This window comes from Bubalus bubalis, chromosome 8, assembly GCF_019923935.1.
Source record: "Bubalus bubalis isolate 160015118507 breed Murrah chromosome 8, NDDB_SH_1, whole genome shotgun sequence".
NCBI classification, from domain to species: domain Eukaryota; kingdom Metazoa; phylum Chordata; class Mammalia; order Artiodactyla; family Bovidae; genus Bubalus; species Bubalus bubalis.
In genome coordinates, this window is record NC_059164.1 from 108,856,357 (window position 1) to 108,981,746 (window position 125,390).

At 37.8% G+C, this 125,390-nt stretch overlaps 2 long non-coding RNA genes across 3 annotated transcripts; one reads left to right on the forward strand and one right to left on the reverse strand.

Annotated features, from left to right (window-relative positions):
- Positions 1 to 3,659: 3,659 nt before the first annotated feature.
- Positions 3,660 to 57,335, reverse strand: LOC123334913. Of its 2 annotated transcripts, XR_006553113.2 has the most exons (6): positions 57,188 to 57,335; positions 54,965 to 55,247; positions 25,546 to 25,639; positions 19,428 to 19,479; positions 17,122 to 17,154; positions 3,660 to 3,719 (listed from the first exon to the last, which is right to left on the reverse strand). It is a non-coding gene; the product is annotated as an uncharacterized LOC123334913 (long non-coding RNA). The 2 variants fall into 2 exon arrangements; XR_006553112.2 differs by lacking the exon at positions 3,660 to 3,719 and having other exon boundaries at positions 17,070 to 17,154.
- A 739-nt stretch (positions 57,336 to 58,074) lies between these two features.
- Positions 58,075 to 74,796, forward strand: LOC123334914. The gene is made up of 4 exons (XR_006553114.2): positions 58,075 to 58,971; positions 62,641 to 62,678; positions 63,916 to 64,074; positions 74,664 to 74,796. It is a non-coding gene; the product is annotated as an uncharacterized LOC123334914 (long non-coding RNA).
- Positions 74,797 to 125,390: the final 50,594 nt, after the last annotated feature.

Sequence of the window (125,390 nt, forward strand, 5' to 3'; positions counted from 1 at the left end):
ATTCATTTTTAACAATGGATTTTTCAGAAATGAATAATAAATTCAGGTCAGAGTGTCTACAGGAGTCAAAAGGGCTATTAAAATTTAATCTGTTCTCTGAATCCAGAGAAATAATTTAAAATCAATATATAGGAATTCTTTTTCATTCTAAATCAAAACTTGCCTTCACTCTACAAAATGCAATGCATTATATACATGTTGGTTAATATTACTAACAGTAATTAAAATGTATCTGTAACTTTGCATCATGTGGTACTTTCTCAACCTTTAATATTCTGCATACCTCTTTTTCAGCCTTTTAAAGAAGCTCTCTGTTCAGATACTTCTTGCATAAAACATTCCTAGATCACATGGATTGAGCTCTCACACCAGAATAGTCTTATTTCTTAATTGACCTGTTTTTACTGTTGTTCAGTCACTACTGTTGTTAAGTCCGACTCTTTGTGACCCCATGGACTGCAGCATGCCAGGTTCCTCTGTCCTCCACTGTCTCCCGGAGTTTGCTCAAATTTATGTCTATTGAGTTCAGTGGTGTTATCTAACCATCTCATCCTCTGTCACCCCCTTCTCCTTTTGCCTTCAATCTTTCTCAGCATCAGGGTCTTTTCTAATGACCTGTTTTCATCCTGAGATATTTCTATTAAAATCTAATTATTTTAAGTAACCCAGGAATGATGAGTGTACTTAAAATAGCTCCACTGCCTTCTGAAAAATTGTTTTAAATATCATAGATTCTCAATACTTATTTATCCATTTAAATACACTTTTGTATTTTTGTTTCCTATATACGTAAGGTTTTGGTGCACATATACAATACCTCACACCCAAATTTTATTTATTTATTATACAGAAACATTATTATACAGATTTCTCTCCACATAGTGCCTAACCCAGTAATGCATGTACGAATATAATCAACCTCTGGTGAGATAATAAAGATTAGATTATTCCTAAGCAAAGAGTGTCCATAATTCAACTTAGTTTGATGGAACATAGAGCACAAACTACTTCCACACCAGAACTCTGTGAAACTGATCCACTCAGTACCATGTAACTTTGACTTTGTAACTTATGATCCTGTTTATTCATGGATCCTGTGCTATTAAATCAGAGAAGGCAATGGCACCCCACTCCAGTACTCTTGCCTGGAAAATCCCATGGATGGAGGAGCCTGGTAGGCTGCAGTCCATGAGGTCGCTAAGAGTCGGACACTACTGAACGACTTCACTTTCACTTTTCACTTTCATGCATTGGAGAAGGCAATGGCAACCCACTCCAGTGTTCTTGCCTGGAGAATCCCAGGGATGGGGGAGCCTGGTGGGCTGCCGTCTATGGGGTCGCACAGAGTCAGACACGACTGAAGTGACCGCAGTAGCAGTGTTATTAAATCAGCAAGTGGGGCTATACAAGATTAAGATAAATTAGTAATATTCTGCCCATCAATTTCCTGCTTGTAAATTGTTTGTAATGCCATTGATCTGATACACATAATTTCTTAATATGAATATCCAGAAATCTACAATCCTTTGGCCTGGAGACATCATCTGATTGAGGAGAGGTCCATTTATATTATGAGTACACTTTGAACTCTGATACAAATTGATTAACAATTTTTAGAATCTAAAATTTTCCACAAATATCATAGGGGCTTTAGATTTCATCAGCCCATATTTATGTTCCATAAAATCACAGTATATTTTATTTTATACAGTTGGGTTAAATGCATCTGCCGATTAATCAACAAGTGTTTCTTCAGCATCTGGAGCATGGACTGTGCATCAGGGGCTGTTCTAGGTGTTGGAGATATGTCTGAGAGCAAAAAAAAAAAAAAAAAAAACACCAAATAAACAAGATTTGTCCCTACGAGGCATTCATATAGGAGAAAACAAGCACATGTTAAATATTATGGTAGGTAGTCAGGTAATGATAAAAAAAAAAAAAAGAATTAAGACACAAAGACTGGGGATGGGTCTGAGAAGGTGACATTTAAGCAGGATGTGAATGAATTTAGGGACTGAGTTAAGTGGAATCTGGAATAAATTTCTAGCACAAGAAATAGGTCTAGTTAGGTTCTTATTTTGTATATTGGTTAAACAATAGGAGGGTCAGCATGGTTATAGTTGGAGTAAGGTAATCAAGGGAAAATATGTTAAAAGACCAAGGGCCAGATTACAGACGGCATACACATCACAGGGGGGTATTTGAATCTCACTCTGAGTGGTTATTGGGAAACAGTGAATTGGGTAATCAAGGATGAATTCTAAGAATTTTGACCTAGTAATTTGGTCAACTGAAGTGATATTTATTGATATTTATTGAAATAAGGAACACTAAGGAAAGAGCAGATTTTGGATGGGGAAATCAGGAGTTCAGTTTTAGACATGATACATTTGAGATGCCCTTTGTAATTCCAACTGACAGGTAGTGATACTACAATGCCCAAATCATAGTAAGGTGAATGAGGCATTCACCTAATATGCAAACACCCAATGGGGCACCAAAACAGTCAGTCAGATCAGATCAGTCGCTCAGTCATGTCTGACTCTTTGCGACCCCATGAATCACAGCACGCCAGGCCTCCCTGTCCACCTACTGACCTGGGGAGTTTCTCTTTCAGTATCCTATCATTTTGCCTTTTCATACTATTCATGGGGTTCTCAAGGCAAGAATACTGAAGTGGTTTGCTATTCCCTTCTCCAGTGGACCACATTTCTGTCAGATCTCTCCACCATGACCCGCCCATCTTGGGTTGCCCCACGGGCATGGCTTAGTTTCATTGAGTTAGACAAGGCTATGGTCCTAGTGTGATTAGATTGACTAGTTTTCTGTGAGTATGGTTTCAGTGTGTTTGCCCTCTGATGCCCTCTTGCAACACCTACTGTCTTACTTGGGTTTCTCTTACCTTGGGCGTGGGGTATCTCTTCACAGCTGCTCCAGCAAAGCACAGCCATTGCTTCTTACCTTGGACGAAGGGTATCTTCTCACCGCCACCCTTCCTGACCTTCAACATGTGATAGCTCCTCTAGGCCCTCCTGCGCCCGTGCAGCGATGGCTTTTTGGATGTGGGGTTGGTCCTCCCAGCCACTGCCCCTGGCCACGGGAGTCAGGATAAATATTTTAATGTGAAATTTTTAAAAGTCAAAATTAAAGCAGACAATCCATGATGAATAAAATAAAAATTTTAAAAGAAAAGTAGTTTGGTAGACAGGGTTTTGTTCCCCATGATATTTGTCCCCTAATGAATATATTACCTTATATATTTTATGGGATTTCACAGATTGTATGGGCTTCTCAGGTGGCTCAGTGATAAAGAGTTCGCCTGCCAATGCAGGAGACACACGTTTGACCTCTGGGTCAGGAAGATGCTCTGGAGTAGGAAATGGCTACCCACTCCAGTATTCTTGCCTGGGAAATCCCATGGATGGAGGAGCCTGGCAGGGTACAGTCCATACGATCACAAAGAGTCAAATGCAAATGAGTGAGCATGCACAGATTGTGCAAAGGTTGCTCATCAGTTACCCCTAAAACAAGATCAGCCTGGATTGTTAAATATGCTCACTGTAATCCCATGAGCACTTAACAGCAGAAAAGAAAGACCAACGAGTCAGATTTTTGCAGAGGAAGATGAGGCGGGAGAGGCTAAAAGCAAGAAAAGGATACAGTCACCGTTGTTGTTGATAACCCATGATGAGTCGCGTCAGTGAGGCTCAGAATGACCCCTGGGCAACAAGAAGCAAGAAAACAGGGATTTCAGCTCTGTCACTTCAAAGAACTCAAGTCCGTCAACACCTGAGTGAGTCTGGAAACTGCCTCCACTAGGAACCTCCAGAAAGGAACCCAGGCCAGCTACCACCTTCATATCAGCTTTGTGAAACCTCAAGCAGAGAAGCCAGATGAATCTACAGGACTACTGACCTTCAGAGTTGTGAAATACCTAATTTGTTTGATTTGGGTTTTCTGCTTTTAAAATGCTAAGTATGTGTTAATTTGTTAGAGCAGCAATAGAAACCCAAAGGCAGTGTTCATTTAGTTGATTCTGCATGATGGAAGTATTTTTATGTGATGAAATACTGGAGATGCTTCTCTCATTAAAAAATTTCCCAGGAAAAGTTCTGTAAATTAACCCCTGATAATGCTAGTGGGATTGGCCTTTAGCCCTGCCCACCAAAGGTTCATCTGAAGATGTACACCTTCATAAGAAAACTTTCTTCTCCTCAAGATGATGGTTTGTTACACTGTCTAGGTATTATTCTTTTATTTTTTTAATATTTTATTTATATTTGTTTTTATTTGACTGTGCCAGGTCTTAGTTGCAGCATGTGGGATCTAGTTACCTGACTAAGGCTCAAACCCAGGTCCCATGCATTAGGAGCACAGAGGCTTAACCACTGGACCACTATGGAAGTCCCTACACTAAGTATTATTCTTGCAGAGCCGTGAATCAGTTTATTGCTACCTAGACAAAACTAGTTATATTCTCAGACAGATGGGTTAAGATGGGGAGTGTAAATTTAACTTATTCAAAATAGACAACTCTCTAAGGAGACAGAGTTAATTTAATAAAAGAAAAAAATTTAAGTGTCAGTCAATATTGCATGATAATGCTGTTTCTGACAGTGGATATTGACTTACTGACATTAATCCCAGGATTGTGTGTTTTTATTTTTAATATGAGATTCTGTACTTCATAAACAACCATATATTAACCAAGTTTCTTCATATCTTTCATCTTTGGGACATTTCTGTGATCCTGCAAATGTCATTCTTCCTCCTGATTTAAGCCTTGATTATTGAGATTTTATCAATACCCTAAAAATGGGATTGGGAAATACTTCAGCCAGTCAAATGTGACAAGTTAATTTGGTCTTCACATTTATAGCTATATCATCAGAAAATCTGCTTTAAACTGTGAGGAAAATGGCAGTTTACAATTGTATTAAAAATACCAAAATGAATGAATCCATTATTCAGACACAGCCATGACAGGTCTGCAGTTGTTATTTATTCCAAGCACCTGCCAATATTATCTATTCTGGACTTGGATTCTACTGTTGCTTGGCTAAATTAACTCCTTCAATTCCAGCTCCATTAAAAATACCATTTCAAATTTTAATGTGCTCAAAATTACAACTTCCTTGTTTTTGAAATATAGTTGAAGGGGACTGGTTATTCTTTAAGGAGAGAATTTCCCTGATCCTGTTTTTCACCTTCATATTTACATATTCTGAAGTTCCCCAAGTCTAGGTGGCTCAGTGGAAAAGAATACGCCTGCCAATGCACGAGACACAAGAGATACAGGTTCGATCGGGAAGATCTCCTCAACAAGGAAATGGCAACCCACACCAGTGTTCTTGCCTGGGAAATCACATGGACAGAGGAGCCTGGCAGGCTACAGTCTATGGGGTCACCACAAGTCAGACACAACTGAGCGATTGAGCACACACAGGATAATATATATACACAGGAGAGAAGTTAATAAATGATCTGACAAAACAACATTTGCATTCTGTCTTTTGGATAGCATCATGGATATCTGGAAGATCCATGAAGATGTGCCCTTCAAATGAATCTTTTGTTATTTCTTCCATATATAAATATTCTTCTTTATGCATCTTTTTTAAAGAATTTATTCTGGAGTTGAGTCATCTCATGTTGAATCCTAACCCAGTGCTTTTTAGTTGTGATTACTGGCAACTGATTTAATCCACAGTGGTTCATAATCTGTAATTAGTGGTTATATCATAGGATTTCACTTCAAATAGAAATTAATATGCATAGGAGAAACATATTCTAACCCTCAATCCTTATTTTTTTCATTTTTAATGGTGCATCCTGCTTTAGAGTTTACCAGCCACAATGCATTTATTGAAATATATCCAAAGTAATTCCAGTGACAAAATGACTGTAGAATTTGGACAGTGATCTTAATTGTGATGCTAAGCAACTTATTAAAGACCTAGCTTAATTTACAACTAGATCCTACCACAAATGTTGAGCATATTCCTAGCTAGAAACGATGTTTTTTTCACTTACATAGGGGCTTTCCTGGTAGCTCAGCTGGGAAAGAATCCACCCACAATGCAGGAGAGCCTGGTTCCATTCCTGGGTCAGGAAGACTCCCTGGAGAAGGAGATGGCAACCCACTCCAGTATTCCTGCCTGAAGAATCCCCAAGGACAGAAGAGTCTTGGTGGGCTACAGTCCATGGGATCGCAAAGAGTCAGACACAACTGAGCGACTAAGCACGCAGCACAGCACAGAGACAATGTTTGTAAACGCCTATTCTGATTTCTTTTAATGTTTTATCTTATCCTAATAACCCATTCCAAAATCTAATATTGGTAGAGCATTTATGGTTTACAAAGTTTCACATAATTCATATTCTTCTTAATGTCATGATCATGACCACTCTGCAGGATAGATATTATTTTAATCCTATATCACAGAAGATAAATCTGAATGAGGGATGGTCTTCAAACTATATATATATATATATATATATATATATATATATAAACACCTTGCCCCATTTGCCTCTGCTTGTCCACAACAGGCCTGTTCTTTATAAGAAAATGTAATCAGTAGCATTAATAGTAGTTACCACTGACAAAGTTAGATATGATCATGCATAATCCTTTCATCTTTTCAGCAACTCAGTAATATTATTTATTATTATAATTACCTTCATACAGATGAGGAACCTTAGGATTTACAGAGAATAATGGACATATCCAGTAAGTAAATGAACTACTAGTACAATAAAAGCTCAGCTTTGATTTCAGTGCCCTGATCTTTACCTTCATCCTCTATTGCACCTGTATGCTTGCTAGTAGAGAAGATGAAAGAATCATGCAAAACCAATTTAGGGTTCGGTTGCTATCACAGCTTATTAAGTATGTAGCTTATTATGCCATGCCATAATAAGCATAATACTTTGTGACTAAATACATTTATCATATATAGATGAATAATTTCCAATTATTTAGAACTATATTTCCTGCAATTCTGATATTAATTTTGGGAGTTGGGACCTATAACCCTTTCTAATGTTTTCCCTCAAAAATGTAGATATCAGCTACTGTCTAATATAAGCATGAATATGGACAGAGGAGCTGGTAGGCTACATACAGTTCATAGGGTTGCAAAGAGTCAGACACAACTTGGCGAGTAAACAACCACAAAAATGCTATCAACTAAATATATGTGCATAATTGTATGCCATTCACCATATTATAATATACCTACAATGTTGTTTTGGGAGTTTTTTGATATCCTACAGTTGTATTTCTAGTTCTATGTACGTGTAGGCAATAAGTTATAGAGGAATTAACTATTAACCCAGCATATATTGTTCTCAAGTATTCATTTTAAAGTACTTTCATATATGAACACTCAGATGTTAAATAATTGGCCTGCAATATGGGAGACCCAGGTTTGATCATTGGGTCAGGAAGATCTCCTGGAGAGGGAATGGTTACCCACTCCATTTTTCTTGTTTAGACAACTCCATGGATAGAGGAGCCTGGCAGGCTACAGTCCATGGGATCACAAAGAGTTGGACACAACTGAGCAACCAACACTACTTTCAAACCTTTTCAAATTTTAAAATAGTTATAAAGAGTTCTTTTGAAGAAAGAAATAAACTGATGCTTTAAACAGGCAACAAATACACTGAAAATTTTAATTCAGTTGATCAATATCAAATATTGATCAAGAGAGGGTTCACAGCACTTTTAGTTTTAAATAGACCTACCTATATTTCCCATGTGTATTGTTTATCAAAGCAACCTCAAGAAGGCAAGGAACTCCAAGACTGAAAATGAAATCTTTTTGACCTGACATAATTTAAATACATTAAAATCAGTGGTGTGTGAGAGAACATTTTTGCCAATCTTTTTAGTAACAAAGATGTCTCAGTTATGCATTTAGTCAAATGATTAGTTTGCCATGAATACTCATTTAACTATAATACCTTATTGACTGGGCTAACATTTTTAGACTTATAAAGACAAAGGAAAGATCCAATTACAGTTACAGAATATAATGTAAATGCTACAAACACTGACATTTTAAAGACCTTAAAATTGCCGACATTTTAGAACCAGAGATGTTAGAAATTGAGAATAATTTTCTTACCTTTTGAATTGGAAGATAAAAATATAATATCTGAAGTTGGTGACTCAGAAAATATATTTAAAAATCATAAAGTATACCAATGGAATAAAATGATTTAAATGAAAAAATGAAGAGGACTGAGCTGAAGATAAAATTGCATTTAATTCCTATTCTTTAAAAATGGAGTCAACCAAATTCAATACAAGTTGATAAACTAAGCAATTGACAGATACATAAATTGTTTAAATTTGTAAAGATAGCTACTGGAAGAACCGAATACTAAGCACTATTAAAAATGGTTACTTTTGATGAAGCAGATTGGAGGAGAGGGCAAAAGCCAGAGATTATACAATTTTGACACTTCTGCATAAATTTCTGTTTTGCTCTTGTTTTTGTTTTAGATCATGGCAGGTAACTTTTAAATTAATAATAGCAGTTTCTCCTTCCCAATGACTTTCTCCACATAAGTTAAACCACATTAAACAGGATTACTTTTCAAAAATTCTCAAATTATTCCTCTTATTTGGCTCTATGAAGAAAAGCACAGTAAATATTGGTTTGAAATAGCTCATTTATAAAGATCAGAATTCTAAAAGACATATGAATTGAAAGAAAACACTTTGCTATTCACAAGAATTAAAGCATACATGGTAAACATACATGAATTTGTAGTTATCTGTTAAAGACAATTTGAACCCCTTGTGGGCTACTTAAGAAGGATGCTGACTAGCTTACCCAAGAAATAACTGCCTAGCAATAGTTCTTTGTTTAATTGAGGTCAAACTCATGCAACATAAAATTAACAATTTTACAGCACACCACTGTGTGGTATTTCGGATGCTCACAATGTAGTTCAACCACGACCTCTGTCTAGTTCCAAAACTTTTATTCTTCCCCCACAAAATTCCCATACCCACTAAGCAGTAATTTCTTATTCATCCCCTCCTCCCAGCCTTAGGTAACGATAAATCTGATTTTATGTCTATGAATTTACCTATTCTGGATATTTCCTGTAAATGGTTTCATGCAATATGTGATGTTTTATATGTGGCTTATTTCATTTCATTTTGAGGGTCATCCATGTTGTAACATAGGCTTATTTCATTTCATTTTGAGGTTCATCCATGTTGTAACATATATGTAGCAGTACTTTATTTCTTTTTAGGGCTGAATTGTATTCCAATGTAAATATATGATATGCTTTGTTTATCCATTCATTCACTGATGAATATTTGGGTTCTTTCTACCCTTTGGATATTGTCAATAATGCTGCAATGACTATTTTTGTACAAATATGTGTTTGAGTACCTGTTATGATTTGTTTGGGGTATATAACCAGAAGTAGAATAGCTGGGTCAAATTTGGGAGTTTTTAATCTATTATTTACTTAAATATTCTTTCTACCTTTTACTCTCTTCTCTTTGGGCATTCACATAATGCATGTGTTGGTATATTAGATTGTTCTCCATAGGTCAGTTCAGTTTTTGTTTTTTTTTTTCTGTCTTCACACTGGAAAATTTTAATGGTCTAATTACTAAATTCACTGATACTTTCTTATACCTGCTCAACATGCTGTTGAACACATCTAGTGAAAGTTTTATTTCAATGGCTGCATTTTTAAGTTCCAGAATTAATATTAGGTTCATATTACCTCTTTATTGATGTTCTATTTTGGTTCATAGATAGTTCTCCCAGCTTCCTTTAGTTGTTTCCTCAAAGGTTCCTTTTGGTCTTCAAGTATATATGAGACATTGATTGAACGTTTTTGTCTAGTGCATTCAATGCCTGGGCTTCCACAGAGAGGTTTGCTGTTAATTAATTTTTACCAGTGAATGGGCCATACTTCCCCATTTCTTTTATCCCTCATTTTGTTTTGTCTTGCCTTGTTTTTCCCAAAAACTAGGCATTTTGAATATTTAAATAAAGTGACTCTGGAAATGCAGATCCTTATCTCCCCCAAATACTTTTTGTTGTTGATTTGCAGGTTTGCAGTCATCTTTTCTTTTTTTTTTTTTTTAAATGACATTTCCACACTATTTGCTACAGAGACTGTATTCATTTTCCTGTGTGGTCACTGAAGTCTCTGCTGCATTCTCTTTGCAGTTATTCAGTCACTGGACAGGGATGCTCTCAAATAGCAAAATTTAGCAGTCATTTTCTTCATTGAGCATTCCCCTGATGTTTTCAATTCCTGATTAAGTTTATTCATTCAGGTTTTTTGTTTGTTTGCTTTGAGGTTTTTGTTTTGCTGTTTTATCAATTTGATAGTTATTTCAGTGGAGATTCTTCTCTTTGAGCATTCTCTTCTACCATTTCCATGATACCACTTTCCACACAACAGTTTGGGAGGAATATGCTTGTGGTGATGGGCTTGGTGGTGAGAAAACTTAACAATTCTATTCATTTTCTCCTTGCTATCTTTATAATGAACTCTTAGGCTTCTTAGCTGAATTATTCAAGGGAGTAAATACGTAGAGCAGTATAACATAGTTTTGTAATCAAATGAAAATATTTGATAAATAACACAATTAAAAAGTTTTCTTGGGAATATTTTTCTCAAAAACTATGCAATTATGCCCCAAATATTTATCCAGCAACTGTTATGTACCAGGAAACTTCTAGGGTACAGTAATAGAAAAAAAATTTCCTTCATTTTATATTCTAGCAGTGAAAGACAAATTATAATCAAATGTAAAAGTAAAATGTTGTTGTTCAGTCTCTCCATGATGTCCAGCTCTTTTGGGCCCCATGGACTGCAGCATGCCAGGCTTCCCCATCCTACACCATCTCCAGGAGTTTGCTCAAACTCATGTCCATCAGGTCAGTGATGCCATCCAACCATCTCATCCTCTGACATTCCCTTCTCCTCCTGCCTTCTATCTTTCCCAGCATCAGAGTCTTTCCTAAAGAGTAGGCTCTTCACATCAGGTGGCCAAAGTATCAGAGCTTCAGCTTCAGTATCAGTGCTTCCAATGAGTATACAGGACTGATCTACTTTAGGATGGACTGGTTTGATCTCCTTGCAGACCAAGGGACTCCCAAGAATCTTCTCCAACACCACAGTTCAAAAGCATCAATTCTTTGGTGCTCAGTCTTCTCTATGGTCCAACTCTCACATCGATACATGACTACTGGGAAAAAACATAGCTTTGACTACACAGATATTTGTTAGCAAAGTAATCTCTCTGCTTTTTAATATGCTGTCTAGGTTGGTCATAGCTTTTCTTCCAATGAGCAAGCATCTTTTAATTTCATGGCTGCAGTCACCATCTCCAGTGGTTTTGAAGCCCAAGAAAATAAAATCTGTCATTGCTTCCATTGTTTCCCCATCTATTTGCCATAAAGTGATGGCACCAGATGCCGTGATCTTAGTATTCTGAATGTTGAGTTTTAAGCCAACTTTTTCACTTTCCCCTTTCACTTTCATCAAAAAGCTCTTTAGTTCCTCTTTGCTTTTTGCATAAGGATGGTGTCACCTGCATATCTGAGGTTATTGATATTTCTCCTGGCGACCAATTCCAGTTTGTGCTTCATCCAGCTTGGGATTTCCAATGATATACTCTGCATAGAAGTTAAATAAACAGGGTGACAATACATAGCCTCGATGTACTCCTTTCCCAATTTTGAACCAGTTCATTGTTTCATGTCTGGTTCTACCTGTTGCTTCTTGACCTGCATACAGGTTTCTCAGGAGGCAGGTAAGGTAGTCTGGCTGTTCCCATCTCTTTGAAAAATTTTCACAGTTTGTTGTGATCCATGCAAAGGCTTTAGTGTAATCAATGAAGCAGAAGTAAATTTATCCAACTGTTTGCAACCCAACCAGGGGTAGGCCACCATGGCTCCTCTGTCCATGGGAATTATCCAGGCAAGAGTACTGAAGTGGGTTGCCATGCCCTTCTCCAGGGTATCTTCCTGACCCAGGGATCAAACCCTGGTCTCCTGCACTGCAGGTAGATTCTTTACTGTCTGAGTTATCAGGGAAGCTAGGGCACAGCCAAAATGTCGAGTATGTAAAATTATTTTATGTGCAAGTGAAAAATGAACTGATGAAGGAAGGTAGAAAGTATAAGGATAGAGAAATGCAACTTTAAGATCCTAAGAAGGTGATTTTCAACAGAAACCTACATAAGATAGGTTATGGGCTGAGTTGTGTATGTGCCTGCATGCTAAGTCACTTCAGGAGTCTCCAACTCTTTGCTACCCTATGCACCACAGCCTAAAATGGCATTTCATGGAAATCACAGTGCAAAGAGCCTGAGGCAGGAACTTTCCTGGAGAGAGTGCAGCAACACCAAGGAGATGAGTGCCTAGCTGTTGAGAAAAATGGGCCAGCAGCTTAGTTTTAAGACACAAAGTTAAATGGAGAAGGTTTAGATCATATAGCAACATGTAAACCTTTAAGACATTACAAGCAATTTGGTTTTAATAGAGGTGAGATGAGAATCCATTTGAGAGCCAAAACCCTTTTATGATCAGAATTTCAGTTTTGAAAAAATCACTCTAAATGAACAAGTTGAATATAGGGTTCAGAAACAAAAGTAGAAATAGAGAGCATATTTTAGAAACTATTACAAAAATCCTGGGGAAAGCTGATAGTTCTTTGTTTTGAGAGTAGTAACATTGAGGATGAAAAGAAGTGATCAGAATCTGGATGCATTTTTGAGAGAAGTACAATTTATCCTGGCACAGCAATCACATTCAAGGAATCTACAGTCATACCTTTTTTATTGCACTTCATGTCATCAGTATTCACAGATAATGCATTGTTTATTTTACAAGCTGAAGATGTGTGGCAACCCAGTGACTTGTAAGTCTATTGGTACCGTTTTTCCAGCATCCTTTGCTCCCTTCACACCTCTGTGTCATGTTCTGGTAATTCTCAGAAAATTTTAGATTTTTTCTTTATTATTCTATTTGTTATGATGGTCTGTGATCAGTGACCTTTGATGTTACTATTATAATTGTATTGGGGCACCATGAGCTGTGCCCATATAAGACTGTAAACTCAATTTAGAAGTGCTTTTGTGTTCTGACTTTTCCACCAACCAGCCATGCCCCACATCTCTCCCCCTTTCCATGGGCCCCTCCATTCCCTGAGATATGCATATTGAAATAAATCCAAGTAATAATCCTACAATGGCCTCTAAGTGTTCAAGTGAAAGGACCAGTCAATCATTGTGGAAAACCTCATGTTGTCTTAGTTTAATGTTGTCATTGTTGTCCTAGTTTAAGAAATGGCCACAGCCTCCCCAACCATTAGTAACCACCTGGGCAGTCAGCAGCCATCAACACTGAGGCAGGATCCTCCACCAGCAACAAGACTATGACTCATTCGTGGCTCAAGTGATGGTAAGCATTTTTCAGCAATAAAGTATTTTTTTTTTTAGCTAAACATTGGTTTTTAGGCATAATGCTATTGCACCCTGATTAGACTGCAATATAGTGCAAAACTAAGTTTTATATGCACTGGGAAACCAATAAATTCACGTGATTTGCTTTACTCCAATGGTCTGGAAGGTAATCTACCGTATCTCTTGAGATATGCTAGCATTAGCACATCTCATGACAATCTGATATCATCAAGTATTTTATCAGTAAGTTTCTTCAGAGTATTTATTGACTCATTACTTTCATTAACACAAATGGTAACAACCTAAATAAACAATGTACATTCATCACAAATTAGACATTTCTACCCAATAACTAAATAATTTCTCACCTATAGATTATCATTGATCTATTGTCCTTACTGTTAGATTTATAGTGACTTTTAATAAAAGAAAAATCTTTCCACGGATCCTTTGTATCAAAATATCCATTCCTGTACTAGACCTTCTTACTTACGGCAGAAAGAGAAGAACTAAAGAGCCTCTTGATGAAAGTGAAAGAGGAGAGTGAAAAAGTTGGCTTAAAACTCAACATTCAGAAAACTAAGATCATGGCATCTGGCCCCATAACTTCATGGCAATAGGTGGGGAAACAATGGAAACAGTGGCAGACTTTATTTTCTTGGGCTCCAAAATCACTGGAGATGGTGACTGCAGCCATGAAATTAAAAGACGCTTGCTCCTTGGAAGAAAAGTTATGACCAACCTAGACAGCATATTAAAAAGCAGAGACATTAGTTTGCCAACAAAGGTCTATCTACTTAAAGCTCTGGTTTTTCCAGGAGTCATTTATGGTTGTGAGAGTTGGACTATAAATAAAGCTGAGCACCGAAGAATTGATGCTTTTGAACTGTGGTGTTGGAGAAGACTTTTGACCATCCCTTGGACTGTAAGGAGATCCAACCAGTCCATCCTAAAGGAGATCAGTCCTGAATATTCACTGGAAGGACTGATGCTGAAGATAAAGCTCTAAAATTTTGGCCACCTGATGGGAAAGTGCTGCACTCAATATGCCAGCACATTTGGAATACTCAGCAGTGGCCACAGGACTGGAAAAGGTCAGTTTTCATTCCAATCCCAAAGAAAGGCAATGCCAAAGAATGCTCAAACTACCGCACAATTGCACTCATCTCACACGCTAGTAAAGTAATGCTCAAAATTCTCCAAGCCAGGCTTCAGCAATATGTGAACTGTAAACTTCCTGACGTTCAAGCTGGTTGTAGAAAAGGCAGAGGAAACAGAGATCAAATTGCCAACATCCACTGGATCATAGAAAAAGCAAGAGAATTCCAGAAAAACATCTATTTCTGCTTTATTGACTATGCCAAAGTCTTTGACTGTGTGGATCACAATAAACTGTGGAAAATTCTGAAAGAAATGGGAATACCAGACCACCTGACCTGCCTCCTGAGAAACCTATATGCAGGTCAGGAAGCAACAATTAGAACTGGACATGGAAAAACAGACTGGTTCCAAATAGGAAAAGGAGTCCGTCAAGGCTGTATATTGTCACCCTGCTTATTTAACTTCTATGCAGAGTACATCATGAGAAACGCTGGACTGGAAGAAACACAAGCTGGAATCAAGATTGCTGGGAGAAATATCAATAACCTCAGATACGCAGATGACACCACCCTTATGGCAGAAAGTGAAGATGAACTAAAAAGCCTCTTGATGAAAGTGAAAGTGGACAGTGAAAAAGTTGGCTTAAAGCTCAACATTCAGAAAATGAAGACCATGGCATCTGGTCCCATCACTTCATGGGAAATAGATGGGAAACAATGGAAACAGTGTCAGACTTTATTTTTTGGGGCTCCAATATCATTGCAGATGGTGACTGCAGCCATGAAATTAAAAGACGCTTACTCCTTGGAGGGAAAGTTATGTCCAACATAGACAGCATATTCAAAAGCAGAGACATTACTTTGTCAACAAAGGTCCGTCTAGTCAAGGCTATGGTTTTTCCTGTGGTCATGTATGGATGTGAGAGTTGGACTGTGAAGAAGGCTGAGCACTGAAGAATTGATGCTTTTGAACTGTGGTGTTGGAGAAGACTCTTGAGAGTCCCTTTGACTGCAAGGAGATCCAACCAGTCCATTCTGAAGGAGATCAGCCCTGGGTGTTCTTTGGAAGGAATGATGCTAAAGCTGAAACTCCAGTACTTTGGCCACCTCATGTGAAGAGTTGACTCATTGGAAAAGACTCTGATGCTGGGAGGGATTGGGTGCAAGAGGAGAAGGGGATGACAGAGGATGAGATGGCTGAATGGCATCACTGACTCGATGGACGTGAGTCTGAGTGAACTCCGGGAGTTGGTGATGGACAGGGAGGCCTGGCATGCTGTGATTCATGAGGTTGCAAAGAGTTGGACACGATTGAGCGACTGAACTGACTGACTGAACTGATGGGAAGAACTGACTCATTTGAAAATATCCTGATGCTGGGAAGGATTGAAGGCGGGAGGAGAAGGGGATGACAGAGGATAAGATGGTTGGATGGCATCACTGACTCAATGGACATGATTTTGAGCAAATCTGGGAGTTGGTGATGGACAGGGAGGCCTGGCGTGCTGCAGTCCATGGGGTTGCAAAGAGTCGTACACTACTGAGTGAGTGAACTGAACTGAACTGTACTAGACTGTCTTAATATAAACTCAGTTTATCCACTGACAATACAAATGGTCAAAGAGAACATGAGCATTTGAAAACGAATGTTATTCCCATTAATTTTTCTTTACATGTAAATCTGAGGGAAAAAAAAAAACTGCTAAAAATCAACATTTTTGGAGTTTCCCAGTGAGATGCTGGAACCAACTGGCATCTGCTCTGGAGGACTAATTGTTAGATATCCAAGAATTCTGCAAGCCAGCTGGCAGCACATCAGTAGCTTGCAGTCAACCATGGTGGGAGTATTTACACCACAGAAACTGGTAGGCACCAGAAACCAGCATCCCCATAGAGCCAGTTTTTAAACATTTACCAACACACTCCTGAGTTTAGGTTCTTAATTCTAAATAGTAAAAAGATTGGGAAAATAGATTTAGCCCAGAAGGAAACTTGAATTAAAATATAGTTCAAAATAAAAGCATTTGTAGACAGTTTATGTCTTAAAACAACTTTATATTCTAAGAATGCACTAAAGATACACCATGTTTTTGAGAGATACCCATATATCAAACACAGGTTCCCGTGGTGGCTCAGTGGTATAGAATCCACCTGCCAGTGCAGGAAACGTGGTTTTGATCCCTGGGTTGGGAGGATCCCCCGGGGAAGGCAACTGCTCTAGTTTTCTCGCCTGGGAAATCCTATGGACAGAGGAGCCTGGTGGGTTATAGACCATGGCATCGCAATGGATCGCACACAAGTTAGCAAACAAAACGACTACAACAGACACCTCAAACACTTTTGAATAGTTCTCCTAATGAAAACTAGAACTAGTGCAAAATCAAAATATTTAGTGACTTGAGAAATTAACCAACCAAACTTTAGAATTTGCAACACATTTTTTCCTTCAAAATAGTTTACAAAGCAGCATACAATAATCAAGTCTGTCAGAAATGTTCTTATTTACCCGGATACCTGAGTTGATCTTTTAAAGACCCAGGTGAAAAAACTGCTTACCAACAGGACTTGCAGAAATCAAGTCTGCAGACACTGAAAGAGAGCGGAGACAGCAATTCTTTAGAAAAATATCCATCACTGTCACCTGCTTGCTTTTGCTACAACTTTCCTTTTCAAATTTCTCTTTCAGCACATATATCTGGTGTCTCTCTTGTTGGGTTGTAAATTGTCTTTGTTCTATGAAATTTACGAGAGTTTCACCGCATAAAATCGTCTCTGACAGAATCATTTTTGATCGGTCCACTAGGATTTGGCCAGATGGATCTGCTGTGATGGAGCCACCAGCCATGCTCAGCCTGGCAGTTCACCACTTCGCCACAAGGGGCATAAAAAAGCAAATCATCCTTGAGTTGTTTCAGTGGAGAGGTTTAAAATATGAATCATGGCTGTCTAAATTAAAAGACGCTTACTCCTTGGAAGAAAAGTTATGACCAACCTAGATAGCATATTGAAAAGCAGAGACATTACTTTGCCAACAAAGGTCCGTCTAGTCAAGGCTATGGTTTTTCCTGTGGTCATGTATGGATGTGAGAGTTGGACTGTGAAGAAAGCTGAGCACCGAAGAATTGATGCTTTTGAACTGTGGTGTTGGAGAAGACTCTTGAGAGTCCCTTGCACTGCAAAGAGATTCATTCTAAAGGAGATCAGCCCTGGGTGTTCTTTGGAAGGAATGATGCTAAAGCTGAAACTCCAGTACTTTGGCCACCTCATGCGAAGAGTTGACTCATTAGAAAAGACTCTGATGCTGGGAGGGATTGGGTGCAGGAGGAAAAGGGGACGACAGAGGATGAGATGGCTGGATGGCATCACCGACTTGATGGACATGAGTTTGAGTGAACTCTGGGTGTTGGTGATGGACAGGGAGGCCTGGCGTGCTGTGATTCATGGGGTTGCAAAGAGTCGGACACGACTGGGCAACTGAACTGAACTGAATAAGCCTTCTAATAAACATGGGAAAAAAATCCGTGTTTTGAGGGGCTTAGCCTTGCAAATAAGCAATTACCCATTATATTTAAACTATATGTCAAAAGGCTTACCTGTAGCTTAACAACTAAATATATAGTACAGTCTCTGAGACAGACAGGGCTCTTACGAGTTGTAGTCTGTATCTGTGGGGAGTTGTATTCATTTTTTCAGTATTCACATAGGGATACTTTCTAGTTCCTTCGAGGCATCATGTTTCCAGTGAAGGTAGAAAGTGAACTGGCTTTGACCTGAGATTTTTTTTCCTTATAGATTCAGTTCAGTTCAGTCGCTCAGTTGTGTCCAACTCTTTGCAACCCCATATAGATTAGGGACGCTATAGTGCTGTGAATAGGACCAAGGGTGGTAGAGGTGGACCAAACGCTCAAATACCAGCTTTTACTTCACTTTATCTCCTTGAACATGGGTGAGTTGCACAGCTGTGTTCTCAGCCCCCTCTTATAGAAAATCCAAGTAAAATTGGAATGTACTGTGAAGGATTTTGTTGTTGCTGGACTGTGTGTGTGTGTGCTCTCAGTCATGTCCAAATCTTTGCAACCCCATGGACTATAATCCACCAGGCTCCTCTGTCCATGGGATTTTTCCAGGCACAGGTGCTGGAAACTGGAATCTGGTTGTCATTTCCTACTCCAGGGGATCTTCCCACCCAGGGATTTAGCTCATTTTTGTGGGGTGGAAAGGATTAAAAGATATCACACATATAAACTAAAAGTGCATTATGTGTTTGCCACTATTTTACTGTTACTAAAATGTGTTATTAAAATATTGGTGCTAAGAGAGAATTGCGCTAAGAGAATAACTGTTATTCAATAACAGTGAACATTGATTTTTCCTCTATCTGAATTACTACATTATTGTCCTTTCCTTCCAAAGGTTATGCTCTTATCCTACCCACTGAATATTCACTTTATTGAGGATATAAATGATTTCTTATAATTCCCTTTTATGATATCACATGAGATCTCAGATCTTCCCAGAGTGGTTGCTTGTCCACCATAAGAAACGTGACTGGAACCAGAATCATGGATACCTGAAACCCAGAGCATCTTGTTTTTACCAAGTTCCTGAGGGAGTATTGCAAGGAAAGTCACATGTTTACTAGAAGAACTTAGAACTTCAGTCTTGACATTTGTGTTCTTTAGTTATTTTGGGGCAACCTGCCTCATTTTGACTTGGGCTTATGGTTAAAATCCGATCTCTGTGCTCCATGTTAGACTTATTAATCAGTCTTGAAACAAGAATCCTGGGAATGTACATGTCATTCCAATCCCCAAGTTTACTATTTCCTTTAATATTTGGAAATTTGTTTTCTTATCTCCTACCTGTGCAACGAGGCAACTGGGTCTCACTATTGGGTCCCAAGGAATCTTCTTGCTTTTTTAGAAAAACAAAAACAGTAAACAATTGGCTTTTCTTGCATTTCCTGAGTTTCATTCTTTCAAGTTTTCTACATAAGTAAGCTAGATTATTGTATTTATTGATTAGGTATATCTTAATACTGAACAACAACAATACTGATACATAACAAACAACCACAAAAACCTTAGCAGTATATAATAATACACATTTATTTAAGTCAATAAATTGAAGTCAACTGAGGTTTGTCTGGTCTAGGCTAGATTTGGCTGGGTGGTCTGGCTACACTCCATGTTTCTCTCCTCTTTCTGACAAAAGTACGTTAGCAAAAAGAAAATTATTCTCTTAGCAATAGCAGAGATGCCAGAAAACAATCCCCAAAGTGTAGACAAATTTCAAGCCTTTGCTGAGTCATGTCTGCTAATATTCCACTAGCCAAAGCAAGCAGCATATCCACATTAGACATGAACAGAGCAAGAAAGTGTGTTTCCATGGCAACAATGAGTATGCATGGTCTTTCTGAAGAATAGTCTAACTGACCACGTTGACTTAAGTCACTTTCCTTTACTTTATTTTCCTAGTTACTCTTTTGGTCTTCTGGTTTCTCCAAGGTACAGAGAAATTAAGATAGTCTCCACAAATAAATCTCAAACTAAAACATCTTACCATCACTACTGCCTTCAACATTCGAGAAAGAACAAGGAAGAAGCATAAAAATGCACTTCATGCTATCAAGTTCTAGAAAAACATTTCTTTTATCCTCTTAGAATTCCTGCTTCCTATGTAATGGTCCAAGACCTCTCTCCTTGATGACTAAGGCATAAGGACTTGAGATTATCTGAATGAGATGTGGTCAATTATAGCTTTCAGTTACATCGCTTAGTTCTGCATTGTTCATATACTGCTGCTATAGCATTTAACATAAGAAATGATTCAGGAAAAACTTTCTCAAAATTGCTAAAAATCCAGCGTTAACCTGAGCATTTATAATGATCCCACTGAAACAATATGCTAAGAAAGTAGTGAGCAGTTTCTTTGTATATAAACATAAATATTTATTTTTTAAATATTCATATTGGATAGAAACTTTGTGTTCCTTAATCTAGTTGAAAATTCACTCAAGATTTTAAAGTTAATCTTTTCACCTCTTTTGAGGACTAAAATATTATTTGGAATTGACATAATAAGCTATTTACACTAGCTTATATTACATGCCCTGCATTCGGAGGGAAAATTATGGCTATGATTTTAATAATTCAATTTACTACAATAATTACAGCTCTCTCAGACACCTGCAGAGGCCTGGATAAATAAATGGCACATTTTAAACAGAGTCTTTTTTAATCTTCTGAGAACATAAAAATGAATTTCAAATAACCGTATCCATTGTTATGTCTCCAAGACATAATTCCTAGCTGAGGAAATGGTTTCTAAACATTTGTTGAATAACTATTTTCTTTAATGCAATAAAAATTATACTAGTAGTATGAATTTGTCATACAATCAGAAAGGAAAGAACTTTTGATGAAAATCTGAATTAGATCCATGCAGATTCTAGATAAATTAATTTTTCATAAGTGATTTATCCCTGAGAAAAATGTTAAATTCCAAGAGTAATTTTATATTACCTGTCATTTTTAGGCTCCTTACAAAAATAATCAGAAAAATATAGTATATAGTCTTTTGCAAATTGAGGATCATTACTGTTTGATAATATAACAGCCTCTGTACCATTTCCTAAAATAAGTCAATGAACAAGCAATTTTCATGAAATTTTGGGGTTCTGTGAACCCATAACATCCATCCACAGTTCATGGAAATCTAGTTTAAGAAATTCTAGGTCACAGTATTACCAAGCAAAACTTCTAATGGTGTGGAAAACATCTCATAATCACCCTTGTATTACTGGCACACTTTAGATTCCCCTGGGAAGGAGAACAGCACAGTCTAACTTAAAACTTTGACTTTACAACGTTGCAGAAGCAACCACATTCAGTAGAAAACATACTGCAAATTTTGACTTCTTCCAAGGTGAGCAGGCTAGAGTATGAGACATACTCTTATGATGCTCTCAGGCAGTCTCAAGATCAAGAGCATAAACCAATGAGACACTTACAACTATTCTGTACCCAGACCACCACGCAGTTGTTTACTTTTAGTAGAGCATTGAATACATTATGTGAAACACTTAACACTTCGTAATAAAATAGGCTCTGGATTCAGTGATTTTGGCCAACTATAGACCAGTGTAAGTGTTCTGAGCTCTTGCTGAGCTAGGCTGTGAGGTGAGGTTGTTGTTTAGGTGCTAAGTTGTGTCCAGCTCTTTGCAATCTCCTAGACTGTAGCCCACCAGGCTCCTCTGCCCCTGGGATTTTTCCAGGCAAGGATACTGGAGTGGATTGCCATTTCTTTGTCCAGGGGATCATCCTGATCCAGGGATTGAACTTGAGTCTCCTGCATGGGCAGGTGGATTCTTTACCACTGAGCCACCGGGAAACCCAATGTGTGGTAGGTCAGGCATATTAAATGCATTTCAACTTACAATATTTTCAATGTCAGACGAGTTTATGGGACATAACCCCCATCACAAGTCAGGGAGGATCCATACTGAGCTTCTGTGAAATCCTAGGTGTCTCTATAGGACAAAGTTTAGACCAGGTGTGTTAGCACTTTTCTCAGGTAGATGTAGTCTATGTGGACATTAATTTATATCGACTACTCTATTAGAGCCTTGTTTAAAAAGGGGTCAATGAGAAAACAAAGAATACACAAAACAGGGAAATTACTAAGACCACAGAGAGCTCTGTCCCCTCAACAAGAAAAACTAGAGTGGCTGAGAATTGAACCATTTAGCTTTGACCTAGTTAAGAAACTATAAAAAGACACTGCCTTGCACAAATGAGAAAAGCATAGACACTCTATAGACTGCAAATCCAATCAGATTTTGTAGTACCTGAAACTTCTGAAATGTCATGGTCCTTTATTCTAGCTAGTGATTGAAACCCAGAGCAAATTGAAGCCTTCAGCAGATGTCCCTCCGTGACCCATGACACACTTGCTTGCCCTCACTATCTCCTTGATCTTTCTTTTTCCAGGGGAAGAAATCTCCCTTTACCATTGAAAGCAGGCTTTTTAAATTTTTCTTCAAACTTTCCTTTTCCACTGATTCAGTTTCTTCACATCACCATCATTCATTCACCCTCAAATCTTTCGTTCTTTGTACAGAGAAATTCTGAAGAAAAGCAAAAGGCATTTGTACATAAATACTGTACCTTCTCCTATCCATTCCACTTACTCCTTAGTACACTGATCCAAATGTTGCCTCTACCCTGAGCTCCAGGACATGAAAGCCAATGGAGCCTGTCAATCCTCCTTTTCCTGGAGCTTGTATTTGTCTTAACCATGTTAACTATCTCCTTTTTCTTGAAACATGCTCACATCTCCATAAAGTATGATGTTTTTCTCCCCCTTTTGTTCCTACTCCCTCTCTCCTTTGGATGATATACTCTCTCCCTAAACACTGGTCTGGTTTTACTCCATTCTTCACCCTCTTCCGGTTCAAAACCTTCAGATTTTCTAATTTCTCCACTTTTTCTTTTCTTCCTGAAGCAACCTATCTGTTTAAGTGATTTAAAATATGATTATAGATGAATGTCCCTCAAACGTCTCTCCACCTGGATCCCTCTCCTGGATTCAAGCCCATGTAGCCAACTCTTCACAGGATACCTACATTTGGATGGCACACAGAGACTACAAATTCAAATGTCCAAAACAATAGTTCCTCCTCGTGTCAATACATGTTGCCAAGAGCCATGAAACTTTATTTTCAATCGTCATTCATTACAAAAAATAGGATAAGCAATTATGGAATAATGTGAAAAGAATAAATATATAAAATTCTGGAATTGTATAAGAGCCCCAAAATTGGCTATATCAAAAAACAGGAACCTTGACTAAAGCCAATTTTTAAGCCTTAAATTTAAAGGCTAAACAAGGCCATCCATTTATCCATTTTGACAAAGGGGGTACACTTCACTCTGAGCCTCCTGTCACATTAAGGTTTCAAATGCACCCATCTCATTCCTGCTTCAGGCCCTTGACATTCACTGCTGTTTCAACCTAATGTATCTTCAGTTCAGTCGCTTATTCATGTCCGACTCTTTGCGACCCCATGAATCACAGCACGCCAGGCCTCCCTGTCCATCACCAACTCCTGGAGTTTACTCAGATTCATGTCCATTGAGTCGGTGATGCCATCCAACCATCTCATCCTCTGTCGTCCCCTTCTCCTGCCTTCAATCTTTTCCAGCATCAGAGTCTTTCCCAATGAGTCGGCTCTTCACACCAGGTGGCCAAATATTGGAGTTTCAGCTTCAGCATCAGTCCTTCCAATGAATATTCAGGACTGATTTCCTTTAGAATGGACTGGTTGGATCTCCTTGCTGTCCAAGGGACTCTCAAGAGTCTTCTCCAACACCACTGCCCACCTCTATTATCCTCCAAACAGAACCTCACATGGTACTTTCTAAGGGATTCTCTCCTCCATCCCCACAGGGTACCCTCCCCTTTATAAGCCCTCCCCAAAGAACTCATTTTTCTTCTTTATCACAGATAATAATTGTAATTAAAATTCTATTTGATTATATTTCCCTGATAATCTCATATTTTTAATAACTGAAACGTTATCTCTCGGGGAATTCCTGGTATCTATTTCTGTGCCTGCCATAGAGCACAGGAGTTATCAGATGGATAAATGAGTGAATGAGTTCTATCATTCCACACTTGATTTCTGTGCAGAGTTAATGAGCAAACATCCCATTCAGACTTGCAAGTCATTGACTGAAATGCTAAATGCTATTTTGTGACATCAAAACATTCTGCTTATTGGATGGATGTTCACTTAGCAAAAACCATCCATCTTAGTCTGTTCTCAACTATGTTGAAAAAATATAAAAGTTGATATGCAAACTCCATTGTATATCACTTATTCCCTTTCCCTGTGCATTTGTATTCTATTATGTACACTATTGGCCTGATATAGTTTTCTTCAAAGCATGTTCTTTTCAAGTTTTTGGTAAATAAAATGATGGTCTGTTGTTTTATTAGAGAATCTCATGAAATTTAACATTAGTGTCATCAGCATATAATTTCCAAACTCATTTTAAAGCTATTTTGAGATATATTATACACACGTACAGACACATATATATTTTATCTGTAACTTTCAGATTGTTTTTTATCTTCAGTGAATTGGCAGAGATGATAACTAATGGCTCTGTAATAGCATCAGCTATTTCTTAAATACTCTCAGTATATGCCATCAAGTTGCTTTTAAAAGCAAATTTTGAAAGTAATCTGATGTAAGCTATTACATATAAAATGGATAAACAACAGAGTCATAATGTATGGCACAGAGAACTATATTCCAGATCCTATGACAAACCATAAGGAAAAAAGAATATTTAAAAAAAGAGTGTGTATATATGTATAACAGAATCACTTTGCTGTACATCAGAAATAAAGACAACATTGTAAATTAACTCTGCTTAAATAAAAAACAAAATAAAAGTAACCTGAAAACTTCCCTTCCCTATGCCTCGCATCGCAAGTAATGGGCTCTGATTATGTGATCGCATTTATAAATACTTTCTATACCCATTCAGTTAAATAAATACTTATATGAGAATCCATGTGGCAGTGATGGGCAACTATATTAAAACATTAGTATATTTGAAAGTAAAATTTTCCCAAAAGCGGAAGAGAAAGAAATCCCTTTTGTCATTGAATAAGCATTAAACCAGAATGGAATGCACAGGACAAACAGTCCACTAAAGGGATTGCAAAGGAGAGAAATCCCACCCTATTTTATAGCCAAGCAGACAAAGCCTATAAAACACATGTTCTCAGGATAAATAATAAGTAGTCTTCAAGTAAGAGAACTTCACAGCGTAGTCACGCAGAGTTCAAACTAAATTTATTTTGGAATTGGGGTAATGACCATTCTTCGTTAACTGTCTTTAAACGAAAAAATAAATGTCTCCTATCTTTATGCCTTGAGGGGGTTTACAATTTGGAGTCATATACCTGCTGAAGTCTGGCTCCTCTCAAGCCAAGAAACTAGAAGGCCTGGGCTTCTTGCTTCTTGATTATTATATTTCAAACGGATGGCTCCCAGGTCCTGAGGGAAAAAAAATCCTGTGGATATAATTTAGTCTTTAAAAAGGTTCACATACATTTCAAAGAGGCAAAGAAAATACTCACACGTTTTCTAAAGTGAATGCTCTAAGGAAAAGGAAGGGAGGGAAGTCTTCTTTTATTTTCAACAGAGAGGGTCAAGTCTCTTAGTTTGAATTTCTATTTGTGCTTGCTGTAAACTCAAAGTTACAACAGGGTATGAGGTATTTGTGGGTCTTAAATAGAGATTATTTTTTTTATCGCTGATTTTAATGATGCAGACAAAGGTAGAATAGGAGCAGATATGGAAGGCTTCCCTGGTGGCTCAGTCAGTAAAGAATCTGCCTGCAATGCAGAAGATCTGGGGTTCAATCCCTGGGTTGGGAAGATCCCCTGGAGAAGGAAATGGCAACCGTCTCTAATATTCTGGAGAATTCCATGGACGGAGGAGCCTATTGGGCTACAGTCCAAGGGATCACAAAGAGTTGAGCATGACTGAGCAACTAACACACATTGTGCAAAAAAGGAGTGAAACTTGCTACCTGCAAATTCAGGAAAAACTGGGAAAAAACAGCTAATATCTGTAGGGAGACAGGTTTCAACATAACATAGTAAAAGAGCTACCTAACAGTTCAACTAGGCAACAGTCTCTCCTGCTGGGCATTTCCTTGAGCTTCCCCGGCTTGGGATAACATTGGCTTGGCGAGGAAAGTACAGAAGTGATCCAACATCAGCTGAATAATCAACAAGGTGATCCTTAGGGCTCCTTCCAATACTAAGATTTTGTGATACGTTCACATATTTTATGGACAAAAAATGTGTCCATGTTTCTAAATGTGTACTCAGAGAAATACTGCAAACAGTAATATGACTCTAACATTTTTGCATGTCCGTTTAATACCATCCGACCTGAGCGATCACCCTCTAGGAAGAGTTTGTTTTGCTCACTATATTTGTTGGGCTAACCAATGTTAAAGACTGGGTGTAGAACTAGCAAGAAAATGCTTTATTAAAGTTTGTTTTATTTAGCAGGCTGTGCAGACTGTGTTTAGAATTCAGGGAACCATTTAGCCTAGGTAAATGTTATCATGTGTAGATAGAAAAGCAGGACAGAATGATGGCAGAGAGGACTACTGGCACTAAAATTAAAGAGGGGGGGGGTGCAGGAAGATGGACTAAAGACCAGGTTCAATATGCTGTGAAAGTCATATAAGAGAATAATAGCTCTGAAAGAGAATGAGTGAGGAAGATGAAAAGCATCTTAAGGGGAAAAAGGGCTTCTAAGTATTCTAAAAGAAGTAGCAGTCAAAGAGGTCCATTCAGAGTCAGTACAAAAAAAGACCTTGATCAAAGGATACATGAACAGCTGAGAAACAGTTAAAAATTCCAAAAGAATTTGGTGATTACCTGTGGAGTATGCCCACATAATTGTGCTATGATTTGTTAAAAAACTTCAGTTAATAAAAGGCTAGAGAGTTCATTATAATATTTGGTTAGCAGGATTTCCTTTTTTTTATTTTCTCTGGTTATTAAAGTAAAAAATGCTCATTGTGGAAAACAACTTAAAGTGCAGAAAGATTAAAGAAAAATTCGATCTGCACTGACAGTTTATCATCACTGTTAAAATTTGTATTCTGAATTTTATGCCTCTGTTTTTAATGCAGTATATTTTAAGTCAATTGCATAAGTTCCAGATAGCATTACATTTCTGAATTGCAAGGAGATATGCTTTCATAATTTTTACCAGTTTATGGAAGCATATCTCCCTGTAATTCATAGTAACAACACCTGGGTTTGGAACATCTTACAGAATTTTAACAATATCTGTACACCATTTCTTCTTTTTTTCTTTGTAATTTTGTGTGTGTGTGTGTGTATGTGTCAGTTTTGGCCCTTTGTAAACAAGAAACATTGTCTTGAAAGATTTCAGTCTTTCTCCAGGGCATCTTTCATGATGAACTGGGTTATATAGACCACAAAAGTAATGACATTACGTGCTACAGATCTATAAAAGAAAGGGATCTGAGAAGATCTGCTGCTGCTGCTAAGTCACTTCAGTAGTGTCCAACTCTGTGCGACCCCATAGATGGCAGCCCACCAGGCTCCCCCATCCCTGGGATTCTCCAGGCAAGAACACTGGAGTGGGTTGCCATTTCCTTCTCCAATGCATGAAAGTGAAAAGTGAAAGTGAAGTCGCTCAGTTGTGTCCGACTCTTAGCGACCCCATGGACTGCAGCCCACCAGGCTCCTCTGTCCATGGGATTTTCCAGGCAAGAGTACTGGAGTGGGGTGCCATTGCCTTCTCCAAGAAGATCTAATATGTGCCAAATGCTTTATACTCATTTTTCACTGCATTCTCACATGTAAGAAATAAAACCCACTGACCCATACCCACAGAATAGAGTTGGAGATACGAGGCACAGCAAGGACCCAGCCTTTAAGGACTGTCTTGCAAGATTAGATGTTTGGTGAGCAGCCACACCCAGCATTGTTAACAGCAAGCATTTTATTCCCTAGCACTCAAGTCCCTCCCCCAGTTCCTCGTTGGCTGAGTACTATGGGGTGACCAGTCTTCGCAGACATTGCATAAACTTATTCTCTTCCTCCCTCTGGGCTGGCCTCCCTTTCATCTTGTTTCTCCCTTTCCTGTGCACTTACACCCATTCTTATGTTTTGATTCACCAATAGAAGCAGCCCCCCTTCCTTTGTCTGCCTGAACTTTCCAGCTTGGTAACCCTTTTGGTTGCCACATCAACAAGTAGCAACAAGTTATTATTCAAGCTAGCTATTTGTAGTTCCTCATTCTTAAGTCAGGAGTTTGAGTAGGCTCCAGGAGTTGGTAATGGACAGGGAAGCCTGGCTTGGTGCAGTCCTTTGGGTCACAAAGAGTTGGACACGACTGAGAGACTGAACTGAACTGAATTCTTAAGTTAGCCATTTATTCTTGAAAATGGACCATGTGGTGGTGGTTTAGTCACTAAGTCGTGTTAATGTTTCTTATGTCATAGAAGCATGTATTAATGTCAGATTAAAAAACTGAAGCCCAAGAGGTTACTTGTCTCTTATATTTTGTTTAAAATAATTGATAAGAATGAGAATCATAAGTCACTTCTTCTAAGTAATCCAAATGGTCACTGCCAAAATGCCCTTTTAAAATTTTGCATAGCAAAATTAGAAGATTCCATTGCATTTGAAATAACAATGAAAACATACTAAAAATGCCTCCCACACCTGCTTTTCCTAACACTCTCTTCAGTTGGTGGGCAGCATCTTCATTCTTCCAGATTTGCTCAGACCAAAATCCTTGTAAAACATCCCTGATTCCAATACAGCAGCAAATCCTAGTACTTAGCTTCCAGTGCTGTCTGCCTGGAAGACACCATCATCTCTCACATGGAACGTGGCCATAGTTTTTTAATTGCTGTCACTGCTTCTTCCCTTAGTCCTCACTCCTTCAGTCTATTTTCAACACAGCAGACAGGGTGATCATTTTAAAATGCAAGTCAGATTGTCCCTCTTTTGTTCAAAACTTTGTAGTAGTTTCCCACTTTCCTCAATGTAGGAACTAAATCTTTACAATGGCTGCCAAGACCCTATTTTTATGACCAACCATATGCTCACTTCCAACTACCCGAAACTCAGTTTCTAACCCATCACTCACTGGCCTCAGCCAGACAATTTGTTAAGCACATCATTGCCTCAAGGCCCCTACCTGGAACCGTTTCTCCTGCACTCCACTCCCTACTGTTGTCAAGATTCATTCTCTTTTCCTTTAAGTGTCTGACAAATGTCACACTCTCAGGAAGGTATTTTCTGAATAATCCCAACTCTACACCCAGGCCATCCCCTGATCCCTTTTCCTATTTCATGTGTTCTTAGCACTTACTGCACTAACTTACAGTGTTTCTTTGTGCTTGTATGTCTCCTGCATGAAGATAAGGATTAGTTGCTGTTAATTAATTAGCACATGTAACCTAAAACAGTTCATCTCATACCTGGTAGTCAATGAAAATGAATGAATGAATATGATTCACTTAGGAGTAGTTTTAATTGGTTAAATGCTCTAACTAAACACATTTCCCCAAATTACTAAGTAACAGTCATACCATTTTCATTAAATATGCTTCAAAAGCAAAAGAACAAAAGAACTTGAAGTTTTACCCTTTCCCCAAGGTTCATTAAACAGCTAAACACAGAGCTGAATAGGTATATCACAAAAGAATAACTAGTAACTAGCAATACTGAAACCAAGTTACCTGTCAGTTATCCAGATAATCAAGTTATTCAGAACACTTTACTCACTAAACTCAATGGAGAAACACCATTTAAATATATTTATAATGCACCCTGCTGGACTAGAAAAATGTTAGCAAAACATCTGTATTTTTCTGCTGGCGACAGATACACTCAGCTTCTTTTTGTCTAAAATCATGCTTTTTCCCTTTATTCTTCAGGGAGATCTGGTTATAAAATTGTTGATTGATAGCTACTTAATCAGTTTAAATAAAGCATGTCCTTATCTCTCTGGTTGCAATTTTTTTTTTTTTTTTTTGGTTGAGAATTTAGTGAATAAAATTAATGTCGCTCATTTGAAGGTATGACGTTTTGTTCCTAGAAGTTTTTTATGTTTTCTCCTTAATTTTGGTCTTTAGTAATTTTAAAATACACCTTTTTCCCCCTTTGGATTTGCTGTTTCTTTGAGATATGTAGTTCTTGAATTTGAGGTTTGACAGTTCTCTCTTTTAGGAAGTCCTCTTCAAATATTTTGCCTCTTTTCTTTGAGACCGCAATTGCACTTGTCTTAGACTTTTCCACCATATCCCCTACATCCCTTACAGTCTTTTTCACAGTTTTCCCTTTTAATCTTCATGTGAAGACCCTACCTATATATCTTGTGCATGTGTCCTCAGTCTGTCAGTCGTGTCCAACTCTTTGCCACCCTGTGGAGTGCAGCCCACCATGCTCCCCTGTCCATGGAGTTTTCCAGGCAAGAATACTGGAGTGGGTTGCCATGCCCTTCTCCAGGGGATTTTCCTAACCCAAGTATCCTGCATCTCCTCACTGCCAAGCAGAATCTTTACCACTGAGCCTCCTGGGAAGTCCCATTTACATATGTTACTCGGATCTATTAAATATCTTTTGGTTCACTAATAATGACTTGGAGTGTGTAACTTCCACCATTATATTTCTACTTTAATTTCTTAATTCCAGTAGTGCATTTTATTATTGCTAAAATTAACTTTATACAGCTTCTAATTATCTGACAAATTTCTCTATCTTGTCTTTCAAGTCCTTAAATATATTATTTCTGACTATTTTACAAATAGTATCTGAGAACTCAGTTATTTGCATTTACTGTGTGTCTTTTTAAAAATTTTCTTGTATTCCTTTTTTTAATTTAAATTTATTTATTTTAATTGGAGGCTAATTACTTTACAATATTGTATTGGTTTTGCCATACATCAACATAATTCTGCCACGGGTGTACACGTGTTCCCCATCCTGAACCTCCCTCCCTCCTCCTTCCCCATACCATCCCTCTGGGTCATCCCAGTGCACCAGCCCTGAGCATCCTGTATCCTGCATCGAACCTGGACTGTCAATTCGTTTCATATATGATATTATACATATTTCAATGCCATTCTCCCAAATCATCCCACTCTCTCCCTCTCCCACAGAGTCCAAAAGACTGTTCTATACATCTGTGTCTCTTTTGCTGTCTCTCATACAGGGTTATCCTTACCATCTTTCTAAATTCCATATATATGCATTAGTATACTGTATTGGTGTATTTCTTTCTGGCTTACTTCACTCTGTATAATAGGCTCCAGTTTCATCCACCTCATTAGAACTGATTCAAATGTATTTTTTTTAATGGCTGAGTAATACTCCATTGTGTATATGTACCACAGCTTTCTTATCCATTCATCTGCTGATGGGCATCTAGGTTGTTTCCATGTCCTGGCTATTATAAACAGTGTTGTGATGAACATTGGGGTACACATGTCTCTTTCGATTCTGGTTTCCTCAGTGTGTATGCCCAGCAGTGGGATTGCTGGGTCATAAGGCATTTCTATTTCCAGTTTTTTAAGCAATCTCCACACTGTTCTCCATAGTGGCTGTACTAGTTTGCATTCCCACCAACAGTGGAAGAGGGTTCCCTTTTCTCCACACCCTCTCCAGCATTTATTGCTTGTAGTCTTTTGGATCGCAGCCATTCTGACTGGCATAAAATGGTACCTCATTGTGGTTTTGATTTGCATTTTTCTGGTAATGAGTGATGTTGAGCATCTTTTCATGGGTTTGTTAGCCATCTGTATGTCTTCTTTGGAGAAATGTCTATTTAGTTCTTTGGCCCATTTTTTGATTGGGTCGTTTATTTTTCTGAATTGAGCTGCAGGAGTTGCTTGTATATTTTTGAGATTCGTTGTTTGTCAGTTGCTTCATTTGCTATTATTTTCTCCCATTCTGAAGGCTGCCTTTTCACCTTGCTTATAGTTTCCTTTGTTGTGCAGAAGCTTTTAATTTTAATTAGGTCCCATCTGTTTATTTTTGCTTTTATTTCCAGTATTCTGGGAGATGGGTCATAGAGGATCCTGCTGTGATGTATGTCAGAGAGTGTTTTGCCTATGTTCTCTTCTAGGAGTTTTAAAGTTTCTGGTCTTACGTTTAGATCTTTAATGCATTTTGAGTTTATTTTTGTGTATGGTGTTAGAAAGTATTCTAGTTTTATTCTTTTACAAGTGGTTGACCAGTTTTCCCAGTGCCACTTGTTAAACAGATTGTCTTTTCTCCATTGTATATTCTTGCCTCCTTTGTCAAAGATAAGGTGTCCATAGGTGTGTGGATTTATCTCTGGGCTTCCTATTTTGTTCCATTGATCTATATTTCTCTCTTTGCACCAGTACAATACTTTCTTGATGACTGTGGCTTTGTAGTAAAGCCTGAAGTCTGGCATGTTGACTCCTCCAGTTCCATTCTTTTTCTCAAGGTTGTTTTGGCTATTGGAGGTTTTTTGTATTTCCATACAAATTGTGAAATTATTTGTTCTAGCTCTGTGAAAAATACCGTTGGTAGCTTGATAGGGATTGCATTGAATCTATAGATTGCTTTGGGTAGTATACTCATTTTCACTATATTGATTCTTCCAATCCATGAACATGGTATATTTCTCCATCTATTAGTGTCCTCTTTGATTTCTTTCACCAATGTTTTGAAAGGTTGTTGTTGAATCACGTGAATACACCGGGATTCTTGGCCCCCGGAGGAGAAGAATTCAATCCAGGGCCAGAGACGAGGCTTGATCGCTCAGAGCTTTTGTGTAATAAAGTTTTATTAAAGTATAAAGGGGATAGAGAAAACTTCTGACATAGGCATCAGAAGGGGGCAGAAAGAGTACCCGCTTGCTAGTGTTAACAATGAAGTTATATAATCCAAAGAATATCTTGAAGTTGTAAAGACCTCATCAGACCTACTCCCATAATTTACATTTTAAGATAATAGTGTCCTCAGGCAAAATACATCCTTGTAAAGATCAAGTCTACTCCCATAATTAACATTTTAAGATAACAGAAGGTTGAATCCAAAGACTGTCCTTAGGCAGGATACATTATTGTTATATAATCCTAAGGAATGTGGAGAAAGAAAAAAAAATTGTCCTTTCTTCCTCCTTGAGAATTCCAGACCCTTCTCTCCTTGGGGACCCCTAGACTCCCTATCAACCTGCCTAGGAACTGACTCTCTCAGTTTTATAGTTTTCTATATGTAAGTCTTTGGTTTCTTTAGGTAGGTATATTCCTAAGTATTTTATTCTTTTCGTTGCAATGGTGAATGAATTGTTTTCTTAATTTCTCTATTTTCTCATTATTAGTGTATAGGAATGCAAGGGATTTCTGTGTGTTGATTTTATATCCTGCAACTTTACTATATTCATTAATTAGCTCTAGTAATTTTCTGGTGGAGTCCTTTGTTTTATGTCATGTCTTATGTTGTTGTATGTCTTTTTATACTTGGTCAGGACAATATATGTTAACATTTATAGATATATGCTGAAGCTCTTAATGCTATTATCTTCTGGTAATGAGGATTATTTTGGCTTCTGGCAGACAACTATTCTAGTGGGTTCAGTCTCTGTGAGCACTGTCTCATGCTGGGTTTACTCTTGTTCCTTGTTATCCTTTTAGGAAATAACTAAAAGCTGAGAATATTTACTAAAAGACTCATCCATCCTAGAAGGCCTTAAATTTTACTTTTTATTACCCCCACCATATAATACAATGGCAAAGTAATCAGTAACATTTAGTACTCAGTTACACTTTTTAAATATTTTCTGAAAGGAAAACAAAGTTATTTTTCTATGTACATCAAAAACACACTCCAGATTATGACAGTAACTGATATTGCAATATAAAGCTCTTTGAAACTAAAATTATGCAATAAATGGCCAGTGATTTATTAACTTCAGCATTGGTATTATTGTTGCATTGTGTGATTCTTAACAGTTCTGAATTGCTAATATATAATGGCCATGATATGGAAACTGTAACTGTTCATTTTAGCATTCTTTTGTCTAGTTGGGAGTTTCTTAAAACACCATATCTTAAGTAGCTTTTAAGGAACTCTATTTAGAGAATTGAATAGAGTTTATTATTAAAATATATTTATCATTAATTATTTCAGAAAATATGCTATAAAATTTAACAAACAATCATCCACACAGCTTTGTGTTAGTTGCTCAGTCAGGTCCAACTCTTTGCGACCCCATGGACTTCAGCCCCACCAGCCTCCTCTGGCTGGGATTCTCCAGACAAGAATACTGGAGTGAATTTCTATTCCCTTCTCCAGGGGATCTTCCCAACCCAGGGATATAACCCACATCTCCCACATTGCAGGCAGAGTCACAGATTCTTTACCATCTGAGCCACCAGGGAAGCCCCCAAACAGCTTTACACACTATTATTATATTCTGTTATAAGAATAAATTCAGATGTTAAATATATGATAAATCACTTAATCTTTCTGATCTTCTCTCCACAATGTAACTGGTATCACTTTGCACATCTGTCAAATAGTTTTATATGTATAGAGACAATGTAAATTAGATTTCCTTTGGCTTAGGTCATTCTTTATTCAAATCATTGCATTAACATAAGATGTAAATAATTTAAATGATAAATATTTAAAACAAAATTCATGGTAATAAGAAGTATAGACCAAGACCTTTGTTACTATGTGCTCTTCTTAACCTATACATGTTTATTCACATCACAGTGGGCAAAAGGGTTCAACTTCTGACCAGTTCTAGCTGATTGTAAGTGGTGACCTACACTGTTTTAAAGGAGAATCTGAAATTTTATCTATATTTCTGACATGGATGCAGGAGAGAGAGGTATTGAACAAATAAATGTGTATATTCCATCACTGAGTTCTTCCTCAGAATATTTGCCATTTGTCTTATTTCTGGGTTTCCCTGGTGGCTCAGATCATAAAGAATCTCCCAGCAATGAAGGAGACCTGAGTTCAATCCCTAGGGTAGGAAGATCCTCTGGAGGAAGGCATGGCAACCCACACCAGTATTCTTACCTGGAGAATCCCCATGAACAGAAGGGTTGGCAGGCTGCAGTCTGTCCATGGAGTCGCAAAGACTTGGACACGACTGAGTAAGTAAGTACAGTACAGTCTTATTTCTTAATTTATCAGAGTTCAGGCAGAAATGGTTCCTATGAAACTCCTCTCGTACAACTTATCAACCCATTTTTGCTCACCAACACCCCCAACTTGCTCTCTCCATCTCTCTGAGAGAGATCACTTGTGCTATCTGTGTTTTCATTCTGTGGGTTTAACCCTAAGGAGACCTTTAAAAGTGGAGACATATAATAGTTTTATATTGAAACTCAACTTCATACTGATCTGTCTCCATTACTTTATAACTTAGACTCTGAAATGAACTCTTAAAATTACTTTCTTCTTATCTGAACGATCTGGCACACTAAATGGCTCTAAATAATTAATTTTGAAAAGGAAAGTGCAGATAGTGAGCACACAGGAGTTCACAGGCAGAGCTGCAGCCTGGTCCCTGATAGAGAAAGATCTAATGAATTCAGCTGAGGTTCCCTCCCTCTGCATCTGAATCCTTCCCAACCCTGCTCCCTTCTAGCAAGTTCTTCATGGAGCCAGTCTCTGTCTTGCTCTCTCTCTCCCTCTCTTTCTCCCCCTGCTCTCTTTCTCTCTAGGTATCTTCACTTTCAGTAAAATCATAATCATTCATATTTCCTTTGATCTCCACTGATCTCAGTGTTTGTGTATATTAGTAACATATACAAATACAGTGTGTGTTGTTTTTCAGTCGCCCAGTCCTGTCTGACTCTTGGTGACCCATGGACTGCAGCATGCCAGGCCTCCCTGTGTGTGTATTAGTTAATATGCATTAGGCAAAATGTGTGCATATATTCTAACATACATAACAGAAATTCCATATAATTTGCTTGATTTACTAAGCAATTCTCAATTTGAAATTCTTAGGGGAGGAATTTTTTTTTTTAATTTGTGTTTTGTTGCTGATAGGAAGCGAAGCTTTGTGTGTTTTGTTCTCAGTATTTCAGACCCCACCTGAACTCCAACAATATACTTAAACAAACTTAATAGTTAATTCTTAAAATAACACCAAGAAGACAATGTCCATGAGTATGTGTATGTGCATCTTCAGTTCAGTTCAGTCTCTCAGTCGTGTCCGACTCTTTGCGGCCCCATGAATCGCAGCACGCCAGGCCTCCCTGTCCATCACTAACTGCCGGAGTTCACTCAAACTCACATCCATCGAGTCGATGATGCCATCCAGCCATCTCATCCCCTGTCGTCCCCTTCTCCTCCTGCCCTCAATCTTTCCCAGCATCAGTGTCTTTTCAAATGAGTCAGCTCTTCACATCAGGTGGCCAGAGTGTATTGGAGTGTGTCTGGCTATATATTTAAAGGGGTTCTTTTCCATACACAGTGGAAGAAGATAGAGCTGAATCGATACAGGCAGGAAGAAAAATAAACAAAGCCGCTTGCAGGTGAGCATTACAGGAGGGGCAGGTTTGGACCTTCTTATTTCCAATGAGAAAAGAACACTTCAGCAGCCTTGTTGGGCTGAGGTAATCATTATGCCTTCAATTTCTTTTAATAAGCTGCTGTTTATTTTGACTTGATAATAATAGAAGATTCAAAGGTGTTAACAATGATATCAAGATTATCTGACCTTTCTTTGTCTATTTCCCTTTCATCCTCTAATTACTTCGTCCCTCCTCACTGACCTATCTTCAGTTCAAAATATGTTCTTTGGTAATTTGGCTAACTTCATATTTCACATTTCCTCCTCTAGAAGAAATATTAATAGCTCTGTCCCTTAAAGCAGAATGTGTGATGACATTTTAAAAATGCAAAAGTCCAGCAAAAAATTAAATGTTTGGAAAAGATAAATCTTTGGTAATTGCTCCCAAACTGGAATGGAAGTAGATTTCCACTACCAAGCATATGTTTTGATTTTCATCTGGAAGTGGGATTGACATTCAGGTAATACACACTGTGAGGGCTGGACCAATTGTTTAAAAGCTGAAATACTTTCATATTTGTTGATAAATTAGCTGCTCCAAATCTCCTGCGGTCCCTGCCATCTTGCAGCACTGCCACTTCCTCAGTATATCCCAGACCTCTCTTTAATCAGACTGGGTTCCCAGGTAGTACTAGTGGTAAAGAACCCACCTGCCAATGCAGGAGATATAAGAGAAACCTGTTATATACCTGGGTCAGGAAGATCCCCTGGAGAAGGGTGTGACAACACACTCCAGTATTCTTGCCTGGAGGATCCCATGGATGGAAGAGCCTGGTAGGCTACAGTCCATGGGGTCACACAGTCAGACATGACTGAAGCAACTCGGCATGCATGCACATGCTTTAATCAATCATCAAGAAAATTGTAGAGAACTGTCTCCAGGAAGCCACTGGGTTTTACCAGCTGGAATGCATCCTACTTAGTTACTGGGCTTCCCAGGTAGCTCAGTGGTAAAAAATCCACCTGTCAATGCAGGTTCGATCCTTGGGTTGGGAAGATCCCCTGGGGAAGAAAATGACAACCCACTCCAGTATTCTTGCCTGCGAAATCCCATGGACAGAGAAGCCTGGTGGGCTACAATCCATGGAGATGTAAAAACAACAACAAACTGTTAAATAATCCAAACTTGAGTCAGCTCATGAAATCTGGCCACTTAACTCCTTCAGTCTATGTGGCACACATAGGATTTAGATTTTATTCTCCTTATGCCATTGCATTATTACATAAATTATTCAAAGCAGTAATTCTTTGATTAATTATAGCATCAGTGGATTTTGAAATTAAAAACAACCTTGATTGGAAAAAATAAATCATCCTCTGTCACAGGATGGAATATTAGGCCATGTCTAATAAGGGCCACTGTGTCTGCAGATATTTCTCTCTTTCTTTCGGACTTCACACAACCCATCACTCAGCCTGCTCTCCTGAGATCCTATCCATTTAGGAGGGGATAAAATATTCTGAAAGGAAAATACAGTCAGAAACAAAGACATATGAGAAAATCTAGCCTAAAGTTGATCTTCTTTCATTATAAAATCCAATTAAAACATCTAGGAAGGAGGATCAAGATTATAGAGGTAGAGGATGTGGAGTTCACCTTCCCCTACAAATGTAGGACATATGGAACAATTCTCATAGAAAACTAACTGGAAATGGGCAGAGAACTCCTGCTCATAACAAGGCTGCATGAAAGTTTGCATACAATGGGGGTAAGACAGGAAACAGAGCATCAGGTCAGGACTTGTACCCCTGGAAGGGGAGGAAGAGGAAGATTGCTCAGGCAGAAACTTGCCCTGGTGAGTGAGCTGGTTGAGCCACAGACTAGGTGTTCCAGTCCTGGGCCCTATGCAGAGGGGACAGACCTCCCTGGCTGCATGGAGAACCACTAGAAAGATGCAGGGCTGGGGAAACCTAGACTCCGACCACAAGGAGTGTACATGTACTGCTCACCAACAGACAAGACGGAGAGAGGTGTGCCCTAGAGGCTGGCACCTTGTCATCCTCCCCAATCCAAAATGTCTAAACACTCCAACCCCACTCACTTCACATTTCAGCTTGGCCCTGGATCTGGGGAAGCCAGAAACTGGGGGAAGATTTTGCCTAGCAACCTGGGAGCCTGGGTCGTGGTCCAGGTTGAGGGGAAGTGGCCATCATTGGCATTTAATCAAACAGCACCCAAGAAGCAGCCCAGACCTCTGATGGCAGCACAGTCACTCAAACCCCTGCCAACATACTACAATCCCCACTCCCAGCCGGGCAAATACTCTGGTCCTGCCCACACCATGCCACAACCTTGCATTAGATCTGGGACAATCACAAGACATGAAGAGAGATGAACCTGGGCCATGTCTGAGTAGAGCCTCAGACAGCTAAACAGGCAGCACATGTGAACTCTGTAAGCGCAGAAGCCCACTGACTTCAGCACCCTCCTCCTTTGCAGCAAATGCCTCAGTGTGGGAGAAGGAAAAACACTCAAAAGTAAAAGAGCCAAATTGAGCCCAGCCTTCAAGATTTCTGTTTCAGCAACTTGGGAGCAGACCCTGCCATGACAGGGCAGCTGGAGATTGTGCCTCAGGAGAAAGAAAGTCCCAACTCACACCCAGCAGAGACTGTAGATCCTCCAACACCAGCCACAACCACTATCAAGGTGACAGCAGTCAGCACACCCTGAAGGAAAATTTGGCTGGTGTCCACATCACATCCAGCCTTCACACTAAAGACATTTGACACACACAGTCTACATAGAAATGCTCCTACATTTAAAAAAAAAAAAAAAAAAAAAAACACTCATGAAGACCACAGTGGATAACTGTTTCATCTAAATTCACAGAGACAGAGAAATTAAGTAAAATGAAAAGGCAGAGCTACTATTCTCAACTGAAAGGATAAGAAAAAAATCCCTGAAAATATAATGCAATGAATAGTCTACCAGACACTGAGTTCAAAAAGTTTGTAATAAAAATAAATACTGAATTGAGAAAGAGAATTGATCTAAACACAAATAAATTTAACAGAAAACTAGAAATAATAAAGAAGGCCCAAATAAAAATGGATATTCAATTTCTGAGATAAAAAATACTCCAGGAGCAATGAATAGACAGCTAAATGACACAGGGGGTGCCTAAGGGATCTTAAAGATAGAATAATGAAAATCACCCAATCAGAGCAGTAGACGGCAAGACAAATTTTTTAAATAAAAGCAACATACAATTTTTATGGGAGTAATATAAGGTGTTCAGTTCAGTTCAGTTCAGTCACTCAGTCGTGTTCGACTCTTTGCAACCCCATGAATCGCAGCACGCCAGGCCTCCCTGTCCATCACCAACTCCCAGAGTTCACTCAGACTCATGTCCATCGAGTCAGTGATGCCATCCAGCCATCTCATCCTCTTTCGTCCCCTTCTCCTCCTGCCCCCAATCTCTCCCAGCATCAGAGTCTTTTCCAATGAGTCAACTCTTCACATGAGGTGGCCGAAGTATTGGAGTTTCAGCTTTAGCATCAGTCCTTCCAATGAACACCCAGGACTGATCTCCTTCAGAATGGACTGGTTGGATCTCCTTGCAGTCCAAGGGACTCTCAAGAGTCTTCTCCAACACCACAGTTCAAAAGCATCAATTCTTCAGCAGTGTACCAACATATATATTCTAGGGTTTCCAGAAAAGGAGAGGGGACTTTCCTGATAGCTCAGTTGGTAAAGAATCCACCTGCAATGCAGGAGACCCTGGTTCAATTCCTGGGTTGGGAAGATCCCCTGGAGAAGGGATCAGCTACCCACTCCAGTATTCTCGGGCTTCCCTTATGGCTTAGCTGGTAAAGAATTCTCCCACAATGCGAGAGACCTCAGTTCAATCCTTGGGTTGGGAAGATCCCCTGGAGAAGGGAATGGCTACCCACTCCAGTATTCTGGCTTAGAGAATTCCATGGACTGTACAGTCAGTCCATGGGGTAGCAAAGAGTTGGGCACAACTGAGTGATGTTCACTGAGAAGAAGAGAGATCAAAAATATATTTCAAGAAATTATAGTAGAATACCTCCCAAACCTAAGGAAAGTAACAGATATTCAGGTACAGGATCACAGAGGGTCCCCCAAAATATGAAACCAAACAGACTCACACGAATACACGTCATAATTAAAATGACAGACATTAAAGATGAAGACAGAATTCCAAAGGCAGCAAGAGAAAAATAGTCAGTTACAAGAGAAGTCACAAAAGAATATCAGCTGATTTCTCTGCAGAAATATTGCAGGCCAGAAGGGATTGACATGATATATTCAAAGTCCTGAAAGGGAAAGTTCTGAAACCTAAGATACTCTATCCTGCAATCATTTACAATAGAAGGAGAAATAAAGAACTTTTCAGATAAGCAAAGACTAAAACAATTCATCAATTTTAATCTTAAGCCTAAAAGAAATGTTAAAAGGTCTTCTCTAAATGGAAAAGAAGTAAGATTTTATAGGAAAGGCAAATATATAGTAAGGATTGAAGATCTCTTAAATAAGCCAGTAGGTAGAGTAAAATTTTTTTTAAAAAAGGTATGAAAACAACTGTAACTACAATAGAACTGTAAAGGGATAAAGATGAAGATGTAAAACATGTTTTCAAAATGTGGGGGAAGAGATTAAAAATATAAATCCTTTAGAATGTGCTTGAACTTAAATAATTATCAGTTTAAACGAAATAGATATGAACAAATAAAGGAAATAGATATAATAATGGTTCAATATATATGAACCCCAAAGTGAAAGTGAAAGTCACTCAGTCGTGTCCAACTCTTTGAGACCTCATGGACTATATAGTCCATGGAATTCTCCAGGCCAGAATACTGGAGTGGGTAGCCTTTCCCTTCTCCAGGGGATCTTCCTGACTCAGGAATTGAACCAGGGTCTCCTGCATTGCAGGCAGATTATTTACCAACTGAACTGGGAAACCCTTATGAACCCCATGGTAATCACAAATCAAAAATATAGATACACACAAAAAAAGAAAGAAATTCAAGCATACTAAAAACTAAAATCATCAAACCATAAAAGAGAAATAAAACAAAGAAATTAACAAAGAACCTCAAAAACAATTAGAAAATAAGGAATAAAATGGCAATAAGTATTAATACATACTCATCAGTAATTACTCTAAATGTCAACAGACTAAATGTGCTAGTCAAAGACAGAGTAACTGATTGGATTAAAAAATTAGATTCTTCCTAAATGTCCATCAACAGAGGAATAGATAAAGATGGGATACTACTCACCCATAAAAATTAATGAAATAATGCCATTTTCAAAGTTGTGGATGGACCTAGAGACTGTCATACTGAGTGAAGGAAGACAGAAAGAGAAAAACTAATATCATATATTAACACATATATGTGGAATCTAGAAAAATGGTATTGATGAACTTATTTGCAAAGCAGAAATAGAGACATGCACCTAGAGAATGAAATGTATGAATACCAAGGGGGAAGAGGATGGGTGGAATGGATTGGGAGATTGTAACTGACACATATACACTACTATGTATAAAGCAAATAACTAATGAGAACTGACTCTATAGCACAGAGAACTCTACTCGGTGCCTTCTGGTGATCTCAATGGGAAGGAAATCTAAAAAAGAGGGGATATATGTATGCATATGATTTTGCTGTGGTGCAGAAACTGGCACAACATTATAAACCAACTATACTCCAGTAAAAATTTTTGAAGGAAAAGTAAGACCCTTCAATATGCTGCCTATAAGAAATTCACTTCAGGGCAAAAGACACACACAGAATGAAAGTGAAAGGATAGATAAAAGATATTTTATGCTAACAGAAATGACAAGAAGCAACAGTAGTGATACTTAGATAAAACAGCCTTTAAAACAAAGGCTATAACAAAAGACAAAGAAGGGCATTATCGTTATATAACAATAAAGGAATCAATATAAGAACAGGATATTACACTCATTAACATACAGACCCATATAAGAGCCTCTAAATATACAAAGCAAATTACTAACAAACATAAAGGGGAAAACACAGTAATACTATGAGAGTAGGGGACTTTAACACTCTACTAACATCAATGAATGGATCATCTAGACAGAAAACCAATAAGGTAACAGAGGTGCTAAATGACACAATAAACTAGTTAGACTTAATCAATATCTACAGGATACTATATCCAAAAAAGGCAGAATATACTGTCTTTTAAAGTGTGCTTGGGATGTTCTCCAGGATAGATCACTTATAAGGTCACATAAAAAGCCTCAACAAATTTAAACATTTATATCAGATATATTTTCCAACAACAGTGTGCAACTAGAAATCAACTACTGAAATAAAAATGGGAAAACAGACTAAATAGTATGCTACTAAAACCCAGTGAGTCAATGATGCAATCAAAGAGGAGATCAGAAAATACATCAAGAAAAATGAAAACACAACCGTCTAAAATAAATGAGATGTAGTGAAAGTGATTCTAAGAGGGAAGTTCATAGTGATACAGGCCTTCCTCAAGAAACGAGGAGAATACCTCATAAACCTAACCAATCACCTAAAACAACTAGGAAAAACAGAACAGACAAGATCCAAAGTCAGCAGAAGGGAGGAAATAATAAAGATTGCAAATGAAATAAAATAGAGATCTAAAAACAGTAGAAAAGATCAATTAACCCAAGAGCTTTTTGAAAAGATACACAGAGTTGATAAGCTTTAGCCAGGCTCAACAAGAAGAAAAGAGAGAGGATTCAAATAAAATAAAATAAGAAATGAAAGAGAAGAAATAACAAGACTCAAATATAAATACTAAAACTATGAACTTTCCAGAAAAGAAAATAGGCAGAATTCTCCTTAACATAAATCATAACAATATGTTATTGCCTCAGTCTCTTAAGGAAAGAAATAAAAGCAAAAATAAATCAATGGAAGCTAAGTAAACTTACAAGCTTTTGCACAGCGATGGAAAATTTGAAAAGACAACCTGTGGAATGGGAGAAAACTTTTGCAAATGATGCATCTGACAAGGGGTTAATATCCAAAATATACAAACAGCTCACACAACTCAATAACAACAACAACAAACCCCACCAAATAGTCCAATTAATAACTGAAGACTTCAATAGACACTGTTCCAAAGAAGACATAAAAATGGCCAACAAGCACACGAAAGAATGCTCACCATTGCTAACTGTTAAGAGAAATGCAAATCAAAATCATATGAAGTATCACATCACATGGGTCAGAATGGCCATCATCAAAGTCTACAAACCATAAATGTTAGAGAGGATGTGGAGAAAATGCAACCCTTGTAAATTGTTGATAGGAATGTAAATTGATGTAGTTACTATGGAAAATAGTATGATAATGCCTTAAAAAATTGCAAATAGGACTACCATATAATCCAACAATTCCACTCCTTGGTAGACATCTGGAAAAAAATGAAAACACTAGCTTGAAAAGACACAGGCACTCCAATGTTCATGCTGCTGCTGCTAAGTCGATTCAGTCCTGTCCGACTCTGTGCCACCCCATAGATACCAGCCCACAAGGCTCCCCTGTCCCTGGGATTCTCCAGGCAAGAACACTGGAGTGGGTTGCCATTTCCTTCTCCAATGTTCATAGCAGGACTATTTATAAGAACCCAGACTTGGCCGCAATCCAAGTGCCAATCAACACATGATTGGATTAAGATATGGTATGCATATGTGCAGATACAAATACACATGTACACAATGGAATATTACTCAGCCATAAAAAAGAATGAAATACTGCCATTTGCAGCAATGTACATAGACCTAGAGAATATTTTGCTTAGTGAAAAGTCAAATAGATAATGACATGTACTATATGATATAATTTATATGTAAATTAAAAAATAATGCAAATGAATATACATATACAAAACAGAAACAGATTAACAGATCTATAAAACGAACTTTGGTCACCAAAGAGGCTGCTACTGCTATGTTGCTTCAGTCGTGTCTGACTCTGTGCAACCCCAGAGACGGCAGCCCACCAGGCTCCCCTGTCCCTGGGAGTCTCCAGGCAATAACACTGGAGTGGGTTGCCATTTCCTTCTCCAATGCAGGAAAGTGAAAAGTGAAAGTGAAGTCGCTCAGTCGTGTCTGACTCTTAGCGACCCCATGGACTGCAGCCTACCAGTCTCCTCCATCCATGGGATTTTCCAGGCAAGAGTACTGGAGTGGGGTGTGCCATTGCCTTCTCTGTCACCAAAGAGGGGGAAGGACCAATTATGGAAATGGAATTAAATGATACAAACTACTATGTATAAAATAGCTTAGTAACAAGGATATGGAGAAGGCAATGGCATTCCACTCCAGTACTCTTGGCTGGAAAATCCCATGGATGGAGGAGCCTGGGAGGCTGCGGTCCATGGGGTCGCTAACAGTCGGACACGACTGAGTGACTTCACTTTCACTTTTCACTTTCCTGCATTGGAGAAGGAAATGGCAACCCACTCCAGCGTTCTTGCCTGGAGACTCCCAGGGACAGGGGAGCCTGGTGGGCTGCCGTCTCTGGGGTCCCACAGAGTCGGACACAACTGAAGCGACTTAGCAGCAAACAGGATATACTGTATAACAAAATTATAGCCTTTATCTTATAATAACCTATAATAGAATATTTTATAAAAATATTGACCACTATGCCATATACTTGAAACTAACACATTATTGTAAATAACTATACTTCAATAAAAAATATGAACCCTTATGTAAGGTAATCAAAATAAGTTTAATTTTAAAAAAGTTTTGAGGAACTTTGGTTAAAATCCCTTTTAAATTGGTATTTCAGGTTGTTTTATCCATGTGGTGTTTATAACATAAAGACAGTATAACATTTTGGGGGATACACACACATTTTTGGCTCAATAATAAATTTTAAATAATAATAATAACTTTAATATGAACCAAGAAATCCCTTGAGACAAGGAGATTTAGTTAATCATGCACATGCTGAGAGATTTGGAAGAAATTTACTGATGTCTGCAATTTAGTTTGAAGTGCACCAAAAATAAGATGGCTTTGTAATGGGAGATAGAAATGGAATAATGTTTACTTGATAAAATATTTATAGGAAAATGCTAATTTTGGAATCTAGGTGATGACTGTCAGCTCATTGTAAAAGTTTTCCAACTTTGCTAGAGGCATAAAGATTTTTCCATAATAAAAAAATTAGAGGAAAATATATTGTCTATACAAGGTATCAGTGCTCCTTGAACTCATTTCATATTTTCCACCCATGGGACTGATATAGAAAGATGGGAGTGGGGTCACTCTAGCTATGTTAAAACATTTTCTCTGTGCCCTTACAAAATAGAAATTAAGAAAAGGATCAGGCCCAGAGGAAATAGATTTATCCAAACCTGAGCCTGGTATAATTTATTATATATATATATATATATCTTACAATAGGAGCCAGTCAAGTTGACTGTTGATATTATAAATGACAAGAATTTAGGGGATTAAAAAAATTTTTTTTAAAAAGAATTTAGGGGATTAGTATTTTAGCCATTTGTTCACATGATTAAGAATGAATATTCAGTTCAATTCAGTTCAGTCACTCAGTCGTGTCTGACTCTTTGCGACCTTATGGACTGCAGCACGCCAGGCTTCCCTGTCCACCACCAACTCCTGGAGTTTACCCAAACTCATGTCCATTGAGTCAGTGATGCCATCCAACCATCTCATCCTCTGTTGTCCCCTTCTCCCCCGGCGTTCAATCTTTCCCAGCATAGGGGTCTTTTTAAAAGAGTCAGTTCTTCATATCAGGCCAAAGTATTGGAGTTATATTAAGGGCATGCAGAAAGACAATGATTATGATTCTTTAACGAAAGAAAAATTAAACATAGAAATCCTGACAATTAAGTGAAAGACAATGTTTTACCATTTTTGTAGTGTATTTGGAAATTTGAAAAAATTATCAGTTAACCATATCTAACTAAATACACAAGGTTTTTTGGTTGTTTTTTTTTTTGAATAATCTCCAGGGCAACATTAGAAAATTTATGCTTTCATCTTTATGGTTCCTGAATCATTATGATGTTGTAATTAAAAGCCAAATGAATGAATAAGACTCTAAACATTATAAACTCACAAATCCTAGAGATTGTTTATGAGCCAAAGAGTTGAGTAAGATTTTACTATAGAATTTGAGATAAAATATACATCTCCTCACTTTTTTTTTACCATGACCTAAATTCAAGACTCAAATAATATTTACTCAGCTACTCATCCTTGCTAATTTTCATATCTCCTTGTCAATATTTTTTACAAAATTCTCTATAGAACTTGCTAAAACTCTCTTTGCATTAGAAATTAAAAAAAAAAAAAAAAAAGTCCCCACTGTAGCTTTGGGAACAATTCTCCTTCTACACCCTGATCTTTACTGAAATCAAATTCTTACTCAAGGACTGCCTTACTGGAAGTTGCAAGGAGCTAGTTGCTCTATACATCATGAACGTGAAAGTGAAAGTCACTCAGTCATGTCTGACTCTTTGCAACCCCATCGACTACACAATCCGTGGAATTCTTCAGGCCAGAATACTGGAGTGGGTAGCCATTCCCTTCTCCAAGGGACCTTCTCAACCCAGGGATCAAACCCAGGTCTCCCACATCGCAGGTGGATTCTTTACCAGCTGAGTCACAAGGGAAGCACAAGAATACTGGATTAAGTATTAAGTATTAAGCTACTGGATTAAGTAGCCTATCCCTTCTCCAGGGGATCTTCCTGACCCAGGAATCAAACCCAGGTCTCCTGCATTACAGGGGGATTCTTACCAACAGAGCCACAAAGGGAAGCCCTACACATCATAGAACTTGGGAGAAAGAACACTGATATTCTTCTAGGAACCTTGACCATTACACACTTACTTTTACGCCCAAGTCCTTCTCTCTGTGTGTTCTCCCATATCCACTCTAATAATTAAAAGCCTTCCTGGTCACTTCCTCTCAGTCACTGATTATCTGCTTCACTGAAGTCCTCTCAGTGCATGGCTGCAAACCACCCAGAACAATTTCAGCACCCTGTGATCAACCAAACACATAGCTCTGAATCAAATCTTTCTTGGTGCTGTTGGTTTTAGTTGCTAAGTCCAGCCTGACTCTTACAACACCATGGACTGTAGTTTGCCCAGCTCTTTGACCAATGCTCACTTCAGCTACAAGCTCTAATGAGCAGAGCTCAGATCTTGTCATTTCCCTAAACTGTAGCAACTTTGAATCTCAATTTCCATCATAGAAATCTCACTCTCTTCCACTTTCTCTCATGCTGTTGAGAAATGCAGACCCTTTTCTACCAAACACTACTTCTCTCTACAATTCTAGGCTCTTACACATCCTAGAACCTATAGTTCAGGGGGTTCGTGGTCCATCATTTTCAACCACTTATTGTCAGCACCTTCAATGCCTAGGTCCATTTTCCTTCCACTGTCTTTACCTTATAAATCCCCAACCTTGGATTAATCTACCCAAATTCCCTCTCTCCTCCTAATAGCTAACTATTCAGTATGGCTGAATAAGAGAACACCATCAGTCAAGAACTAGGGCCAATCCACGGTCATGGTTTCCAAGCTCAGCTGGGTCTTGCCACTACTATGATGCTATTTTACATGAACCTGGTCATATCCATTTTCACATGCCACATGACTAGCCAAACCTATAGTTCTACATATCACTGTAGAGCCATGCTCCAAATTTTCTGAGAAAAATTAAGATTATGATTTTCCTAAATGTCCATTACCATTTCCAAAGGTTATCTATATTTCAGTTCAATTCAGTTCAGTCAGTTGTGTCCGGCTCTTTGTGACCCCCATGAATCTCAGCATGCCAGGCCTCCCTGTCCATCACCAACTCCCGGAGTTCACGCAGACTCACGTCCATTGAGTCAGTGATACCATCCAGCCATCTCATCCTCTGTCATCCCCTTCTCCTCCTGCCCCCAATCCCTCCCAGCATCAGAGTCTTTTCCAATGAGTCAACTCTTCTCATGAGGTGACCAAAGTATGGAGTTTCAGCTTTAGCATCAGTCCTTCCAAAGATATCCCAGGGCTGATCTCCTTTAGAATGGACTGGTTGGATGTCCTTGCAGTCCAAGGGACTCTCAAGTCTTCTCCAACACCACAGTCCAAAAGCATCAATTCTACGGCATTCAGCTTTCTTTACAGTCCAACTCTCACACCATACATGACCACAGGAAAAACCATAGCCTTGACTGGACGGACCTTTGTTGGCAAAGTAATGCCTCGGCTTTTCAATATGCTACCTTGGTTGGTCATAACTTTTCTTCCAAGGAGTAAGTGTCTTTTAATTTCATGGCCGCAGTCACCATCTGCAGTGATTTTGGAGCCCAAAAAAAATAAAGTCTGACACTGTTTCCACTGTTTCCCCATCTATTTCCCATGAAGTGATGGGACCAGATGCCATGATCTTCGTTTTCTGAATGTTGAGCTTTAAGCCAACTTTTTCACTCTCCTCTTTCACCTTCATCAAGAGGCTTTTTAGTTCCTCTTCACTTTCTGCCATAAGGGTGGTGTCATCTGCATATCTGAGGTTATTGATATTTCACCTGGAAATCTTGATTCCAGCTTGTGTTTCTTCCAGTCCAGCGTTTCTCATGATGTACTCTGCATAGAAGTTAAATAAGTAGGGTGACAATATGCAGCCTTGACATACTCCTTTTCCTATTTGGAACTAGTCTGTTGTTTCATGTCCAGTTCTAACTGTTGCTTCCTGACCTGTATACAGGTTTTTCAAGAGGCAGGTCAGGTGGTCTGGTATTCCCATCTCTTTCAGAATTTTCCACAGTTTATTGTGATCCACACAGTCAAAGGCTTTGGCATAGTCAATAAAGCAGAAATAGATGTTTTTTCTGGAACTCTTTTGCTTTTTCGATGATCCAGTGGATGTTGGCAATTTGGTCTCTGGTTCCTCTGCCTTTTCTAAAACCAACTTGAACATCTGGAAGTTCATGGTTCACGTATTGCTGAAGTCTGGCTTGGAGAATTTTGAGCATTACTTTACTAGCATGTAGATGAGTGCAATTGTGTGGTAGTTTGAGCATTCTTTGGCATTGCCTTTCTTTGGGATTGGAATGAAAACTGACCTTTTCCAGTCCTGTGGCCACTGCTGAGTTTTCCAAATTTGCTGGCATATTGAGTGCAGCACTTTCACAGCATCATCTTTCAGGATTTGAAGTAGCTCAACTGGAATTGCATCACCTCTGCATCACCTCGTAGTGATGGTTTCTAAGGCCCACTTGACTTCACATTCCAGGATATCTGGCTCTAGGTGAGTGATCACACCATTGTGATTATCTGGGTCATGAAGATCTTTTTTGTACAGTTCTTCTGTGTATTCTTACCACCTCTTCTTAATATCTTCTGCTTCTGTTGGGTCCATACCATTTCTGTCCTTTATAGAGCCCATCTTTGCATGAAATGTTCCCTTGCTATCTCTAATTTTATTGAAGAGCTTTCTAGTCTTTACCATTCTGTTGTTTTCATCTATTTCTTTGCATTGATCACTGTGGAAAGCTTTCTTATCTCTCCTTGCTATTCTTTGGAACTCTGCATTCAGATGTTTATATCTTTCTTTTTCTCCTGTGCTTTTCACTTCTCTTTTCACAGCTATTTGTAAGGCCTCCTCAGACAGCCATTTTGCTTTTTTTTGCATTTCTTTGCCATGGGGATGGCCTTGATCCCTGTCTCCTTTACAATGTCACGAACCTCAGTCCATAGTGCATTAGGCACTCTATCTATCAGATCTAGGCCCTTAAATCTATTTCTCACTTCCACTGTATAATCATAAGGGATTTGATTTCGGTCATACCTGAATGGTCTAGTGGTTTTCCCTACTTTCTTCAATTTAAGTCTGAATTTGGCAATAAGGAGTTCATGATCTGAGCCACAGTAAGCTCCTAGTCTTGTTTTTGTTGATTGTATAGAGCTTCTCCATCTTTGGCTGCAAAGAATATAATCAATCTGATTTCGGTGTTGACCATCTGGTGATGTCCATGTGCAGAGTCTTCTCTTGTGTTGTTGGAAAAGGCTGTTGGCTATGACCAGTGCATTTTCTTGGCAAAACTCTGTTAGTTTGCCCTGCTTCATTCCGTATTCCAAGACCAAATTTGCCTGTTACTCCAGGTGTTCTTGACTTCCTACTTTTGCATTCCAGTCCCCTATAATGAAAAGGACATCTTTTTTGGGTGTTAGTTCTAAAAGGTCTTGTAGGTCTTCATAGAACCGTTCAACTTCAACTTCTTCTATATTTACCTGTTCATTTTCATTTTATCTCCTTTGGTCCTTTGAGAAAAGCTATATCATCTTTGTAAGGAAAGTTATGACCAACCTAGATAGCATATTAAATAGCAGAGATATTACTTTGCCAACAAAGGTCCGTCTAGTCAAGGCTATGGTTTTTCCAGTGGTCATGTATGGATGTGAGAGTTGGACTGTGAAGAAAGCTGACCACCAAAGAATTAATGCTTTTGAACTGTGGTCTTGGAGAAGTTCTTGAGAGTCCCTTGGACTGCAAGGAGATCCAAGCAGTCCCTCCTAAAGGAGATCAGTACTGGGTTTTCATTGGAAGGAATGATTGTAAAGCTGAAACTCCAATACTTTGGCCACCTCATGTAAAGAGTTGACTCATTGGAAAAGACCCTGATGCTGGGAAGGGATTGGAGGCAGGAGGAGAAGGGGACGACAGAGGATGAGATAGCTGGATGGTATCACTGACTCAATGGACGTGAGTCTGCATGAACTCCGGGAGTTGGTGATGGACAGGGAGGCCTGGCGTGCTGCGATTCATGGGGTCATGAAGAGTCGGACACGACTGAGCAACTTAACTGAACTGAACTGATATCATCTTTAAATTCAAAGTATACTTTTTCACTGTGTCCCACTTCTGACAATCCACTGCAAGTTTTCACAGCTGGGTTTTAGAAAGACTGATAAAAGGGACAAAAAGAAAGTTTTTAGAATGAGGCTAGCTTTAAGCTGAAATAGGAAATTTAGTTTTAATCACAATTAAGCAAAATTCAAATTATGTACATTTTTTATAATAAAGGGTTAGGAAAATTAGAAACTAAAAATAATCAAAGTTTGGGATTTCCCTGGTCATCCAGTGGTTAGGAATCCACCTTGCAATGCAGGGGACTTGGGTTTGATCTCAGGTCAGGTAACTAAGGGGTTTCCTATGTGGCTCAGTGGTAAAAAATGCACCTGTCGACAGGAAAAGTAAGAGACACAGATTCTATCCCTGGGTCTGGAAGATCCCCTGGAGAAGGAAGTGGCAACCCACTCCAGTAGTCTTGCATGGAAAGAGGCGTCGAAGACGTGACTTAGCAACTGAACATGCACCCACATGATGTTGGCACGCTGCTGTTGCAGCATCAATAACAAGAAACTTGACCCAGAATGGAACTCTGATTTTGACAAATTTTGCAACTGGGGATTATCCTATCAGTCTTAGGTAGTGTAGCAGTTAAGAATACAGATTTTGTAGTTTGGAATTCCGATGGTAAATTCTACCCTTGACAATTACCACAGTAGTAAGCGATGTGAAATTTGGAAAGTCACCTAACTCAATGGTCATACACCTTAGGTGCAAAGTAAGGAAAATTAAATACTCAAATCATTAGTTCATTTTGTAAATTAGTTAATGCATATTAAAATATGGTATAATGTGTGAAGCACAGTAAATGCTCAATAAATTATAGCTATTATTAATATTTTATTGTAATTTTGTGAGTAATTCAAACCAAGCTAACTGAATTGCTTCCCTGCCTAAACTCAATATACATGAATCATGAGTGAAAAGCACAACTTTACATTTGAGGAATACAGCTGTTCAGTATTTTTATCAAACTGAAGCAACTTTTTACTATGTATTTTTCTTATTATCCATTAAGTTAAAAAAAAAGGTAAAGTTGTTTAGTTAGGAATTAAAAATTGTCTTAGACATTTTAGACTTATTGTTCAAATTGACTATAATATCCAAAGTGGCCATTAAAAATAATTATTTCTTCTGTGTTAAAAAATTGATAAGCCCTTACCTTACAGATCAGCTTACCCCTACATCACTGACTTTGACTTTGTGGCATCACATCCTTAAATGCCTACTTGTACCACAAAACACAAATTTTCCATTATTTTCTAATACCCAAACATGTTTGATATGTTTATAGTGAGGTGCAAAAATACATATTAAAATGTTTTCCATACTCTAAAACACTGCATTATTTATCAGAATTGTTGTCTTGATCTTTCAGAAAAGATCACTCCAACGTGAAAAGGTAGGAGCCAACTTTGATAAAAGGGCTGAATATTAGCAACAAAGACAATCCAGATGACAAGAGGCTCTACAATTTGGGGATAAATTGTAATTGAAAGCATGTGCGCCTGAAAAGAATCAATGAGATGATGCTATATTAACAAGCCTCGGCAGATGGTCTATTTCTGTCTAGAGTAGTCAGATGAGACTACTGCAGCTAAAAATCATGGCATCCATTTCAGAACCAGAATTTCTAGATATCATCTCTTATGTGGCATATAAAAATAAATGCATCCTTTTATAGACCAATGCTGTCATGCGGAAATAGCTATTACACATGAAATATTGTCTCTCATTATTGTTAATTATAGCACAGCTTTCATGATTAGATTACTTATTTTTTACATGAGCCACCTCTGTGTATAAACAATGGGATTTTAGCATGAACTGAATGACCATATCTGACAGATAATTTAAAGATCATCAGTAATGTATTGACATATACCCAACCAAATATTATCATTTTATAAAGAAATATACAAAAGAAAGGAAGGAGTTAGTAATAAAAAGATGAGGGTAGTCTCTACGGTGTAAGGAGGAAATAGGAAGAAGTTGTTTAAACATAATTTATATCAGAAGCTTAAACACACATGTATATACATATATATGAATCATTCATATTATCTTAAACAGATGATACACTTTTTTATCACATTGATGATTTTTTTGGTTATTAAATGTTTGTGGCAATTATTGTATAATTAATTACAGGAAAGGTGTATCATGCCCCAAATACATGATCACATTGCATTAAACATATTGCATGTAATTTACATCTAAATAGTAATGACACTATTATGATTCTAACTTTATTGGAAAATTGAAAGCCAGGAAGGTAAAATAATTGGAATGTGTTTCGAAAAATATTAAATGTCTGATCTGTGCTTATAACAGTCTTGTATGACATGAAATCCCTTCCTTATGTTTGCCAATGTTTGATTGTTAAATAGAACAAAACTAGAGGGACATGTAAATTTCCAATTGATTGATTGATGTTCAGTCACTAAGTCATGCGCTACTCTTGGCAACCCCATGGACTGCAACTAGCCAGGCTTCCCTGTCCTTCTCTATCTCCTGGAGATTGCTCAAACTCCTGTCAGTTGATTTGAGGAAGCCATCCAGACATCTCATCCTCTGTCATCCCCTTCTCCTCCTGCCCTCAATCTTTCCCAGCATCAGGGTTTTTTTTCCAATGAGTCAGGTCTTTGCATCAGGTGGCCAAAGAATTGGGGCTTCAGCTTTAGCATCAGTCCCTTCCAATGAATATTCAGGGTTGAAATCCTTTTGGATTGACTGGTTTGATCTTCTTGTTGTTCAAGTGACTCTCAAGAATCTTTCTAGCACCACAATTTCAATTAGGCATCTAAAACTGTTTTCATAAAGGAATCTCAGCAGACTGATGACTGCTGTTTTAATACAGGCTATACTCCAAAGTCCTCTAGCTCCTTGCCATGCTCACTGCATTCATCCTTAAAAGCCAACTTTAACTTCACCCCTGGGTGTCTTGTCTATCACCTACGGCCAGCCTGGTGGTCTGTCGATCTCTTTCCTCAAATCTGTGGCAGCACTTACTGCATTTCAGTGTGATTCCCTGTTTGCTCTTTCATCTCCCACCCTCGACTATGTGCAGAGTTGATGTGAGACATTTTATAAAGTCACTCAGAGTTTGCTAGGAAAGCAAAAGTCCCCAGGCTAACTTTGTCTTTATAGTAAGAGGATCCCTTATTTAGCAGAGAAAAACAAAGTGAGGCTTTTGATCCTGAACTGAGAATTACTTGTTAAACACCAAAAATACCAATGTGCTCCCTCTCTCTCTCAAGGCATCTTTTGGTTCAGAATTTCTGCTGTGTGCAGTATGTCGGAGCTACCGCACAACTGTCTGGACTCTTTGAGAGAGACTGAGAAATCAACTTACATAGCAGTTCTGCAGGATCAGATCTGGAAGAGTTGCCTCAGATGTCCTGCCGCTTATGGGTGATGATGTCTACAGCGCAAGTCATATGAAATACGTTCTCCTTAAACCTCCTATTTACAGTCTTGCTGTATAGATTTTGTCACTTTGGATGTAGCTGCCAAGCCGCTTTCTGCTCAGTGTCTCCAGACTCAGTTTTATGGCCGGCTTCTAAGGACCTTGGGACACTTCTGGATTATGACACGCAGAAACATTCATGCTGAAACCTGCCTGGGGATAGACTCTTCTGACATTAAAAAAAAAAACTGCTAAGATATGGGTTGTATAATGTTAAGAAAATGACTCAATGGCTTAGTCATTATGTATGTATTGACATGGACACCAAACTGCTATTGGATGACCGCTTGGATGACCGCTATTAAACATGGGAAGTAACATTGCAACTGGAGGATCTTTGGTCTGGTGTTCAACATTCATCTCTACAGGATGTGCAGTTAGCAAAGGCAAGCTATTTTTCTTAAAACTGATTTATAAGATTATTTTTAGTGTTATGAATATTCCCCAGAAAAAAATGTATATCATCCTGCTGCTAAGCGCTTCAGTCGTGTCCGACTCTGTGCGACCCCATAGACGGCAGCCCACCAGGCTCCCCCGTCCCTGGGATTCTCCAGGCAAGAACACTGGAGTGGGTTGCCATTGCCTTCTCCAGTGCATGAAAGTGAAAAGTGAAAGTGAAGTCGTTCAGTCGTGTCTGACTCAGAGATCCCATGGACTGCAGCCAACCAGGCTCCTCCATCCCTGGGATTTTCCAGGCAAGAGTACTGGAGTGGGGTGCCATTGCCTTCTCCTGTATATCATCCTATATTCCTGTAATTTTCAAGATACTTGTACTTGCAGTATTAATTTCATCCATTATATTTCCAACCAGATAGTCTAGAAAGAATCTCCTATTACCCAAAATTATACTCAGTGATTATTTTTACCCCAAAGCAGTGTTTATGCTTTGTCATCAATTAACAGTATCTAAATTACAATATGTATTCATAAGGTGACAAAAATTATAAATACTTTTAAATGAAGTGACAAATGCAAAAAGTGTGGTGAACTGGAGGCCACGTATTTTTAGTCTCCTGAAGATGTATATACTGGGCACACATTTTTAAATATTTAAAGTAGAGAATCATGATAACTAATGAGAAAAGTGTTTTTATAAGCCCTTTCCATTTATATTTAAAAAACATGAAATTTAAAAATTAGTTTGTAACATTTGTGAAGGGGATGTGTGAGTACATATATGTATAATTTATATCCCATCCCACCAAATCTAAAGATGCTTAAACTGAAAAATAAAAAGTATACATTAAAAGGATCAAAAGTGTATTACAATCACGAAAAACTAAGATATACTAAAATGTACCAACTACCATAAATTAAATAACTTCTGCAATTTAGAGCTAAGCAAATTTGGGCTTAGTGACAGACAAAAGAAAAAAAAAACTAGTTTATTTAATATTCATTCACTTGTGATACAAGGAAATAAATGAGCTTTTCTGTAAATATCAGTTGCTTGACAGATAATTCCATGAAGAATTAATTTCTAAATACACACCTAAACCACATTGCATAATATGTTTGACAATATCTTGGAGTAAAATATAATTATTTTAATGTTTGTATCAATATATCGCTTATTTTTGAATGGCCAGCTTATAAGAAAATATCATCTCTAATTTTAGAGAAATATGTAAAATTTCCTACATGACAGTATTAGTGGGAAGTCACTCAGGCATTGGACCCTTCAACACAATTATTTCCCAGCTCTCCGCTGAAGGTCTGTGAGGCATGAAGCCTATAAAACTGGGAGAATCCTCTTTACAAATAAGAAAAAATTAAATCTCCAATTTGGGACATTTACAAGAATATGTCCATGTGTTCACCTAGGATTTGAAAGGATCCAGAAAGTTAATTTTATTAGTTCCTTGGGCAGTGACTTCAGTCCTGCTTCCTGAGCATAAGTAATATGTACTCATACATACCTTTCATCAGTTTTGCTTCCAGAAACATGCCCCTTTTTCTGAACCCTTGGATCCCAACCCAGATCTCAGACCAGAAACCTGAGTTAGCGTAAATAGATTCTTCCCTCCCATTAACACTCTCTCCATCCCGCCATTCTCACTCCACATTTGACATCCAAACATATTGATAATTTTAATTCTTAATCCTTACCATTTTCTTTCTCCGAAGTAAGCCAACAAACCCCTTCTGGCCCTTGGTGATTCTAAACATTCCTCTTCATTTAACCTGTACGGTCAGCACCTTACTGCCATGCGCTCTAAGCAAACGTGGTTCTCAAGCTGAGAGTGGGTCACAATCAATTACCTGAATAGGTCTTGAGAAATCGAAGACATCTGGGATCCTTTACTACAGACTTGTGTGATTGGTTCCCTGCAGAGGGATGGGGGTGGGGGATGGGGCGGGGGTTGTTACTGTGAATTTTTTTGAAATAAAAATACCTGACACAATTTATACACAGACAGCCCACAGTGCTCACTTTGAGAATCTGCCTTGTGGAAAATGATTATGCACTTCATGTCTCTTTTCTTCCTTCACAAGGCACAGTATCTTGTCCATCACAAGTATTTAATAAATACATAATTAGCATGTGAAATGGTAACATTAAAATATTTCCATGAACTAATTTCCAGATGAAGTGAAGCTCTAAAGAAAGGAATTGAAGCTTTAATTTTCATGGGGATTAAATTTAAAGACCCTAGTACAGTGTGATCATTATTGGAATCATGAGAGGTATTTGCTAGAAATTTGATTTTCAACTATAGCCAGACCTTCATACCAATCTCTGGGTAATTTACATTTTCATTAGCTTACCAAGTTATACCGTCATGTACTTTCATACTTTAGTGACACAAAGTGAAAAGTGAAAGTGAAGTCGCTCAGTTGTGTCCAACTCTGCGTATGGACTGTAGTCTGCCAGGTTCCTCCATCCATGGGAATTTTCCAGGCAAGAATACTGGAGTGGGTTGCCATTTCCTTCTCCAGGGGATCTTCAATCTTCCTGTACTAGAGATCAAACCTGCATTGGCAGGCGAATATTTTACCACCAAGCAACATGGAAAGCTGTCACAAGTAATCCTGTGGTTAAACTCAGAAAATAAGATACTTTTCAGATATCATCTGTACACTGATAGAACCTTATGTTAAGACCATTTTAAGGAATTATATACCCTACCTGTTATAGATGTCTCTCTCCTGTTATCTCTTTACCATGAAGGGAGACCACAGCATTGCTGCAAAAGTGTGTGTGTTTGTGTGTGTGTGTATCCTTAGGGGGTAAAAATGTTTTGAAACTCCTAAAGAACTTAGGGATTCAGTTGCAACTCCAGAATTGTGAGGAGAGGATTTGGGTCTCTTTAATATAGAGGTCAATAACCCATTTCAACCTTTTTTTTTTTTTTTAATTAGATTTGTTTTGTGGTTTCAACTAAAGTTGAAGTCAAAAAAACACAATCCTAACCCAGCACTTTAGGGCAAGGATGACTGTTCTGGAATCATGCTCAGTGCTTTGCCAGGGCACCAAGTATTTAGATGTTTAGAGCTATGCTCTTGCAGAATGGGGTATATTGAGGAAATCCGAGGAGTGATTCTGATGAATTCCTGCATTCTATGTAATCTATCTCGATCTTCCACAATCCTATGAGTATTAAATTGCCCAGACTTTTAAACAAAAATGTTATCTTGGGAATGAGGGATTTTTTTTTTTAATGTGTCTCAAAAGATGGCTATTTCCGTATCAAAGCCCGTACTTGCTGGGAGATATCCGTGCTATAACACAAAATCCCCGTTGGATTCTGATTTCTTCTTGCTAAGAGCTTTGATCTGCTCTTTTGTTCCGGAAGTCTTAACAAACTGTTGCCGGAACTTCTGCCTGCATCTCAGATTCTTTTTTTCTTTTCACTTTCCCAGTTCTAGAGCCACTTGACCTTGTCTGAATGGTAAGTCTTCCCCGTTTAAAAGGACAGTGTTCTGCTTTCTCTGGTTGCTCTGCAAATCAACCCTAGCGCCTACACTTCACTAACTGCCTCCCGCTAACAACTCCGACCTTAACCCCCGACGTGGCCCTGCGGGGCCCGGTTAATATACCAAGTTTCAGCTCGACACCTCTGCCTCCACCTGCTTCGTCAGATATATAGGCTGCTTGTTTCTCAAGACTTTCCTGTGTCAGAGGCTTCTTTTTTTAAGACGTGGATTTGCTGTGGTGACAACGCGAAATTTCCTTTGAATATGTTAAATGCGATTTTGGCAGTAGCTGGCAGCAGATCAGATCATCAAAGGTTCTATTCATTAAACTGTCCACAATCACCATTTTTATTTGCCCTGTTGGAAGCAATGCATCATCATTAAATGTTGCAGGGAGGCCTTCGGAAAGAAAATGTTTGTGAAACCGATTGCTGGTATTCCTTGCTAACAGTTGGTAGATGAGACTGTTTCAGGCACAGAACAAAATATTGTCATTTCCTAATAATTTGTTTATCAAATGATTTTTGGTGATATTCGTACTAGGAGGGCTTTGAGGGTAGACAGAAAAGGATTTTAGGAGGAATGCATTGAACTGTTCACCTCCAGATACAATACTTGTAAATATTCTGCAATAATTGTTATGTGTATTCATTTGATGAGGCTTTTTTCTTTAGCTCTGGATATTAACAAAGATAATTCCACAAACAATAAAATAATTCTTTATGTCTGCCTAAAGATTCACAATTTCCAAAATGTTTTCATGTAAATTATCTCATTCCATCACAGCAAAAGCTCTATGATGCAGGCAGGGTAAATTTTAACATACCCATCCTACATCTCAAAGACTAAAGCCCACTGAGGGAACCTGGTTTGCCTTCTACTAACAAATGGTGACCCAAAGCACGTGCTTTCCTGTAGTATATTCAGGTTTTCCTCCTGATGAAGTTTACCTGTAATTACCAACTATGCATCAGATGAAAGCAAAGCTGGCTAGTTGAGCCTTGTAGAAAGTGCCCAGGACTTCTGTTAGTTGAGACTTTTAACTCCTAAAATTCCATATAGCACAGTTTTAAGAGAGTAATTTTGTGATCAAGTCTGCATTTAAGAAAAAGAATAAAATAGAAAAAAAAAGAGAAATTACTCTGGCATAATAGATCAATAAAAAGGGGAGCACACATGAGCAAAAGTCAGCATCTATCAATCCACAATAGGTTAGAGATGCTGTAAAACTAGAAAAACAAGCTGAAATATCACACGAGTTTTGTATGCACCATATTTAGGGGGATTGGCCACCCACACAAGTTTACCCTAATGTATTCTGGATAGGCTCCTTCTAATTCAACATCATTTTTTCTTTCTAGCAATAATCATTGGAAAGTACTTTTAAGTATTATGTGTCTTCTATTTGCTTAAAGAAAAGAACTCATGTTACCACTGCAAGTCTATTGACTATTTTATAAAACAAACCACAGACTACTCAGGAAAATGCCCAACACAATAAATCCAGCGCAACTTGCATGCCTTATCCTCTTAAATTTTGCTTTTAGATTACACTCTGCTTCCTTTAATACACATTGTTACCTGATAGCTCAGCTGGTAAAGAATCCGCCTGCAACACAGGAGACTTCAATTCGATACGTTGGGAAGATCTCCTGGAGAAGGGATAGGCTATCCATTCCAGTATTCTGGTCTGGAGAATTACATGGACTGTAAGGTCCATGGGGTCACAAACAGTCGGACACCACTGAGCAACCTGCATTTTCATTTTCACCATAGCACTAGAACTTGGTATAACAAAAAGATTTAAGACTTGATTTGCTGGTAAAGAAAAGTAAGTTCAGACCTAGCTCTGGAAATTATTTCTTAAATGAACTTGGACCAGTTAATTATAGAGGGTATCATTTTATCATTGTAGAATAGTGATAGCAACGCTTACTTTTTAGGTTAATTTTATGTATGTGTGTATATATATATAAAATCCTGTTTCACTTACATATTTGAATTTACATATATATATACATATATATATATAAAATTCAGTTTCTATATCAATCTAATTGCAATGCCTGGAACATAATAAATAAATGCACAATTAATATTTGTCATTTCAACTAACCTCTAAGGTTTCATTTGAGCAAAGTGTCAGAAAATTGTTAACGATGGCCTGAGAGTCAGTTTGATTGGCCAGACTGACCTCTTGAAACAGAATTCCTCATAATTGGCTCCTTCCAAGGTTGAGAAACAGTTACAGGGTGAGCCTGGAATATCTCCTTGTTCCAGAAAGTCTCAAAGTGTTTAAAAAAAAAAGCAGGATCATTTCACATGGCTGCAGAAGCCAGTTAAAAGGGGTTCCCATTAGTCAAAACTGGAATATTATTAAAATTAAGTACAATAATGAGTTATAAGCCATTGAAAAAATTGAAATACATGATTTCATATTGATAGTGAGTAGGCAAATGAATATATACATGTTTGCATGCATACAAAGAGACATAAACAAAGGAGAAGGGAGGCCTTTTGCTTAAGTAGAAGGGGAATCACCACCTTATAAAATGGGTAGGTGCAGGTCAAGTGGGGAAATCATTGTCCATCTTCATAGTAGGGATTGGATCAGCCAAAACCCATCATTGAATGTTAGATCTGGGGAAGACTTTCAATGAGAAGCAGAATATTTGCACGGTCTTAAAATTTTTTCCCAATTGATTACTTACTAATTACAAGGAAAAATAAAGTAATTATACATAATTGTTCAAGTGACCAAAAAAATTTCAATACTAAGAGACAAATGGATTTCATGACCTTGAGGACACATCACCTGGGCAATAAATACTGCTCAGAATGAAGACATCTAATCTAATCCCAAGTATATACCAGATAAGTACAAAATGAACATATGTCTCTCAAATACCAAAGAAGAAGGCAGCTGAATTCTTCGATAGATTAATGTCATAAAAACTGAGAAAGCCTGTGTAAGTATTCCAAATTAAGGAAATCAGAAGAGGTGTGAAAACTAAATACAATTTCTGACTCTAGATCGGGTCCTGTATTGGGAAAAAAACTCTATGAAGAATATTATTGTGTTCTCTGACAAAACCAGAGTGTGAATGATAAATTCAATTAGAATATTTTCATGTGTTGTTATAGTCATGTTAAGGCTTTTGAGGTTAATACAGTAATTGTACTGTGGTTGTATGAAAACATCACTATATTTAGGAAATACTGAAGTACTTAGGGGTAAGAAGCCATGATATATGAAACATTCCTCAAAGGATTCAGGAAAATGTGTGTGTGCATGTATGTAAATTATATATATGTGTGTGTGTGTGTGTGTGTGTGTGTGTGTGTGTGTGTAAATAGAGACTGAGAACAATAAACAAATGATGTAAAATGCCAGCAAATGGGTAAATCTAGGGAAAGGAAACATGGATGCTCGAATTTTATTTTTGCAACTTTACTGTAAGTTTAAAGTTATGTCCAAATCAAAAATTAAAAGATACAGATAGAACTTTGAATAGCAACATATTATTTTCACCAAAATACAATAACCCTAGTAAAGATCTCTGAGCTCAAAATCTGTTACTACATTTATTTCATTGATGCATTTTCTGAATGCCTTACCAACATGTATTCTTTTTTTTATCCAGGGGAAATGAGGATCTATCCAAAATCACAGTTTGCTTTGGTGAGTTTGTGGGTGGATCTTGCTTTTCTCACAGTATTTTTTTCCTGCCCTTTGTCATTCAATTTGCTAAGCATTCAACAGTGGCTTGTTTTATGAATAATAAAATGCATACAGGTTTTACTTTCAGTTTTTATGGAAGAGAAGGAGCTAAGGGCAAAGACCATGTCTTATAAATTCTCTGAGTATTTTTATTGAGTTTTTTAAAATTCATAGTTCTAAGATTTTAGAGCTTTGAAATAAGAGATTTTGTCATTTTTTCTCTTTATTACACATGTAGATTTAGTGGGCATATCTTTTTCAAATTACATATTATATGATATAGAACCAGTGATAAATTAATAATTTCACCTCTGTTTTGTTTTGGGGGACATTCTCACAATGCTAGGAAGTTAAAAAATGCTTTCAAACCTTTATAATCATTCTATGCCAATTCTGGAAAAATTTCAAGTTCTGCTGAAGATATTTTTGTATCCAATATCAGTAACTTTCACATTGATATTTTCTTTATCATTTCTTTTTTTATTATGTTCTAATTGGTAGTTTATAATACTAAATAAACAAAATGCTGTTTTCAGTTCAGAACACTCACAATACATGAGAATCATTGAATTAAACATTTACCAATATTTGAACACATAGAAAATGCCAAATAGATAAATGAAAGTATTCAATTAAGAAGTTAAATTTTAATAATCACATCTTCATTAGCCTATAATAGATATTTTTGGTACAAGGAGATTTAATACATTGACACCTGAAAATCCATACATCTAAAAGTAGATATAGTTGAAGTATTGAAAGATTCTAGTTGAATTTCTCTGCCCTAGTCTCTCTAATAAGATATTTTAAGTGTTCAAAATCTAATAGAATTGCTTCAGGCTTTTGGTTTGAATTTTCAATGCACTGTCTAAAATAACTTCAGGACTAAAATGTAGCACTTTAGCTATTTCTAAAACATGGTAATGGACCCCACTAACTCTAGTAAGTACTACTGAATAAGGAGGGAATGGGCAGAGGATTTAAGAGAAACATATCTAAAATTTTATATAAGTAAATTCCTTAAAGAAAGTTATTACAGCATTGAGTTAAGCTCAGGGATTTTGATCTGAATACAAGCAAAATATACTTATAGTCTATGGAATTATTTATTGAAGCCAAATTATTGATGTGTTAATCTGCTAAGGCAGCCATAACAAAATACCAGAAACTTAAATAAGAAAAATTTATTTTCTCACAGTTCTGGAGGATAGGAAGTCCAAGATAACGGTGCCAAGAGATCTGAGTCCTCATTGAGGACTCTCTTCCTGACTTGCAGACATCTATCTTCTCTTTCTGTCCAAACAACTGGAAGAGAAAGGGAGAGAAGAAGCAAGCTTTCTGGAACCTTCTTTTAAAAGTATGTTGATACCTTCATGAGAGCCCCACCCTCATGATCTCATCAGGACCAGTTTATCTTCCAAAGGCCCCCTCTCCAGATGCCATCACAGTGGGGTTAGGAATTCAAGGTGAATTTGGGGGAACACAATTCTGTCCATGACAATTGTCTTTGAAAGATGTTTGATAATCCTCTAACATGACCTTTAATTATGTGCAAATCAGGTGGCACAGTGGTAAAGAATCTGCCTGCCAATGCAGGAGACACAGAAGACAAGGGTTCAATCCTGGGTTGGGAAGATCCCTGGAGTAGGAAATGGCAATCCACTCCACTATTCTTGCCTAGAAACTTCCGTGGACAGAGGAGATTTGTGGGCTACAGTCCATGGAATCACAAAGAGTGGGACACAGCTGAGCATGCATGTATCCTTAATTTCCACTATTGATTGTGAAGGATGGTATAGACATGTTGACATGAGTGAAAATAATCTTTTATTAAAAAAAAGAAAATGTTTAACTTATGTAAACTTATTGCCACTGCTAGTCTTGAAATTTGAAAACTTCGTATTATAATTCTTTATCATTCTGAAAGAAGACGAAAAATGGCACAATTTCTTCACACTTTGCTAATCTTATCATCTAAAAGAAATGGGTATTTTTAGTCTATCTCATTTATTTTTATGAAGGAAAAAAGAAATTATATTTCATTATAGCTCATAGTACTAAGACAAAGACTAAATCAGATAGATATATATTTCTTGTCCTTTAAAAATATGTTTAATTCCTCATTTTCATTTTTTGTTTGGATTCTCTGGGTATAATTTCAACTATAGAATATATGTTATGATTTCTAACTAATAAAAAGATAAAAGTAGAAAACAAACTGAGAGGATGAAACACTTAATCTTAAAAACACACAAGGGAACTAAAGAATTCTGTATTTGAAACCACTGTTTAAATCTCAAAGCACAGAAAAAAATCATTTTAAATATGTAATGATATGGCCCATTAATAACTGAAATCAATAAAAAGTTAATAAAATTAAAAGTACTCAGATAAATATTCTTTTTAAATCTTTTAATTTGTATTCAAAATTTTTCATTAATATAAATAATGTATATTAATATAAAACTTTCTTTTTATTAGAAAAAAAGCTTTAGTCATGCATATTTTGCCTCCTAATAAGACTATATAGGCCTAGAATTTCTCTGATTATATATTTAATGTTGTCAATATTTTTATAACATTTAACGAACAATTGATCACTGTATTGTTCATTAATGGTCAAACTACCACCGTGGGCTGAATCTGGTCCACTGGCTGTTTTTATAACTTTATTGGAACATAGCCACAATCATTTATTTGTGTACTGTCTATGGTTGCTGTCATGCTTCAATAGGGTTCAGTAGTTTTAACAGATCTTCTGGCCCTAAAATATTTGCTACCTGGCAGATTACAGAAAAAGATAACCAGCTCATGCAAAAAAAATGATACTTAACCCAAAGAGTGGATATTCTTTTTTTGTTGTTAAGCAGAGTTGACAGAGAGAACATGCTTATGTATTTTTCCTGATGCTCATGTATTTTCATTTTTGCCTTCAACAGCATTATTTTTACATATATAGGCTATAATTCTATAGTTATCCTTAATTGTTTATGACTCACTCATTCTATAATACATGCTCTGTTTTACAGTAAATCTTTTTCAAATTGTTGCTTAGGACACATTACTTTTTATGGAGATTTTCCAAATTTCTTTGAAAATTTTGAAATTGTAATGTCAAATTTGGAGATTTAGAGTACACTACCCCACTCCAGTACTCTTGCCTGGAAAATCCCATGGACGGAAGAGCCCGGTAGGCTGCAGTCCATGGGGTCACTAAGAGTTGGACATGACTGAGCGACTTCCCTTTCACTTTTCACTTTCATGCATTGGAGAAGGAAATGGCAACCCACTCCAGTGTTCTTGCCTGGAGAATCCTGGGGATGGGGGAGCCTGCTGGGCTTCCATCTATGGGGTCACACAGAGTCGGACACGACTGAAGCGACTTAGCAGCAGCAGTATGGCATATAGTACACTATGATGGTGACTGCAATCATGAAATTAAAAGATGCTTACTCCTTGGAAGGAAAGTTATGACCAACCTAGACAGCATATTAAAAAGCAGAGATATTACTTTGCCAACAAAATTCCATCTAGTCAAGGCTATGGTTTTTCCAGTGGTCATGTATGGATGTGAGAGTTGGATGGTGAAGAAAGCTGAGCACCGAAGAATTGATGCTTTTGAACTGTGGTGTTGGAGAAGACTCTTGAGTGTCCCTTGGACTGCAAGGAGGTCCAACCAGTCCATCCTAAAGGAGATCAGTCCTGTGTGTTCATTGGAAGGACTGATGTTGAAGCTTAAACTCCAGTATTTGGCTACCTCATGCGAAGAGTTGACTCATTGGAAAAGACTCTGATGCTGGGAGGGATTGGGGGCAGGAGGAGAAGGGGACGACAGAGGATGAGATGGCTGGATGACATCACCGACTCAATGGATGTGAGTTTGAGCAAACTCCGGAGTTCATGATGGACAGGGAGTCCTGGCGTGCTGCGATTCATAGGGTCACAAAGAGTCGGACACAACTGAATGACTGAACTGAGCTGAACTGAACTGATAAAGCCTTAAAAATTCAGGCCCAATAATATGTATTCCTTGACATTTGGAAAAATCTAGAATAGCCTCCAGTGGCTTAACTACAAGTTCCCCACTCCCTCCTATGGAGGAAGTCCTCTAACCAAACAAATGACCTTCCCTCTTATAGGGTCCAGGCCCAGTGCCTGATTATCCCTGAGCAGTAGGTTTTAGCTCCCTGCCAGCTATAGAATTAGTCAACCCTACCACAGGAACCAAGAGCCACCTCCCCAACTTGATCATATGAAGCCTATCATACACAGGCATTGTCATTCACTTTGTTTCCAAATGCAACTCCATGTGGTCCAGCATGGTGTATAGTATCCTTCATCCCCAAGCTGTGATTCTGTGTGACTAATATGCTGCTGTCAATCTCGTCTATCTAATTACAACCATCAGTTTAATCCTAGGAAGGGACTCTGTCTTCAGCAATGGAGTGAATAGGAGGCGACTAAAATATATCCATCCTAAAGGAAATCAGTCCTGGATATTCATTGGAGGGACTGATGGTGAAGCTGAAACTCCAATACTTTGGCCACCTGATGTGAAGTACTGACTCATTGGAAAAGACCCTGACGCTGGGAAGGATTGAAGAAGAAGGAGACGGAAGAGGATGAGATGGTTTGATGGCATCACCAACTCAGTGGATGAGTTTGAGTAAACTCTGGGAGTTGGTGATGGACAGGGAGGCCTGGCATGCTGCAGTGCATGGGGTTGCAAAGAGTTGGACACAACTGAGCGACTGAACTGAAATGACTGAAAACATATCCCCATGACCACCAGTTCTTTTGCACATTTGCAGCTTTTGAAGCTTTGAGACATTCAATAATACATGTACATACTTTCAACTTTTAATGACTATTTTTATTAAGGTTTCTGATAAATTCATAACATTTTTCTTTGGTCTCTTTCATAAGAGTACTCTTTATCTCATTGTGAAAATATTTTCATGCCCAAAGTCACTAAGCAAATACTGCAAAATAATAGTAATCTAGTTCTTCCCCTGTATCTCCCCTGTCACTTTTAAATTTTTTTCTTTCAAAATAAACAATTCTTATGTACATTCCTTTGCATCCAAGAGACTGGTTTATATTCTTAAGAAATGGCTGCTCAGAAAAATAAAACAGTCTCATTTTCTGAACAGTGATATTTGAGTTCCAATGTGTGTTTTTGGTGAAAATCTATGCAAGCATGCTCCTAGTGCTGAACTCTAAAAAGATTAATCTGGTTTTCACAGTATCATTCAGGACCACTGCTGTGGTCCTTGGCAGCTAGAAGTTTAATTCAGTGTCTCTGAAGCTGATCACCAAGGAAGCACTTAAAAGGTTGCTTTGATTCCTGACAGCATGCATGAAGTTTAAAAAAATGGGGTAGGGAGCCACAAAGAGGACTTGGCAGAAGAAGCATTTCTCAGTATACAGAACGTAGATATGCAAAGAATTCAGATATTGGGGAAACTGTATATTCTAAAATAATGAACTTGGGCTGCATTTGGAAAGAACATTTTTTTAATATTTTAAAACATTTAAAAAGATTTATTTAAATATTTAAGTTTTTTATTTTTTAATTATGATTTTAATAAAAACAATTTAGTCAGTGGCTACCTCAGTGCAAACATCAAGGCATGCTAGCTGGAGCACAGCAGTGATAAGGTGAGATAGTGGGATAAGGAGGTCCACTGGGTAAGGAAACATTAGGTGACATCTAGCTTCAGGGAAGGATGGAAGAGTGTTCAGAGCTTCTTTGTGCCAGAAAGAAGGGCATGAGGGTTAGCAGAACTGAAGAAGTGTTTGATTTGAAACAGGGAGATGTAGCATTGGATGCTGTGTGATCTACACAAGCAGAGCAGGAATAAAAATCAAGTATCTCAGCAGACACCGGTGTTTAAATGGATCATTCTGAGAACTGGATGGGGCAAAACACACAGAAGCAAACTTGGACAGACAAGGGCAGATCAAGGATGAAATACTGTCCCAACCATCCTAACTCCCGACATTATTATTCTAGAATGACATTCCAGGAAGAAGCCTGTACAGTGGGGTGGGGATAGCATTGGAGAACTCTGCAAAGACTGAGCTTACACCTATAAATCAATTAACAGAGAATTGACTCATACGTCTTCTGGTGTTAGAAAGAATTGTTGTTCAGCAGATAAGTAGTGTCTGACTCTTTGTGACCCCATGACCGCAGCACCCAGGGCTTCCCTGTCCTTCATTATCTCCTAGAATTTGCTCAAGTTCATGTCCATGAACTGAATGGGGGGCTTGAAATTAAAGCATTGCTGAGTGAGTAAGAAATTTCTTGCCACCTGGATAGATGTCTTGTCACTTTCCCCACTGTCTTTTCAATACCTGATCCAAAATGATTAAGCTTATTTTCAATACTTATTACTGTTAACATATGAATCACCTTCTTAGCGATTATATGAAGCCTTTGTTATTCCCATGTTCAGAAGGGTAATGTTAAAACATATATGCACTAAATGGGGTTATTTTTATGCTCTTTAATAATGCACACATATAAATACATTAGTAGTCATAGAATAGAAACGAATCCTACAATTTTCTCTTCTCATTTAGAAATAGCTCAAAATATTTATGCAAATTGTTTTAACTTTTGTTATATATACATGTCTCTTAAAATGGCAATGTAATATATATGAAACATTTAGTGTTACATTTTACTGACAAATAACTCACTACAGATGCTTATATGCCATATTTGATGCCTACACACTTACATCCTTCACCAACTTCTATTCCCTTAGGAAACTGAATTTATTCATATAAAATAAGAGTGTATGATGATCTGCTTCTCTTTTTTCTCTTCATAGCCATCTCAATATACTGATTTAAATTTCTGTTTAACACTAACTGGAGTTTTTCGGGTTTTTTTTAAACTTTTATTTCTTCCAATTTCTTCAAGATGACTATAAGCAAGTCTTTCTAAATGTCCAATAGATTATACAGAAAAAGGAAACACTCTCATAATGATAGTATCTATAATTATGTCAATGAAACAAGAGAATCTTCTACCAAATTCAGAGGGAATTGTACCCAGATCAGTGGTATTTTATCTAACAGCATTTCTTAGCTTGAAACTTTATAAAAACAGCGAAAGTAATGGTAAGGAGTGAGAGAACCTGCCATATTGCATCATCTATTAGCAATTCACCTATGAACAAAGCCTACTAAGAATTTGATTGGGGTCACATTGAGTCTATAGTTCTAAAGGGAGAATGGACATCTCAACCAGGCTCTGTCTTCTAATCTATGAATACCATGTCTCTCTCCACTTATTTCCATGTTTGTTGATTTCTTTCATCAGAAGCTTGCAAGTTTTAGCATATACCTTTGTTGTGGAGGATTTATACCTAAGAATATATACATTTGTAGTGCTGATGCTTTGACTAGACAGACCTTTGTTAGCAAAGTAATGTCTCTGTTTTTTAATAAGCTGCCTAGGTTGGTCATAGCTTTTTTCCAAGGAGCAAGCGTCTTTAAATTTCATGGCTGCAATCACCATCTGCAGTGATTTTGGAGCCCCCCAAAATAAAGTCTGTCACTGTTTCCATTGTTTCCCCATCTATTTGCCATGAAGTGATGGGACCAGATGCCATGATCTTAGTTTTCTGAATGTTTAGTTTAAGCCAACTTCTTCACTCTCCTCTTTCACTTTCATCAAGAGGGTCTTTAGTTCTTCGCTTTCTGCCCATAGGGTGGTGTCATCTGCATATCTGAGGATATTGATATTTCTCCCAGCAATCTTGATTTCAGCTTTTGCTTCATCCAGCCTGGCATTTTGCATGATGTACTCTGCGCATAAGTTAAATAAGCAAGGTGACAATATACAGCCTTGACGTACTCCTTTTCTGATTTGGAACTAGTCCAGTTCTAACTATTGCTTCTTGACCTGCATACACATTTCTCAGGAGGCAGGTCAGGTGGTCTGGTATTCCCATCTGTTGAAGAATTTTCCAGTTTCTTGTGATCCACACAAAGGCTTTGATGTAGTCAATAAAGCAGAAGTAGATGTTTTTCTGGAACTCTCTTGCTTTTTCTATGATCCAGCAGATGTTGGCATATTGATCTCTGTTTCCTCTGCTTTTTCTAAATCCAACTGAAGAATTGATGAGCACCAAAGAATTTGCTTTTGAACTGTGGTGTTGAAGGCGACTCTTGAGAGTCCCTTGGACAGCAAGGAGATCAAACCAGTCAATCCTAAAAAAAAATCAGTCTTGAATATTCATTGGAAGGACTGATGCTGATGCTGAAGCTCCAATACTTTGGCCACCTGATGCAAAGAACTGACTCATTGGAAAAGACCCTGATGCTGGGAAAGATTGAAGGTAGGAGGAGAAGGGGATGACAGAGGATAAGATGGCTGGATGGCATCACCGACTTGATGGACATGAGTTTGAGTAAGCTCCAGGAGTTGGTGATGGACAGGGAAGCCTGGAGAGCTAGAGTCCATGGAGTCACAAAGTGCTGGACATGACTCAGTGACTGAAGTGAACTGAGTGTTGATGCAAATGGCTTTATAGCTTTTAAATTTTTTTAATTCTGCTTTTTCATGGCTGGCATGTAGAAATACAATGACTTTTGTATTAAAGAAACACATACTTTTATAACATGTATTTATGTGAACATTTGGGCACTATAGGGAAGGGAAATCTTAGTTTAGGTTTAAATAATATCACTCCCAACCCTTAGGAGTAAGTAAAGTGAAACAGTTTGATTTTTCTGCTTCTTCATTTCTTATTTTGTCATTAGATAAAACACATTGTATGTGATGTCATTAATAGTCACAATTAATGGAGATAGTTAAAAGGAATAATCGGAATGGAGAAAAATAGTGAAATCTAGTACTTTTATGAAAAATACCATTAAGCTTTCAGTTAATCGACTGCTACCTAAAACCAAGTTGTTTATAGTATTCCTTCTCTCCCTCTCTCTCCTTCTTTCCAGTCCAGATGAGAGAGAAAAAAAAAATCGCTGAAATTATCTCTGCACACAACAAGATTCCAAGAAATACTGTCTTTATATAAACTGCTGAAGATATGAGGACTTAAGCTATTTTCATTTTATTTTAATGTCACTTATGATATAAGAGTGTCTCTTTAACACAAACCACTAATTATTTGGAATATAAATTGATCAAACTGTAAAATATATCATCCCTAAAAATGAAAATTTGAAGCAACAGGAGAGGGATAAAGGCAGAAGATTGGCATGAGATAAATTTAGAGGTCTCCAGACACCTGACACTCTCTAAATTAAATCAATAAGTGCAACTCTGTGGACCTTAGGTCAGCTGAAATGAAATAGTACAAATCAAATATTTCACAATATGTGTTAGTGCTGTACAGATGAACACATAGGAGAATCTTAAATTTTGAAAAATAATTGGTTTGGAATTATTTATCTCAGTAGCAAATAAAAAATCATATATATTTTAAGATAATTTGAATTAAAGACCTTTATATACATTTAAAATTAATAACATGGGCATGTAACATACAACATGGCCAACTATAGTTAATAAAATGGTATTGCATATTTGAAAGTTGCTAAGAGAATAAACCTTAAAAGTACCTATTATCACAAGGAAAAAATGCTGTTACTATGTGGGGTGACAAAGGTTAATTAGACTTATTTGTGGTGATCATCCCACAATATATAAAATATTGAATCATTGACTGTACATCTGAAGCTATTATAATGCTGTGTGTTAATTAAACCTCAATACCAAGAAATATTTGAGAAAGGACAATTTTAGGTACATAATAGGCACAACTGCAGATACATTTTTAAAAATGCAGAAAGGATCATATGGGTGACATAATAGCTGTGTTGTAGATAACATGATTGTGTCATGTGCCTTTAAATTCTCAAAATACATGCATGTTTATGGTGGGAGCATTTTTTTTTAACTTTTTGTTTTGTATTGGCATATAGCCAATTAACAATGTTATGACAGTTTCAGGTGGATAGCAAAGGGATTCAGCCATACATATCCCCCACGGACAGAGGAGCCTGATGGGCTACAATCCGTGGGGTCGGTGGGGTCGAAAAGAGTGGGATACGACTGAGAGACTGAGCACACATGCCAATTGCAATAACCCCAAATCTCCATAACTCCATGAACTTAGTGTTTTGTAACAACCAGGGCTTACTATTTTTTATTTTGCAATCAGATTAAATATCTTTCACAGGTCATCTCTACCAACACCAGCAGACCCAGGCGTTGGTGCTTAAATCTTCTGCCTAGAAGTGATATGTTACTACTCATGTTGATTGACTAGAGAGAACCACCTCACCAATAACCCCTGTACAGGGAGAGGCAGAAAACTTTTGGGGGACAGTAATACATTTTATCAAAATTTCTAATAATTTCAAGGATGATAGCATACTTTTGTTTAAAAGTGTAAATTGTAAGAAAATATTCTGTTTCTAAATAACTTTCTGATTCCAATGCACAATTTCACCACTGGTAAAATGTTGATCATTGTGATTTTAAGATGCTAATTTCTGATGGTAGAGATTCTAATGTTGAAGGAAAGATAATTTCCTCTTGTATTATCTGTTATTATATTTTATTATACTCACAAAATTAAACTTCATTACCTTCCAATTTTTATTCACTTAACATAAAGAGTACTTCTGGTCTTGGCATCTTGAATTCACAAGGGCACTGAAGTTTGGTCCAAGTTGCCAACCACCAAAACAAAAGGGACCCGGGATTTTATTATTGGCAATATCCTTGTGTGCTCTTCTGTGACCATGGCAGCTTTCTTAATTGTCCATGCCAATCACTTCTCTTATAGCCAGTGTTCTCAAACAGCACCCAGAAAAAAGTCCTTTAGTTTTGGACATAACCGCATACTTCTCTTGGTGGTGAAGCTGACCCTTCAGCCATTCCTTCTGTTATTTTTTGCTCTACAGAAATCTCCTAAGATATATAGCATATCCAAAAATATATTTATTTCTTTTGATTGGAATCACACCTTTCTCAGGCCAGTCCTTTGCTTTCAGTTTTGGTTTTTGCCTCTCTCTCCTCTCTACTGCTCTGTGAACTATATTTCCTAGGCAGCCATGTCAGCTGGCTTCTTGCTAGTTCGTCCATTGGGAAGTGCTGATGGAGAACTGGAAGTTGGGAAATTGGGAACAGGAAGCAATGAAGAAGCTAGGTTGTTTCTCTGCCTCCTCTTCACCTATGTGGAGTGTCCAGCCATGATTGCATATTTCTACATTCCCAGTTTCTGCCAGACAAGCCCATCATAGTTCCAGAAGGGACTTCTGACCCTGGGAATTCATCCCCTGCTTCACCCAGCTGGGGAGCTTTGAAGATATCTGCTGTTTCTAAATTCTGGTTTGCTCACCATCTGCTGCTTTGTTTTTTAGCACGTCCATCACAAATAGAAGAATTCCCTGTGGTGTTCTGACTGATTTCATGCTCGAAATATTACTCAAGATAGTTTAACAGTATGATTTCAATATATTAAAAATAATTCTCACAATAACAAATCACCTACAGCCATCACAAATGATGCAATAAAGTGGTCAGTCAGGGTGAGGTCTTCAAATCATGGTGACGGAACTTCAAGCATATCACTCTAGCAAAAATACGTTGTTGTTGTTCAGTTACTAAGTCATATCTGACTCTTTGCAACCCCATGGACTATAGCCTGCCAGGCTCCTCTGTCCATGGAATTCTCCAGGCAAGAATACTGGAGTGGGTTGTCATTTTCTTCTTCAGGCCAGTAAAAATGCAGCAACACAAAATTTCTATTTTTCCTATATAGGTCATCTATAAATGTGCCAACTTGTACTTATATTTCACTATAACTGCACTGATCAATAAGATGATCTAGGCTTTAATAGTTACTTAAGTATCCACTACATCACATAAGATTAACTACTACTTTTATGATTTAGGATTGATCTGCTTCTACTTCAACCTATCTATAAAGGGACTTTGATGCTTTTGAATTATGGTGCCGGAGAAGACTCTTGAAATTCCCTTGGAAACCAGTCAATGCTAAAGGAAATCAACCCTGAACATTCATTGAAAGGACTGATGCTGATGTTGAAGCTCCAATATTTTGGCCGACTGATGCAAAGAGCCAACTCATTAGAAAAGACCCTGATGCTGGGAAACATTGAGAGCAGGAGGAGAAGGGGAAACAGAAGATGAGATGGTTGGATGGCATCACTGACTCAATGGACATGAGTATGAGCAAATTCCAGGAAATAGCAAAGGACAGGGAAGCCTATCATGCTGCAGTTCATAGGGTCGCAAAGAGTTGGGCATAACTTAGTGACTGAACAACAGATAAAGGGACTGCATATACCATTGGAAGATCTAGTTTCCTCTCCTTTAGGGTCATCAAAATCTTATCATGAGAAGCTTCAAATCATATGCCACGTCTCCCAATATTTGTTTAGACTCACATAGTTTAGAGAATTTGGTGTACGAATAGGTAACTTTTCACAGAACAACATACTGATTCTACCTTGGAAGATAAGGAAAGAAGAGCAAATTTTTGTTTTGTTTTCTGTAAACAGCACTTCTATGATAAAATAGCAAGAATGAAAATTTTACACTGGTCAAAAGTTTTTGAATATTCCTATTCTTCATAAACCTTGATAAACCAAGTTCCCTCCCCCTGACCCCCTTTTCCTACTCTGGTCTCATTCTCTTAAATTCCAAAAATTCTTACTTCATTTGTTCATTTGGCCCTTTCTGGTTTGTTTTGTCATTGCTTTTCCTTCAAATCAGGGACCATTTATTCTAGCCTTCACATGGAGTCAGGCTTCTGAGAAAAGTCAAATTAAGATGTTTAAGCTCATCATTGCTTTATATTCACTTTCTTCTTACTCTATTAGAGGGGAAAATATTGACCTTTTCTTCTCTTACTTAAACCTTCATAGTTAAAATTATAATACAAGAGTATTTTAGAAGAAGTTTAAGAAGAAATAAGCATATGATATTTAAAAGAATGAAAACAATAAATCCCTCTGATATATGCAGAATGGATTCCCCAATGTTAGTAAATTGAAGAAAAGAGTCATTTTTGGATATATATCCAAAAATAAATTGAAATCAAGATCTCAAAGAGGTATCTGCCCTCTTATGTTCATTTCATCTTTATTTATAATATGCAAACAACATAAATATCCATGGACAAATAGATAAAGTAAGTATAATAATTACACATTATACATAGTACATTTCATTGTTATTCAACTTTTACGGACAAGGAAATTCTGTCATCAGCAACAACATGGATGACCTTGGAGAACATTACACTAAATGAAGTAAACCAAATGCAGAAAGACAGATGCTATATGATCTCACTTACATACGGAGTCTAAAATGATCAAACTCTTAGAAGTGGAGATAACAATGCTATGGAGAGGAATAGAAAGGTGATGGTCAAGGTACAAAATTTTAGTTATGTAAGAATCAGCTCTGGAGATCTAATTATGGCAATGTGACCATAGTTAACAAGATTGTATACTTGAAATTTGCTAAGATGGTAGATCGCAACTGTTCTCATTATACATATGCACACAGAATTGATAACTGAGGTAAAAGATATTTTAAATTATGTTGAATGTGGTTATTTTATTTTACAATGTATATAAAATCATCAAATTGTACACCCTAAATAGATACAATTCATAATTGTCAAATATATATCAACTGAAATAAAAAAGGAAAATAGTTGTCTCAAGACCTATTGCATGGGGACCTCCTGGGTGTTTCTGTGGTTAAGACTTCACCTTCCAAAACAAGGGGTGTGGGTTTGATCCCTGGATGTGGAGCTAAAATCCCAAAACCAATAGAATATTGTAAAGTAATCAGCCTCTAATTAAAATAAATAAATTAAAAAAAAAATCCCACAGGACTCCTGGCCAAAAAACCAATACGTAAAACAGAAGCAATATTGTAGCAAATTCAATAAAAACTTAAAAAAAGACCTACTGGATAAAGGGTCTGAGCCAACATTGACACCTGGTGTCCCACAAATTGATTGTGGCCCCCCTATCACAATGTGATCACGTGTTGTGCTGTGCTTAGTTGCTCAGTCATGTCCGACTCTTTGCAACCCTGTGGGCTGTAGCCTGCCAGGCTCCTCTGCCCATGCGGATTCTCCAGCCAAGAATACTGGAGTGGGTTGCCATGCTCTCCTCCAGGGGATCTTCCCAACCCAGGGATCAAACCCAGGTCTCCCACATTGCAAATGGATCTTTTACCATCTGAGCCTCCAGGGAAGCCTAAGAATACTGGAGTAGGTAGCCTATCCCTTCTCCTCAAGCTGGGGTCTCCTGCATTGCAGGCAGATTCTTTACCAGCTGAGCTACCAGGGAAGATAGTGTCAAGCAATTTCTTGTTGGTTTCCTGCAAAGAAACTACTCTATCATTTCCTCTTTTAGAAGTTTCTAGATACCAATCAAAGCAAGCATGGCTGGCGTTTTCTAATTGGGCGTGCAAAAATATCAATTTTGGAATATCAGAAGAGCCCCAATATGGCCATTTTAGGTTGAGAGCTCTCTTAGTATAATTTCTCCAATTAACAAGGTACTTGAAAATATGAGCTGTATACATATTGCACATGAATCTGGCTGGAGTGTTAGTCAGAGGCCAGCTTTCTGACACCCCTTGCTTCTGTTTTTGAGATTCTGTTTCCCATTTTAAGTTGAATTTGTCAGGGGTAAAAATCACTAGTGAAATTTTGTAGTGGGCCTGTGTGCTGCTTTTGAGCTTAACTCCTCCAGGAGTTACCCCAGAGTCATTTCACCCCATCTTACATGTCGCAGGTTCTGCCTATGACAATCTAAGGCCACCATGGCTACTCAGATCACTGAATGGCCAGTTCTTCTGTGTGACTCCCCCGGACAAGCAAGTATTCTAATTAATGAGTGGGTTTCCCCATGGGACCACTGCACAGTATGAGGGTTAGGCCTCCACCACTCCTATAAATTTCTCAGTCATCTCAGAAAAACCAAAACCAGCAGGGTGGATTCTTGTCCCTTTTTTTCAGAGCAAAGATCCAATATATTCTCCTTTTATCCCGACAAATTCTATAAAGGCAGTGGAATTGAGGAAGTATCAGACTGACCTCTAACTTAACCACTCAGCCAAGACCATATAATCACCTACAATGGAGCGACCTTGGCATCTTTCAGCCAAGCCCCAGGTATTCCTTGATTTTTTTTTTAATCGAGCCCCCCCGACCCCAGTATATTTCCACTAGATGGGTATTCCCTGGCATCTTTCAGCCAGCCCTTCAACCCAGTACCTTTTGACTGGGTGGGAATATCTTAGTATCTTTCAACTGAGCCCCAATCAGGGTCTAGACCATGAGTGAGGATGCCCTGGATGTTTCGCCCATCCCCCACCCCCACCAGCAGCTTTCCAACTGGAAGGAGGCAGGTAACCTGCTCCCCTGCCAAATAAAACTCAGAATCTCAACCAATATGGGAGATTTGAGAACCAGGAGAGACTTAGCCAAATTCGTCTGCATTCCCTAAGGAGGTGGATGGACGAAAGGGGCTGCTGCTGGTACCAAAGCTCCAGTTCCTTGAAGGAAGTTAATCCACTCTGGATCGCTTCATCAGTCACCATAACTGTCAACTAAAAACGATGCCCAACTTGAGAGTTGCAAGTTGGGAGGCAGCACCTCAGATAGCTCTGAGAGACTGCTCCACACTATGATCATAGGGAAGACAAATTCTTCTGCAGTATCCTCACATTGATTTCCTGACCTGCAGAGTAAGATACATGGTGGTAATGCAGGCCAAGTGGAAGACCCTGATATTGTAGTCTTCCTCAGCCAAAACACTAAACCAGAAACAAAACTGTATCTTGGGTGGAACAGCAGATATTAGTGTCTCCTTCAAAGTCAAAAAAGATGCAGGAGTTGTGGTCCCCATCATGTCTGCACTGGTTTCGCCAGTCTGGCCATTGAAAAACTCAGACAGAATGTGTTAGATTATGGTGAACGACCATGAAACCAGCCAAGCAGTGCCCCAGCCATAGGCTCTTGTGCTGCATGTGGGTCCTTCATCGTGCATATTGGATAACTGATGTTTAGCTATTGAGTTATTTTCAATACCTATCAGACAAGTAGGATCGGTTTACATTCACTTTGAATTGACAGAAGCATACATTCATTTTGTTTCTCAGTGTCATAGATATTTCCCTGATCTCAGTCATAATGTAGGTAAAAAGTTGGGAAAGATACTTGGTGATATTTTTTAGCCTTTACTTACAAATGTCAGATAGTACTATAAATATGATTGGTTTAAAATTAATCACTCCATGTAAATCAGGGGTAAGTATCAACAAGATTGCTAAAAAAATTAAATTGTGATGCTATGCAAATCATTGCCTGCTGTTTAGGCAATTGGGATAAATTTTCCAGAAACAGTACCACATACAGATTGAAAGAGTGCAGTACTTAAAACAACTTGGATGGGAATTGAGGATAATGCGCTATTGAAAGCTGTGATAGATGACAAAAATTGGCTGTAATGATGACAGAAATACTGATGTCAAAATTTAAAGAGTTTGAATAAAATTAACTTATAAATTGTGACAGCAGAAAACCATCTTTTTATAGGAATATATTACTTAATATAATATTTTAAAATATGTATGCAACTCAATTTAAATTAAACATAACAGGTAGACATGTGACTAATCAGGCTTTTAAAAAATGTATATATTCAAATCAGCTATGGGGAGCTGTTTTCATTCATCTAGCTGAATCAGAAAAGATACAGTATCATTTCCCCAAGAGAGCTTCTTACAGCAGGATGTCTGTATCAGAAAGGTTCAAATCTGTACTATATTTGGAAGCACTCCCCCCATTTGACTCAGGAGCCTTGTACTGTTTCATTTGGAATTGCAAAATTCTTCCCTTATGATGATTTCTATACTTGCTTTTTAGCAAATCATTGTCACTGGGGGCTTCTTTTGACCAATTTTTCCTCTGCCCAGTCTACTAGGCGCTTCTCTACATATCTCAAAGCTAATTAGAAGTATGATTCAATTTTTTACCCCAAGAACTCCATCAGATTAATATGAATTTGAGCTCTAACCAACAGTAGATGTCTGTTATTACTCTATAGTATACTACAATTTATTTAATAGTTTTTCTGGTTTTGGCATGTCTGTATACTATTGTAAATTATAAGAAATAATCCTGTTGATAAACTACCATCTTCACTCTTAACTTTTTCTTTTTTAATAGCTACCCGGAAGCATGATTCTTGAACTTAAAAATATGATCAATTTAAGCCCTTGATACTTATAAACATATCTATATATATTTTAGCTACACATCAATATGCTTTTGGAATTTTGTCACTATAGGTATTTTATTTTTCAATTAATAATTGATCATTTTAGATAAAAATATCAATAGACTGAACAAACCATTTCTTATCAATTACTGGAAATTATTGTGAAACCAATGTTCATTCTTGTGTTATTTAAAGTACAAGCAATTCTCCCAAAACAAGGGGATTACCAATAATAATCAAAGAATATTTCTTTATCCATTCATCCACTGATGAGCACTTAGATTGTTTCTATATCTTGGGTATTGTAAATAAAAAAAATGATAGTTATGTGATGATATAGAAGTCCTAGCTAATGCTACAATGAAAATCATTGCAATATATAAATAGATCAAACCAACATGCTACATACTTTAAACTTACATAATGTTATATGTCAAATATATTTCAATAAAAAACCAATAAAGAGCAGGTTTCTGGTCAGGGCAAGACCATAAGGTCAGCAAAGCTTTTGAACTTCTACAGATATCCTTATTAAAAAAAAAAAAAAGCTAAGCAACTTGAAAAAATACAAAGCATACTCACAAGCATCTTCACCAAAGCTAGTTGCAAAGTTGCCCCCACAATGCAGAGTAAGAGTGGATGTGGTCAATCACCAATGACAGGACCCTAGTGGCCCCATGCATCCTTAGGAGGTGTACAAAGACAATAGAGAGAAATAAAATACTTCAGTACAAACATAGCAAGAAATAGTTCAAACATATGTGAACACATGAGGAAAATAAAGAAAAAAAAAGATACATGAGGGAATTGAACAAATGGGAAATAATGGCATCCTGTTTCCCCCACAGCTCAACTGGTGGCAAATGCTCTTGTTGAGGCATGTACTTAAACTTGGATTTCTTTTGAGGATGATCTAGCTCAAGACCTATTTCCTTACTAGTCCTAAAATATGTCAGAATTAATATGTAATAGTAAAATATATACCATATATATGTAAGGATGTATATATATATATGAGATGTGTATATAAGTATGTGATATGTATATATGTATGAGTTATGTATGTGTATGTGTGTATATATATATGTATGTAAGTGTGTGTGTATTCTATGCCTTTAAATTCTAAAACATTTGGTGGTATCATGAATATTGTAGTCTGGCTTCCATTTATGACTGGTTATACTGTCTTTTCTCCTAAACCAGAGGATAAGGGGCTCAAGGGCAAAGGAAGTGTTTGGTTTTACCACTTCCCACACCCCTCTCCATATTTCACTGCTCCAGACTTACCATTGTACACATATAATTTGTACAAAGTTTCCAAAAGAGTCTTAACAGTGCTGAGAGTCACAGACCAGGAATATGTGTTTTCTTTGACTGTGTCATTTATGTACAATAGGCAAGAGTTATGTTCTGAATGGGAAAACAGAAAAGTTTTATAAGAAAAAATAGGGAAATGGAAGAGTTTACCTCCGGGAACTTATTTCTCTTGTAAAAATGTGCCCTCATCAGAGGTGAACAAGTAATCCTTACCAACCTATGGAGGAAGTGGTCATTTTGCATTTTAGGGAGAATCATCTTTTTCCACCTCATTGTTAAAGTTGTCAAAGCTCTTATGGTTTGCTGATATAGAATAAATGAAACACAAAATTAAACAAAATAGTGGAACAATTACTACAATAGCCAGGCATTCAATAGGCAGAATGAAGCCTCCTTATGCCTTATAATACAGAGGAAGGTTATATGCCCTTGAAACTATCATGCTGTCGCAAATGAGATGAATGTGGAAAAAAATGTGACCCAGGAAGATGACAAAAGATTAAGGGCATGAACATCATTAGGAGGATAGAAATAGTCAGTGAATGAAGGAGCAGAGGACACTGCAGCAAGAGAGAAAACTGTGAATTATAAACTGTGATTGAAACATATTTGTGGTGAAATTTTAAAACCATGCTCAGAGAAACACCTTAGGGGACTTTGTGGCATAGGAAGAAAAGGACAGGTCCCAAAGCAACTACTAGTTGATTGCAAATTTGGTTTCTGACTTTTTCTAGGTGTCTACAATTTGGCAAGTTAATCTTTCCTCTTTGCATCTGTAAAATGGGGCTTATAATACCTGTCCAGAATTAAAAGATTAACTGAGCTATTAACTAAACTAATTTATATAAAGTATATCACAGTGGCTGGCATATAATTATTTTATTATACTTAAGAGAGCTGTCATTATTCAAAGTCCTTACTTTGAGGAAAGATGACATAACATGCATATAATAAGTTATAGCTATTATTATCATAAAACACTTATTTTATCATTAGAGTTCTAATTTTAAACAACTTTACATTTCAGGAATTCAAGAACCAGGTATATTTGTTCTTGCTATCAGGAGACATAAATAGTAATAACTGATATTATTAAATACATAAAAATAAACAGATTTTTGAAAAACTGACATTCTAAAAACAGCAACATACACATGGAGAATTATATACATGTGTTAAGATTTACTGAGTCCACTAGAGTTACCATAAATAAATTTACATAAATTCTGAGTTTCTCTCATATCCTTTTGTGTGCATTTAAAAAAATTTAGATTTAAAATTCCTAAAATTACTTTCATTTGGCTAAATTTTTAATATAATGTTTTAAGTAAATTTAGTAACCCCTCCTATCCCAACTCTTTACAACCTTTAAAATACACTTTTTACAAGGATACATTTATGAATAGGTTGTGGTTTTTTGCAAAAAGAAAAGAGAAATCTAATCTTAATAGGCTTGAATGCAATTGGAACCCTGAACCAATAACAGATGAATGACTTTTAAATGTTGCTTCCCTCCCCCCCCAATCTTGTGTGATGTGTCATTCATCAAACGAGCTCATAACATGAGGTAATGAAATGGAGCAGGACCCTATGTTCTTACCCCTCCTGTCCTCTGCCTGAAGTTTGTCTGTAAAAAACTTTAGACAAAGGATAAGTTTAATCAGGGAAGTGAGAAAATGCAAGATAAAGGAAAACAGTCAAGCAAGAACAAATAATAAAAGTGTTTAGTCATTAAACAAAGTCAAGGATTTTTTGTTCCTCCTCAAGGACTATCGGTAATGTTTTTCACCATATCTGGTGAGCTGCCTTGTAGATACTGAAATCCACACCAGGTGGGAGAAGTTAACTGCATGATAACCAGACTGTAGACATGACATAAGGTGCTGCTATTCTGAGAACAGACCTCAAGGAAACGGGAACAAAGCTACTCTGGAACTAAAGACTAATTGTACTTAAAATAATCAAGATAGCACTAATCAGACCACCAATGACCAGTTTCAAGATAAATGTGCAGTTTATGCAAGTAGCCCCTTCCCTCCACCTATATATCCTTGAATGCATGCATAAGTTGCTTTAGTCATTTCCAACAATTTGTGACCCTATGGACCATAAGCCCACCAGGGTCCTCTCTCCATGGGATTCTCTAGGCAAGAATACTGGAGGCTTCTCAGGTGGCTCTAGGGGTAAAGATCTAAATACACCCGCACATGTGTACTCAGTCATGTCTGACTCTTTGTGACCCCAAGGACTGTAGGCCACCATGCTCCTCCGTCCGTGGGATTTTCCAGGTATAAACACTGAAGTGGGTTGCCATTTCCTTCTCCAGGGGATCTTCCCAATCCAGGGACTGAATCAGCATTTCTTGAGTCTCCTGCATTGGCAGACAGATTCTTTACCACTGTGCCCACCTGGGAAGACCTAGTGGTAAAGAACCCACCTGCTAACACAGGAGACATGTATCCTTGAAACTTTCCTTTAAAAACTCTTGTCCATTGATTGTCAGGGGTTGGGGGGAGTTGGCCTTTGGGCAAGAGTCCACCCATCCCCTACACACCTCCTCTATTGCCAGCATTCAAAATAAATCAAACTTTCCTTTCCACCAAGCTTGCCTCTTTGTTGGCTTTGGAATAGCAAGCAACCAGACCCCACTTTCATGAACAGTAACATGGCATGTTATGAAGTATTACAATGAGAAACACGTTATACGGAGTTTAAGTTAATTGGTAGCATTGGAGCTTGTATATACATATGGGATGAGAAAAAGGGTTTTAGATCTTTAAAGTCTCTCATTTCCTTGGTATGTCATTTACTAATACAAAATAAAAATCAAGCAATATGCAGAGACAAAAAAACAGAGATGACCCCTGATTTTCTATAAATGTATTACCTATGCATTGAATTACATATGATTGGATAGTTCCCTTTGAAACTCTTAAAAAGTCATATGTTACCTCTAATGTGCTTCTAAGAATGTGAAATTTCTGATCAGTAATCAGACCACAGCAGGAGACAAAAAATTCCTTTGGCAAATACAGCAGAACAAATTCTTTAGCTCACATTTTAATGTCTAAATAATCTCTTTACCCTTAGTGTTCCCATATAGCTCTTCAAAATGCTCTCATCATGTTCCATGAATACATCTTTGCTGTATTATTATTGACTTGCATTTTTCTCTTCTCTGCTCTTAGAACCCCTTCTCTTTTCTGATGTGCCATTTTAGAATTTCCTTTTCCTTGAAACTTTCCAGATAATTGCAAATCAACACAATTCCACCTTTTAAATATTTAGCATTTGTCAGTTTTATTAGTTTGTACTAGCATAAAATGGCCAATTTTTCAGTTTTTAATATTTATTTCCAAAATATATAAATATAAAATATTTATATTTTATATTAAATATAATTGTATTATATACATTATTATGTATATAATTATATAAAATATGAATGGAAAATATTTTCTAAAATTATATAGAATATAAATATAACTAACTGTGTAAGTTCCAATCAATGATAAAGTGGCCAGGAAAAGCATGACCTGAGGAGGTTGATTTTTTTACACAGGACAATATTGCTTCACGAAGTACATTTAAAGATGACAAAATATATCATATTTCAGAAACAACAAAAACATGGAGCCCACAAAATATTCCTTCTCACTTTTGTATACAAAGGGATTTATAGCTTTCATTCCTTAAAATATCATTTGCTTATTTCTACCCCAGCTTTTTCTGAAATACTCTTATAATTGTAAGCATGAATGATTAAGGGAGAGAAAATGTCAGCATTTCTTACACTCCAAGGGTAAGGAGAAAGTGAATCTAAAGCAATGATGAGCTTAAAAATCTTAATTTTCTGTGTGAAGATTAGAAGAAATGGACTCTGATTTGAAGGAAAACAGGGACAACACAAACCAGATGAGGCCAAATGAAAAAAATAAATGGTATAGAAAGGAAGATTTATTGGAATTTAAAGGGGAGAACGAGGCCCCCACATGTTCTGTGACTTACGCTGAACCTTAATGAAAGGGTAACTTGGTTCAGTGGTTATCAAGCTGTGAGACAACCCTTACAGGCTTCCTTGCCCTGTTTTGGTCAATATGTAAACTTGTCTTGCAATAATTAAAGAGATCTATGAGTTTAATCATCTAACTTCCCTGGTGGCTCAGATGGTAAAGCGTCTGCCTACAATGTGGGAGGCCTGGTTTCCATCCCTGGGTTGGGAAGATCCCCTGGAGAAGGAAATGGCAACCCACTCCAGTATTCTTGCCTGGAAAATCTCATGGACAGAGGAGCCTGGTAGGCTACAGTTCATGGGTTCACAGAGAGTCAGACACGACTGAGTGACTTCACATGAGTTTAATCATATCTGGAGGGCAAAAGTTAACAACTGAACAGATTGAAGCAAATTGTATAACAAAGGAGTGAGAAAAATACACATCACCCACTTCCTGTGGAGGGAGAAGACCCAGCATACACATGTTAAGAGAAGGTTACAAATATTTGTCTTCACAAGAAAATTCCAGTTGATTCCCAGGATTCCTCCAACAAAGGATATTCTGGTGAGGCCATTTGGAATATATGGGGCTTTTTCTCAGGACTGAGTGAGCACTGAAAGCAGTGAATTTTCCTTCTCCTACCATATCACCAGGCACCCAAGCAAGGGCAGATTCAAAAATCTGTGGACAAATTTACAAACTTAGAGGCACTGTGCATGCATTCTCAGCTGTGTTTGACTCTTTTGACCCTTTGGACTGTCGCCCTCCAGGCTCCTCTGTCCATGGGATTTTCCAGGCAAAAATATTGGAGTGGGATGCCATTTCCTCCTCCAGAGGATCTTCCCGACCCAAGGATTGAACCCACATCTCCTGCGTCTCCTGAACTGCAGTAAGAATTTTTCTACAGCTGAGCCACTTGGGAAACCCAAAGGCATTACTGTCCTATAAAAGTGACAAATATTCTAGCTGACTTGCTAATAACTTTAATCTCTTTAAAATCATTTAAAGTGTGTCACACAATCATTATTTGAAAGCATGTTATTCATAGAATTAAGTAGTTGTTGTTCAGTCACTAAGTCCTGTCTGACTGTTTGTGACCCCATGAACTGCAACATGCCAGGCTTCCCTGTCCATCATCATCTCCCGGAGCTTGCTCAAACTCATGTCCATCGAGTCAGTGATGCCATCCAACCATCTCATCCTGTTGTCCCCTTCTCCTGCCCTCAATCTTTCCCAGCATCAGGGTCTTTTCTGATGAGTCAGCTTGGTGCCAAAGTATTTAGTTGACTAGAAATAAGGATGAAGGCAATTCCAGGCAGAGGCAACGCCATGATTAAAGGCACAAAATTTTGTCAAAACTGTCGGACATGTAGACAGCAGACTCTGAGAGTTGAATTTTCACATTACCAGTAAGATCAAGGAGTTAGGAGATAAAAGAAAGATCTGAATTGATTATAAATACCCTATGTGTTAGTTAAGAGAATCTACTCAGCCAAAGATGATGGATGAGACCCCTATTTTACAAGAAGATTTTAACAAATGATAAAAAGCAAAAGATTATGAAAGTTTATTAAGTTGTGCACTTAATAAACTTATAAATATATATACAAGGAATATAATAGAACTTTTTCATCACAAAGAGTAATCATGAAGATCTTAGACTTCTAGTCCCAAGAGGTATTTGTAGCAAGAGCAAGGGCTTCCCTGGTGGCAATACGGAAGGACTCTGCATGTCAGTGCAAGAGATGCAGGTTCGATCCCTGAGTCAGGAAGATCCCCTGGCGAAAGAAATGGCAACCCACTCTAGTATTCTTGCCTGGGAAATTCCATGGACAGAGGAGCCTGGAAGGCTACAGTCCATGGGGTTGCAAAGAGTTGCACATGACTTAGTGATTAGACAACAAACACAATCAAGAGCAAAGTGATGTCAAATAGGAACAGTTGATATCAATGGATTTTTAACTCATCCTAAGAAAACAGTGGGGAAGTTGAAGGGAACAGGGAAAAATTTGGAAGTAAGCTGAAGATGGTAGGTATACAATTCCAAAATCAAATAGAACACAGCATTGATGTTCTGATTATAATGGCTATATATGTATATTACCTGGGTAATAAGGAGTGTTACTGATAAACCATCTATTCAGCTGGGTTTCTTGTAAGGCATTGAGTCTTTTCATCTGTCTTCTCTGACCAGCTGATTCTCATATTCCATTAAGAGACGATGAAGCCTTGCCTGACAGTGTTCATGGTGGATAGTAAAATAAAAACTTTACCTGGTTGGTAATCCGTGATGATCTAGAGGGGTGGTGCCTTGCTGATCCTGTTTGCAGTGCCAGTTGTCTCACTATGTCTCACTGTGCACTCGCTTCCCTGAACCCATGGTAGGCAAGGCGCGAGCTAAGAGGCTGGAAGAAAATTCGAGGAGCCGTAGGAACTGCAGACGCGTTTGTTCTTTTCCGGCTGGTGCAGCAGCTGTATCAGCAGACACACTGGATTCTCTCCTCTCGTGGTTGACCCAATGGACACAGCCATGATGCAGCCACACGCGGCTATAAGGCTTTACAGGTGGAGCTCATATAGGCGTACCCTACAAAGTAACCCGTGGCCAAGCAAGTACCTCGTGACATGCATGCAGAGTGCTATAAATGATCTCAGCTGTTAACATAACCGTGCAAAGTCATTGTTTACAGAACATGGGGCTAGAGGGCGTGAGAACGTGGGGCAAGAGAGCCTGACTGAGGCCACGGTGTTAATTTCTCCACAGGTGGGATGGGGAGGGAGGCTTGTGAGAGATTCAACAGGGAGGGGACATACGTATACCTGTGGCTGATTCCTGTTGATGTATGGCAAACCCATCACAATATTGTAATTATCCTTAAGTTAAAATTAAAATAAATTAAAAAAAAAAGCTTTACCTAGGAATCTGGGAGTATTTGCCTAGTCCCCCTCCTCTCACTAACCCACCATATCCTAATTAATTTGTTCTCATTTTTTCATCTCAACTTGAAGTTCATGTCCTCAAAGTGACAAATGACGTCTTCCCTTGCTGTATGAACTCTAACATTTCATTCTTACCTTTGTATTAGATATTACAATTGCATTTACATTTGGGGTAACTATTTAACCAATGTCTTTTTATCACTTTAATCTATGTGATCCTTGAGTGTAGGAAAATGGTGGTTTTGTTTACCACCACACAGAAAATCTAACATGGTACTAGACATAGAGTAATAGTGATAATTGCTCAGTCCTGTCCAACTCTTTGCAACCTACGGACTGTAGCCGGCCAGGTTCAGATGGTGAAGAATCTGTCTGCAGTGCAGGAGACCCAGGTTTAACCCCTGGGTCCAGAAAATTACCCGGAGAAGGGAATGGCTACCCACTCCAGTCTTCTTGCCTGGAGATTTCCATGGATAGAGGAGCCTGGTGGGCTACAGTCCATGGGTCGCAAAGTGTTGGACATGACTGAATGACTGGCACTATTCCTATAGTGTATACTCAATAAATATTTTTGAACAAAAAAAAGAGTGAGGAACTGAAATTCCATGAGAAGTGTCTGAATTGGTCTTTGAAAACTGTATAAATTTGTCAAATGATAAAGTCATTAACATTAGCAATGTAAATCTCTCACCATCAGGTAGGAAGTTGAGAGTATCGTCAGAGATGTCTGATATGGAGATTATTATCATGATTATATTATTATGACTATGATTATTATATATAAACTGTTTTTTAACTAGATGTGATTTTAGCCTTAGAAATAAAAGTGATACTTCAAATTATGTATGTGGTTTCAAAATAAAACATTTACCATATATTCAGGAGTCTAAAACTAGGAATGTAGAATGAGAAAAGTGTTAAGAGTGAAATTTGAAAAGTGAATGTCCAGGCTTATGGTAATGGAAGAGGAAAAGAACGTTAGCAAAGGAAATGGACAAGAAGTAGTCATAAAGCTAAGAATGAGGGAAATGAACATTATTGATAAGAGAGGAAAAATTCAAGAACAGATTGATTTCACAAAAAGGCAAAGAAAATAAGTGGGGTTTTTTTGAGCCCCTGCTACATGCTGAGCACTTTCTTAGCACTTTCTGTATACCTATATTTCATAACTCATACAAGAACACTAAATTCCATCACCATTTTGATTTTTCACCACATAAGGAAACCACTTCCCAGAAAATCTCAATAATGTGCCTGCTGCTGTAAAGCAAGTAGACTGTGAAATTTAAAATCAAATTCAGGTTCAGCTGGGAGTTAATGTCATGTCCATTCCACTATATTTTTTAAAAGATTTTTACAGTTTGATAAGTTTTCAAGAATTTTGATAAAATTCATATCAACTCTTGTGTGTGTGTGTCCAAATCTTTGCAACCCCATGGACTGTACTCGCCAAGCTCTCTGTCTATGAGATTTTCCAGGCAAGAATACTGGAGTGGGTTGCCATTTCCTATCAGAGGATCTTCCCAACCCAGGGATTGAACCCAAGTCTCCTGTGTTTCCTGCATTGGCAGGCTGATTCTTTACCACTATGCCACCTTGGAAGCCCAATTCATTCCTCCTGCTGCTGCTGCTAAGTCACGTCAGTCGTGTCCGACTCTGTGCAACCCCATACCCCATAGACGGCAGCCCACCAGGCTCCCCTGTCCCTGGGATTCTCCCGGCAAGAACACTGGAGTGGATTGCCATTTCCTTCTCAATTCATTCTTAGGAGAACAATATTTCCAAAAAAATGGTACAATGCTGCTATCCTTATGGGAATTCACAGGAAAACCGATACATCAACAGAAGAAAAATAACTGTGCCGAAACCTAAAAAGGGAAGGGCCTGGGACTAGTTACTTTCATATTGAGAGAATTCAGGCCTCACTGAACTCTCACTCTCAAATGAACAGCTTCACTCAGATCTCCTTGTAAATATACTATTGACCTTGACTCAGTCTCCCTCATGAACATGATATGGTATTTACACAGAAAAAGGAAGTCCCATCTGTTAAACAGCAATATCAGGATATAATTAAACCATATAAATTGCAATATTGTGAATTAACCTGGCATTGTTGATTTGTGCTGCAGTGCTACCTGGAGAATTTGGGCTAATAAGTAATGTAATTAATTAACAATGTATACAAAAGAAATTTCCCCCCAAATTGAAGTGGGTTTCTTTGTGAATAAAGATGTCCTAAGGGGCTTCCCTAAGGCTTGCATGTGGCTCAGATGGTAAAGAATCCTCCTGCAATGCTAGAGACCTGGGCTCAATCCCCAGGTCAGGAAGATCCCCTGGAGGAGGGCATGGTGACCCACTCCAGTATTCTTGCTTGGAGAATCCCCAGAGACAGAGGAGCTTGGTGGGCTACAGTCCGTGGGGTCTCAAAGAGTCTGACACGGCTGAGCAACTAAGCACAGCACAAGGGGCTTCCCTAGTAGCCCAGTGGTATAGAACCTGCCTGCCAATGCAGGGGACAGGGGTTTGATCCCTAATCAGGAAGGAACCCACCTGCTACAGAGTAACTAAATCTGCAGGGACCACAACTATTGCGCCTGTGCTCTAGAGCCCAGGAGCTGGAAATACTGAGCCCACGTGCCACACTGCTGAAGCCTAGGCACCCTAGAGCTTCTGCTCTGCAGCAAGAGAAGCCACCACAGTGAGAGGCCTGCGTACCGCAACTAACAAGTAGCCCCCACTTGTGGCAACTAGAGAAAAGCCCGTGTGGCAAAGAAGACGCAGCACGGTTCAGTTCAGTTCAGTCGCTCAGTCGTGTCCGACTCTTTGCAACTCCATGGACTACAGCACACCAGGCCTCCCTGTCCATCACCAACTCTCGGAGTTTACTCAAACTCATGTCCATTGAGACGGTGATGCCATCCAACCATCTCTTCCTCCGTCATCCCCTTCTCCTCCCGCCTTCAATCTTTCCCAGCATCAGGGTCTTTTCAAATGAGTCATCTTGTTGCATCAGGTGGCCAAAGTATTAGAGTTTCAGCTTCATCATCAGTCCTTCCAATGAATATTCAGGACTGATTTCCTTTAGGATTGACTGGTTGGATCTCCTTGCAGTCCAGAAATAAATAAATAAAATTATTTTTCTAAAAAAGATGTCCTAAGAAGATAGAGGACATTTTTGATGTTGTCTGACAGTTTCAGTCTTTTTTCTGGAAAAGGTTGTTTTATCTGTACCTTCTGTTTGCCGGAATCTGAATCATTAGTGAAGATTGGTACCAGGTAATAGCTTGATTCCTCTGAATCTTCTCTGGCGATTTAACCCGTTTAATCATTTCAATGATTTAGGCATAGAAATTAGGAGGGACTTGGATAGAGAGAGAATGTTGGTGAGAGGGAAAGTGCAGGAGAGATGTCCTAACAGTCCTGCTTTCCCATCATCACCTAGGTATACGCAAGTGAAGAGTTCATGAAACAGTCCATCTTCTCCAAGGAAATTCATTTGGCTGACATTTCCTCTGTGTACGTTTATCAAGCATGTACCATTTAATACTTGGCAGTACTAAAACCTATTATATGTGATATAAGCCTCTTAAATTGGACTAACTCACTTGATGAGCAACCAAGTTTTTACCTTAAAATTAATTGTCAAAACCTGTATCTACAAAGCCTTTTGATGACTTCCAGAAATAACTTGTTATCAATCTGTAATGCTGACACCAAAAGATTGTTATAGATAATAACTTCATATATGTTAGATTGTCCTAATACAAGTAGTTCTTGAAGGTACAACTTTTAAAAGCTTCACGATCAATTCTGAGTTTATATCTTAAGGAAATAAAAACACTAATTCAAAATGATATATGTACCTCAACGTTCATAGCCACCTTTTCACACTAGCTGTATATGGAAGCAACCTAAATGTCCATCAGCAGATGAGTGGTTAAGGAAGATGTGGCAGATAGATAAACAGAAAGATGATGGAATATTAGTCATAAGAAGAGTGGAATTTTGTCATTTGCAACAATATGGATGCAAATGGAGAGTAACCTGCTTACTGAAAGAAGCAAGTCAGATGGAGAAATACAAACACTGTATGTTTTAACTTATATGTGGACTCTTAAAAAATAAAAGAATGAATATAAGAAAACAGAGACAGAATCATTCATAGATATAGAGAACAAACTAGGTTTCCATTGGGAAGAGGGTGGGGTGGGGCAAGATAGGGGAAGGAAACTGAGGTACAAACTCTCAGGTATAAAATAAACAAGATACAAGGATGTAATGCACAGCATGGGACATATAACCAATATTTCATAATAACTTTGAACGTGTTAGTTGCTCAGTCATGTCTGACTCTTTGTGACCCCATGAACTGTAGCCCACCAATGTCCTCTGCCCATGGGATTTTCCAGGCAAGGATACTAGAGTGGGTTGCCTTTCTCTTCTCCAGGGAATCTTCCTGACTCAGGGATCATACCCAGGTCTCCTGCATTGCCGGCAGATTCTTTACCATCTGAGACACCAGGGAAGCCCATAATAACTTTAATAGAGTATAATCTATAAAAATATCAAATCACTGTGTTGTACGCTTGAAACTAAAGTAACTTTGTAAATCAACTATATTTCAAATAAAAAATTCTTTAAAAGTTTTCCCCGATGATTAAAGAACTAACCTTTCTATGAGAACAAAATTGCATTCTAGCAGTACAAAAACACATATACTTCCAAATATCCTACAGAGTAAACACACAGATAAATGGGACATTGCCAGTTTTGGTCACAGCAATGGATCCTTTGCCTTTGAATGGTTCATTGAAAAATGAACTCAATTTACTCACTGCTAAATAATCTCATTCTTCTGTTTAGAGGGAGAAGGAAATGGCACCCCACTCCAGTACTCTTGCCTGGAAAATCCCATGGATGGAGGACCCTGGTGGGCTGCAGTCCATGGGGTCACTAAGAGTCGGATACAACTGAGCGACTTCACTTTCACTTCTCACTTTCATGCATTGGAGAAGGAAATGGCAACCCACTCCAGTGTTCTTGCCTGGAGAATCCCAGGGACGGGGGAGCCTGGTAGGCTACTGTCTATGGGGTCGCACAGAGTTGGACACGACTGAAGCGACTTAGCAGCAGCAGCAGCCCCGTTATTGTTTAGAATCATTCACCAATTTTAAATTTTAAAATCCCTATATGGCTATTCCCTTCTCCCCACCACACCCAGCTGTGCCTGATGCATAAAAGTTGTCATTGAAAAACACCTCAATGGCAAAACATTGTTCATAATTAAGAGCACCTACCTTTGTAGTATTATTTGAAGTTTCTATTTAAAACAACGGTTATGTTCTATAATACGTTCATACATGAAAGTCTCTCCTGACAGGTGGCTAAATGGACAATCTTCTGTTTCTCTACTTGAACTGCTGCTGAGGAGGACTCCAGGATCCTCAGAAGTGAATTTAGCACATGGCACACAGTCTATATTTCGTAGGAGATTATCTTGAATGACCCCTCTACATTCAGTGAAAAATCCACCCAGAAACTTCGCATGTCTGCAGTAGTAAACACAATGAAATATTTTATGTAATCTGGTAGCGATTCTATAGGGTCGCACAGAGTCAGACACGACTGAAGCGACTTGGCGGCAGCAGCAGAAGCAGCGATTCTAATTCCATTGGTACTCTTCAATATTTATTATGGCTGATTATTCTATAATGCTTTAACTTCTAACTACAAAAGATCTTAAATATATATCTTTGTTATTAAATTTTAAAATAAGATTAAAGTGCAGATAAACACACTATTTCTAATGAAGATCGCATACGATGGATTTGTACTAGTTCAGAACATCTTTCCTTGTAAACATATATCAAGAGGTTTAAAGTATTCCAGTTTGCGTTTTTACAGGAAACGTAAGAGACTTTGGTCTGTGATCGCTCATCCTCTGGTCAGTTGTCATTTTGGGCACTGAGTATATAGTTCATCCTATCAGCTAGATCTTCATTACAAGGCAACTAAAACTTATATGAGCCTGAGATGGAATTCTGCTTGTATGACATTCGTGATCACAGCACACTGAGTAGAGTACCTACACCTAGCCCTGGACTCATTACTCTGAGGATTTGAGAGATTTGAGGGACTAGAGTCTAACTTCTCATCTACGGCAACAGTTCTTTTCCTAATAACACCAACACATGTCACTCAGCTTCTAATGTAATACTTTTATATCAGAAAACCCACGAAGTCGCAAAGAAATGTATTATTGTGTGGCACAATTTAAAGAGCCCTGGTTCTTGTTAGTGCTAGGGAACTTGTATGCTAGTAATTTTATAATTTGAATAGCTCTTTGTTATTGAACAAGAACACCTGAATCTAACTTCCTCATTCAAGACAGACTCACTATGTACCAACTGCCTCACTCCCTTTCTCTTTCCTTTCCTGCATAAGCGCTCAGTTGCTTCCGTCATGTCCGAGTCTTTGAGATCTTATGGACTATATAGCCTGCCAGACTCCTCTGCCCATGGGATTCTCCAGGCAAGAATATTGGAGTGGGTTGCCTTTTCCTCCCCCAGGGGATCTTTCAACCCAGCGATGGAACCCATGTTGCTTATATCTCCTGCATTCGCCGGCAGGTTCTTTACCACATGGGCTTCCCTTGTGGCTCACCTGGTAAAGAATCTGCCTGCAATGAGGGAGAGGTGAGTTCCATCCCTCAGTTGGGAAGATCCCCTAGAGAAGGGAAAGGTTACCCACTCCAGTATTCTTACCTGGAGAATTCCATGGACTGTTTAGTCCATGAGGTCGCTAAGAGTCCGATATGACTGAGCGACTTTCACTTTCATTCTCTTTACCACTAGTGCCGCCTGGGTAGCCCATCTTTCTCTCCCTCTCTTACTCTGTTACTGATGCTGCTGCTGCTGCTAAGTCGCTTCAGTCGTGTCTGACTCTGTGTGACCCCAGAGATGGCAGCCCACCAGGCTCCGCCGTCCCTGGGATTCTCCAGGCAAGAACACTGGAGTGCCATTTCCTTCTCCAATGCATGAAAGTGAAAAGTGAAAGTGAAGTCGCTCAGTCATGTCCGACTCTTAGCGACCCCATGGACCACAGCCTACCAGGCTCCTCCATCCATGGGATTTGCCAGGCAAGAGTACTGAAGTGGGTTGCCATTGCCTTCTCTGACTCTGTTAGTGGTACCTACTAAAATCTTATTTAATACAGACACATCCTGTTCTCTCTGCTCATAGCAGACCCAATTCATATGCTCTGAAAAAAATTAAACTGGTTCCTAAGTTTATGTTAATATGATGCTTTAAACACCAGCAGTTGGTGGCTTCACATATCTAAGCCATGCATTTCAATCTTGCTGATGTCTTCATTTTAACAATAAAATAGGTTGATTAAATATTTATATTATTTAGTAAAGAGCACTGCAATTTTAGAACAAAGTTTATGGATAGGATGAATGATTTGATTCTCTATAACATTTAGGGTATGTGTGAGAAGTCTATTGGTCTATGAATAAGCTAATATGCCTTTACCTTTGGGCTTCCCAGGTGGTAAAGAACCTGCCTGTCAATGCAGGAGACATGAGAGATTCGAGTTCTGTCCCTGGGTCAGGAAGATCCCCTGAAAGAAGTCATGGCAACCCACTCCAATATTCTTGCCTGGAGTATCCCATGGACAGAGAAGCCTGGAGGGGTACTACAGTCCGTAGGATCGCAAAGAGTTGGACACAACTAATGCGACTTAGTGCAAACACACATTCGTGAAAACATTGAAATATTAGCAGTTAACAAATTATTTATTTATTGAGTACCCACTATATTTAAGGCATTTTTTTTAGGTGATAGGGATAAGAAAGTACTCAAGAAAGCCTATGGTCTCAGTTCAGTTTAGTTCAGTCATTCAGTCATGTCCAACTCTCTGGAACCCCATGGACTGCAGCACACCAGGCCTCCCTGTCCATCAGCAACTCCAGGAGTTTACTCAAACTCGTGTCCATTGAGTCGTTGATGCCATCCAACCATCTCATCCTCTGCCGTCCCCTTCTCCTGCCTTCAGTCTTTCCCAGCATCAGGGTCTTTTCAAATGAATCAGCTCTTTGCATCAGGTGGCCAAAGTATTGGAGTTTCTGCTTCATCATCAGTCCTTCCAATGAATATTCAGCACTGATTTCCTTTAGGATGGACTGGTTGGATCTCTTTGCTATCCAAGGGTCTTCTCTTTGCTGTCAAGAGTCTTCTCCAACACCACGGTTCAAAAGCATCAATTCTTTGGCTCTTAGCTTTCTTTATAGTCCAACTCTCACATCCATACAGGATTGCTGGAAAAACCATAGCCTTGACTAGGTGGACATTTGTTGGCAAAGTAATGTCTCTGCTTTTTAATATGCTGCCTAGTTTGGTCATAGCTTTTCTTCCAAGGAGTAAGCGTCTTGTAATTTCATGGCTGCAGTGATTTTGGAGCCCAAGAAAATAAAGTCTATCACTGTTTCCATTGTTTCCCCATCTATTTGCCATCAGTTGATGGACCAGATGCCATGATCTTAGTTTTCTGAATGTTGAGCTTTAAGTCAACTTTTTCACTCTCCTCATTCACTTTCATCAAGAGGTCTATCAGGGTTGGTTAAAATGAACAAGCAATTAAATTTAAACATTACAGCATATGAGTGAGAGGTGAGAAATACTATAGAAAGATGTGGCAAGGCCATCCAACCGGGGTTTATGGAATAGAGTGGGCTCTTCCAAGTGAAATATTGAATCAATGAAACATAAAGGAAGGATGTATTGACAAATTGAATTTAAAGAGAAAACATGTTTTTCGTAGGAGAAAAAGAAAAAAAAAAAAACAAAAAACAAAAAACCTGTCTGAAGATTGGTGATATTGTATCTTCTTGCATTCTAAGTCACTTCAGTCATGTCTGACTCTTTGTGACCCCATGGACTATATAGCCTACCAGGATCCTCTGTCCATGGGATTTTCCAGGCAAGAATACTGGAGTGGGTTGCCATGCCCTTCTCTAGGGGATCTTCCTGACCCAGGGATAGAACCTGTGTCTCCTGTAGCTCTTGTATCTTCTTAGGTAAAAGTAATAAAGTTCCTGTGATTGGTGTATGACAGAGAATGCTGGAAACACACTGATGGGACAGGAAGTGTCCAGGTCAGAGGGACTTATAAACCAAGCCAAAGAATGCAGACTTTATGGTTTATGATAGCATACTCCATGTCCTCAGCATATTGGGGATTGCTAACACTTAATTTTTAGTAAAATTGTATTGGGATTCCCAGGTGGTGCAGTGATAAAGAATCTTCCTACCAATGCAGGAGATGTAAAATGCAGGTTCAATCTCTGGGTCAAGAAGATCCCCTCAAAATGGCAACCCACTCCAGTATTCTTGCCTGGAAAATTCCATGGACAGAGAGGACCCTGGGCTACAGTCCATGCGATTACAAAGAGTTGAACACAACTGAGTACAGCACACAAATTCACATGTAAAATTTTTTTTAATTTATTCCTTTCTAATTTAAATTTTATTAAATTGTGACTAGAATAAATATTGTGTGATAATGTCATTGACCACATACATCTTGCTGAGTTCATTTTTTTTTCCATTTAGCTATTGCATTGTTCATCTTCCTCATTTACTTTAAAGACAGCAGTAGACATTAAGGGATATCAATTATTCTTAAAAGATTTTTTTCCCCAGTGATTTCTTTTCTTATTTTGTTAAGTTTTTTAAAAATGCTGACTAGAAATTTTTTAATTATTTAAATAGATGTCTTAATAGATTTTTAATATGCATATATCTTATCATGTATGAATAATAAAAACCTGTTAAACCATTATTGTGATTCTGTTTATGTAATTATAAACATGATTATATCATACATTTATATTCACCTCAGCTATTATGTGGAGAATTAAGTGGGGGAGAGCAAAATTTAGAGCACAAAAGCTTGAGGATTTGTTGTGGTCGTATGTAGATTAAACGATCATCTGTAACAGGAAGAAGTGGAATCATTATTAAGATAAACTAAAACTAGGATCTTTGCTAAGCTGTGTTTTAGTGAGAAAGCATGTGAGTAACAACTAGCCATATTTTGGTGATCTATTTATCAAATGTCAGCGATGGCAATAGCCTCATAAGAAAGAAAACAAAAATTGCCGAGTCACTTTGTGAAAAGAATTGTGTATCTTCATGCATCTATTTGGCACAACAATTCTGTGGGATTAGGCTATATACCATATTTTATCAATGGATAATCCGAAGCTTACAAATACTAAATAATTTCTACAAAGTCACTGAGGCCAGGACATAACAGAAGTTTGAAAGTGTATTAGTTGCTCAGTTGTGTCTGATTCTTTGTGACCCTGTGGATTGTAGCCTGAGTCTGTCCATGGAATTCTCCAGGCAAGAATACTGGAGTGAGTAGCCATTCCCTTCTTCAGAGCATCTTCCCGACCCAGGGACTGAACCCAGGTCTCCTGCATTGCCAACAGATTCTTTACCATCTGAGCCACCAGGGAAGATCCAACAAAGGTTTACTTGGTTCCTCTTCCAAAACTGATTCTAACATAATGAGGGAAAATAAAAGAAAAAGAAAAAAAAATTGGGAGGATTGGAAGTATAAACAAAGAGAGCTGATAAAGTGCCTTGATCATTTTTGAATTATCAATCGTTGGGAAAATTAAGATTTAGACATCAAAGAGAGAGAGCTAAATTGTCAAAGCCATTATCTAAGCCTAAATTTTTCAAGAAGAAATTCTTAGGGGATCAGAAAATTAAAGCATTAGCAAGCAGTGCAGGGAATTGGTGCCATGGGCCTTCTAATCCTGAAACCCAACAGAACCCCACCTTCCCAGGGACAGACCTCTCAGTGTTCTCCACCTCTTGTTTATATTAATAAGAAAGCTTTAGCCTCCTAGGCCTTCCAGACTTCCAAAGAGCAAACTTAATCAGAGAAATGCAGACACAAAGGAATACAGTCAGACAAAATAATAATAGTTTTGCTACCAGTAAAGTCAAGGGCCTTTAGTTCTTCCTCAAGGGCTATAGGAAATATTCTGAGCCATATACTTGAATTGTTTTGAGGACATTAAAACCCCACCAGATGAAAGAAGTTAACTGCGTGCTGATCACCAGCTCTTAGTCCTCAGACTCTCTGAAGCCAGGGAACTGATAATTGACATTCCCCAAACATTACCCTGCTACCTCACCACCAACCAATCACAGCCAGTTACAACCTTGCAACCCTTATTCCTCATGTTGCCTCTGAAAGCCCTTCCTTCGAAGCCATAGGAGAATTTGGTAATTTTGAGCACGAGCTGCCCATTCTCTTTGCTTGGCACCACGCTGGCTGCCTTGCAATGAAGGCTGTAATTTCCTTCACTACAACCTGGTGTTAGTAGCTCAGATTCCCTGCATGTTGGGTGAGTTGATCCAAGTTTGGTTTGGTAACAATTCCTATTAGGTGTAAATCAAAAATAAACAAATGCACAAACAAACAAACAATGACCATTTTTATAAATGAAAGAAATGGGACTCAGAAATGTAGACATGAAAACATACACAAAGGGAATAATATAAAGGCAATCCACTGCAGTACTATTGCCTGGAAAATCCCATGGACAGAGGAGCCTGGTAGGCTACAGTCCACAGGGTCACAAAGAGTCAGACATGACTGAGCGAGTGACTTCACTTTCACTTTCTTTCACAATGATATGACTCAATTATTTGAGAAATTAAATGTAGTCAAAACCAACTGAAGAATCAAAAAGTACAGTGAAGGTTCAATGTTATATAAAATCTTTGATGGGCATAAACATGCTCACTTATCTAAAAATACCCCACTTGCCAACATAAAATATTCTCTACCAGAGTCACTTTTTTGAGTTATAGCACAACTAACTTGCAAATAAGTCATCTTGGAGAAATAGTATATTAACCTACTCCTGTTCACTGGCACAGTTTAGTCTGCCAAGCTAACAGGAAGCCACTCAACCAGAACAAACCTAAACAGCATATTAAAAAGCAGAGACATCATTTTGCCAACAAAAGCCCATATATTCAAAGGTATGGTTTTTCCAGTAGTCATGTACATACGTGAGAGTTGGACCATAAAGAAGTCTGAGCACTGAAGAATCAACACTTTCAAATTGTGATGCTGGAGAAGACTCTTTAGAGCCCCTTGGACAGCAAGGAGATCAAACCAATCAATCCTAAATGAAATCAACCCTGAATATTCATTGGAAGAACTGGTGCTGAAGCTGAAGCTCCAATAGTTTGGCCCCCTGATGTGAAGAGCTAACTCATTGGAAATGACCCTGATGCTGGAAAAGATTGAGGGCAGGAGGAGAAGGGGACTACAGAAGATGAGATGGTTGGATGGCATCCTCAACTCAATGGACATGAGTTTGAGCAAGCTCCAGGAGATGGTGAAGGATATTGAAGCCTGGCGTGATTCAGTCCATGGGGTCAAAAAGAGTAGACATGACTTAGTGATTGAACAGCAACAGCTCAACCAGAGCAAAACTCTGTAAGTATTTGGCTCTTAGAGTAGACAACATGTAATTCAAGGAAGAACAGAAAAGCAGTTCCCTGAGAAACACATTCAAATTTATATCGGAAGAGTATTTAAGAAGAATGATGACCTGAATGTCTTCAAATCCATGTCTCAAGAACCAGTTCCTTGCCTATAGTCTTTAATAATTTCTCAGGAATGTGTCAGCTATTTATAAAACATGACAGTCAATTGAACAGGTCAGGACATTTTCCCTATATATTTTTCTTGGTAATTAAGAGAGTGATTCTTCCTTAACAAAGGTCCTGGCTCATATATAGTTTATTACATTTCATATTCCAAACTGTCAATTAATTGATAATTAACTGAATGAAATTGCTGAGCTATAAAACAAATAAGGAAGAAAGAAAACTTCCAAACAAGCAAGAAACTGGAGATCACTCTCTGATTCAAATTCATAATCTGTTCCAAACTATTAAGGTGTTTATAGGCTCTACAGAAAAAGAAAGTCTTTTCAAGTTAATTAGGGTTATTTAGTATATGGCCCTAGAGAATTCTCAGATATGATATATTCTAGTTCACAGCTTTATCACTGTACTAGCAAGGAACAAATATGTACTAATTCTTACATAGTCTTCAAATTAACACACTGGCTCAGGGCCTGTGATTAATAAGACTGGATCTGAAAACCCATGCCATGGATAATTAATATTGAAAAGTACGATCCACTGAATTAATAATGCATTTATGTCAGCCACTAGTAATCATTTATACCAGCTGTAGCTTCTCTGGCTTGTCTCAAAGAAATGTTTCAAGCTTCTAAAGGATTTTGCTAGAACTTTAAAAAATGAATGGTACCCATTTAAATAAATATAGGCTAACCTCCTAGCTCTGAATAACCTATAAGCAAGTTCATATGTGTTCTTTATAAAATAATCTAGATTCTGTGAAAATAATGCTATACAAGAACACAATCATTTGTATATAAAAGTCACTGTCTATTCTGTATGGGAAAACTTTGCATTGGCTTCATAATAATAGATTTTCAAGGAACAGGATGAAGCTCTTTAGAAGAATAATTGAACATAAAAATTTATCCATAATTTCAGCTAAAATGTATGCTCTTAAAAGATATATGTGACATGTCTATAGAGTTAAAATAAACTTTGAAAGGAGTTTTTAAAATCACTGCTGCTTCTACTTCTTAAACATGTTTGTTTTTTCAAATTGACTTTCACATCTAGTCCATAGTCATGCATGATGTTATTATCATACATATACCAATAAGAAATGGCGATTTCTTATGGCTTAAGCCACATTTTCAGCCATTTCAAATTAACATATTTTCTTATTTGTTCAAATTTACTTGTGTAACAGCATATTTTTCAAAGTCACAGCTTAACCACAGAAGAAAATTGTCTCGAAATGGAATTTGGTAAGTAAATGCTGAAATGTTAACTCCAGAAGCCTTAAAAAGTGAAGTCCACTTCCAAAATTTCTGAACTTTGTGTGACTGAGAAAATACAAAACTATGTAGAAAAAAATATTGTACTATTACTGATTTCTTTGGTACATTATGTCCTCATGTTCTACAATTTTTTTCTTATCTGCAATATATCCAAAATTTCTTCGGGGTTTAGTTTCCCTTTTTGTTTTTATGATTCTTCCACTTTATTGCCAAAATTATTGGCTACATCTACTAGGTGAAAATGAATTTATTTGATCCAGGAAGCATGTAAAATATTATTCAATGTTGATTATTTAATTCTGATTTTAGTTCCTATTCTATAATAACTAATGTATATGGATCTCAATATTCAGCGTGATCAATGAAATCATCCATCATTTAAGAGGGTATATTGAGCATTAGCCTTTCATAAGTCTTTTTTCTGATACAAATTTAAGAAAAGCTAGTCCCTGTTTATATAAAATGAGTACCTAATTACACATAAAAATCTGAAACAAATGATATTTTTGGGTTAATTTGATTATATTCATTAAACAATTCCTTCAGCAATGATTTGTACTTTACCATTTTGTGGTACATAATTACTCGGGGGAAAAAAAAGTTATATCTGTACAGTTTTGACATCTAAGAAAATTTATTTTCAGTACTTTAGTCATGTTGCAGCATCATTTTTAAAGGAGTTTCATGTATGATGAGCTTAGTAAAATATATTTTTATATAGTTTATTTTAGGGATGTTATGCACTTCCAATGTGACAATGTACTCCTAAGAAATATTATTTGCTAATATATATATACAAGAAACCCACTTTGAGTTAGCTGAAGCCAAAATAGAGAAATTTGCTATTGGATTATTCTGAGTACTCATTGAATCAAAGGAAAAAGGGACTATACAAGCGTCAGGAAGCCTGGAAATAAAACTGTAAACGTTTTTCTTTTTGGACTTCTGTCTCACCTTCACTTTTTTCTCCTAGCACACTGGTTCTTGCTTCTTGTCTTTGCACGAGGAACAATCACCACAGTTCGAGAATCTCCCCACATCATTTCACATTGTACTGTGTGTGTATATGGGTGCATTTCTGAAAGGCCAAACTTTTTTATTGCAGCCACCAGCATTTTGTTTGGATGGCATTTTGCTGGGGTCTGAGGGCTATGCATCTGGATCACAGCAGATGCATGTGATTTGTCACGGAGATCACATGACAGGGTACTCTCGTCCCGAGGGAGAAACAGAGAGAGGCAAATGCTTAAACAGAGCCTAGGAGATAAAGTAGAGAGAGATGGATCAGATATGTAAGCTGAAGTTTCTTATTTTTAATTCTGAACGTGTATACCAGATGATGTTTCTTTGTAATAATCACAAATTTTTCAATAAAAATTTCATAAAAATACAAAGTTCAATAAGCCATTATATTTGTATGGATATTTGAACAACATATTTTTTTAGCAAATTATTTCCATAATAATTTGTGGTCTTTTTCAAAAGTGAAATATTATTAAAGTATGAAAATCTCACTGAAAAGACTTTAAAATCAAAACATGACATGTTGTTTAAGTAGCATTCATTAAGCAAACTGTTGCTAAGTCCAGGAAGGCAAATCCAAATAAATCTCAAGTATTTTAAAATTTATAATCATTCAGCACACTTATTTATACAATGAATTTCATGATGACTTTATTGCCTATAATTTATTTGTCTCCAGAATGTGTTTTTAGATGTATGTTTACTTTCTAATAAATATTACTTAAAAATATTAAACTTTTTACAATATCTATTATTAAAACATAAAGTTTATTTTCAATAACATATTCAATGTTATTAGATTATAACTTCTTAAAAAACATACAGAATTAGTTTAGCATCCACAATAATGAAAACATTTTCTGTGTTTTTCAGATATAATGATAAATTATACATTTCTTCAAATATATTCAGTTACTATTTAAATTAGACTTTCTTCATATTGCTTTTGATATATTTAGAGAAGCCTTAAATGACTATAAAGGGATGTGGTGGGGAATATTGGGAAAATGAATATCTCTAAATGAGGCCTAAGGGCAGTCTTTAGTTATCCAGTGGTTTGATGACAAGACTCTCTGCTCAATTGAGATGAAAATACCACAAAAACTGTGTACATTGCAAGATAAGTAATTAAAAAAATACAGGTTTAGAAGTGTTTTAAATGTATTTTCCTTGAAAATTTGGTAAACAAATTACAATGTTGGGACTTCCCTGGTGGTACAGTGGCTAAGACTATGAGCTCCTAATCCAGGGGGCCTGGGTTCCATCCCTGGTCAGGGAATTGTTAGTAGATCCCACATGCCGCAACTAAGAGCTCACATGCAGCAAAGAAGACCCAGCACAGCCAAATAAATAATGAATAAATATCAATTTTTTAAATCACAATGATAATAAACCTGCCTCTTAGCATTTCATCTGAGCCATCTTCCATCACTGGAGGAAAAATGAGTCATGCAACTATTGCTTCAGGACTTATTCTGTACCAAACAAAGTATTAAATGCAAGTATTGTCTCATTTCAAACCCCATCATATGCATTGTACACAATCCTATGTATTAGTCATTATTATCTCCCCCTTCGTCATCTGTGTTTTAATAGAGTAGGAAGCAGAGGTTCAGAGAGATTAAGGATCTTGTACAAAATCACTCAGCTAATAAATAATGGCACAACGATTCTAACTGATCAACTTTACCACACTGGTCTAAGCCTCCTGCGTATGCGTGCTAAGTTGCTTCAGTTATGGCTGACTCTTTGCGACCCCATGGACTGTAGTCCACCAGGCTCCTCTGTCCATGGGATTCTGCAGGCAAGAAACTGAGTTGCCATGCCCTTCTCCAGGGGATCTTCCCAACCCAGGGCTCGAACCCAGGTCTTCGGCTTTGCAGGCAGATTCTTTACTACTGAGCCACCGGAGAAAATCTATCACTAAAAGAGCTTGCTTGCGTCTTGACTTGCTGGAATGGTAAGACGGATCAAGCTGTGAAAGAATATTCTAATTGTTGTCAGAGATGCAATGGTTGAAAAAAAATTTAGAGGACTGAGGTGTTTTCTTTATTCTTAAGTAGATATTAAGGGCAATAATATGAGATTATGAGCTATTAATAAATTAATGTAGATTATCACATTACTTTCGAACTGAAAGAATCCATCACTATCCTCGTAAAGTGGAAATATTATAGGAGAAGAAAAGGCCAGTAAATAAGAGCCAATTACAAGGAAGAATTGACATTTAGAAGAACTGATTTAAGACTAAAAATTATTTTTATCTATTCATGGTTCATGAAATTATGCAGACATAAATTTAAGTTAATAATTGACTTACATAAGATTGTGGCTATTTTTCTACCTTGATTTTCCAAATGATCTTTCTTTTCATGTTTTGACTTTTATGTAATGCTTGATACAAATTAAAGTTTGTATCAGAAATCACAAATATGCAAAATCCTAATGAACTTTAGAAAGGGAGATATGAATAACTTGAATCAAGATCAACAGTACAGTCGAAACATTTGAAAAAAGAGTTCAGCACTGTTAGATGAGAATTATGATATTTGTGTATTTTTTCTATAATTAAACAATAATAAATCAGACATAAAAAATAAAGGATGTAAGATTCATTATTAGAGTTCATTGTAAGATTGGAAGAAAACAACTTTTGTTAGGCCAGTCAAATTGGAAGAAAATGCACTTTAGAAAGTCTAAAGATCGATCTGAATTGGCTTATCAACTTAATGCAAATTATTCCCCCTTCACAAGAAAGGGTACATAAATGAAGGTTTTCTGAGAGAGAAGCTTCACTGTAGAGTAACCTTGGCTATTGCACTTCCCCAGATCATTTCATCTTTTCTTCCAACCCTGCAATTATTAATCCTCAGTGTGTAGTGTTTAAATTGTGGTCCTTCACAGAAGAAGGCTATAAAGAGAGAGCAAAGACTTGTAAAGTGCTGGAGGAAGAGGATCTCAGGTCTATTTGGTTGATTAACAATGCTTATCACATAGCAAATTGCAGGAAAGAAACTGCAGCCCAGGAAGGAGTTCTTAACCCTCGATTTCACGGTATTAGGAGAGTAACTGGAACAGAGAATTCAGATACAAAAGTATCTTAGTAGTGACCAATGGTATTAAAACACCTAGGATCTAATAAGCAGCCCCTTCATGCAGCTTAGTGCTTAGGGAAGACATTTAATTCACAAAGCAAGTTACTCTCTAATAATTGGACACTCTTATCTGGCTTCTAAAATCTACTTCAGACATCTGTTTGGCCCCAAAACAATCTGATAGGATCCCCTTGATGTGTGAGATGAAACAGCTTCACCTTAACTAGGTGCTCTGAACACTATATAGCAAACTCGCCACCTCGTGGACATTTAGTGTAATTTTCCTTTTTATTTTTTATGAATCTGTTGTGCAAAGGGTGTAAATCATCCATTGCATTTCATAATATAAAGTGCGCACTGTTTGTGCTTATTGATACTGTAGTCAGAAAGTTTCTAGATGCATTTTGCCATCTGAATACTTTGGGAGACACACAAAAAACTCCTCTGAACAAATTTAAAGAAAATCTCTTTGGCGATACCAAATTAATCAACGCCTATAAAAAGGACCAGCCCTTTGTAAAAGTCTGCATCATGAGTCCTTATTCCATATGACCATTATCTACCACTAGAGTGAAAGAGCTGGCTTAAAACTCAACATTCAAAACACGAAGATCATGGCATCCAGTCCCATGACTTCATGGCAAATAGATGGGGAAAAAATGGAAACAGTGACAGACTTTATTTTCTTGGGCTCGAAAGTCACTGAAGATGGTGACTGCAGCCATAAAATTAAAATATGCCTTCTCCTTGGAAGAAAAGCTATAACAAACCTAGGTAACATAGTAAAAAGCAGAGACATAACTTTGCTGATAAAGTTCCGTCTAGTCCAAGCTATGGTTTTTCCAGTAGTCATGTATGGATGTGAGAGTTGAACCACAAAGAAGGCTGAGCACCAAAGAATTGAGGCTTTTGAAGTGGTGCTGAGAAGACTCTTAAGAATCATTTGGACAGCAAGGAGATCAAACCAGTCAATCTTAAAGGAAATCAGCCCTGAACATTCATTGGAAGGACTAATGCTGAAGCTGAAGCTCCAATACTTTGGCCACCTGATGTGAATAGCTGACTCACGGGAAAAGACCCTGATGCTGGGAAAGACTGAAGGCAGGAGGAGAAGGGACGACAGAGGATGAGATGGTTGGATGGCATCACTGACTCAATGGACATGAGTTTGAGAAACTCTGGGGAATGGTGAAGGATGGGGAAGCCTCATGTGCTGCAGTACATGGGGTCTCAAAGAGTTGTACATGACTGAGTGACTGACAATCCCTGGATCCACTTAAAATGCATTGTCCATGCAGGACCATTCATCACATTTCTACCCAGCACCCACATAGGCTGAGGGGTTAAGAGATTTTCTCTCTTTGCTATAACTGTCTGGTTTGGAGGGAAAGTTCCCCTCTGCTATTAGTTGAGAATAACTAATGTAGCTTTCTCTTTTCATTTTCTGCCCCTCTCTACCGCATCTTTATTAGGATACACTTTCAAGGCCAAAACAAAGAAATCTCTCATGTTTGGAATTTAAGCTTGATAGCACACCAAGTGCAGCTGTTAGATTTTCCAGGCCTTGCAGAATCCTGTGAGACCCCGAGAGAGCTGTCAATCTGCCTTTTCATAATGCTAAAGAGTCGGACCTGACTGAGCACACATGCGCACACACACACACATAGTCATGGGCATGCAGTTTCGTTTTACCATCTGGCCCATTAGGAGTGCCTCCCCAGATAGTAATCATCATCCCAATAGCCACATAGTGAAATTAGAGTTGGAGAATTATAGCAGATTCTAAAAGGTTTAGTGTTTGCTACCAGAGTTTCAAGAATGGTTGATGTACTTGTTTCCTCAATAACCCCCTATCTCTGTGCTCAGTTGTTCAGTCGTGTCCAACTGTTTGCAACCTCATGGACTATAGTCCACCCAGTTCTTCTGTCCATGGAACTTTCCAGGCAAGAATACCGGCGTGGGTTGCCATTTCCTTCTCTAGGGGATCTTCCCAACTCAGGGATCAAACCCGAGTCTCTCACATCTCAGGCACTGCCAGGCAGATTTCTTTACCATTAGCACCGCCTGGGAATTCCCAACCCTCCATTTGATGACTAATTAAATTATCTCTACATTGTTGTACTTTGCTCATGAACCAGCTAGATTCATGATATATACTTACACATAGTTCTCTAGTGATCCTCTCAACCATTCCATACTAAGGAGAGAAGAGTTACTAGAAGTATCTTCTTGTTGTTCAGTTGCTCAGCTGTGTCCAACTCTGCAATCCCATAGACTGCAGCATGCCTGGCTTCCCTGTTCTTCACCAACTCCCAGAGCTTGCCCAAACTCATGTCCATTGAGTTGGTGATGCCATTCAACCATATCATCCTCTGCTGTCCCCTTCTCCTCCTGCCTTCAGTCTTTCCCAGTATCAGGATTGTTTCCAATCAGTTGGCTGTTTGTATCAGTTGGCCAAAGTATTGGAGCATCAGCTTCAGCATAAGTCCTTTGAGTGAATATTCAGGACTGGCTTCCTTTAGGATTGACTGGTTGGGTCTCCTTGCAGTCCAGGGACTTTCAAGAGTCTTCTCCACCACCATAGTCAAAAAGCATCAATTCTCCGGTGCTCAGCCATTTTTATTGTCCAGCTCTCACACTATTGCCACATCCTGTGTAAAAGTCCTTTCTCTGTACCTGTACTGAAGGCCTGTCTTTAATGGGTGGCTTTGTTGTTGCTATCATTCTAAGGGCCTTTTTTCATCACTCCAATTTTTTTTTTTCCACTTTGGTGTCAGAAGCATGTATTCAATCGTTTCTACCATTATCAGCTTACCTACTATGAATTTTCAACCACGTAAATCAAACCTCAGCCCATATAATAAATGTTTTCACTCAACACAAAATGGTCACAACAAAATAGAATCTGAAAAAGCAATGCAGCTCATAACATGAAGCAGTATTAATACGTAGCTAATACAATGACAATATGGTTACAGATTTGCTATTAAACATAATCGAGTTTTCTTGTACATGCTAGTATGGCAATAATTCTGTGTTGCAAGTATTAGTTTAATCGGCAAAAATGTTTCACATGAAAAATCTAGGGTTGACTCTTAGCAGATGTTTATCTGCAGTAAGCAGGATTGGAAATTTCCAGAGTCAAGAGGAAGGAATATTATATTTAGTTTTTTAAGCACAGGAGCTAAAATATTGTGAAGAAAATGATGATTTTTCAGGAATTTTATGCAATGATATGCATTTTAACATTAATAGTCTTGCAGTTTATGCCATCACTTGTCTCAGATCGAGACCGGCATAGAACACTTTCATGACATATTCCATACACACACATACACAACAACAAGAAAAAATTAAAGAGAGGAGACATGTTGAAAACCTTTCAATCAACCAAAATGACTTCCTTTGTGATCCAGTGCTGGGTTAAAAACTTCTTGTCCCAACTTGCAAGAGTCAATTGTTAAATATTCAGGGATTTAGTGAGCCAGTTGTTAAACAAACCTACTATTAGTAGTAGTATAAAGTGAAAGTGGAGAGTGAAAAAGTTGGCTTAAAGCTCAATGTTCAGAAAACGAAGATCATGGCATCCAGTCCCATCACTTCATGGGAAATAGATGGGGAAACAATGGAAACAGTGTCAGACTTTATTTTTGGGGGGCTCCAAAATCACTGCAGATGGTGACTGCAGCCATGAAATTAAAAGACGCTTACTCCTTGGAAGGAAAGTTATGTCCAACCTAGATAGCATATTCAAAAGCAGAGACATTACTTTGCCAACAAAGGTCCCTCTAGTCAAGGCTATGGTTTTTCCTGTGGTCATGTATGGATGTGAGGTTGGACTGTGAAGAAGGCTGAGCACCAAAGAATTGATGCTTTTGGACTGTGGTGTTGGAGAAGACTCTTGAGAGTCCCTTGGACTGCAAGGAGATCCAACCAGTCCATTCTGAAGGAGATCAGCCCTGGGATTTCTTTGGAAGGAATGATGCTAAAGCTGAAACTCCAGTCCTTTGGCCACCTCATGTGAAGAGTTGACTCATTGGAAAAGACTCTGATGCTGGGAGGGATTGGGGGCAGGAGGAGAAGGGGACGACAGAGGATGAGATGTCTTGATGGCATCACTGACTCTATGGAAGTGAGTCTGAGTAAACTCCGGGAGATTGTGATGGACAGGGAGGCCTGGTGTGCTGCGATTCATGGGGTCGCAAAGAGTCGGACACGACTGAGCGACTGAACTGAACTATTAGTATTAAATTATATAATTATATGCAATATTATAAATTGTTTATTAATTATATTACAGTTGAGTAAACTGTATTGAAAACAAAGATAATAAATACTCATCAGTTCCTGATTATGTCAATATACTTTACTGTTATTTCTGCTCTTTGAGTTATTTACATTTATTTAATCTGTATTTTGTCATACACACCAAAAACATGAATACAAATTCCTGTTTTAGAAATGATGTAAAACACTGAGCTACCACATCTCTCTGTAGCTCCTCCTAAGTGACATCATGTTGGTGTCTTGAAATCAGCCCTGATGGGAGTTAGCTCCATACACCTTGGAAATTAGTACATGCTACATTTCAATGTGTTGATCAAGTTATCTGAATTTTTTCTCCAGGGAGCTGTTTGCAGGGTATCAATGGATGAAACCATAATATGGGCCTGCAAGACTCAGCTCAGGCATAGATCTGTGACATTGGCCAGTTTGTTAAGCTTTTAAGCTTCATTATACACAAACTTACAAAATGAAGCTTTGGGAATGGGTGGTCTTTGTAAAAACACTGAATTTTAAAGTAGAATCCAGCTTTGCTATCTAATGAGCAGAAATGTAGCATAAAGCAGACACATTAATTTAGCACTCACACAGAAAAACATAATTTATTTTAAAATGACATACAATTTATCTCAATAATGCATCAACTTCATTGTCAGGAGTTTTATTTTAAAAAAAAGAGAGAGGGAGAGAGATGTTCAGGAAAAATTCCAGATAACTTGATCAACAAGCAGATTATATATTGTAAAATATGTAACAACTGCATCTAATCAGTTTTATTCTATAATGAAAATCCACTTATTCTGTGGCATTTAAAGTTCTAGAAAAGTTAAAAATCAAAATGCAAATCTGCAAATTGTGTTTTTCCTACAAGTAGTTCAAATGTATTAAACATTATGGAAATACATTATTTAAATTGAACATTGAAATGCATTGATCATATTTGATTTCATTTCGGTTACAGACAAGAGCAACTTTGCTTTGCAGTATAAGGATCTCTCTATTCTAATTGTGATATGAAAACATTGCCTAAGAAAATCTTTTTTAAAAACTGTAATTGCTTTTTTTTTTTTTTGAAGTAAATAGTAGTTGCACCATTCTTATGTCAAAGGAGAAAGAAAAAAGTAAAAACATTTACCAGTATGTCTTTTCTGGTCCTCATTCTATTACTTAGCCCTTTGAATTAAAAAAAAAAAAAAATCACATATTTTCAGTAGAATGAATCCTCAGGAAAAATATGCATCATTAGTAGAATGAATTTAGTTTTTAAATAACTACTTCCTCTCATAATTTATTTATTATAAAATCTTCTAAATGCCATAGAATCGAGCAGCAAAAATGTTAATTACTACTAACTTCAACTTGAATATAACTATCTTGGTGTTACATTAGAGCTCTTGACCCTGCAAAAATATAGTGTTTGTCTTGCAGAAAATGGTCCACCAGGCCTCTCCAGTCCTCACCAAGACCTCTGGCTCATAGTAGATACTCAATAAAACACAATGAGTGAATGAATGCTTAGGTGGATATGAAATATTTTAGCCTTTTGAGATTAAAGTCACAGATTCATGAAAAATAAAATGTGAGAAGGACTTTACAGTGGAAAAGATAATGTAATACTCATTTCAAAATGCAATGATTTGTTCTTCCTGCTTCTATTCAGTTAGTTCTTCAGTGGTTGGAAGTGCTCTCGGTCAGCCAGCCAGCTGGACTCGATCGAGGGTGCCATCATGTACAGCCATGAGTTACCATGCAGAGAAAAGGAGGAGGCCAGGTCCCCATCTGGAGACATTCATAATCTCATATCCATAAGAGAGCTGCTATAGGATTTTTTTAAATATAAAAATAGAGTATACTTCCCACCCGGGCTTCCCAAGTGGCACAGTGGTAAAGAATCTGTCTGCCCATGAAGGAGACCCAGGTTTGATCTCTGGGTTGGGAAGATCTTCTAGAGGAGGAAATGGCAACCCACCCCAGTACTTTTGCCTGGAAAATTCCACGGACAAAGGGGCCTGGAAGACAACAGTCCACGGCCTGCAAAAAGTCAGACACAGCAGAGCCCCCGAGCACGAGCACACACACTTCCAACCCACTCACCGTTCAGAGGCAATTTCTTCAAGTTGATCTCTGAGTCAATGGTCTTACATCTTCCCTTTTGGTCAGCTCCTATTCACTAAGCCCTGCAGTTACCAGACAGCTGTCTGCGCTTAAGGGTGTCAGCTGTGGGTTCCCCAGTGGAGTAGTCTCTGCCACCCTGACCATAGTCAACTCCATGACCAAGGAGCCCTGACACGTCTCTGGATGGTGGTGACAGACTCAGGGTCTCATGGTCGTCCCTCCCAAAGGAGATGAGCCTCAGCGTTGTCAGTGTCTGGCCTTTTCCTAGAGATGTATGTGTGCAGGGGTGGTGACAGAAAGCTGAAGGACTTGGGAACATTATTCAGTGTTCCAATTATTAGCAAAAAGGCAAGCAGATGGAGCAGAGAAATAATATCTTTGGCTAATTATCCAAACGGATGAGCTGACAGAACTTTACACTCTCCCACGAGAGCGGAAGGGTCGTGAAGCCCCTGCCAACTCTGGCCAAGTTGGCTGGCTGCCAGCAAGCCTAGGACCTGCTGTTTGCCTTCCCTTCCACTCACCTGAGGCTTCTGGGGCCACAGCCCTTCTCCTTTTTTGGAAAGAGGTAGGAGAAGGCTTTTGCTGTTTCTGTTTCAGTGATAGCCTGCTTGGATGCCAGATATGCTGTTATATGTTGGATTAAAAACATTTAAAAATCAAGTTTGCTAAACATAGAAGCCTAAATGGGTATTTAGGCATCTACATGTACTTTTGAGCGATGTTATGATGCTCCTGTACATTATTTTTCTTGCAAAGGACTCAGAAATCTCACTGATGAATTTCCCATCCACCCAAGCATCCCTTCATCTCTCCAAATCACCTTGCTAAGGACTTCTCTCTTTCTCCCTCAGTGATGGTTGCTCAGCATTTCGGCAGAGCACGGATAACTCCACGCTTCCAAACTGAATTTGTGCACGAGCCTATTCATTCCATCCTGTTTATCAGCTTTTGCTGCCCTCCTAACCCTACGCAGATGTCTCACAAACCCAGCCTGTGCTTGTGGGAGACTGGCAGGAGAAATAGGGCAAATCCATCACCCCAACAACTCAAAGCACAAGACGTGTTTAATGGTGAATCAATAACATGAAACCCAAATGCAGTAAGTACATCCATACTATATGTTCTACCCAGCTTAGTCCTAGTAATGCAAATCTTAGGTATTTTCAGGAAATATTGTAAGCTCTCTCCACCTTTTCCACTCCACTGAATCTCTCAAAGGCTCTGAGTTACCTTTTTCTCACACCATTACCTCCAGTACAAATGAGCTCCTTCTGGGGTTCATATTTCTCATCTTCCAAGAAATATTCCATTTCCTCCATGCACCTGAAGACCCCCAGCCTTTTAAAAATTCCTAGGAAGTTCCCGCTGCTAAGAGAAATAATGTGATCTATAGCATTAGATTAAGTGAAGTGTTTAATTTCAGATAGTGATTCTAGCCCTTTCTGGATAACGTAAGGATAGCAAAATGAAATTTGCTAACCAAGTAGTTCAGAAAAAGCAATAAATCATTAAATTTGACTTGATAGAGATGTGGGATTCCATTTCTCTTATTAGCTTGGCTGCTTTTGGTTAATGGGATCTGACTTTTAACATGGTAAAATATTAAGTTTACTCCATGTGGCATGGTTTAAAAAAAATCATAATATGTATCAGTCTTTGGAGAAAATAAAATGAAAAAAAAGTTGCCATACAAATGTGTTAGTAACTAAAGACATGAAGTGTAATTCACTTTATAACTCAGGTATTATCAAACCAAGCAGGGTTTCTTTCTGTCTTGTTACTGTTGAAAATGTAAGATCACAAGCTTAAAGTTAGGAGGGATCAGAGATAGCACATCCAATCACTTTACTTAGAATACTCCTGTTATCTCTATCACATACATCATTAAAAAACAAAAAGCTTAAGCATATTCTTTTTCATTAAAAGAAGAGGGGGGTTTGCTTCAATTGTCATAGCTAATTTGCGCTTGAGTTGAAATGTGAACACTAGTGCAAAGCTAGTACTTTTTTTGACACTTTACTATCTAATATTTGATCTATAAACATACACACAGAGACACTCTTAATATGTATCCTTATTAGTAATCAATGGATACTGTGTATTATGCTGTGCATAGGTGGACTCACCCAGAGGATAAAAATGATGAAAAGGCATGAATGTGCTACTTACAGAGGTGTAGCCAAGGAAAGGTAAAGCATTTGAGACTGGCCACATGGGGAGACCATCCTCACCTCTCAGACAAGAGGGTAGGTCAAGAATGATGACAGCCAAGTGTGAAGGAAAGGGGGCGGGGTAAGGAGATTAAATCACAGGACTCAGCCCCTGTTAGACCAGAGGCCGATAATTAGGAGATGGGGGTCAGTATAGAATTAATATCCCACCTCCTCTCTTCCCGCACCAGTTAATCTGCCAGTGTCTCCAGTTGGACAAGGGAAACCAACGGAAAGTCAAGGTCCTAAGTGATGAGACTATGAAGGTGACTCTTCCTGGGGATCAAACCCCAAAAAGAAAGGCAGGTGATAGATCTGAGGAGACACTCAAGAAAGATAGAGAATAGCCAGCACACTCACCAAACGATGGCTGAAGAAGTTAGCTGAACTTTGTGCAAAAGTGTATGCATACAATGTTAAGTACAATATTATTTATAAAGGTATAAAGGTATTATTTATAAAAGTATATTGAAAAGAACATAAATCATTGACAGTAAATTACTGGAGAAATCAATTCTAGATGTGACTCATAACTTTTCAGTTGAAAATTATGAGGTGATTAAAAGCATTATCTAAAGAATATTTATTGAAATAGGCATATCTGTGTTCTAAGTCAAATCAGAAGGCTATAAGCAAGTACATGTTTTTATATACATGTACATCTGTATGAATATGAACATATATGTATAACTACATATTTATATTGACATTTATATAAAAACTAAATTGATTTGAGAGGCATAAAATGGAGAGTTTTAATTATATTGACATTAGGATGAACAATAATGTTTGTTCTCTTTTAAGTTCGGCTAGAATCATGGGGCAGAGTGAGGCGTAGGGACTTTGCTTTGAAATTGATGAGACATTATGATTTCACAAACACTAAATACATTTCTTTCACAATGCACTTTTTGTACATTTGTACACAATGCACACAATGTACATTTTTTTCTTTATGCACTGAAAAAATGTATATTCTCTACAATGAAATGCCATACATTCAGCATCTGAAGAATTTCATTACCCAGTTTCTCAGATCTCCTCAAAACCCACATATAGATTAGACATTTATTCTGCAGGCATCGATTTCTTGAGTGTAAATTTTCAGTTGAGCTTGACCATCAGAAACGTGAGACAGTAACAGGAAATATGAATACTGTAACAAACAGAAAAATATGTGACACAGATCCCAAACTCTAAGTGCTCAGAGAAATCAAGCAGAACTCTAATGTCTCTCATATTCAAAAAGAATTCTTATTAAAGGAAAGAAAATGAGATCAAATGTAAATATTGAACCAACGGTAATATTTGGAAGTCAACAAAGGATAGCAGGAAATGCTAAAATATTGAGAAATTTTTAAAAATAAAAACAAATGAAAGAAACTTGGAACTGAAAAATCAATAACAATAATAATGTTTTCATCCAGTAGGTATTTTTATTTATCACTCATCTTCTACTATTTCCATTTCACCAGAATCTTCTCACAATAGTTTGATTAATTTATATATAAGTAGCTTGCCTCCCCTAGCAACAACATCCATTCATAAAAAGCCATCAATACATAGACCCTTGATCATTTTCTTAAGTGTTTACATGATGTTCTAATTACTTCAAAAAGTAAAATGGTCTGTGCACATTTAGAAAATAGAAACCATGTGAACAAAGCTCTTCACTGCCTCCTATGGTCAAATGGAGAGAAGGCAATGGCACCCCACTCCAGTACTCTTGCCTGGAAAATCCCATGGACGGAGGAGCCTGGTAGGCTGCAGTCCGTGGGGTTGCGAAGACTCGGACATGACTGAGGAACTTCACTTTCACTTTTCACTTTCATGCATTGGAGAAGGAAATGGCAACCCACTCCAATGTCCTTGCCTGGAGAATCCCAGGAACGGCGGAGCCTGGTAGGCTGCCGTTTATGGGGTTGCACAGAGTCGGATACGACTGAAGTGACTTAGCAGCAGCAGCAGTATGGTCAAACGGAGGAAGCCACAGAAAAAAAAAAATACAAGACCAAGTGTAAACCAGGAAATGCTTCCATCCAGAAAGGGAGAAATCAGGACTGGTTCAGTTTTTCCAGGACAAACAATCCTGGAAACTGGGGAGGCTTGAGCTGGCCTCAAAGAAGGATACTGTTTTAAACAAATCTTTGAATGAGAAAAACAAATAATATCAGACTCTAGAAATTTGCTGGGAACTGATGAACAAGAAATGCTCACCTTTGTTTTTCATCAGTCATTGGTCTCCTCACATTTTCTTCTTCTGCTTTTTATTCTAAATTCCCCTGTCCCTCTCTCTGTCTCTTTTTCTTTCTTCCCCGCTCCCTCCCTTCTTCCCTCCTTCACTCCCTTTCTCAAATTGTCATAGTATGTTAATAATACCTATTGTGCCTTTTATTTCCTGCTCTTCCATTACAGGAAAACTGCAATTGCAACTTCCATGTAATTTACCATGTATTTCTAACAGTTAAATTGATCTTTATCTGAATACAATCTTCAATCGATTATTTGTATCTGATACAGGATGATCAATTTTATCTAACTGAAGTGTAAACCTAAAGATCCTTCTGTGAAAAAAAGCAAGGGAACCTAAGTCTCTTTGCTCATCACTTTTTAGCACAGAATTCTCCTCCACTTGCTGAATGGCAACTTTCAAAGAATGATATCCAGGCTCTGTGACTTACTGGATATTACTGACCTTGAGCAAATCAACTTGTCAGTGCTTCAGTCTGTTCTCTGAAATGGGGATAGAATAGTGGATGTAAAGATTAAAATGAGCTAATATTTGTGAAGTTTTAGAATGGTTCCTGGCACTTAGGAAATGCTATATGTATATGTTAAATAATATGTCAAAAACCAGATTACCTTCACAAAATTTAGCTAGGGGGCAAGCCCGCTTCTGAACAGCCCAGATAGATATGACTAATTATGCTGAATTTCAGGTCTAAGGTGGAAAGAATGAAAAATATGCTTGCCAGTTAGAGGATATTGAGAGTCACATCACTGAAGAGATGGCCTTCATTCTGTTCTTCAAAAACTGTTGAAGTGGTTGCACATCTAAATAAAAGATGGCACCCTTTGGCTGCCATCTAATAAGTATTTTCTTCCTTTTTAATCGTTTTAAAATTAAAATAATTTGGAGACTGAAGAAGCAGGAGAATCTTGTCTTTGGGGTCTCGTGTTTTGGAAATGCGTAACTGCTAGAAGATGACTGTGCAAATCCAACATCATGATGATGAGAAATCATTCCCAGAAGGCACAACACTACTTTAAATAAATATTTTAGAACATTTTTCAAATCAAAGGTCATAGAACCTACAAAAAAACCACAATTTCCAGAAAAAAAATCAATTCAATGTTTTAACTCTAGTACAAATGGAAATGATAAGAAAAATAGTTTATAGTAACTTATATGCATTTCTCGGAGAAGGCAATGGCACCCCTCTCCAGTAGTCTTGCCTGGAGAATCCCATGGACGGAGGAGCCTGGTAGGCTGCCGTCTATGGGGTTGCACAGAGTTGGACACGACTGAAGCGACTTAGCAGCAGCAGCAGCATATGCATTTCTGTGTATTAATACTCAAGTACATGGGACTACCCTGGCAGACTTTGTGCTCTCAATCCAGGGGGCTCAGGTTCAATCCCTGGTTGGGGAACGAAGATTCTGCATGCCGTCCACCATGGCTAAAAAAAGAAAACTCAAGTACAATGAGATTGGAAAACATCAAGCAGTTCGTAGAGCTCACCCTATTCAAAGTCCCTATGGTTTTGTGAACTACACACACAGGCAAGATGGGAATCCTGCAAAGGTTATTCTATTAATCCCTGAAGTTTCATTTTGGAAAGATCCTGTTCTATTTAGAAATCTAAAAAGGAAACAGTTGATTGTTGAAGCTCTGAGAATGGTAAAATTTTTTGAACGAAGAAGCTTGATATTGACTTGTTTTGACAGATGATTCCCATGCCATGAAGGGAATTGGATGGAACCAGGGCTCTACAATTTACTCTAGAGACTGAAGATGGGTTAACTTCATTTCCATAGTTCTATTCCAGCATTCTGGTACAATCTGTAATAAGGAGCAGCTTCATTGAACACTTAACCAAATATGACAGATTGCAGGAAAGGCAATGGAGCTACCGGCTTTGGCTACCATGCCTGACTACTCAACTAAGTGACATAGCTTAGCTCTTGTTTCATTCAATTCTCATTCTTATTCATCAAGAGAAGGTGGAAAAGAGAATTCAAAGAAACTGTCTTTAGGACTCAGGATTGATCTTGTGTAACTCTCTACCTTAACTGTGTCAGGTAGAAAATTATTTTCTCCCTGTGTTAGTTTGCTCGGGCTGCCATGACAAAGTCCCAAAGCCTGGACAGTATGAACAAGAGAAGTTGATTTTCTTCCTGTCCTGAAGGCTAAGTCTAAGCTCAAGGTGTCCTCTTCTTGGCTTGTACATGGCCATCTTCTCCCTGTGTTGTCCTCATGTGATCTTTATTCTGGACCTTTCTCTGTCCAAATTAGAAAAGGTGGTTTCTTTGTTCATTCCTGAAACATGGAAGCATTAGTATGTGTTAAAAAATGGTGGGGTCCAGTGGGTTCCAGTTGTTAAGACCTCATGCTTTCACTGCAGGGGGTTCTGGTTCAATCCCTGGTCAGGGAACTTAAGATCTCACATGCTATGCAGTGGGGACAAAAAAAGAAAAAAATGAAAAAAATGAAAAAAAAAAAAAAGGTGGGGGTAAAAGAGGAGGAGGGAAGAAATAAAATTAATTTAAAAGGGTTCATGAATGTTACTCAGAAATAATTCATTTCATTCTATCTCAATATTCAAATCTCTTGCTTTTCTTAATTTTTGTAACACAAAATCTTTTGGTTTTCTTCCCAGCCACTGATCATGCTGTCTCAGTCACCTCTGCTTCTTCTCCTTGCCCAGGTGAACTTCTGAATATTTGAATGCTCTAAGACACTTGTTACATTCCTTCCCTTCCATATCTTCGCATTCATTTTCAGACAGTCTTATATAATTTATTTCCATCCTCAATTATTATCTCAAACTCCAGACCAGACATCTATCAACATACTGGACATCTGTACTAGAATTTCTCAGGAGCACTACAAAATTTTAATTATCTGAAAGAGAATAATTCTTTTCATGCCAAATCTTCTTCTGCCCTCACCCTTCTCTTTTTGGTAAGTGGTATCATTACACATACGGTTACTGATTAAAAATTAAAAATAGATACATAAATGCACAAAAATAGTAGGCATACTGGATTTCTTCTGTTCACAAATAATCCATTAATAGGTCATTTGACCTTACTTCAAAATTTTACCTAATATATCCATTTCTCTCCATCTCCTTTAGAATTACAGCAGTTTAAGCTACCATTATCTGGCCTGACTTTGCTAATTGGTGTCTCTGCTTCCTGTCCTGGTACTGATCTGTTTTGAACACCTCATCAGCTACTTGCTTCCTGCTTATTCACTGGCCTCTTACCAAACTAAGCTACCACATTGCGATTATATTAAATGCATCACCTCTTTATAGCTTTGAAAAAGATATCCCTTTTGCAAAGAAGAAGAATAAAGAGAAGGAGGAATGGGAGGGGAAGGAGAAGGAGAAGAAAAAGAAGAAGATGAAATGCTTCTCCTTTATATTTTCATAGGATTGATTTATTCTTTGTATCTCAGCAAGAAAAAACTTCACTTCCACAAGAAGTCCTTATTAATCCTTGGACTGCAAGGAGATTAAACCAGTCAGTCCTAAAAAAAAAATCAATCCTGAATATTCACTGAAGGACTGATGCTGAAGCTTCAATACTTTGGCCACCTGATGTGAAGAGCTGACTCATTAGAAAAGACTCATTAGAAAATCCTGGGAAAGATTGAAGGCAGGAGGAAAAGGGGATGACAGAAGATGAGCTGGTTGGATGGCATCACCATTCTAAATGGACATGGGTTTGAGAAGCTCTGGGAGATGGTGAAGGACAGGGAAGCCTGGTATGCTGCAGTCCATGAGGTGGCAAAGAGTCAGACATGACTGAGCAACTGAACAACAACAATCATTAAATCACATTGATTTTCATTGTCATCAATCACTTATCACTGCATAATATTTCATCCCATCCTAATATGATGAAAGACCTAGAAGATCAGGCATCTTAATGATCTTGTTTACTGCTCTATACTCAACACCTAGAACAAGGCCTGACCAGTCACAGACTCTGCAGCATAAAATGAATGAGTGAGAGAATAAAGCTTTGAGATATTTGCATCTCTCTCTCATTTTATCTGATACTCTTTTCCCCCAAACAGTAGAAAGAAAATAGAAATAGTGTTTCAAGGATGAAATGAGATGAAATTCAATGTATCTTGTGGTCTTTGAAATGCTAGACAAATGTACTTGTTGAAAAAAAGGAAACACCCTCCTTGTTGCCAGTTCTGAAAATGCCCAGATATTAACATTTAATCGTTGAAAAGATGTGTCAGTTTTCTTTGTGATATTCTAGTCAATAAATCTTATCTAAATTATAAAATTATTTTTCTTGGCATCAGTTAAATTTATTTTTATTTTGAATATAAACAGAGCACCTTATAAATATTTGTATTTTTCCTGGAGTGTGGGGGTAATTAGAGATTATTTCCTGGTGAAACAGAAGGTACAAAATTTGAGTGAACAGTAGGTTAATCACAACTTTTAGATTAATCAGGCATTTTCTTTCCTTGGTGTATGGAAATACCCATGTTCTTTAGTAGTCTTTCAGTCAAAACAAAAGAGGAAGTACTTCTACACTATTTTTTAATCTAAAACAAATCATATCACCTTGGTCTTCATCTCACACTCTGCCTGCTATAGGACCATAAACAGTAAATTACAGTTTTGTTTTGCTTTGCTTTTAGTTTTAACTTCTTTTCTCTTCTACCTTGACATCTTCTCTAAGGATTTTTTAGAAGTAATTATAAGTGCTATTCAAAACTGTAATTAGGGGATTGCTTTAAATATTAAGATCTTCAAAATCTTTTCTTTAATGTTTTAATAGGTGTTTTATTGAATTTACATGATCACTCTGTATTTTAAGAACTATAAGAAAAAATAGTACAGAAGTTGAGATAATATTTGAATTTATCACATTTCTGATTATGTTTAAAAATCAATATTGTTATTTTGGGGAATCTAAAGTAACCTGTTATAGACTACATTTTCCTTCGTTCAGTTTTATTCCATTGATTTTACTTAGTTAACATTACAGACACTGTAGAATATGAGCTAATGGTCTCAATTCAGGGATAGATGTTTCAAGACTTAGACCTTTGCAAGCTATTTCATGCTCTGATGATAGTCTGTTTATTTGGTTTTGATTTCTGTTTTAATTATTATTATTTACCCTAAAATGAGAATGGAATATGGCCATCTTTAAATTTCTTTCTACACTATAAGCAACTTCGGTTGATGGCTGTAATTATGTAGATAATTTCCCTCTTTACTTTGCTTGGAGAAACTAAAATATCTCTGTTTTGTTTCTCTCTCTCTTTCATACACATACTCTTTTTTTTTTTTCCTGAAAATAAGAACCATATGCTATGTGATCTTTGAAGTTAAATAAGGGGGAAAAGTTCCTTATTTTTTTCTGTATATATTCTTTCCAGAGTAGCCTGGAGTAGATAATTAGTTTGTTAATTATTATATCACAATTTTATCAGTTTTTTAATAATCCTCAAATGTAGTGATGAGAGGAGAATTCATTTGAGAAACGAGTTAATGAGAATGCTTTACCCAGAGAATTCCTAATCTATGTGGTATCTGCTTTAACTAAATATTTATTTAAAAGGTCTTCCTCAAAGCATGGGAGTACAACTGCATTTCTCACTTCTACCACTGAAGGCAGTAAAGTTTGATTCTGTTTTGAAATTTTGAGTTTTGTTTTGTGCAATCCCATTTTACTTTCAAATGGGCACACTGGGAACATTCTGGCTAGTTGTGTGTATAAAAGCATGGATTTTTGTGAATCCATAAGGATTTGAACCCCCAATTCACAGTTTGTTGTTGTTATTTAGTTGCTAAGTCACATCTGACTCTTTGAGATCCCATGGACTGCATCACACCAGGCTTCCCTGTTGCTATCTCCCAGAGTCTGCTGAAACTCATGTCCATTGAGTTGGTGATGCCATCCAACCATCTCATCCTCTGTTGCCCTCTTCTCCCCCTGCCTTCATTCTTTCACAGTATCCTGGTATTCTCCAAGGAGTTGGCTCTTCACATCAGGTGGCCAAAATATTGGAGCTTCAGCTCAGCATCAGTCCTTCCAATGACTATTCAGGGTTGATTGCCTTTAGGACCAATTGGTTGGATCTCCTTGAAGTCCAAGAAACTCTGAAATTTATTTAAGTAGGAACGGTTCCAATGCCATTTCCCCAGGTCAAACTTCATGATGTGTCATTCAGCTTTATTTTTTTACCCACTCCTCCACTTGTCCTTATTATTTTTTTCTGAGTCATAAACTGCATACCAATTCTCCTCTAGGATGTCAAATTGGATGAGAAGGAAAGGATGGAACATACTTATTTGTTTGCTTTAGGGATGATGACTTGAGAAGGCAGGTTGAGAGATTGAGGCTGAGGTCACAGACTGATTTCATACAATAGCTTTGGATCTTTCCAAGCATATTTGTGAAGTCGTCAGATTTTGTCTTAATATTTCAGTTTATTTTTGTGTGTGCGTTCATCCTTCTTTCTAAGGAGTCAGTGTACAATCATCAGAATTGATGATCTTAGCCAAGAAGATCCTTTTAGGGTGAAGTTAATTATCTTAGGGTGAAATTACCTTAGGACTTTTCCTACCAGAAAACTAACATTAAGAAGGAGAGCAAACACAAGAAAAGTTGTCGAAGTTTTTTCATCAATAAAATTGAGAGAATTCTTAAGATGTTTTTCTGATAACACATATAAACCAATAACTCAAATGACTGAACAAGAGTCACATTTTAATCAATTGAGAATACTTTACTGAGTGGCTACTAAATGTTAAGTGTAAGCCATTCCCAACTTTTCCTGCCTCTGGTGGAATTTAAGTCCTGGACTCTGGCAGAAGAAAGAACAGAAAAGTCTCCCTTGAGCCCATTCTTTTGGTAACTCACCCCAATGGCAATGTAAGCAACAGTTCCACAAACATGTGAATTTAAAGAAGCAATGTGGTGAAAGCATTTTTCCCTAACTCTAGATATCATGCATTGTAAAAATGAACACTGCTAGTTATTAATACATTGTAAAAATGAACACTGTCATATTTCAAATATTTTCAAAGTAGATGATAGTGGCTTTCACTCTCAAATTGAGTGACTATGAAGTACGGACTTCCCTGGTGGCTCATATGGTAAAGCGTCTGTCTACAATGTGAGAGACCTGGGTTCGATCCCTGGGTCGGGAAGATTCCCTGGAGAAGGAAATGGCAACTCACTCCAGTACTTCTTGCCTTGAAAATCCCATGGATGGAGGAGCTTGGTGCAGGCTACTATCCATGGGGTCGCAGAGAGTCAGGCATGACTGAGCAACTTCATTTTCACTTTCGTGAAGTATGCTACATGTTGGAGAGTACTTAAGAGTTGGCATATGGTATTACTCATGATTTATTAAATGCAAAGTATATCAGTGTATTTATCAAGATTATACCTAAACTGAGAATAATATGCATAGGCTTATAACAATCTGATACATGTGTATTTTGTCCCTCTCATCCTCCTCCACACACAATTTAAATTATCTCAGGAAATGAAAGTTTTAGCTAATTTATTTCAGTGACTCCCAATGCAGACGTCTGTACATGACTTTTAGTCTCTAATGGGAGTTTTGGGGTGAGGGACAAAGGATGCAGAACCTTCTGTGGAATGAAAATACCAAAAGGTCAGTCTATAACCTTTATAGTAACCACCAATTATTAGCTTAATGTTAGTGACTGAAACTTACAGTAGACCGGCATTATCTCCTGTATTTAGCATTTATGAAGATGGCATACATTGAAAATATGAGAACTGGCCTATATACAATATGACTTGAAGTTACTTATGAAAGACAGCATTTTCATCCAGAAAAGTTATAACCATGGTCCCAGAGAGATATGAACACACAGAACCCTAAACAGTCAAATAATTGTTTACTACGATCTTGTTTGAAAAGACTCTGATGCTGGTAAAGATTGAAGGCAGGAGGAGAATGGGACAACAGAGGATGAGATGGTTGGATGGCATCACTGACTCAATGGACATGAGTTTGAGTAAACTCCGGGAGTTGGTGATGGATCGGGAAGCCTGGTGTGCTGCAGCCCATTGGGTTGCAAAGAGTCAGACACGACTGAGCGACTGAAATGAACCATCTCATACTATTTCTT